Source organism: Phaethon aethereus (assembly GCF_964289735.1).
Source record: "Phaethon aethereus genome assembly, chromosome: 5".
Classification (NCBI taxonomy): domain Eukaryota; kingdom Metazoa; phylum Chordata; class Aves; order Phaethontiformes; family Phaethontidae; genus Phaethon; species Phaethon aethereus.
Genome location: NC_138579.1, coordinates 25,717,953 through 25,862,131, shown reverse-complemented (window position 1 = coordinate 25,862,131; position 144,179 = coordinate 25,717,953). Strand labels below are relative to the sequence as shown.

The window sequence follows — 144,179 nt, the reverse complement described above, 5'->3', positions numbered from 1 at the left end:
CCTGCAAGCTGCTGGCACAGTGCTTGGGACAGACTTCACTGGAGCTGCCCTTGGGCTGGAATTAATGAGAAAAATCAAACCTTCAGCAAGTGGTTCTGTTTTCCAGTTCAAAGCTATTTTTTCCTTTGCTTTCAGCTTTCCTAGGCCAATACTGTGCCTCCTGCCCTCCCCAGCTGAGCAGCCTCTCAGCAACTTCTCCCTGCACGTATTTGCTGTGAAGTCCCTGTGTCATGGCATGGCCAGCTCAGCAGCATCCAGATGTGGGAACCCTTGCCCAGGAACTGCCTTATTGCTTGAAGTGAGCTGCAGCAATGCTTTCAGAGGGTACAAGGCAACTGTCACAACAACAGAGTGACTATGACTAGCCCAAAAAGCTCTGAAAACCAGAGCAGTTGATTCACTCCTTTGCCAAGGAGATGGTATTTCCACCAGCAAAGGTGCTGGAGGTTTAGAGCTGGCTGGAGCAGCCCTCCCAGCTAGGCCTGCTTCAGCAGAGGACAGCTGGGTGCACCATTTAGCCTGACATGAGGCAAATGTACAGTGCTCTTGGCCAGAGCAGGACACTGCTAAGCTATCTGAATGACTTGTGTCCTCTGATGGAACCCGAAGCATGCTTCAGTGTACCACAAACCTGCACTGGAGATGGAGAGAGGTGAAAACTCACCCGTTCCCTAAGGGTCTCTGCAGCTCACCCAACTCAGGCACGGCTCCCACAGGAGAGGCACCAACTGGGCTCCAATGCCCTCAGCCAAAGCTCATTAGGGACAAAAATGACCACGTGCCCCATCGCAAGCAATTGGAGTCCTGTCTTGCACCATTCACCGCCAGCAGCCTGCTGGTGCCCATGGCACCATAGTCACGGTGAGGAACAAGGGTGGCCTGAATGAGGCCCCCAAGTTTCCTCCTGCTCAAATTTTGTCCTGGTTCATGTAGCAGGCACCAGCCCTACCTGCGTGGCCAGTAGGAGCCTGGGGGCACTACTGTTGCCACAGTGAGTGCTCAGTTGCCAGAGAATCACACACTTTCATCCAGGGAAGCTGGGAGTGTGGGCTTTTCTGGAGCACAGAAGAAAGCAGAAATCAATCGTGGGGGAAGTCCACCTTCACGGCAGCAGTTTCTGTTTTTTTCTGCTGGGTACAGCTGTGCCCCCCAAGAGCCAGCAGCTAGATTAGCATGAAAAAGAGGGTAGGGGTTGAACATGTCTCTATGCCAGCTCCTGCCCACACATGTTCATAGGGAAAAGGTGCTCTCAACCAGAAGGTTGGCCTCTCCAGCAGGGGCAGACGGGTTGAATTTCCAAAGGAAACCTGTACCAGCAGGTTAAGGAAGGCGGTCCTTCCTCTCTAAACCCAGAGCACCATGTCCAGTTCTGGGCTCCTTAGTACAAAAGGGACATGGACATACTGGAGAGAGTCCAGCAAAGGGCCACGAAGATAACTAAGGGACCGAAGAATCTCTCGTATGAGGAGAGGCCGAGAGCTAGGGCTGTTCAACCTGGAGAAGGCTCAGGGCGATCTTATCAACATGTGTAAGTATCTGATGACAGGAAATGAAGAAAAAGGACCCAGACTCTCTTCAGTGGTGCCCAGTGACAACAAGAGGCAGTGGGCACAAACCAAAATGTAAGAGTCCATGCAAAGACAAGAAAACACCTTTTTACTGTGAGGGTGGTCAAATTCAGGAACAGCTTGCCCAGAGAAGCTGAATTGTCTCCAGCTGTGGAGATACTGAAAACCCAAACAGACACAGTCCTGGTCTGCCTGTTCTAGGTGACCCTGCTTGAGCAGGATTGGACTAGATGATCAAGTGGTCCCTTCCAACCTAAACGATTCTGTAAATAAACAAACACCAACAGAAAAAAAAAGAGAGTGCAGCAGGGAGGCTGGAACCCAAACAGTCCCTCAGACTGGTACATCGCTACACATAACCACCTTTGTGTGACCACCCCTGCCACAGCAAACTCTCCTACAACATTAAAACTAATTCATCTATGCTGATGGCACTGAAGGTGTGAAATAAGGTACTGCTGCAAGCAAAGCCATTCTGTAGTGACACGCACTGTGCTTTTCAGGATGTGAGAAAAACCCCTGCATACTCACTTTGTGGGAGATGTGATAAATTACTCAGGATTAGCACACAGAGTGACAAAGTGCTCAGTGTGGGAAGGAAATAAACAGCCCAAGGAGAAAGAGACAGCTTTATTTAAGGAATTGAAGTGAGGTCTGGAGGGATGAAGCCAGCAGTTGCCTGAGGAGTCATGTTTCTGAGAAAGTGCAATTCAATCCTTCCTGGCATAACACTCAGAGAAAAGAGCTGCTGGGGCCAGCAGGTTTGTGCCAGCTGAGAGAGGTCCCTCCTTGCTCTCCATCCAACCCAGCAGGGCTCTGACCAGCTCCACACTAGGTGCCTGTTCTTCCCTGATAAAGGGATCTTCCAAGAGCTGCAGAGTGCCAGCATAAGGATACTGGCACAAGCTGCTGTCCTGGCTCTCTGCAGGAGTTCTCACAACAACTCCTTTCCTAGGGTAAGCCAGAGCAAACCAACAAAAAAAAGCTTTAAGGTGCAGCTGGTCCTTTCCCCCAACACACTCTGACACAGGGAGAACACAGTCGAGTAGGCTTTACTCCAGCCACAGCCATGACTGGTGATACCCAAACCAGCTTAAGTGTTACAGGGACTGGTCAGTACTCCCTGGTGGAGAGATCCACAAGTGTGACTGACCTGTTCCTCTTGTGAAAATAAGCCCAGGCATCACCCAGAGCCGACATAACCTTGCTGTGCCCAGCAACTTCCCTCCATAAACAAAAGTGATACCTGGCTTACAGCCAAGTCAAAGAGAATCAGATTCCAAAAAGAATCAGCCTTGGTGGATCAGTACCGTGGTTTCGCTGGCTACATTGGAGCAGCTGCCTTCGACTAGCCTGAATGCCCCTGTCCAACAAGCCACGGGCACCCACTGTCACGGACGAACGCTGATCATGCAATGAGTAGTAACAGAGCTGTTCTGTTGGCACTGGACTGGGTTTTGTGGTTTCCTTTTTCACTGGCAATGCAACGGCCCAGCAGGCTGCTTCACAGGTGCTCAGTTCTTCCATCGGATTTGCTAAAAGAGAATGAGACATGACTAACATCAGCGCTGAACATAGATCCCTCAGGGACCAAGTTAGAGAGACACAATCCCTCACAAGGATAACTATGGCCAGAGGGTGCTATTTCTATCAGTTTCACCCTTCATTCCTACACTGAATGCAACCCCAAACATAAAATTAGCTATCCAGCAGGGATAAAAAGTATGTAGGACAGCCATGACCTTATACTTAATCTGACCGTTTCTGATGAGAGTCTCTGGAAGAAAAAGTAGGCGTTTCTTACCATGTTGTTGAGAATGCTGTTTATCTTCTCTTCTTCTGCAGAGCCTCGCTCCACCTTGCATTTATATGCTGTCAGCTGGATGCGATCCTTCAGATCCTTGTACGTCTAGATAAACAGCAAAACCAGCACCCAGCTGAGTGAAAAGGACACTTCCACAGTTAGATGGTGCCCTGTAGATGAGCAGGGCAACTCTTCAATCCCCTCTCAAGTTCCAACCAGAGCACAATTTCACAGCACAAACACTAGGAGACACTCTCCTGGCTCACTTGGCTTCTACTGGGAACCATATCACTACTCCCAGGCCACAGGGATAAACAAACCACACCAGGCACATGGCAGCAGTGGCACATGGCAGAGCATGGGAAAGCTAGGGAGAAAAAGCAGACTCTTGTACCATCTCTTCCCACACACAGCAGAGACCTACCTCAATGACAACATCATGGCACTTGTATTTGGTGGCGAGGTTCAACCGTGTCTCCACATCCTCTACCAGGCGCACATACTCCTGCAGCACCTGCGAGGGAAGGAAGAATGTCTCAGCTCCCTTCTGCAGGTACTCCCTGCCTTGTTCTCTCACCCCAGTCACAAAACCTTTCAAGGTCGCTGGTCACACAGACTTGACCCCTTCCTTCCTAAGGCAGCAAGTGACCAGGACAAGATTGCTCAGGACCCCAGAGGCAATAAAGCTCTCCTCACAAAGCTCAGAGTCCTAGGCTACCTTGTTCCTATGGATTGGGTTAACCATTGCCAGGCAGATTAAGCATAAAAAAAGCTAATGTAGCAAACAGTGGCAGCAATGCACTGTGGGGAGAGAGCTCCCAGACAACTCTAGGCCCGCTGTCCCTCCTGCAGTCATACCTCAGAGCCAGCCCTCACTAACACCCACACTTGCTGTGGGTGCATGGGTCACTCAGCTGAGTGCTGCACCCACCCGGCAGAGCCAGCAGCTCAGCAAGCTGTTCTCCTACTCTCAGCTAGGAAGCAGCTCACTTGGGGTATCATTCACATCCAAAATCCCAGTGAAGAGCAGGAGGACATAAGCAGCGGTTCCTTGCTCACCTGCACAGGAGCATTGTTCCTCTGCAAGATCTCCACCACCCTGTGGAAGCCAATAGGTGCCTTCTTCTTGGTGTAGCCCAGCCAGTTCTGAAATGAGAGCCAAACCCTATGTTAATCCTAAAGGGCAATCCCTCCAGCCACAAGAAAATGTTTTTCCCCAGTGCCAGCAATGTACGCCACCAGCCACCACGTGCACCACTGGCAGAACCCTTCATGTGGTGGCTGCAAACCCTTTGGTAACAGAGGGAGACAGCAGCCCCCTTCTCTGATCTTGTTGCTGCAGCCAAGCCAGGCCCAGCAGGGGCAGGGAGAGGAGGAATTGCAGCACCCTGCAGCAGAGGTACTGGGCCCTGCTGAAATAAAACCAGTCTGTCCGGTAACTCCAGAACAAGCCAGCTATCAGTAGCAGATATCAGCACTTGAAACTGAGTCCCCAGCAAGGCTTTCTGCAGCTCACCTTGGTGGTGAAGAGGGCATCCACATCATCCCAGGCTCGCAGCTTGGCACGGGCAGCCAGGGCAGTCAGCACATACTGCTTATCAGGAATCTGCAAGGCAGAAAGCTGCAGTCTGAGCACTAGCACGGCTCAGAAGGCCTGCGAGGGTTGGACAGGAATGGCATCTGCCCCCAACCCTGTCAGGACCCACACCAACAGCCAGGAAATGAGGCGAGATGCTGTCTGAGGCCAGGGCCGGTGCTGCAGAGGGCAGGAGATGTGGATTTGTAAGTGCCGCTGCAGCCAGGGTGCACCCAGTGAAAGCCTCCACATGGCTCCCACTTGCCTTTCTAAGCCTCCAGAATGGCCCTGCTAAAGGAGGATGCTGTGCCCGCCGCCCTATGTCAGTGCTGAGCCCCTCAAACTCCTCCTACCCAGCCCCCTCGCTAAATACAGTTTGGCTGCCCACATATTCAGCTAGTGCTGCCCCAACAGCAGGAGACTCATGTACCTTAAATGTTTTCTTCAGGTTGGTTGGGCTGCTGAACGTTCCCTAGAGAGAGCAGACAAGTCAGTGCAAACTCAGCAGGGCAGGCCACAGGAGAGGTTCAGACACCTGTTGCAAGGCATTTGCCACCCACAGGGTGAATGCCCCCAAGTTTTTGCTGCTTTTTGCGCATATCAGCGCCACAGGAGGAAACAGCTGGCAGAAGAGAGTAACTATCCCACACCATTAGCTCTCTAGTTTGGTTTCCCCTACATCCTCAACTACTGTACCTCCAGCACTTCCAAGACTACTATCACACACCTCAGTCTCATGGAATTAAGGGCCAATTCTGGCTCCTTGGAGCCAGAAGTAAAAGACAGTGGTTTCTAGGAGGCAACTCCTTGACAGGCTGTCCCAGGTTGAATGCCCCATCTTAGAGCACAAAAGAAAACTCCAAACTGGTCCCAGATGCACAAGGGGAGCTGGGTTCCTCTAGGTCTCTCTGAGGGATGAAATATGATCTCCCTCCCCTTCTTTGCTTAACATGCCCCAGCTTAACCACCTGCATATCAAGGGCTAGAGGGATGAGATGTAACCCTTCTCTTCTCCCACATCATCCTCACCTCAGCCTCTGTGTAGTGGTAGAAACAGGAATAGAAGAGGGTGGTCACTAGTGGCATGTTGAGAATTGAAGCCTTGCGAGGATATTTCCGAAATATCTCGGACTGCCCAGCCGTCTCCAAGTGCCGATCATTGGCCTGCAGAAACAGGAAGACAGAGAGGGTGAACAGAGCCAGAGCAATTGCCTGACTTAGCTGCGAGGTAGAGACCCGGGGAGAGTGTTGTGAGAGCAATGCACAGGCACAGCCTCAACATGCCATGAAGTCTCAGGTCTGGTATTTCACACATGTGCCTGGTACAGCAGCTTGGGTAACAGTTAAACTACACCAGCCAGGGCAGGCTGGTTAGATCCAAAGTGGTAGAAGTTAGGGACAGATAGAGATCTTGCAGCTAGTCCCAGTCATTTCCTAACCAGCAGGGAAGATTTCATACCTCAATGATGATCTGTCGCTCCAACAGGGTATAATGGTCTTGGATGTGGGAGGTATCCTCAGCTGAAAATGGCAGCCTGGCCAGATATGGAGGAAGGAGACACTGTCAGCAGCTCTTAGCACAGTACACTTAGAAGGATGCTCCTCTCTTATCAAACTTCTCCCCAGAGACAGAGATGCAGGGAACACCTCCCATTCTCCCCAGCCTGAGTGGCTAGTAAATACTCAAACTCCTGCCCTGCTGCCCGTTTCAGTTGGATCTCTCCTAGCCAGGCTCCAGAGAAGGAAAAGTTACGTGGCAACTCTCACAGAACAATCTAAAGCTGACGCTGCCAATTTCCTCAAGTGCTCAGGCATCCGAGCTTTCATCCTTCACAGCCTGAAGGGTCAAGGATCAGAAGGTCCCTGAAGCATTTTTTCCTCCAAGTAAGCAGCAAAAGCTGCTGGACTAGTGATCACCACAAATTCTTCCTCTCTGTTCTACACTGTGTCCACAACATCCCACTCCCACTGAGGCAAAACCAACATCAGCTCTCAAACTACATAAGCTGTGGCACTGTGACAGAGGTCTAATTTTCTTTACTACCACTTCCAGTGAAACACCCAGAACCCTGCTATCCTCTTGCATTTTTTCTTACCCAATGCAGCCTTTCAGAAATTCCCTCCTTTTTTCTACATCCTGGATGTTCAAATGCTCCCGGTACTGGGACAGCTGGAGGGAGAGGGAAAAGCAGCACAGTCTGTTCTCATGGATTTGGGAGATACAGGACTCCAGAGGGCAAAACGGGGATGCAAAGCTCTCGCCTGACTACCAGACACCCTGCAGCCAGCCTCCCCCTGCTCACTACACTCCTTCTTCACTGAGGAAAGGAAGCTTCTGCTCCTGGGAATACTCACAGCAACTTCCTCTGTCCTGTCTAGGAACCTGCAAAAGGGAATGAGCAAGGATTAACTTGGAGGCAGGTTCCTAGAAGTGTGCTCAGCCCCACCACAAGGCTGGGGAAGAGCCTCACCTGAGCAGATCCAGAAGCAACTTCTGCTCACCCGTCTCTTTGAGGAAATGGATCAGATGACACAAGGCCACCTGCCGCACCTCCAGCTCCCGAAACAAGATCTCTACAGGAGAGAGAGAGAGAGAGATATGTACAGGTGGGTAAAGTAAGTTAGCACTACCAAGCCAGAGGGGGCTAAGCATGGTTCATGGAGTTGCAAGTCATTGGCAGGATTAAACAACCTTTTTCCATCTCAAAGCACAGTCTTGGAGGCTAGAGCACAGGAGAAGAGCCTGTTTGCAAGGTGGCCAGCTGAATTCACAGCAGTGTGCTATCCCTACAGATTCATTTTCATTCACCCATCACCACTACCACCACCTACCACTGCTTAAATCTCCTTTCTGGGGTCTTCATGGGCAACACCACCCCCATTCCCATGTTACACTCGCTGCAAAAATATTTCATGCTCAGTAAAGTAGCAATACCCCAGATGCTCTATTTGTGACTTGCACCCAGTGAAAGAACTAGCCACACAGAAACACTATAGAAACCCTGGCCCCAGTCACACTTACCTCTCCTTAGCGTCCGTTTCAGGAATATCAGGACCTGTGAGCACAGAGAGGCAGCTCTCAGCTGATCAGATCAGTCTTCACCAGGATTAAGACAGACAGCAGACTGGTTAAGGCTTGGGGAGGCTTTTGCAAAGGGCCTCTGAAGACACACCTCTTACAGCACTGAACTGAATTCTGCTACTCAGTAGACACAGGACAAGTAGTGAGCCAGGGTCACAGCTGCCTGGATGCCTGCCTAAGCTCCTACTCTGGAGCTTAGATACATGAGACCAAGACTTACAGAGAAAAAGCTTTCCATGAGAGATCCAAGGGCTTAAAACACATGGATGAGGGAAGCTCTGACACAGTCCCATTTGCTGCCTGATGCTTTGGAAGCCAGATAAACTGGAAAGGCCCCTCAAATCTTCTGTGCTGCAATGAGCAGATTAAACCTTGGCCGTCAAGAAGTTGCTGCAGAGATCTGTAAGGCTGAAGGATCAGGTTCCTTGTTATTAACCTGACATTAATTTTGCAGAGTGGCAGGAAAGCCAGCAGGAATATGGAACGTCCTAGTCTTAAGCGTTGATACTTTTCAGTAACGTCTTGGTTTTAAGTAAAGGACAGCCCCCTGTCTTGCAAGATTAGGTAGCCAACTGACTGCATTCACACAACCACACTCTGTGGCGTCACCCAGGAAGTCCCAGCCCTACATAACCCCAGCAGGACTCACAGCTGTAATGACATTGCCATCATGCCCTGCCACAGCTTCATCCAAGAGCACCAGCTTGTCCTGCAGGGAGCGAAATCTTTCTAGAGAGCAGACCTGGAGAAAGGAGAGGTGTAAGTAGGCATATGGGACATCAGACAATCCCCAGGCTGAACCAATGCCCAAGGCACTACCTATTCTTCCCCCATGAGCACTTCAGCAACATGAATAACTGCCCTTCCAACCAGCAGAGAACTTCTCAGCTGAAACCACATGCTGCATGATCCCTGGGAATCTGTCCACAAGGGTTGCAGAGTTAGCCCTCATTACTGCTCAGGCTAGGACAGCAGACATTGTACATTCAGCACAAACACCCTTGTATCAAGGCAAGGCTTCCCTGCACACCACAAGCCACCAGCCCTGACAGGAGAAGGGAACTCTGCAGGGCCCTTTCCACAGAGAAGACCAGAAAATTAGAGTTGTAAAACTCTTCCTCCCTTCTTCTTACCCCATAATTGTGGCCTCTCTCAAGCCTTTAGTTCACCTCAGCCTTTGAGGAGACACATGCAGAGTAAAACCACAAGCTCCCTGTGTGCTCACTGCAAACTGAGGCAGCTGAGACTAAGATTACGGCTCCAGTGTAACCCAGACTGCTTCTGTCTTCCCCTCTTCATCTGCCACCAACTAAGAAGGGAAGTAAAGCTCCACACTCTCAGATTTTTTCAATAAACCCAGCTCCAAGGAGCAGAAAGGGTAGAGAGGGAGAGAGCAGTACAGATACCTCCTGTCAGAGCCTAGCTGAGGGGACAACTCAAGTAAACAATACAACAAAACCCTGAAGATCTCCTGCTGCTCCTGAGCTAGTGTGATCCCAGAACTGCCACCCAGCAAAGCAGCAGAGAGGCAGCACACTGTCCCTGATAGACGCTGCAAGCAACACAGATCCCCTCACTGCTCCTGGAACAGCCAGGAGCATAGGGACATGTAAAGCAGTTTAGGATCACCCACACCCCATCTCCTGCAAGCAGGTGGGTGTGGCAAGTCCTTACCTTGCCCCTCTGCATTCGCCTGACTGTGTCTTTGGGGCTCCAGTCACTGTTGTAATCCTGCCACAAGAAAGATAAAGAGATCTTGAGACTCAAGAGGCCAGATCACACCAGCAGTCCCCAAGCTGCTTTCCACTTGTGCTGGATCAGCGTGATGGCCCATGTGTAGCTTCTCAGACTTATCATTCAGCTCTGGGGGAGGGGTTAGTAGGATATGTCCTTACAGTGTGCAGGTGCAGATGCCCTCAGACTCTGCATGCTGGTGGGGAGGGAAGCTAGAGGCTCAGATGTTAACACAGAGTTTCTATTGCCTCAGTAAGGTCTGTCATCATATCCTTTATAAGAAGTGCATTTCAACAGGTTGTCCTCCTTGCAAATTAAAGCTCCAATGTTGCTTTCAGAAGGACAAACAAAAAACATGCAAAACTGACAAACCCAAAACTGAGGGGGGAGGAGTCAGTTTGTTGTTACAATTCAGACAGACTTCTGCTGGTGAGCCCTCCACAGCAGTGTGGAGAACGCAGGGACAACAGCCTCAGGCAACTGCCTGGAGAGTCACATAGGACTAGTACAATGTGACAAGAGCACTGAAGCCTGTAGCAAGGCCTTCCTAAGGTAATAAGCTACCACTGCTGCAATGACCAAAGTTCTTCCCCTGCAGACACTACAGTCTGGAAGCACTGGATTAAAAGAGGCCACTCCTGAACTTGGACTCCAAGAAGGCATCTAAGTCTTTGTGAGGCATCCAAGCCAGTGGTTGTAATTCAGCCTTCTGCCTCAGAAGAGCTAGAGAGAGAGAGTAACCAGAACCAGCTCTCAGTACATTACATTTTAAATTCACTGAAGATTTCTTGAAATCCCAAATCTAAAGAAAAAAAAAGGGTTGACCCAGTCCTATCAGGGGACCACTGCACAGTCAGTATATAGCTGAGTGTCAAATGTCCTGAGCACCAGAGGTCTCTCCAGCACCTCTGGCCAGAGGCAGCTCCTCATCCTGTCACTGTCAGGACACTGGTTCAAAGCTGCCACTAACTTTCCCTTCTTTGTTCCACCCCACTTACGCACTCCTGCTTGCTCTTAAGGGGCTGTACAACCCTTCTCATTCCTGCTTCACTGCCTCTGCAGGCACAGAACACAACAGGACACACTTATTTCTCCTGCTGTGCTTTCAGGAAGTGCTGCCTGTTAGGTTATGTGATTAAAGGCTAATCAACATAAACACACCAACCTGGTGAAGATCAGATGGCCAAGGACGGGTGGAAAAAACCCAGTAACCTAATCAGTGCAATCTGAGCACACTGACTTGGCCACTCCTTGCCACCATCAAATGAGACAGATTAGGTCATTATCCCTTGTGTAAAACCCTCCAAGACAAGTAAACCAAAGAAACTTTCCCCAAACACTATGTAACCCTAAAGAGGCACGGGACTTAGTATGAGATGCAGGGGAAAGAGGATCCTGGCATGTTTTAAAGGGTTGTGTAAATGTGTGAGGCTTGTTATGGAAGTTTACGGGAAAGACAAAAAGCAGGGAAAGGGAGGGACCAAAATAAATTGTGCAGGAACAAGCACGGGAAAATAGAGGGAAAAGGGACTACAGGGTGCCAGCCAAGTTTAAACAAGTGGCTAGTTAGTGTGTCTGTCTGACTGAGCCTTGCAATCAATCACTGCAGTCTGTCTTATATTCTCATTAAATTCCATATTTAACCACCTTCTGTGTGGCTGGGCTCTCTATTCCAAGTGTATGTGTTCGTATGAATGCTAGTGAACTTCAAGCTCAACCAGCCAGTAAATAGAATAAGCAGTCTGAGTCCCAGGAACCAGAACAGGACCATGAACTCAGGGGTCTAGGTGCCAGCAACTGGAGGAGACTGGGGTCTGGGATTCAGCTACAAAACAAACTGTACATCTAAGACCAGCTACTGGAGAGACCCATAGAGTGTGTGTATGTTCCACTAGTGGAATTCAATCCTGATCAGACAGAAAGGAGGTTTGAGTGTTGTCTGTTTATGTGTCTGTTGGTAAAGGCATTGGTTTCTGTCTGTGTTAATCTGTGTGGGCAGCTCTGTTAGTACCGTGCATATCTCTATCTGTTGGGAGTACATGGTCAGTCCTGTTACTGGCTGGACCTGGAGACATGGAACCACAACCTCACACCTAGTAGGAGGAATCCACCCTGTCCCAAAATCCACTAGATTCTGCAACACCTAACACTGCCTGTCTGGGAAAAGAACATTCCTGACTACTGGAACTCCACCTCTGTGCAATTCTCTCTTATGCTGTCCCAGAGATTAACAAACAAGAAATTTAGAAGCCTTTAGATTTAAAAAAATTTAAAAATTGCCACACATAATGGCAATTCATCTGACTGAGCATGAAAGCAGCTTACAGGCAAAGCACTATATAGAAACCATTTCCACAGAGACTGCTGGGCCATTCATTAGGAGAAGGAGTAACTAAGACCCCTGACAAAGCTCCCCAAAAGCAGAGTGCCTAAATTACTGTCAGGCTGCATTTTGCAGGCTCCCTGTCCTATTGCCTGCATTGCCCTCTGCTGTTTGAAATAGCAATTAATCACTTCTCATGAAACCAATAGAGTAGGAACTTCACCTGGCAGTACTCTGATCTCAGCACACTACAAACACAGGCTGCTCACCTTGTACTCAGCTTTCGGTCTGCGCAGTTCTGGGGCGTAGTTTTTAACTCCTGTGTCAGAGAGGGCTGAGAGGGAAAGGCAAAGTGGAGTAGCACATCAAAATCCTGATTCACACCCGCTTCCAAAACCGCCCTTTCCTTGGTTCTCATGGTAGAAGACCAAAACTCAAGCACCAAATGGCAATACAAAGTTGCTCTAAATCAACGTTGTAAATTTTGCTCTAAATCTAATAAGCAATTTTTAAAATTGCTCTAAATCAATCAGTTGTACGTAAGCAGATTACCCCAAACCATCATGCCAACTCTTACGTTTCTTTGCTGAATGACTTTCAGACAACTGATGATTCAGTTTCCCCTTCTGCAACATCAGGAACATGACACTTCCCTTCTTTTGGAAATGCTTTGGTTTATGTAAATCTCCACCCCTCCCAAAATAAGGCAGGGATTCAAAACTTACCATCCGAAAGGGACTGGAAACTTGGAAGTTTGTTTCGTCCTGAAATCAAAACAAACACTCATGAGAGACTGTCTCTTCACCAGCAACATCTCTTGCAGAGGGAACACAAACCTAGACTGCAAGCGAGTGCACTGCAGCTATGCCACTGTAGAACAAGCCACTGCATAGTCACTCACACTACACCGGCATAGCTGGGGCTCAGCTGCTTGCAGTCTAAGGCTTTTGAAGTTGTCAGTGGCATCACAAACTATATCACACCTTGGCCCTGTCTGCCCTCTTGTTGCTGAGGCCAGGAGAGGTTAGAGAGCCTGAACACACTCATCTACCTGCAGAGCAGAAGCTCAAGCACCCAGCACTGCTTAGGCCATGGCAACATGAACAGCTTCATTCATCAGGGCTGCGATTTGGGTGCCTTTCATTATCACTGTATTATCAAAGTTGAGAGTAAAAAAACATCCCAAAGGAAGAGAGACAAAGTAAAAGCTGGTTTGTTGTCTGGCTGCGAGACACCTGAGCTGAACCCTTGCAAGCTGTATTAAGCCTCCCCATGGCCTGCTACACAGTTCCCTGCATAACCAGCTGTGCTACCACATGGTATGCGTTTGCTGAACCAACTATAACATCAACAGCAGCCAGCTGAGCTCCAAATAAAGGATAATCAATCTGTCTTCTCTATAGTACTGAAGAGCAAATGAGGGCTGCATGGGTCAAGCCAGTCCCTTTGTAGCCTGCTCTTTTCCACCATGCAAATGGATTGCTGTACAGTGCTGTGCTTGACCTTGCTGTTCTGTGGAACCTGGCTTTTAAGAAGCCATAATGTCGAAAGACCCCTCCCATACCACAAGAGCACACGATCTTCTGCACAAGACAGTCTCCAATTTCTGACCAGTGAGAGATACCCTCCCACACTGAGGAGAGATCAGAGCTTCCCTGTTTTGCAATACACTTAAGAAAAAAACATTTATATAAGGTAACACAGTAGCCCCTCAACACTCTTGAGGGAAAACCCATTTTTCCATATTGTATATGAGGAATCTCACCTTTGAATAGGCTGCTTAGGGAGTAGGAGGAAACTTGTTTGGGAAAAGCAGCATAGGAGGAAGAGCCCTTCTGTAGGCTGGAGTCTCGGCCCTCCAGTGAGCTACTGCTGCTGGAGGCTGTCTCTTTGATTGACCAGGAGATACCTATGTTCAGACAGAGGTCATTTGTAACAGAGAAAGAAAAAAACCATCCTGTAAAGAGCGATCCTGTGGCACGGCAGGAATGTTACCAAGTGTGTCCTAGTCAGCTCTGCACTAGCACATCCTGACAACTTTGACCCACAGCACTAATTAAATGCAGTGTACAAAATCCCAATCTCATGTAATACCGCTTGCTAAACAGTTGCACATTGTCCTCCAGAAAATGTTGATTTCAGCAATGTTGTACAGCTGGTTATGGCTTATATAAAAAAAATGCATAGACCATCCAACATTTATTTGTTGTTGGATGGTGTAAAGCATAATCCTTGCTCTAAACATACATAGCAAAACAGAGAATCCCTGTCTTACCTCAAATTACAGAAGCATAAAAGCATACCTTCCTCAACACTGGAAAAGATAGTTTTCCTCCCCACACGGACAAAACAGCTATCAGTGTGCATATGCTGCTGGCAACAATGCGCATGTCTCCCTCCTGCTTGTTTGATACACAGTTTTCCCTTCTTTTCACACAGCTGCACAACACACATTTTAGGACAGGGTGATAAAGCAAAAAAGTTGACAGGTAGAGACCTTGGGTGAGAAAAGAAATAGCCTGAACCAGAGGGAGGAGCTACAGCATAGGACAAGAAGAACAGACTCTTTGAAGGTCCTCTGGGTGATCCAAATGTGAATTTTCACTGTTTGACACTGGCTAGCAAGTGCCACATGTTCCATGGGTCATGAACTCCAAAGCGCAGCAGACACCATCGTGTGTGCGTCATGAGCTCGCTCCCATCATCACTAGAAACGCATTTGCTTAATGCTTATAATTCCCTTTCAAACTTCAAGTGTAAGAGTCAGTTTATAAACACACACTAAGCCTTGGAATATCTCCTTAAAGTGCTGTGGAAGCAAAGGACAGCGAACTTTAAATGGTGTCATTTCAGGCAGCAGTGTGAAGGAAATGATCACCTAGAATCCTGCAGGTCAGCTGAGCATGAAAAATATCAAGCCATAACCTCCAAAACATCTGCTCTAAGCTGTGCTACATGTTGGGAAAAACATGGTAAGTTCCCTCAACTCATCTGCATTCCTCTTCTTTATGTAATTTGGACTACTGCTCACTCTCTTTTCAATGGATCCACACAGGTCAATCAAGTGGCTCACAACATGACTTGAAGAGACTAGAATCAGATTAGATATGCAGGATTAGATAGCAAGTAGTAGTCTTGACCTTGACTAAACGACATAACTTACGCGGTAATTTTAAACTCCCTCTGTCTCAAGGATAACTTGCAGAACTTCTACACTTACTTCCCACAGGTTCGCCGCTCCAGCTGACCCTCTCGAGATCATCGTCATCATCATCATCGACAATATCCCGAAGGCTATTCACTGCCCGCTTGGATTCCTTTAGCTATGGACAAAAGAAAGAGCTTATATAAAGACCACCAGTGTTGCAGAGCATGCTTTACTTCCTATTACCATTAGTCTCCCTCAGGACTTTGAACACAGCTTCTTCAGCTTCCACTGCCTCTTCTGCAGGAGGCATTTTACACCTGTAAGGTGTTCAGCAGGCACAGCGGCCCTTCCTCACCCCTGGGAATCTAAAGGCCACCGCCACAGACACTGACAGCTCAGCCAGCAGGAGATGCAGTTTGGTGCATTGGCAAAGAACCACGGTCCTAATGAGATTTCAGATGGGCTACTGTGGGGTCGAAACGGGAGCCCTTGGTGGCCTCCACAGAGGGCAGGAGGCGAGCATCCATGCCACCCACGAAGCACGGATCCTCAGCAAAGCGTGAAGCCGAGGCCTGGGCCGTCCACGGCCTGCCCGGGGTGAGGGGGGGGCGTGTCTCACGCCAGGTCGCGACGCCCCGGCAGACTCGGGGTCGGGCCCTACCTGTGAGAGCTCGTCATCCTCATCGTCGAAGGTGAAGGCCCGGAACTTGGAGCTGTGCCAGTACTCCTCCTCGTCCGCCCTCGCCCTGCTCATCTGCAACGGCACCACACGGCGGCCTCAGGGGAATCACCGCTCCGGCCCCCTCGTCTCGGTCCCGCCTCCCAGCCCCGTCGCCTCCCAGCCCCGTCGCCACCCGGTCCCGCTCACCTCCCCGCGCCTCTTCTCCCGCGCCAGGCACCGCCACCGGTAGGGCACGGCAGGGCAGGGGAGGAAGGGCGGGCGCCGCGCAGGGCACGCCGGGACAGGTAGTCTTTCCGCCGCGGTCCGGCCCGGCGTTTCCCCGCTCGCGCACTACGAGTACCGGTGTGCCCCGCGCGCCGCGCTGCCACAGGGGCCGGACTACAAGTCCCAGCGGGCCGCGCATGGCGGTGTGGCGTCTGGGCTGGTTGCCGAGAGCTGGGTTGCTGGATTCGGACCGGCGTGGCCGGCTCCGGGAGCTGCCGGCCGGCTGGCGGGGACGGGGCGGGAGCGCCAGCTGCAGGCGGTGCGGCGGAACCAAGAAGCCAGGCCGCGGGCGAGGCGGGGGAAGGGCGCCGGAAGGGACCGTGCCGGTGACGGAAGCCGGGAGGTGGCGCGGCGGCCGGCGGTTCTAGCAGTTTCCACGGGCAGTCGGTGCGGAGGAGGCGGCGGCGGTCCCGATGGCCAAGTGGGGGGAGGGAGACCCGCGCTGGATCGTCGAGCAGCGGGCGGACGCCACCAACGTCAACAACTGGCACTGGTGAGTGCGACGACCCGGCCGGGCGGCGCCGAGACCCCCGTGCCGCTGGGTGAAGGGAGGCCGCCCGGGCCGTGTCCCGCGGGGGGGTTCGTCCCTCCCTCCCCTGCGTGCACGTTGGTGCTGGGGTGGGGGTGTCCGGGCTGGTGCCCCGAGAAGGCCGCTGCCGCCTCCGTGTGTTTGTGGGGTGGCCGAGCCAGTGTGTGGGGGTGCCCTGGGGAAGGGCTCTGTGTGTGTGTGTCCGTGTTGGAGCGGGGCAGGGAGGGAAGGACCGGGGGAAGGGTGTGTAGCCCCGGTGTGTGCTGGCGGTGTGGCCTGTCCCACGTTCTCACACCGGGCGGTTTTCTCGCAGGACTGAGCGGGATGCCTCCAACTGGTCCACAGAGCGGCTGAAAACCCTCCTCCTGCCTGTCCGGGTGGAGAGTGAAGAAGGGGCTTGTGAGGTGACAGAAGTGAGCAAACTGGATGGAGAGGCCTCCATTAACAACCGCAAAGGGAAACTTATATTCTTCTATGAGTGGGCTATCAAGCTGGCATGGACTGGTGAGTGTGTTCTCTTCTCCTGTTTTCAAGGCCCTATCCAAGGATAAGGATACTTATCTTATTTGGGACATAATAATAAGGGGAGTATTGTATTATCAGGCAATACAAGCTTACTTTTACAGCAGCCAGAGTAAGAAATGTTGATCTGAACAACATAATTGTAATTGCAGGCACCTCAAAGACAGGAGTGAAATACAAAGGTTATGTGGAGATTCCTAATCTCTCAGATGAAAATGACATTGATGAAGTTGAGGTAAGCACAGCTAAAGGCTAATACTGCTTGCTGTATGGCTGTTCTAACAGGAATCCTCACAGCATTAATACTTCCTTCTATCTTACCTTTTTTAGAACATTTTTGTGGAACTTTTTTAGTGTTAGAGACTACTTAAGTTAATAGAATCATAGAATGGTTTGGATTGGAAGGGACCATAAAGATCATCTGGTTCCAACCCCACTGCCATGTGCAAGGGACACCTTCCACTGGATCAGGTTGCTCAAAGCCCCATCCAGCTTGGCCTTGTATGTTTCCAGGGATGGGGCATGCACAACTTTGCTGGGCAGCCTGTTGCAGTGTCTCACCACCCTCACCTAAATCTACCCTCTTTCAGTTTAAAACAGTTACCCTCATCTTGTCACTACACTCGCTGATGAAGAGTCCCTCCCTATCATGTTTTATCTTTATCAAACTAATTCCTGTCTTCTAGATATCAGGGCTCTATAGCACCTGAAGGTGCTTAGGTACATGCATGTATTACTGTAGGTTGAGAGAGCTGAAATGAAAGATTAATAAAACTGTACTGTTGCTTGTGAAAGTTTAGCCAAAGTCTAACTGTGATGTTGAAGTGAGTAGTAAAAGGACTGTGCAAATATGGCTTTGTTAATCAGCACTTGTCCTTGTTGTTTAGATCCATGTCAGCCTTGCTAAAGATGAGCCTGACACTAACTTGAAGACCCTGATGAAGCAAGAAGGTGCAAAAAAAATTAGAGATGCAATGAAAACTTACATCAGCACTCTCAAAACGGGTATGTAACTCAGAGGGAGAAGTGTTATGGGCTAATACTAAAGAAGCGATGGAGGTACTGAGAGGAATGAATATTAGTTCCTCACCCCATCTCAACAGGAAGGTATCAGAGCAACACCAGTAATATTTCTGTCTCTTTTGAGAATGGTTAGCAGTTGGCAGGAAGCACTTCTGTGTCTAGATACTATAGCAGAGCCCAAAAAGATTGGTTTTGGTGATAAGCCAATAATAAACAGCATTTTTGGATTTATCTTTTAAAGCTGAGAATGTCCTTCACAGGCTGAAGCTCAGCTATAGAGAAAATAAAGCCAGTAAAATGTGTTCGCTATCCCAGTGACACAGTGTCAGTCACTGCATGTGGCACAGTCTGGCCTTTAGTTTGCTTACTCACTTGGAAGGTGATATCTCCTCTCTAGTTTGTTGTTTTTTCTCTTTTGCCACGTTAGTAAAGGCATCTAGTGTTTGGATTTAAGAACAACTGACAACTGGAAATCGCTCTGCAGGTTTTGTTGGTGTCGTTGAATGAACTGTCTCAGCACCTGGATCAAAATTACTTTTTTTTAGAAGAAGAATCTGATTCCAGCAGTTGGAGTTAAATCAGTGTGCTTTGGTTGAGTTTGGCTTTGCTCTCTAGTACAGGCTGGGAATGCTGCAGTTGCTTTTTATATCCGTTTACCTGTATTACACTACATGCGCTAGATAGATACACAAGTTTTGCTGAGTACAAACCACCACTGATTGCTGTTTTTCCAGGATCAAATTTCTGTACCCTTGGGTTTTTTCAGGTATTTTAGTGTTCGGGGTGGGAGATGCATTCAACCAGTGGAAGATTAGAGTGTTATTCAGGAAGAGCTGTATGATCCTGTGGGCTGGAATAAATAAGAATAGGTGGGAACTAATTATTGCGGGATACAAGATTGTACACATACAATAAAATTCTGGTCCATAATAAAATTTTGCCAGTTTGAACAGATGAAGACGAAGGAGAAAGAGCAAACTGTTTTATGATTGGTAAAGGCAGAAGTGATGGAGCTGGAGAAAAAGCAAACGTGATGCTGAAAGAGGCTGAAGCTTCTAGGGAGTTATAACAGTGCTAGTGCTGCTGAACAGGGCACTGGTGAGACCCACCCCCCGGGTTCGGGTGTGTAGTCCTGGCATCTGGTGTCAAAAAGGATAAATTGAAGATGGAGTTAGAAATAACTATTCTGTACTACAACGGTACAAGTAATGGAGAGGTGGTCTGGAAAGAAATGGAAAAGCTTGGTTTGGTTTTTCTAGACCAGCAAGATAAAAGTATTTGAGATGTGATTGCTGTTTATATTAGAGAGTGAGAGGAAAAAAAGCTACATGAGTGTAAGGCTAACATTAATGTGAGAGCAACATGCGGAAGATAGTGGTTGGTATGTCTAGGCTAGGAAGAGGAGGTAAGTTCCTAACTGTTAGTGTAGGCAGGTTCTGATACGGCCTTCAGTGGAGAGTAGTGAGGACAAGTAGAATTAATTGCTTGTAAAAAGAGGTCTGTTTGCTTTTTTTAAAAACTGTTTCAAGTTGTGGGTGCTAGCAAGAGCAGGGGAGAAACCAAGAAGCCCTTTTTGATTGTATATTTCAAAGAACAGTTAAAAGGTTTACTTGATCTTTTATTAGTTTCATGGGTGCATTCCTGTCTTTCCAGAATTCACCCAGGGCATGATTTTGCCCACAGTGAATGGTGAACATATGGAAACAACACCTCAGGTGGCTCCTAAAGCAGAAGACCGCAAGGTAAATAAAACTGTGCAAACATGCTTTTGGATCTGTGAAGAAAGGTACCCAGTATTAGATTCCGGGGCTTACAGGAGCAACCTATGCTGTTTATAGGATATATATTCAGGAACTGGTAATCTGTGGTGTAGGCCTGACTGTTTATATTTGCAGCACATGGTATTTCTTAATTCAAGCAGAGCAATAAATCTGCTTTGTACACTCAAATATGGTTGTACCTAATGCCTTCTTTTTTTCTCTTGGATATGTGAAACACTTGTTGATTATTTTTTTCTGAAAAAAGTATATGTGTGTTTGCTTTGCTTGTTGTTTTGTTAGACGGCCGCTAGCAGCAGTACTGCCACATCACAGTCCAAATCCATAGGAGTCAAGATACCTACCTGTAAGATCAGCTTGAAGGACACCTTCTTAACTTCTCCTGAGGAGCTCTACCGAGTATTTGTTACTCAGGAGGTAATGCCAGTCTTGTTCTGAGAATTTTTCTTCACACAGAGAAGGTTGTTCCTAAGAAGCTTTTCAAGGCATTCTGTAGGACACTCAACAATCCAGGAGAATGGAATGAGAAGGCTGGTCCGCAGAACAGTTGCTTAAAGCTCGCATGTGCATCTTTTAACACAGTTGACAAGAGATGATTAATGCCAGCCAGAAGCCAGTTCCAGACTGGTGTCAGCACCTATCTGTGGGTGTATCCCTTACTGCATGTGGTCAGATATTGTGGGATTTACAGCTGTGTGCTTTTTGGTTTGGTTTTGTTTTTTTAAGGTTAGGTGGTATCAAAGCGTACTTTGGGAATAGCTTCTGCTCTCCTGCACACCGTTACATAGTTTAAGAAGAGAGCACAGGATTGTATAATTATTTAAACATGGTCTTAGTCTTTTGCTACTCTTTTTTGCCTTTTCTTATCTTTTTTTTTTTTTCCTTAAAAATACTACCTTTTCTTAGCACTAGGTTTCATTAAGGAATCAGAGTAAATCAAAGTGTGGCTTACAGAACACTGCATAGAACATGAAAGCTAAGGGTTCTTTTCCTTTGGCAGGCAGAATGCTGCTGTGGTGGTTGTAACACTGCTTTTCTGGCCAGGGCAGTGTTTTTGTCTTCTCTTGATGAAGACCTTACACTATTGACTTACCTTCTCTTCTGGAGCTTTTGTAGCTGGGTGGGAGGTGTTAGGTGACAAGTTTGCAAGCAGATAATGTCAAGTAATACACGTGTCCTCCTGAATTCTTTTCAGATGGTCCAAGCTTTCACCCACGCACAAGCTGCCTTGGAGGCTGATAAGGGAGGCAAGTTTCAGTTGCTGGATGGCAGTGTCACAGGAGAGTTTGTTGACCTAGTAAGTACTAACTAGCACACGTATATCTTGCTCAGGGGCAGCCTTTTTATTTTTGAGGTATCAATCCTGTAATAGTGCTTCAGTTACCTAACTGTGCAGTTCTGCCTGGTGCGCAATAGGTATCTATAATCGCTGTAGCTATTGAAGTGTTCCTTATAGTATGGATTAATGTACGAGACTTCGGTCTGGGGAGAAAATCTGGCTTCCAGTCATGCATCTACTGTGTCTTTGTGTGGTTTTACTTATTAGGGCTTTCAGGGTTGATAACGATAGTAACTGACCCTTTTGCTCTTTAGCCCTCCTGTCACTAAAGTTTTCTGGACAGGGACACTGTCTCAGTGTTTGGGGCTGTACTGTGACCTATCTTCCTAGAATAGCAGTGGAAGGAAAAGAACACGTAAAATCTCTTTCCCTCTGTATGTGTGTGTGTTAATCAAGGGGTCTCTAAGGCTTCAGATCAAGACAATTCTAGTTGTTTTCTATTAGACTGCAGAATTTGGGAAAAATTACTACTCGGTCTTTCTCTTTTCAAGGTTCCTGAGAAGCAACTTGTCATGAAATGGAGATTTAAATCTTGGCCAGCTGGTAAGTAGTCCAAACATGGATGATGGTATTACAGCCCTTGCCTGTGTTTGAAGAATTCCAGGCCCATTTGCCACACTGCACTCTGGCTCGTGATCGGGGAGCACACAGTGTTCTGGGAGCTGCACCAGCATTATCCCAGCTTCATACCCTGCAGTCGTGTCAGAATCATCAGCCATGGCTTAGAGCAGTGGCCAGGGATTAGGAATGATGAAGTAGCAGCTTGCTCAGCTGTGGCTGCAACGGCTTCAAACTCCATGAAGAGGGAGCCCTCTCCTCCCTCTGTTTCTGAGGAAGGCCTGCAGCTGTCATAAATAGATCCTCTGGGAAGGATCCTGGGGAATCTTTTAAGTGTTGCCCTGTGAGAGGAGGAGCAGAGCAGCTTTATGGGGCAGCATATACTATACTACACACTGCTGACAGATTTCCTTTGATTCTTCTAGGGCACTTTGCAACAATCACCTTGAACTTCACTGACAAAGGTGGCGAGACAGAGGTGTGCTTAGAAGGCAAGGGCATTCCAGCCAGTGAGGAGGAGAGAACAAAGCAAGGCTGGCAGCGCTACTACTTTGAGGGCATTAAACAGACATTTGGCTATGGCGCCCGCTTGTTTTAATACTGGTTGCTGGGAAGGCTTTGCCTGAAGACTCTGCCACGTGGACTGATAATTTCTCACCTCTCCCTTTCTAATCTTGGCCCTGCCGCCGAGTAAATGGGATGACAGGTGATGAGGAAGGCCATTGAGCAGCACCACTTTCAGTCCCTCACTGCTTTGTGCATGTCTCGTGCTGCAGGGGATTCTCTTACATGTACATACTTCTATTGCTAAATAAACTTAACTTAAAAAAAAAAAAAACCATGGAACTTGTGTCCTCAGAATGGCTTGAGTTCAAAGGGTTGGTCGATAGGCTGAGGGAGGGAACTGTCTGGAAAAACACCGACCAATGGGGAGTGCTGATCCCAATGTGATTTATTCCTCACTTCTGGGGGAGTAGAGAGCATGAGCTTGATGCAGTTTTTAGTTTGAGCAGCTGCTCACTTTCTCTCTGCTTTTCATCTGCCGCTAGTAAATGTTTCAAACCTTTTCCATTTCTGAAGGGATCCAAGATCCTGTTCAAGCTACTCCTCTCTTCCCTTGCACATCTCCTTCTTCAACACAATCCTTTCCTGCACTTAACACTAGCCTGCTCTACAAGAAGGCTGATCATTTAGTCACCGAATGTCCAAGACAATCAGTAAACCACTGTTAGGGAGACTCCCACCTACAACATGGTTCTCGCAGGTTGTGGGGCCTCCGGTCAGCTACCTCCAAGAGCTTCAGGCCAAAGCAAATTGTAGACTCTCAATGGGGGTGGGATTTATTCCTGTAAAACAAACAAGGTGCAGTACTTTTGGCTGACCCCACTTCAGCTGTTGCTTCGACTGATGAAGGGAAAACCACTTCCTTGTACTCTCCTGCTAGTACAGTTAGTTCCCAGAGATGTCTTCTAAAGCAATAAACTTGTTCATAGGATAGAGGGGAAATCTAGTTCTAGTCAGAAGTGTTGATCTGCTTAACCTCAGAGGTAACTGAAGTGCTTGGTTTTCTCTGAGGCATGAGCTTCTCTTGCATAATTTGCCAGCATTTTCTGCAGAGCACTTCTAGTAAGCTAGAAGTAAATAATGTTGCTGCATGAGAATTACTGTTTTGGGGAATTTTAATTTATTTTTTTTTAAATCTGAATGGCATGTTGTAGCCCTCCCGTTCAGGAGAGGAGACAGGAAAAAACTGATTTTTGCCTGTTTAAAAAAAACCAAAAATGTAATTGTTTGAGTTGCCTTTTGAACTATGGAGAGCATTTCTAGCCTTTTCCACTCATTATTCCAAAGTGATTATTCATGGTAAGGTGTGTATGGACAGTAAGAGTGCAGTATGAAACTAAGTTCTATATTGTGCACTTCCTTATCCCTGTGCTGGTGTGTGACGTCAGAGGAAGCTGTACAAAGACCGGGCACCGGTAGGTATGGTAGGACTTCCCAGTGTCCTGCAGGTTTGTCTTCCTTAAAGCACTGTCTGACTGGGGAAGGGGCTGCAGGTATTTTGTCAGGATTCTTATGCACAGGTGAACTACTGTACACATCTGGTAGGCTGCAGGAGTGTAATGTGATGTAAGCACACTGATGTCACTGTGCAGCGTGCATGTTTGGTTTTCTGTTTGGGAAACCCTGGACAGGAAACACGGGAAACCTTAAACAGCAGGGCTAGCAAGTGTGTTCACAGCCGAGGCAAGAGCTTTGGTAAGAGAAGAGCAAAATGATTTCAAAACTGAGCAAATGAGCTCATTCTAAGTTAATTTGAGACAAACTTGACAGCTGAATCGCGGTGTCCTGGCTGCGGTTCGGCAGCTGTGTGGGCAGCTGGCCGCGCCGCGGCAGCAGTGCTTGCCTGCAGTGGGGCTGCGCTGGCACAGCAGAGTGAGGGCAGCAGAAGGCAAGCCCGGCTAATCACCTGCTGCTGGAAGGTTAGGAAGTGGGACAGGAAGGCAGCTGAAGTGGAATTTTAATTGCCTTCCTTTCATCACAAACAGGGTTTACTTCGGGCATCCTGCTGCTGCTCTAATAGGACACGCTTTGGCCTCAGCCGGCAACCCACATTCATGGGGCTCAGGGACTCAGCGCTTTGCTTGGGGCTGTTTGAGGGCTCCTCTTCCAGCAAAACTGACCGCCCGGAGTTATGCTGGTGCTGCCCCAGCTGGCTCCCTGCCCCTGGGGCTGGGAACTGCCATACCCACAGCAGCAGAACAGGCTGCGTAGCTATGCCTGGGCTGCTCTTCACAGCTGAATTACTGGACTAATTTACCAGTGATAAAAGGGCAGGCTGTGAGCTAGCGCTCAGCCTGCGGCACACAGCGTATCAGGATATGCTAACTCTAACGGGGCACAGCGGTGGTAATGCCTTACGCCTCTTCAGCCATTTCCTTGGCGAAGGCGATATGAGCCTTAAGTCGCTGCATGCTAGTGAAGGTCCCTGCACTACATCTGCCTCCTCTCAGCAGAGAGACCCATTCCTTCAGCTACAGCTGACATCTGGTGCAGCTATACAGATGCTAAGAAGAAACCCAGACCTCTGCTTTATGTGGAAGTGTGAGGAGAGCAGGACACAGTTTGCAAGTCCTTCAGCTATTTGGGGGAGCGAGAGCTATATAAGACGAGGAAGAAGAGCAAGGTCCAGTATAGTCCTGCCTAAAGGCTCTTCAAGAATCTGAACCGACACGGGATATGAATTAAAGAAAACAAAGGTTAAAAAATCAGAAAACAGAAGCAGAAGTAAGCAGCGAATTTTTCACAGTGATGAGTGGTCATAACTGGCTACACACTTATGAGGCACATGGAGAAGATGAGTAAGGAGCAACCATCAAACAACAGAATATGGGGTCCCAACCAAAGTGGTCTCTGAACACATTTAGTGAATTCTGGAATTTCTTGCAGCTGGTGATACGATACCGTTAAAAGTTTACATGCATTCAGAACAGGAGTGGAAAAATTAATGAAAGAATAAACCAACCAAGGGCTATTAAACAGAACAACCATCACATCTGGCTCAAGAAGCCTCCTGGCCACCAGCTGCTGGCAGCAAGGAAAGTACTTCAAGGAAATAGTGATGTGAGCTTGTACTTCTCTTTACTCTTCCTTCCTACTCACCTGCTGTTGACCACTGTCAGAGACTGGATGCTGGTTTAGGTGGGCCTATGTTATGACTCACTTGGCCCTTTCTTGTGTGTTTTGATCATTTATGTGTGTGAAACTTCTAGGTGGAAATCAGGCCACAAATCAGAGATTGAAAGTCCCTAACCTAACTATTAAAACTGCTTTGAAACATCATGCCAACCATACTTCCATGGCAAAACGGGAAGAACTTAAATAAAGTATTTTTTTTTAAAAACCATGAAAGTAGTTGGATGTTTCCAGCATGACAGTGCCTGACGCAGTTTACCGTAGAAGACTGACTTAGGGAAGTGGAGAAATCTTTCAGAATTCCATGAGGAATGAGGCTGGGGAGAGGGAGGGAGGAAGAGAAAGAGGTGAGGACCAAGGGAACTAGATCAGTCTGTAACATCAATTCATGAAAAAATACTGAAAAATGCAGTCAGTAATTTGTAAATACCCAGCTAATCACATAAAAAGTAACAACCAGCACACTTATATCATGGCTGCATCAAGCACAACTCCTATCTAGTGAACCTAATGCCTCTCTTTCTTTGGCAGAATAGCTGGGATTTATTAAGGCTTTAGGCAATGCTTTGTATGATATTTTTATTAGTAAATAAAGTAAGGCCTAATAGAGCTGTAATGAATCCAGTATGTTTCAGTATAGAAGATAATATAATTGATAACTTAAAAGTCCAAAACAATTTACATCACCATTGGTGGCGTAAAACCCTCAGAAAACAAGTTTAGGACTGAAAGTGATCTTGACCAACTGCTACCATGGACTTCCAGAGGGCAGACTTTGGCCTGTTCAGGTCACCGGTTGAGAGAGTCCCTTGGGAGACAGTCCTGAAGGACAAAGGGGTCCAGGAAGGCTGGACAGGCTTCAAGAAGGAAATCTTAAAGGCGCAAGAGCAGGTAGTCCCCATGTGCCGTAAGAAGAGCTGGTAGGGAAGGCGACCAGCCTGGCTGAACAAGGAGATTTTGCTGAGACTCAGGAGAAAAAGGAGAGTTTATCACCTCTGTAAGAAAGGGAAGGCAACTTATGAAGAGTACAAGGATCTCGTTAGGTCAAGCAGGGACAAAATTATAAAGGCAAAAGCCCAGCTAGAGCTCAGTCTGGCCACAGTTGTAAAGGATAATAAAAAATGTTTTTACAAATATATTAACAACAAAAAGAGAGGCAAGGAGAATCTCCATCCCCTACTGGATATGGCGGGAAACATCATCTCCAAGGTCGAGGACAAGGTTGAGGTACTTAATGCCTTCTTTGCCTCAGTCTTTAATAGCCAGTCCAGGTATCAGCAGGGTATTCAGCCCTCTGAGCTGGAAGATGGGGATGGAGAGCACAATAACCCGCCCATAATCCAGGAGGAAGCAGTTAAGGAGATGTTAAACCACCTGGACACCCACAAGTCTATGGGGCCTTATGGGATCCACCCGAGAGTACTGAGGGAGCTGGCGAAGGAGCTTGCCAAGCCACTCTCCATCATTTATCAGCAGTCCTGGTTAACAGGGGAGGTCCCAGACAACTGGAGGCTTGCCAATGTGACGCCCATCTGCAAGAAGGGCTGGAAGGAGGATCCTGGGAACTACAGGCCTGTCAGCCTGACCTCGGTGCCGGGGAAGATCATGGAGCGGTTCGTCTTGAGAGTGCTCACAGGGCATGTGCAGGACAACCAAGGGATCAGGCCCAGCCAGCATGGGTTCATGAAAGGCGGGTCCTGCTTGACCAACCTGATCTCCTTCTATAACCAGGTGACCTGCCTAGTGGATGAGGGAAAGGCTGTGGATGTTGTCTACCTGGACTTTAGTAAAGCCTTTGACAGCATCTCCAACAGCATTCTCCTGGAGAAACTGGCGGCTCGTGGCTTAGACAGGTTTACTCTTTGCTGGGTAAAGAACTGGCTGGATGGCCGAACTCAGAGAGTCATGGTGAATGGCGTTAAATCCATCTGGCGGCCAGTCACAAGCGGTGTTCCTCAGGGCTCGGTTCTGGGGCCGGTCTTGTTCAATATCTTTATCGATGATCTGGATGAGGGGATCGCGTGCTGCCTCAGTAAGTTTGCAGATGACACCAAGCTGGGTGGGAGTGTTGATCTGCTGGAGAGTAGGAGGGCTCTGCAGAGGGATCTGGACAGGCTGGATTGATGGGCAGAGGCCAACTGTATGAGGTTTAATAAGGCCAAGTGCAGGGTCCTGCACTTCGGCCACAACAACCCCATGCACCGCTACAGGCCTGGGGAGGAGGGGCTGGAGAGCTGGCCGGCGGAAAGGGACCTGGGGGTGCTGGTTGACAGCCGGCTGAATATGAGCCAGCAGTATGCCCAGGTGGCCAAGGCGACCAACAGCATCCTGGCCTGTATCAGGAATAGCGTGGCCAGCAGGAGTAGGGAGGTGATTGTACCCCTGTACTCGGCACTGGTGAGGCTGCACCTTGAATACTGTGTTCAGTTTTGGGCGCCTCACTACAAGAAGGATGTTGAGATGCTTGAGTGTGTCCAGAGAAGGGCAATGAAGCTGGTGAGGGGTCTAGAGCACAAGTCTGATGAGGAGCGGCTGAGGGAACTGGGGTTATTGAGTCTGGAGAAGAGGAGGCTGAGGGGAGACCTTATCGCTCTACAACTACCTGAAAGGGGGTTGTGGTGAGGTGGGTGTTGGTCTCTTCTCCCAAGTAACTAGTGATAGGATGAGAGGAAATGGCCTCAAGTTGCACCAGGGAAGCTTTAGATTGGGTATTAGGAAAAATTTCTTCACCGAGAGAGTGGTCAGGCATTGGAACAGGCTGCCCAGGGAGGTGGTGGAGTCACCATCTCTGGAAGTATTCAAAAAACGTGTGGATGTGGTGCTTCAGGACATGGTTTAGGGGACATCGTGGCGCTGGATTAATGGTTGGACTTGATGATCTTGAAGGTCCTTTCCAACCTTAGTGATTCTGATTCTGTGAAAAGTGCTCCAGGAGAAAAAAAAAAAAAAAAGTATATTTGCCCTCACTGAACTGCAAGGTTTTACACTGAGGCAGAAACCACCAGCAACATGTACAAGAGGGGAAACAACAGGCTTGGCAGCACACCTGTAAACGATGATTAAGCTGGGCATGTTATGGTGAATTTTCAAACGAACATAGATTTAAAACATTATGTAAGAGAACAAAAGCTGCCTGGGCAGGCTGGGGTTTGTAGGTCTTGTGCAGAAATCTTTCCCTATAGCATTAAGAAAGCTCCAGATAAGACCCTGTGGCTTCAGTTTTAGGCTCCACGTTTCAAGAAAGATGTGAATTACTTGGAGTGAGCCCAGTGGTGGGCAATGAGACTGACCTACATTGGTCCACAAGTACAGCTTCTAAGGAAATCCTGAAAGAATTGCATTTGTTTAGTCTACAGAAGAGAAGATGGTGGAGAAGGTGGGAAATAATAGGGAGCGCAGTGATAAAATTCTGAAATACAGGAGAGGTAGGAGGAAATAAGGCAATAAGACGCTCTCCATGACCACTGCAGATAAGATGCAGTCGGCTTAAAATAAAGCAGGAAGGATTTAGACTGGCTGCTAGGAAAGTATTTCTCCCTGCAAGAACAGTAAAGCTGAGGGTTACTGTGGCATCTCCTTCACTGGAAAGCTTGCAGCTCAGGAGAGAGCGGGACCCATCGGTGAGGAATGATTTGCCCACGACCCCTCATGGTGGGGCTATGTAGTTTCTCGAGACTCCATCTAAATCCATTTTCTGTGGTACATCCCAGGTGAGAAGGCTGTGATGCCTGGTGGGGAGGGGGAATTTCTCCTGACTCTTCAGAAACCTCATGGCCGCCCTGCCAGCTGCTGCTCAGCTCCCACAGCACAAAGCCTGGCCGGGGCTGGCATGGTGGGGGCTGCTGGCTGGTGGACGGGCTGTGCTGCGGTCCCTGGCCCATGCATGACGGTCAAGCTGTGTGGGGCTGTGACCCCCGCCGCCGGGCTCCCGTGCAGCCAGAGAAGAATAGCTGACATGCTTGCAAGGGCCTGGAACAAAGCTGGGGCCCGGCCCTGCCAGCTGGGATCCTCCCAGGCATTTCCGAGGGGCAGCTGGCCGCTGCGTGGCAGGGAAGGAGGGTGAGACATTCCTCTCCCGACTGCAAACGTGTGGGTCCATCCTATATGGACACAGAGGGAGTAAATCCTGTCCTGCGGACACGTCGGCAAGGGGTATCCCGGTGTGATTTTGGCATCCCTCCACATGGCATCAGTGAAAGCGGAGCAGAGGACAGGCTCTGCCCGCTGCTGGGGACCTGCCGGGGGCGATTCTCCACACTCAGGGTGAAGGCAAAGCCCAGGAGACCAGGTCTTGCCACAACCTCCTGTTTGCCCAGTGTTCACACTGTGGCCGAAAAACTGCAGCTACTGGTTGTCTTGTTGTTTTCCACTCTTCCACAGAGAAGTTGGGGGCTGGGTGCCACGCTGTGCCACCAGCACACCCAGCCCGGCGGGCTGACGTGCCACACAGTGGGGTGGCCCCTTTACAGACCAGGAACAGGAGAGCCTGAAAGGTTGGTGTGTTTTTTTTTTTCCTTTCCAGAGATTCAGTTTTAACTTGAGGTCCACAGACCCTCACAACCACACTCTGCTCTTTCCTAGGCTAAGGCCAGGACTTGCAGTTCAGGTCTGCCCCACAGGCTTTGGCCAAAATCTCCTGGCATTATCATCCTCTGTCTTCTCCTCCCAAAGCTGCTCCTTCTGGGCCCAGCTGGGCTTTTTGTGTGCTTTCCAAGAAGCAGATTCTTGGAGCAGGAGCCCTGAAAAAAAGCAGACAGCTAATGGGATCCCTGTTGCTGTAAACATGTTTCTACGAAATCTTGCGTTCAACCCCCGAGAGATGGGCTGCGCACACCCCGCCTGTCCCCCAGGCAGCTGACCACGCACCCGTGCCTTCAAGGTGTCATCCACAGTCAAAAGGCCTTTGCACAGCTTGTTCCTGACTTGTCTGGGGTCAAGAGGGGAGGTCAGCAGGGACAAGCTCGTGCTGACCATTGTGCCTAGCAGAATCTGGGCATGGCTCCTTCCATGTACAGACTAACTCAGCTGCAAGTCAGATGCCCAGGAACTGGTACAGCTGAGCCACACGAAGCTCCAGTCCAGGCTGGCAAACTAAGACAACTCAGCTGTTCAAGAAGTCTTGTGTTCAAAGCAGCGGGCAAAGATGCAGCTTGAGACTCTGCCACAGACTCACTCCGTGATTTTAGGTGACATCTCCAGGTCTTGAGCAGCTGCAGAATTAGGGCAGCAATTCTTCCTGCTTTCATCCCCTGGCTGTGGGATTTCTATAGCCCAGGAGCAGTGCTCAGTATCCAGCACAGGAAGGACCTTGTTGCAGAGGATAAAGACGTTAGGCATGTTATATACACAGTAGTAACTGCTGACTGCCCCTCCAGGGAGACAGTGATTTTCTCTGTGCTGCTTTTCCTGCAGAGTGGAGCTCAGCCTGCTCCCCCTGGCTTGGGCTCCATGCAACGTGTTTTTGATGTTGCAGAAGACCAGCGGGAAACTCAAGAGCATCCTTCGCCGAGAGGAGCCATCTGCTCCCCCGGGCAGGGGCCAGCAATGGCGCCAGGCAGCTGCGGAGCAGAGCCCTGTGCTGGAGCAGCAGATAACCCTTGACAGATGTGCAGCCAAGGAGAAAGAGAGAAGGATGGAAAACATCTGGAAACAGCAAGAGCTTGGAAGTGGTCATGATTTATGCAGCAAATTAACAGCAACAAGAAGTTGTGATCCCTGGAAAGCTTTGCAAATTCCCCTGCTATCATTAGCTGTTGGCTCTGGAGGTGGTTTGCCAAACCAGTTTTCCAGCTGGGATGATGCTAGGGTTTTTTTTCACCCACTCCCATGTTCAACACCTGCTTAAAGCACCATCCTTGTGTAAGGTTGGCTGGCACCCAGCTCTGGCCAGGCTGAGGATGGAATAAAACCTGGGGTCAGGGTTGAGGCACAGGCAATGCATTCGCTTCTCAGCACTGACCCTGATGGTCTTCTCGTAGGAGGCTTCCTTCCCTGTGAAGCAGAACTTCACATACCCCATGGCTGTGGCGACGGGCTCTGGATAGTCTCTGTTAGCTGTGGTTCTTGCAGCCAGACACCATCAAATGTGAAGGGAAGGGAGCAAAGCCACCAGGGTCTTTGTCGTCACAGCTGAGGCTGGGGACCCAAGACATGCAGCATTCAATGTAGTGTCATCCCTCTCAACCAAAACTAACAGCAACAGATGCTTCAGTCCCAACTGAATGACCTCAGCAACACATACATATATAAAGTGCTTTATTGCAGCATCAGAATAAAGAATTCTTCTCTGAAATTTTGTAGGAATAAAAGACATTTTATATATATTATATATAAAAAACCACAATAAACTTAAGGAGTGGAAGCTTAGAGATTCATCACTTAAATAGCAGTGGGCTGGACAGAATCTTTGATGGGATATAAAAATAAACGTTTGCTTAATGTCTACTTTTCTCATGGTGCCCCGCAAAGTCTTCCAGTGTGTAAGGTGCCTGTATGAGGAACAACACTGCTTCTTCCCTCTCATGCTCCAGTTCTTGCCTGTATCATCCCAACCACAGAGGCAGTGAAGCAGAACAGCCACTTGGCTTTCAAACAGCTTTGGGGGTGGCTCAATGCAAGAATTTTTTCTACTTGCCCCTAGATGGGAACTCCATTTATCACAGAAATTCTAGGTTCTTTTGGGTGGTCAGACTGGTTGACATACCCAGTATAAAGAGGAGGATGATGCAAATCCTGGGCAACAATCCTTATTATAAGAGCACTTCCTCAGAGAGCAGCCAGTCTAACAAACTGGCTGAGCTATTGAAAGTCTCCTTCAAGAAAGGCTGTTTTTGCAGAGGTCCTGTTTCCTTGCGTGGGTCCAATACTGGACACTAGGCACATTTAACCAGAGGTTGTTTTAAAGAAGTCTGTGCACTGATGGTAAATAAGCTCCTCTGAGAGTCTGCTGATGTTAAGGATGACATATGATACAGGAGAGAAAATAAGAAGATGCTCTGCCCCATGACAGAAGATAACAGGCTCGTCCTTCCATGACCTTGGCTCGTCAATTTGTCTTCTTCCCGTACAAACGCCTCCATGGCTGTTGCTGAGCCTCCCTGCACATGTCCCAGGCTCCCAGAACCAAGTCACCAGATCACTGCGACCCCCTCTTGACCACCTCTTTATGACCTATCTCTTTACCAGAAACTAGTCAGCAAATGACCATTTGGGCTAGGGAACATGCAATGGCCATGAAAATTTACCAGGGTCTGCCTCTCCATCCATGCTTATTTGGTTGCATCTTCCTTCTCATCCTTTACATAACACTGGTCATCTCAGACTGCACACCTGTTGGGGAATGGACAGTGCCTGCCTATGTTTTGATAGCACCCATAACCAGAGTCTGGGGATAGGAGTGTGGAATAATGGTTAAATAAGAAGTCTTAGGTACTGATGACCAAGGATGCAATATTCTGTCAGTAAACCAAGGCAAAAGGATCAACATTCACTCAACATTCATAAGACACTCCCAGAAAGAATCCCCAAAGAGTTACCGAACTGTGGATATTCACTGGCCCTGGAGAAAGCTCCTGCAAGAAGGACAGACCTAGCACAGGAGTCAACCAAGGACCTCTGCACCCAGGCAGGTGTTTTTTTGTCCAACAGTGTCCTGCAGAAAAACATGGAGTAGCCAACAGCCTTGGGTGAAACCTCTAGTCTAGAAATGACTCCATTCTTCTTTACGTGTGCTTGACTTGCTCTTTTATTTCCTCTGATGCATAAAATTTGCTAAATAAAGCTATGAGCAGTGTCTGCCAGGTTCAGCAACTGAATATCCAGGGATAAAGGTATTCAGCCTAGTTTCTCTGCAGGAAACTTGGCAGGTCCCAAAATATGCTGGGAGAAACTGCCATGAACCTGTGAAAAGCTGAACAAAACCCAGGCAAGACCAAAGTGTCCACAGAACATCATGATCCATGATCTGCAGACACCAGGTATTGACATTATTAGCACGTGTGTGTGTCTTCCTCCTTTGGAGGCACACTTGTGAGCCTGGCCAGGCAGTGAGTCTGAGGAGTGCAGGGTGTGCCCACAATTTGCTTTCTCTGGGCTGCCTCTTGCCTGGGACCTGGGCAGACACAGCATGGAGCAGGGCCCGAGGCCAGCAGCAGACCAGCAAGGGGCAATGCTGCGTGCATTCCCATCCCCATGGTCAACTTGGCTCAGTGCTTTTTGCTCCTCTCCAGCAATGGCACGAGCGGTGGCTGAGCTGCCTCCTGACACTGGGTGGGAAACACAGGACTTTCTACTGGGCCATGCCACAGGTGCTCCCGAGCACTGAGGTGTGGAGGTGGGACTTGCATGGGTGCTGCCACCTTGCTGGCCCAAGCGCTGAGGCAGAGGGGCTAAAATGCACACGGATGGTGTCCTGCCCATGCTGACCTCCTCTGAGGTCCACCCGTGTCTGGCTTCGGCACCCAGTGTTCCCTTTCACAGCCAAAACCGCAGTGGCAAGGCAATCTTGCCAAGAGAGCCCAGGTGGCCAGTCTCCTCCTGCCCCACACACCCCCTGGACTCATGAAACCCTGCTAAGCCTCTCCCTGCTCCTTCCCAACCATACACGTAAAAACCCAAGGAGAGGGGAGGCCCTGCGCTGTACGCATGGCTGGGACAGTCCTGCCCCTCCCTAGGAGGACCCATCCCCACTTTCAGGCAGCTCTGCCTGCAGCAGGCCAGCTCCTCAGATGCGGCGTGAAGCCAGCAGGAGCTGAGGCCATTTCACTGGGCTCAGCTTTCAGGTTGCATTGAAAGATCACAGAGAATAAAAGCAATCAGGAGCAGCTCCCTGTTCCCTTTACACCTTCCATCCCCTGCAGGTCCCCGTGTGCCAGCTCAGGCACCCCAGGGTGCGGGACCACCCTGGGTGGCACGGCAGGGATTGCACCACAATAACCTCTGGCACCCTCGGAAATCCGAGGGGGGCCAAGGCGCCCCTCTGAGGCGACGAGACGGATGGCACATCCTCCCCATTCTGCCCGGTGCCAGTGAGGAGCCCATGAGCAGGACCTGGGCTTCACCAGGCTGGGCTGGGCTGGGAGCTGGCAGTGGCCGTGGCTCCTCTGAGCGTGGCTGTGGCTAGTACTCCTTGGCCTCCTGCAGCTGGGAGAGGTACTCCTCCTCGGTGGGGTTGTCAGCACACCGTTGCCCGTTGTTGGGGGGCCGGACAGCATGGTAGCGGCTCCAGTCACCCTTGCAGAGGATCCAGGGCAGCATGTCCACCTTGTAGTGCAGCTCTGGGGAGAACTCGGTGCTGATGAGGTTGGGGACGCCGGCCCCCTTGCCGCGGGTGATGAGGCGGGTGTGCTCGTCGTAGCAACAGTGCTGGGCAGCCAGGGTGGTGCTGTCAAGGGAGAGCATGGAGCGCAGGCAGAAGCGCGCTGTCGGCTTGTAGATGTCCAGGCGTTCCTTGGGGCCACTGGCGTCCCGCCATCGGAAGCTCTTGCCCTGCCGCTCATCCCGCAGGTTGACGGCACTGTAGACGGCCTCCAGTGGGTAGGAGCAGGGGCAGCTGGGCAGGTCCGTCAGCACCTTGCTCAGGTACTTGGTGAGGAAGTCACTCTTGCAGTTCAGCCACTTCTCACAGCTGTCCACCTCTGGGGGGGGAAGGCACCGAAAGGGTGAGGGCACGCGCAACCTACACCCCACTTTACCCAGCTGCCATTTGCCCTCAGCCTTGCCAGCACCACCAGTGGAGCCTGCAAGTGCCAAACAGGAGCAGCCAGGCTCCTGGGATGAGCTGGAGCCAGGCTCCATCCCTGAGGCAGGGACAGCGGGAAGGGGTTTTATGCTGGGGCAGAGCTGCCCCTCACAGGGGCTCTGCCCAGGGTACCCACTGCTACAGGGACCAGGCTGGCAGCATGCCCCCCATGGGAGAGGGCACGTGGCAGGCTGGCCTCAGCCAAATCACGACCATGCATGTACCAGGGCTGTGGGAGAAACTGGGTTCCCCAGCATGATTGCCGAAGCCTGCATGTGGCAGTGGTTTGGGTGACTTAGGTCTGGACACAAGATGCGTGAGCCCTTGGCAGAGTCCTCCCCACAGCCAGTTACGCCCCGCGTGGGGTCTGGCACTGAGTCCCCAGTGCAAGGCAGAGGCAGAGGCTGACCTGAGTTGAACAGCTCTGTGGTGTTGTCGCTTTTGAAAGGCGTCTCCTCTGTGGGGAAGACCATTTCCCCCTCTGCTCCTTGAGAGGGAAAAAAAAAACAACAGAGCCAAGTAGAACACCAGGAGGAGTGGTGGGTTTTTTTCCTCCATAAGGGCACCAGACACCATCCATCTTCCACCCCCCTCTCCCGTCACTGCTTTGGCGACATGGCCCTGTGCCTGGAAGGAAGGGCAAGCAGCAAGACACACAGGACAGACCCACCCACGACTGTGGGTTATGCAAATCCCAGTGGATGGAGCTGGCTCCCAATATGCCTCAGGAGAGCATTTCAAGCTGCCAGTGTGAGAGGTGCAAGGAGTCGCACACCAAGCTGGACGCCAGCTCTGCCACCCTTGGGCACCACATAATTGCCTGGGGAGCCATGAAGCCCCATCAGAGCTTCTTCATGGAAACAAACCCCTATGGTCATTAGCCCAGATCACATTAAAAATAACGAGTTCTTGAAGCATGAGCAATGCTCACAGCCTGCAGCAGCGGGGGACCAGCCCACATCGGGGTTGACCAGTGCCCAAGCACTGGTATGGCCAAGGGCTCACCAGGGCAGCGCGGCAGGTCACAGGTCCTCGACTCTGTCGCTGTGCAGGCATAGCCACAGGACCGGGTCCTCTTCTGGTTGCCACTGCCACAGGTGATGCTGCAAGGGGACCACGGGCTCCACTCCTCCTCATCTTCATAGTCTATGCACGCCAGGGGAGAGGCAGAGAGCAAAGCCTCAGCAGAAGGGGAGCCAGCGGCCACCCAGGACCTTCCTCAGCTCTTCCCCGTCTCTGGGTTGTCCTTTACAGGGACAAGGGCCACTGCTGCCTAGGGCACACGGAGGTGCCCAACCACGTGATGCCAAGCGCCAACCTGTCCTCGCTGGCAACCCCAGGGAAGCAGCCCCTAAGCAAAGGTTCTCGTCCTCACAGATTTGCTCATGGCCATACCAACCCAGACAGGCATCGCTGCCCAGCCCCATCCTCACCAAACCTGCCCAATGCACTGGCCATGATGCTGAAGCATCACATGTTAGAAAAGATTGGCTGGTTTTGGGCTCATGGCCAGGAAGCTGCAGGAGGGAGCTGCTGTGGTGCCCTGGCTTGTCTGCCCAGCTGCATCTGCCATCTATCCCTCTGCAGCTCTTCTCCTGGGGGGGACCCAGGTCTGTGGCAAAGGCTTCTGGCACTGGTGTCACTGCAGGGACCCGAGTCAATGGCAGCAGCATTTGCCATTAAACATTTACACTGTATTTCTCATCTAAGCATGACTTTGCTAGAGTCCGTGCTCCAGTCTGATTGCATGCAAGGGCAATTCCTGCTGGGACGCTGGTGTGTCTGATGGCTGGCAGCCCCAGCTGGGTGCTGGCCTTGCTCCTTGGCATGCTTACTGCTTACTTATTTTTTAAGTAGGAGCTGAGCACCAGCATGCTGTGATCCCCAGTGCAGGGCTGCTCCCCCTGCAACGAGACAGGGCTGCAGGTCAGGCAGGCATGGGAGGGCAGTTCTGGTCTGCAGGGCAGCAGCGGTGTGTGTGTGCCCAAGAGGACTCACCGTAATTATATTTTTCCTTGAAGATCCAGTTCTTCTGCCCAGGCCACCGCTGGTCCCAGTCACCTCCCACTCCACTGAGCATGGATTCCTCCTCCTCATACTCTGCTGTGTAATCTTCCTCCTCGTCCTCCTCCTCATCCTCCTCCCTGTCCCCTGTATCCAAGTTGTCATCCTCTTCCTCCTCCTCTTCCTCTTCCTCCTCCTCTTCTTCAGCAGGGTCAGTGTATTCCCAGAAGAGGGGCCAGAAGAGGTCCTTGTGGGACAACCACTCAGAGGACGTCAGGGACCAGTCATTGCTTGTCTCTTTCAACAAGTCCATCTCCATTTCGGCCTGAGGATCATCCACCACTTCAATGGTCACCTGGAGGCCAGATATGAGGCAGGGCAGTGAGCTGGGGCACAGTGCTGGGACAGACCTACCAGCCCATGCACTGGTTCCCAGCCCATGCACTGGTTCCCAGTCGAGAGGCCAGAGATGCTTTGGGCTATAGGACCACGCAACAAGAGCAAGAGGTCTTGCCTCATCCAGAGGGACTGAGCAGGGGCAGAGTGGGAGGCACAGGGGGGCTGGTGGTCACCCACAGGGACCAACACAACCCTCAAAAATTGAGAGGTTGCCCCCGTAGGAGCGTTTGCTCCTGCTCTACAGAGAGGGACCGCAGGGGGCAGGGAAAAGGCCATGAGCAAATTCCTCTGGCAAGGAGCTTGTCTGTGCCAGCTATTTGCACTTGGTAGTTAGCAAGAAGACAGATGGCAGTGGCCACACAGACCCCATTCATGAGATCTTCCCTCTTAGGGAACCAAGGGAGGCTGGGGAGCACACACGGTGCCCACCTGCATCCTCCCCGCGACCCACCCAGACCTCCTCCCCACCTGGATATTGGGGTTCTGGGCGCTCAGGTCCACGTTGGCCAGCCCTGGTAAGCTCTGCAGGTCCAGCACGAAAGGCAGGCTCTCCTCCTGGCCAGCGCTGCTGGGCTGGGGCACTGCTGGGCTCCTGGCAGCCTGCGGAGCCACCCCACGGCGCCTGTGCCGCCGCAGGCCAGCCTGCCCGCTCCGCCTCAGCCCCCGCGCCTTGCCCGACGGTGGCAGCTCCTCGTCCCCTGCCGAACGGGGGTTGGATGAGGCAGAGACCTGGAGAGGGAAGAGGCAGTGAGGGTGGCTGTGCAGGGAGCAAACCTCTGCCCAGCACAGGGGGTCTGGCCTCCTGCACCAAATGGTTCCTCCACCGCATCTTACTGCAGCATCAAGGCAGCAATTAAGATGTTAATTAATCAAGTTAATACCTAGTGGCCTATGCTGTGCCAGGGCTCAGCCCCATTGCACCGGAACAACCTATGGGTCTATTCAGGCTGGTGCTTCCCATCCCCGCAGTAACCCTCTCTGCACCCCCCTGCTGTCCCACTGCCTGTCTCACCTGGCTTCCCGCTTCCCCCTCTCCCTTTTTGGCATCACTTGGTCCCTGGAGATGGGTAAAGGCAAGGGCTGCTTCTGGTCACAGAGTTACCAGAGCTCACGTTTAATAATTTTATATATTTATATAAAAAGTTTATAACAAGGGCTTTATGACAAGGGGAAAAACCTCACCCAAATAAATTGTTGTGCAGTATCGGTACTAGGGCAGACGACTTCAAGCAACAGAGGTTTAATTGAGATTTCAGATGCTGCTCAAAGGCTACCACAAGGAGGGAAAGAAACTGCTGGCAGATATAACCCAGCTACCTTTATCTCCTTGGGAAAGGGAAGATGCCCAGCCGAGCAGGACAGCAGAACTTACTTGCCAGTGCTGCCAATGGCTCTAATGGCTGCTGCCGCTGTGGTGGCACGTGGTGCTTCGTGGCCAGCCCTGCCTCGACAGGGCGGCAGCGCCGGCTGGCCAGGAGCACGGGGAGGTGGCCAGCAAACCCTGCCAGACGGCCAGGCTCGTGCCGAGTTCCCACGTTCCTCGTCCCCGCGCTCGGCGCGCGCCGGCACAGAAGAGCACAAGTCAAAGGGCCGGCAGGCTCCAGTGCGCCCGAGAAACCGGAGATGGGAACAACTGGCAAAAACCCCCGCCACACAGGCCGTCCCCGGGAAGGTCTGCGGGGCCCCGCAGCTCGAGGCCGGGAGCGGAGGTGCCCGAACCCCCAGCATCTCCGCCGGCGGCTGCCTATTTCTGGCTGCCCAGCTGAAACCCCCTTTTGTTCCCAAGCTCTCGCCCTTCACGCCAGCCCAGCCGAGAGCCGCAGGATTAACGAAGAGAGCGGTGTGCCCCCTCCCCACGGCGGGACGGCAGAGCGGCATTTCTACCTGCAATTAGAGCCAGATGGTTTGGGGAAGGACTCCCCTCCCTTTCATCCTGATCACTGGAGCACTTCAAAGGCAGCTGGAGCCTGGCCAGGCTCTCATGAGCGCACACAGCCCGTCCCCAGCCCTGTGCCCGCACATCAAAGCCCGCAACCCCCCCGTCCCCGGGGGAGGGAAAAGAGCAGCAGGGACACTGCTGGTCCCTTGGCTGCTGCCCAGCGCAGGCTGGACGCGGGGAAGGGCCGGTGACAGGCTTCAACAGATAGTCCTGGAGGAGAGAGGGCTGCAGGGAGGAGGAAGCCTGTGCTGCCCAGTGAGAGCATTCGGGGCTCACCCCTCTTCCAGGCTAAGAGGGTTCCTGTGGCACTGCTGGCAGCAAACGTGGGCACAGACCCCTCTGCCTGCACCTTCCCCTCCCAGCTTCTGCCCCGTCCAAAACCACAATCCATGGGAAGGATGCCTGACTCTGCCCCAGCCTGTCTCCTGGTGCCTCAGCCCCCCGCCAGGTCTCCTCTTGTGCCCAGAGATTCCCTGGCAGAGACCAGGGAGGAGCCCAGGTGGAGCAGAAACGAGGATGAGCGGCCAAGCAGGCAAACCTGGCCGTGGCCGGTGCTGGCCCCATGACACCATGTGCCGGTGCTGGGTTTGCTGCCAGCTGCGCGTGCCCAGCGCAATCCCTGCACAACGGGCTGCCAACAGCCCTGTGAGGTTGGTGCTCCTGCCCAATTTGTAATGAGCTTATTGGGGCTGGGTAAGCTTGTTTCACAGACAACCCGAATTTAATACACATGGAAAGCGAGGTCTCCTCTAGCAACGAGATCTGAGCTCACCCAAGGACATCAGAGCAAGCGAGCCAGGAACAGACTGCAAGTCTCCAAACTTAACTCAGTGCCTAATTCAGATTTTATGCCCAAACAAGCTCAAGAAATTCAGGGTGCTGTTCCCACAGGGAAAACATAAAACTGCCCCAGAGGAACTGGCTGCGAGAGTGTCACAGGGTGAACAGAGCTCCCTCGGCTCCCAAATCCTCCGGAGGCACAAAGACCCCCACAGGGTGTCTGCCCTGGATGCCCCAGAGTCCTTCAGGGACGGCCACTGCACTGCACAACCCAACCCTTCCCTCCTGCTAATGTCTGCATCGCTCCAAGGCTTGCTGGGTTAAAATTCGTCCCTGCATCAGAAGATGTGCTCCTGAGCAAGGTTCTCAGCTGATCAAGCCATGGATTTTGGCAAGGTCCTTGAAGCCCAGTGCTCCCTCTGTGTCAGAGCACGATCCTCATGGACAGATGTGTCTTCTCCGTGTCACCAAGAGGCTCTTGCCAGCCACGCAGGCAGCTTCCCTCGAGGGTCACACTCCTGCTGCGGGACACTCACCCTCTCCTCTGCCCTGCTTAGGGAACAGCTGGGTAAAGCCGTCAAGCCTGGAGCTAAGCCACTGCAGTGGCTTAGCATCCGCTAAGCATCAGCTAAGGGAAGGGAAGAGCTGGCCTGCACAGAGTGAAAGCTCTACTCCCCTGCTCTCCACGGAGCGCGGAAGAAAGGCTGCAAACCGTCACAGAGCTGGATGTCAGCAGCTCCCTTTTCCTTCTGCCACCGGGAAGGACACTTGCCACCACACCGCAGAAGCACAGCGTGTCGTGCTGGGAAGCCATCAACATCTTGCAGCCAAGAGAAACTCTGGGGCATGCACTTTCCGGTTGTGGAGACCATGTTTAGACCAAGGCTATAAGCAGGATCACACCCGCCTCCCTACCAGCCCAGGAGCCCTTCCCATACAGTCCAGGCTCTCCTGTGTGTAGGGCTGGCTACCTAAACGCCTTGGGGCACAAACTCAGCAAAGATATTAGGAAGGAGAAGGAACTCATCAGCAATTCACCCCAGGGTTATACCTACTTTGTACACAACACAGGCAACAGGGTGTATGGAAAAGTCACACATCATTTCTCTAGAGACTAAAGGCTGATATTTTCCCACTTCTAGCCCACACACCTCTATTAAAATTCCTCAGAAATCTGAAGGTGGCAAAGACAGCAGCCACAAAACCATTTCAAGGGATGGAAAGACTTTTCCAGTGAAAGACTTGTCATGTCAGCAAGAGAAAGCAATGACTTGATTTCCCAGTTCTTTAAGGCAATAATCCATTAGGTACTAGAGACTACCTAATCCAGAATAGAAACACACAATAGGAGCCAATGTGTCCAAGTCAAAGAAGCCAGACAAATTCAACCAAAGATTAAGGATCATGCTTTTAACGCCATAGGTGATTAACCACAGGAACAAGCTAACAAGGCAAGTGGCAGTATCTCTTGCAGAGACAGCCAAACTCATGTCACTGGACCCAACACATAAGTACTGCATCTGTGCTAGGGAAGAAATTCAAGGATCTAATGATTTCTTCTGGTCTTAAAATCTACAATTTTGCTATAAACTTCTCTAAGACTCTGAACTGGGTTAAGAAAGCAAATGACTGACATTCATGTGCTGCAGTTCTTACATAAAAATGGTTAGAGACATGACATTTCAGATCCCACAGCAGTTTAAAACCTGAAAACATCAACAGAGTAGTCCCCATGATGTACTGCCCTTTGGCAACTAGGGACACCACTATGTTGCCACCACAACCACAGGTACTTGTTCCTCCAGTGCGTTCCTCGGCACCTCTGCAAGTGAACCCACTGGCGGCAGCAGTCTTTGTAACTACATACATTGATGAGCAGAGCTGCTCTTCATCATGGGGTTAAACCCAAGCCAAGCACACTTGAGGTAGATAACTCCCTGGGGAGTGAAGCACTGCTGGAGCCTGTGCATCAGCAGCACAAGCAAGCGAATATCCAGCATAAGACAAGCTCAGAGGATGCAGCTTCCACCCACACCTACCCCAAGCCGATTAGCAAGCACATAAACTCGTTCAGCTTGAACCAAAGAAACGTGCGCGCATGGGAGTCAGATCAGAGGCAAACTTTAGGCTGTGCCTTGGGCTTGTTAACACTGCAGTAAAGAAAATGATGCATTTGCTAAAGGCCAGTATCTCACTGGGCTATAATTATAAGGAATAGGAGGTTTTGCTGCTTAATCATTACTGCTTGTGTTAGGTTTCCTTTGAACAGTTTTACCATGCTGTACTGAAACAAGAACGCACCAGAAGAACTATTGATCTTTTCCTGAATAGAGCTGAGTCTACACAAGCGTCTTCCTACTCTTTCCCCCAAGCTCTCTCCAACATTATTTTAAAATCTGTCCTGCAGTTTGTTGCAAACTTGCCCACTTACCAATTAGCCAAGTACAAAATGCAAACCAGAATTTTTTTCCTTTTAAAAAAAACCCAAAACCCAAAAAACATAAAAGTTCTTCTTCCATATTCACCTAAATGTGCTGCAAAGATCTGGAGAAAGTGTCAAAAAAAATTTATCTTTGGACTGAAACCAGGCAGGCAAAAGTCCAGAGCAGGGTTTTATTGTAAAGCTATGGCAGCAGATGGACACTGGTTGGCTGCTTCAGAAGGAAGGCCAGCCTGACTGGGGGCAACTCTGGGGCTGTAGTTTGCAGAAAGGCTCAGGACAGGTTTTGCTGGTTGGAGTGGGAGAAAGGGGAGGTTTTTCCAGTGCTAACAAGCAACACTGTTAAGTCTCTTTAAAATAAAGGAAGGTTGGGCAGCAGGGTAATCAACAGGAACAAATGCAACGGGCCACGCTGACTCCCTCCAATATTGCTGGGCATGCTTTCTCCTTGATGACCCCACCACTACTCAAAGAAAGGGCTTTTTTAGCCCAGATGGCCGATACTGCCACAGCCTCTCGAGGGTTGTGGTTTGATCCTCGCGGCTCATAACGCATCCACCAGTACATAATCCATCCACCAGCACAGTCTTTCAGCCAGATGGAAAATCCACTGGACACACATCAGGCAAGTGACCTCTGCTACCCATCAGCTCATCACCCACTCAGCAGATTTCCCAGAACTATGCCAAAGCACAGCATGCTTCTAGAGCTGTCAAGAGCTGGGTGGGTACCTACAAGAAAATGGGGAAGGTGAAAATGCCACCCAGTCCCTGTTAGGGGAGGTCAAGACCTCCTAAGCCATAATCCCAACGATCAGACACAACAACTTTAGACTTATAGGCTCGTGGTTTAGCACGAGCCATTACTCAGGGTCTTGACAAATGAGCTCTGGAAGATCTGCCAGAGGTAATTTAAGGCAGTGGACATCTCCAGCTGCCTCCCTCTTCTTCTGCCCTGGGTTACATTCCTGCCCACAAAGGGGCTGTGGCACAAGTACAGAGCGGGACCATGACCTCCCAACTGCTCTACTCACTGATCCACCTCAGGATCAACTCACACTTGAGTTCTGCTTTTTGTTTTCTTTTAAAATAAAGTCACAAGCATCTCCCTTTAGGTTTTGGGAGAGCTCTGCAAGTGCTTGTGGAACGGACAAGGGCACTCTGTTATCACGTTTGCGTGGGCAGACCCTGTTTATGACAGACCAGCAGGAGCCAGGAGCAAACTGTGGGCTGTGCTGATAATTATTATGCCCTCATGATTCTAATTGTCATGCAGTTATCAAAATATTTTAGATCATACGGAATCACTCTCTTTTCTAACTAGTTTCATCCCAACTTGAGCTGGGAACTGTAGAAGGTAGCATCAAAGGCTTCCTCATGTCTTCGTTATTTTCATGTCTCACAACTGTGACAACTGTAATCTCAAAACTCTTTCCAAGGTTGGTGACTTGGTTGTCCATGAGGCAGAGCCAGCCCTGGAGCAGAAGACACCTCAGCATGGAGAAGCAGCAGCATGCAGCACCATGCAGCAAGGACACAGCATAGCTGACTTTGTGCAGGACTGAAAATAGGGCGGTTGGCCAGGCTGCTGTCAGTGCTCCTCACTACGTGTCCCCATCGGCACAGCCTAGCCCCTCTCACCGCAGCCGGCTCTCCTGCAGGTTTGCCCATGAGTAACTTGCCTGTGGCATCCTCAGCCAACTCCCCAGGTCACTTGTGACACAAGAAGGACAAGTAGGAGCCCAGTGGCTTTTCACCTCTTGCCATGCCTGGCCGTTGCCCTCCTTGGTGTCACATGCAGGTGCTTCTCTACCATAAATATCTTCTCCCTCTTTAACACTGAGACAAATGCTGTAAAACCCCCATTTTGCAGACAAAGAAAATGACCTGCTACAGGTCTCTCAGGTAGCCTGAGGCAAGGCCAGGAATAGATGCAGGTCTTGTACTTTGTACATTGTACTTGGAGAAGGCTCTCAAGGAAGGTCCACCACAGCTCAGTTTCTCCACCCCACCTGCCCCCCAAGAGGGACTGCCCTGCCTCCCATACGGATGAACCACACCGGCCTTGCACTGGAGAAGCTGGAGCACCTGGTTACCGCCACTGACATGTCCCAGCACAACAGCCAGGGCTGTCCTTGCACCAGAGACTCTGCCCAAGTGCACAGGTCTGTGGGCTGACCCTTGACAGGTGGTACCTGCTGCCAGGAGCCCAGCCGGTGGCAAGGCACCCTCACCTGAGGAGGAAAGCACCCCTGAGACCTCTGCTGCAGCCAGGCCAGCTGGGAGGGGCTCAGGTACAGCACAGCAGCGGGTACGGGAGCAGAGCCCCTGCGGGGACTGCACCGAAAGGTCCCCCAGAGAGGTGAACAGACACACACACACATACCCTCTGGTGCTCTCTGGCAAATGCTCCTGCTAGGGCACATGTTTTCTGTTAACATAGTTGAGCTGTAATACACATAAGCTCTTAATGCATCGGACCGAGTTGCTGTTAACTTGTTCCAGCTCTAAACCCCATGTGCTTCAGTAACCATTAACTTGTTCCAGCTAATGATCCACATTTGTTAGGCTGCACACCGTAACCCTCCGACTGCTCCAGCTGCTGCTTCCTTCCCCGCCACAGCCCAGGCAAAACTGCAAAAGGGAAAAAACCCCAACAACGCAAATAGTGCAAAACAAGTGCAGAAACCGGAGGGATCAGGCCGACGCCAGCCTCCTCCTGCTCCCCCAGCCTGCTAGAAGAGGTTGCAGTGTGGGGGAACACAGGGGGGAGCGCAGGAGGCACCCGCTCCCCTTGTCCTACGCAGGGTGCACAGGCTGCCCCCCCCCGGCAGTCAGTGGGGCAGGGAAGGCAGATGACCAAACAGCTCCAAATCCATTGGAGACAGACAAAATGGGCACCTGAGCTGGGCTCAGGCCATCATCAGGACGCAGCATCCCCATGCCCTGCACGGGACGGGATCCAGGCAGGGATGCTGCATCTCAGCTTCCCGAAGGGGCAAAGCTGGAGTGACTCATGACCAGAAGCCCCTGCCCCAGGTGCTCGGCTCTGCTCCCCAGCCCAGTGGCAGGATTTATTGACTCAGCGTGGGCTGGTGAAAGGGTCTCGGAGTAGGGAAACCTTTCTCTCTGGCTCCAGCCTGTGTCGTTCATAACTCGCCTGTTCATAAGCTTTTCCAGGACAGTCTCTGCTACTTCTAACTGCCTCATCAAAAAATTTTTTTTTTTTTTCCCCCCACCAGATGGGAGCCGGAGGTTTGCAGGGCTGCAGAGGCAAGTGCAAAGTCAGAGAAAAGCTAGGGCACATCCAGACGGGGAGCCCCACTTCCCCAGCATCTTAGCTCCCAGTTGACCCCTCCTCTTCCCTTTGGCCAGTCACTTCCCACTGGGATCTCAGCTGTAACCTCAGGACCGGTCCCCAGGGCGGGCACAGACGTGCAATCACTGAACTGTAATCCCAGATGTGGAGGAAGCCAAGCTGACCCCGAGATGCCCATAGCACCTCTAGGCAGCACTGCATCTCCTGCACTGGAGGCATGAGGGGGGTCACCCTGCGGGTGCTTCCCAGGAGGGAAGAGCTAGATGATCCCCTAAAGGGGGTCTTCAATTTTTAAGGAGCAGCCAGCTTAACCATGTAATACAACCCAGTGTTCCCGGAGAGGACGGGGCAGGGGGGAACAGCAGTCATGAAGACGTCTGTACGACACTTTGTCTTGCTGGAGGTGCTGCATGGCATGGCACAGCTGGCCTCCCTGGGATTTTGGCTGCTGCGGGAGTGGATGCAGGTGAAGGAGAGGGCAAGGGAAGGCAGCAGGAGGGAGCACCAAAGCTGTAGGGAAGCGAGGAGATCCCAGGGAGGCGAAGAGGTGCTGACCCTCCACTAGTGGGGTACCTCCTGCAGCATCTCCCGGCCACCCCACAAATACCATCCCCTCACCCGGCAAGTGCCTCGGGGCTCAGCTGCCAGGAAAGAGCCAGGGCTGGCTTGCTCACATCCAGGCTCAGGCTGCTGGGGCTGGGATGGGGGACGGCTCACCTGAAGGTCACCGTACCCATCCATGCCAGGCACCAGCCTCCCGCCATACCCTGCGTGATGGAGGCTCCCTTGGCTGGGGACATGCTCCCTGCCCTGCCTCGCACCCCAAGTCCTGTGGTCTAGATAAGGCCCTGGCAGACTGGGTGGACCAACAGCTCCTCATCCAAGATAAACCCGCGCCTCACCACCACCTCTTCCCTGCATGCACAGGTGCTTCCAGGCTGTCTGCAGCCAGGTCCCCACCTTGCAACCACCCAGCGGCACTGGGGACCAACAGAAGGCAGCAATTTACTGCATTTTGTTCCCTTTGAAGCTGTATCCTTCCCCTGGAGACTAAACCAACCTGCAGCCCAGGAGGCTTTGGTGCCCTTCACGCCCAGAGCCACCTGGGACTCAGAGGCAAGTCGGTCACCATCTTTTTGATGTCTTCATCTCATAAGTACTGAGATGAAGTATATCTCATAACAGCCTCTCAGACAAGCCCCAGTAGTCCTTACACATAGGGAATGTGCAGAAGTTGAACGGCTTGGAAGCAGTACCATGCAGGCTGACTTTTACAGCTGGCCATGTAAAAGCATTCGACAGCCCAATGAAGGTTCTCTGCAAGTCTACAAAAAAAAAAAAAAAAAAAGAACGAGTCCTTGCACTTTTGCAAGCTTCCTTCTGAAACGGAAATGTTTTCATACCGCAACATGGCTTCAATCTCTTCGCTGCTTCTTGGCTATAAGCTCTGGTATTTTATACAAAACCCAAGCCTCTGGCTGACAACATGTGCTTTGGAGGAGCTGGATGGCATGGGCCACCTCGCTGTGTCTGAGACTGTAGCTCAGACTGTCCTCAGGCTTCCCTATGGGAAGTGTCCAGGCATCTTGTTTTGGGGATCACTCTGAGTGGAATATTATTTATTGATATGACAGAAAACAGAAGATCCCTTGTTTGCAATCCTTACCCATAAGAGACTGACAAGATGAAAGCAGGAATTAATCCCCAACACACTCCCTCCATCACCTCAATGGGCTTGGCGGGACCACTGCTGGAGGCAGGATGAGTCCCCTGGCCTGCCTGTCTTTAAGGGGAAGGTCTGCAAGAACCGGAACACTTTTGGGAACGGGCTTTTTGAGAGAAGGCCGGGCAATGCCCTGCGGAGTGATTTATGCCTAATCTCTTCCTCTTACATGTGCCTTTTACAGGAACCCCTTTGATTGCGACAATGGGAACGCAGCAGACCTATTTGTGCAGTGAAAAGCGAAGAAGCCCCCTTGTTGGGCAGCTTCCCTACACCCGGCTTCCCTTTGTTTCTGCTCCTGCCTCAGCCCCAGGGCTGGGAGGGTTTTCAACTGTGTTGACTAAGATAATTTGGCACTTCTCAAAAGGAAATTTGCTACAAAGGGCGAAGTACCTCCCTGCGCACAAAGAGCCCCTTTCAGAGCGGAAGGATGCTTCAGTGCACGTTTTGTACCCACAAATCCGACCTCTGCCAAGGACAAAGCCAGGGACAAGAACGCTTAATTGCTGAAGAAATGAAAAGGTAAAAAGCACATCCGCAGGCAAAATGACTCCGCTACTGACACAGCCCGCACTGGCCGTGGGCATCTGGCTGTGTGGGCAGCCGGCACCGGCCCGGCCGCCCACTCGTGCCCCAGCTGTGCGGGCAGTGCCCCCACGCAGGGCAGACATGGGTGACCACACAGGCTAGAGATCTGCAGCAGGGCATGGGGAAATGCCTCTGGGGAAAGCGAGATCCAGACAGCCCTGGGCGGGGGTCAAGAGGGACCAGGCGCCGGCGGGGGGACGCACACGGGAGGCTCCCGCAGACCCCCCTGCCTGCGCAGGCAGGAGCCACCCCCGGGCTCCTGACAGCCCATCACCCCAGTGGTCTCCCCAGGCAGTGTGTCCAGGCTACGTTAGGGCTCCCAAATGACAGAGCCACCCCAGCTTATAGTTTCCTGACAAACTCCACTCAAGTCCAGCTGATATTTCCCTGTAACACTTTTTATCTAGTACAGCTATGCCACGTTACCTTGGAGCTCCTTTAGTCTCCGCTCACTGGTATCTCCAGCCAGGCATCACATCACTCCTATATACGTAACTCTTAAGCACTTCTCTGCACTCAGACTCCCTATGCACAGGGCAGGTCTATTTAATTCAAGACTGCTACTGATGATTTTGAATCGGCAGGCAGAACATCTTGGTGTAGATCTTCAGTTTTAAAGGTAGTTTCTCGTCGCTACTCTCACTGCCTGACGTAACCAGTAAATAATACGTACTGTTGTTACTCGTTTCCTTATTTCCCAGGGGCCAGGAGCCAGTCATACCAGGTGCTGTACAAACCCACTGATTTGCAGCCAACTACAGCCCTTATGCTACGCTTGGCATTTCTTTTGTTGCCCTCCATTATCTCTTACCGCAGATGCCAGATTTACTTTGCTCACAGCCTTAGACCAGGGGAACTCCAACAACAAGCTCCAGCCTGGATTCTCACCCTGCCCCTGTCCCAGCCCCGCAGTAACACCCCTGGGTGCCTCGGGGAGTTCGCTGGCATTGCTCTCGGCCCCCTCTCTCAGAGCAGTTCCCTCCTGCGAAGGAGCACCCACCAAACCCACCAGACCTGAGCTGGGCAGCCTGAACCCTCCAAAAAACACTGCTGGCTTGCTCTGCTGCACCCCGTCACTGCGAGGTGCCACGCTCACTACCAACACCCTCATCACCCGTACTACTATATCTATGCAGTTATTGAAGCAGTTGTGTCGGTTCACACAGATCTAATCACTTCTAACGTTTACATTTCTAGCATTTTAGAGTATTAGCTATTCTCTATTCGCTAGAAGAGCACTGGAACCGATTGGTATCAGTCAGAAAGAATCCAAACATCTATTAAAAATGCTCAAAGTATTTTGAAATCCAGTGAGTTTATCAAAACATATCTCTCATTTAAACCCCCAACTCCATAAATAAACAAAGCATTAAGCAATGTGATGAGCTGTCCCTTGTCTCCACAAGGGACACAAGCTTTCCCAAGTATTCAGTTACCCAAACTTGAAGAGCCGCTGGCGTGGGTCAGTGCTTGGACCTGCCACATTTCTGCCCACGTCAAAGTGTGATGCATCCAACCCGCAAAAGCACTTCTAAAAACCCTGCTGTACACCTGCTGGCTGCTTCGGAGCCCCCCGCCTTCCCAAACACCGCCAAAAAGCCTCCGAATGAGCAGGTATCTTCTCTTGTTAGATTTAAGTCACAGTTTGGAAAGAAAGTATTGTTCCTTTTCAACTTCCAGTCAAATAGATTTGAAGAAATAGAAAATATTCTTGCTACATCTGTTGCTTATGCTGGGCTCAGTGTAACTCAGGCAATGCTTTTCTGCACAGTATCACAGCTGAGAAAACGTAGATGCAAGTGCTTTGGTAGTGGCTGGAAGTAATGGATCCTGACTACAGGTACAGGACTTTGGGACATAATGATAAGGCTATCACCCAAAAGGTAAAGCAGGTGTTCCCTCCATCCTAACTGCAATTAGAAGAATTTCTAACTAAAAAAATCACTGAAAACCTTATTGGTTTTAATTTTTCTAAATTATTTTACTACGGAAGTGCAACTCTTAGGCTCAGCACAGGTTATAAAAATTCCCATTTGATTCTAAACTGAGGAAAAATGTTTGCTTTAAAGATGTTAAATTAAAATAAGCCCAAGTTATGTAATTGTTTAATGGTTTTGATTGTCTATCTGCTGTGCTCCGTCATTTCTATTTTTCTCCTCCTGGCCCCCTTCGTTCTACCCACATCTGTGGGGCATTACCCATAGCGTAACCAATACTCCAGCTGTGGCTGCCCTGCTGCCATAGAGACAGGACCTATCAGAGCTGCAACAGGAACCATCTGTGTGTATGACCCAAAATCAGTCTGGATTTTTTTTTTTAAACCACCATACTGCTGTGCTTGTGCTCTCCGCTTTAGTTCAAACAGCCAGGCACGACTACTCCAAATTCTCCCCCGCATGCACCAGAAACAGAGGATTTCCTCCCAAAAGGCAGCTGGAAGACACATGCCAATACCTGCTGCTTTCTCCCTGCCGTGTGAGCTGTGAAGCCAGTACCCCGAGGGATGCAGCGTGTGCACAGGAGCACCAACAGGCCCCCAGAGGAATCCATTCTTCATCTTCCTCCTTGCTCCTAACCTCCACCGTCAAACCTTTGCCTATAAACTTCTTGTATGTTTGTATTTCCGCGAGAAGCAAAGGTCCTGGGGACAGAGGCTGCGCTGTGTAATTGCCGTGTGTGATCTTTGGCTGGCTGCACAACGCTCCCCATTCACAACCATTCACAAACTGGGACTGACAGCAGTTCCCCCTGCTTCGCGATACTATTTTAGACGTCAGATAAAAAGGAGCCTGAGATTGCACCGCAGGGTCCTGGGGTGGGGACCTGCACAGCTTCCTAACATGCAGTTTGTCCCCATCCTATGCCCCCTGCCCCACCGCTGCAATACTTTCCTGGATTTCAAGCATAAATCCCTACCCCCTCTGCAGCCGGTGCCCGAGCACACTCTGCCTGGCGTTTGTCTGGTGAGTGACCCGGCATCTCCCTCTATGCTTGAAGTTTCACAAGCAAAGTACAGGACCAACACGGTATTACCAGCACTACAGCACGTAACATCCCCAGCAGTCCTGTTTGTATCTGCTCCGTCCACGCTCCAGTCAAAACCAGTACCAGGGTCCACTGGTGGTACTTGGCTGGATGCAGCCTATGCACTCTCTTGCCTGTTGGCCAGGCTTTCCGTGAGGAAGATTCCTTCTTCAGACTTGTTCCCTGGATTTCATGCTGGAATGGAGTTTGGTGCATCCGACAGGAACTGCCAGCAGGGCTCCTCCACACATCAGCACCGTGCTGTGGCCATGCCCAGCAGTACAGTGTATTCCCATCACTCAGCACCTCCTCTGCCCGTCTGACAGACACCGCAGATCAAACCTGCCGCTTCCCAAACCGCTGTGTATCGCCAACAAGGGCTGGGCTGCTCTTACCCTGTCCTGCTCAACCTCCTGCTATCTCCACTTTTCCCAGTTAATCCCTTCACCCCCTTTTAGCAGTAGCATTCTTCAAAAGGGTACTGTCAACAGCTCTGCTGGCTGAACCACTTTTTCTCCAGAGAACAAGTTTCAAGATGGGAATGGCTTGTTTTAACCATTCGGTTGTCCGTCTTTCTTATTCAAACCCTTCTCCTTGACCTCCTGGTAGTTTCTTCCCTGTTCCCTTCCTGTCATCCCCATCAGGTCCCACCAGCCGGTTCCCAGTCTGACCAGTCCCTCACTGCCTGCTGGAGTTTCCCCGTCCATGACCCGTGCTCCGAAGCCAGCGCTGGCCAGGATCCGGCTCTCAGAAGAGCCAGAGGCGCAGCCCCGGGACCTGTCCCCACAGCCTGTGGGGGCTCCTGGGGGGATGCTGATGGGGGAAGAGGCGGCCTGCCCGGGGGACGCTGACGGGGAGCAGACCGCCGGGATGAGAAGGGAGCATGACCACTCTGGGATCTGCCCCAGGGTCGTCCCAGCGGGAAGGAGAGATGGTGGCTGAAATCCGTCACCTCTGATCTGTGCAGCAGCGGAGTCCTGGAGTGCCACCAACCTCGCCACTCCTGCCGCAGGCCGGGTCGCGGCCGGACTCCTCTCTCCTACGAGGGATATTGCCCCCTGGAGGCAACGGGCCTTCCCGGGCACCGGGTCACGGCACTCGGCCCCAATCTCAAAGCACCTAAACCAGCCCCTTTCCTGCAGCCTCTGTGCAATGCAAAGACCTGAGGCTACCCGAAAACCCCAGAGGCCGGGAAAGGGCTCTGCCCCTCAGCGAGTGAGGAAACAGCCCAGAAGAGGGGAGGTGCGAAGCCCTGCTTCTCCCCGCTGCTGCTTCTCCACCCGGGGCCTGGCCGCGAGGACACGTGTGGGATGCTGCTCCCCTCCGAGATGCGCAATCGCCTCCGAGGGAGCCCCAATGACCGCCCAGGGGCCCGGCTGCCCTCGCCTTCCCGGGCAGGGGAGAGGGCGGGGAGGCTGCGGAGGGCTCGCCCCAGCACCCTGCCGGCTCTCCGTCCTTCCCCAAAGGCTGCCTTACCTCCGCCAGCTTGGAGCTCCTCTCCTTCGGGCTGCTGCTGCGCTGCCTCCTCAGGGGCAGCCCTCTCACCGCAGCCAGGAACGTTGTCAGGAAGACGAAGCCGAGGATGAGCACGACTCTCCCTCTCATCAGAGGCATCTCTCCCTCCCTCTCGACCCACCTCGGCGCCCGGGGCCGGTGGCCCGGCAACACGCCCGCCCGCAATGCTACAAAACCCGTCGAGAAAGCGAGAGTAGGGGGGGAAGAAAAAAAAAAGTTCAAAAAAAAAATCGCAGACGGGAAGTGCAGTCCCCCGCGGGTGCGGGCAGGGGCAGGGGCCGGGTCGGCTGGCCCGGGCCGCTCCTCTCCCTCGGATCTCTCCCGCAGTTTGCCGAGCACGTTTCAGTGTCGCTGATCCCCGGGGCTCGCCTGCCGGTGCCGCTGATGCTGAAGGGTAACTCTGAAAAGCTTCACAAGTGTGTGCCGGGAGGGGGGGGGAGAGGGCTTCGCCTCCCCACCCCCTTTCCTAATCCTGCGGCAATCCGATTTCTTTTACTCCTCTTCTCCTCCCCCCCGCCGAGTCACTCCCCGGTGCTGCCGCGGCTCTTCAGGCAACGCCGGGCACCGGGGGGCGGGAGGCCGGCTGCTCCCCGCCGCTCGCCGGGGAGAGCCTCCCGCTCGCATGAGGCGCGGTCAAGCCCCTCCCGGGCGAGCGGCGCGGCAGCCGGCCCCGGGCATGGCTCCGCCGCGCCCCTGCCCCGCTCGGGGGCTGCCGCCGCTGCCAGACCCTCGCCCCTCCGCGCGCTGCCCCCTCCGGGGCGCCGCCAGCCGCGTCCACCACACCCCGGCAGCTGCATGGCCCGGGCGGCCGCCACCCCCTCTACCCTGCGGTGCCCCGCGGGGCGCTGCCCCTCCGGCGGCGCCGGGCCGGCCCGGGGCTCTTTGTTCCGCTCCCGGGCGGCGGCTCGCCTCGGCGGCGCCGGCCTTGCACAACTCCCGCGGCACCGGGCGCTTCCCTCCGGGGGACCCCGGCCGCAGCGCCGGGGCAGCGCTCTCCCGGCGGGGCGTGGCGGCCGCGGGCTCCGGCGGCTCCGGCCCGGCCGCGTGAGGCGGGGAGGACGGAGGCGCCCTGGATGGAGGGGCGGGAGCCTCCCGCCTCGCCCCCGAGGAGAAACGCTTTCGTCCGCGGAGCCGGGCTCCGCTTGCAAAGGCCGCCTCTTTCCCTCTCCCGAGCGGGGCCCGCGAGCCGCAGCGCAGGGTCTGGGGCCACCGCCCTGGCCGGCCTGTGGCGGGCAGAGCCGGGGCTCGGTGCTCCCCAGTGAACGCTCCGGCTGCTCCCGAGCGGCGAGAGGAAGTTTCCATCGCTCAAAGTAAGTCCTTATTCTTCGATCCGCTCTCTCCTGCGCCGCAGCATCTTTTCTAGCCCCCAAAGCCCGTTGGAAACACGGCGTGGCTGTTCACTTGGGGGCTAGAGAGCATCTTCTCCAGTGTCTCCACAGGCATTCCTCTGCCTGTGAAGGAAATTATTAAGGGAAGACACTAAAAGGAGGTTTTGCAGCCCCCTGAGGAAAAGTGCCAGTGCTGACGCAGGTCCCCAAGGGACACGTAGCAGGGGAAAACAAAGTCCAGCACTTCTACAGCAGCCTTGGCACAACCAACCCTGCACATCACCTGGGCCCATTTGTGCACCCAGAGCTGAAAACAGGACCTGCACCTCCTTTTCAAATGCTGACATCTGGTTTATGCAAACTTGGGGCCGAGATGAATGGAAAGAAAAGTTTAAAACAAGGCACAAACCGCAAGACAGATGTGAAGTCAAGAATCCCATGCGAGATGGCTCAAGAAGCCCTTTCAAACATCTCATTAGCAGCATGATAGCTGAGAGCATGCTGACACTCTAACAGCACCCAAGGGCAGCAGCCTGACTTCTGCACGGAGCCAGCTTTACATGGCTAGCATGGAGCTACAGTGGGCACACACTGGAGCACCGCACGTCAGGAACAGCAGGAACCTCTGCAGACCTGTCTCTCCACAACAGAAGCAGCTTCTCTGGACTGTGCCGTCAGCGCTGTTGCTGTATGATGGACCTGAGACTGGCAAGAAACAGCTAAGCATCCATCTCAGATGCAAGGTTTCCTGGCTCTGGAGTCCAAGGCTCGAGGGTGACACTGATCTATCTGAGCTCTCAAACAGGCTGTGGTTTAGAATCACAGAATCATTAAGGCTGGAAACGACCTCTAAGATCATCAAGTCCAACTGTCAACCCAGCCCCACCATGCCCACTAAACCATGTCCCCAAGTGCCACATCTACACATTTTTTTGAATGCCTCCAGTGATGGTGACTTCACCACTTCCCTGGGCAGCCTGTCCCAATGTTTGACCACTATTTCAGTAAAGACATTTTTCCTAATATCCAATCTAAACCTCCCCTGGCACAACTTGAGGCCATTTCCTCTCGTCCTACATGGTTTTACCCAGCCATTCCAGTATGAAACTCAAGTGTTGGTTGTTTTTTGGGGGGGGGAGGTGTGTGGTAGAGGGATTGGGGAGGAAGAAGAAGAGGAAGAAAGTTTGGTCTCCCTAACAGGGCAAAAGCCTCATCAGCATTAAGAAAAAAACCCCCACAATATAGCATTTTTTAAAAGTCTTTATTATGCAGAACATGGAATATATTTGTATGGATTTTTTTTCCCCAAGCAGTTTTTTCTCCAGTGTTGTTTTTTTTTTAAACATGCATTGTTACCTTTTTAAAGCCATCCATTTATCTTTTCCCTGCCCACAGAGCATCCAACTTCATGTTAATCCCGAGTGTAAAAAAAATTAGACATCTGGCATAAAATATTTGGGGGGGGGGGGAAGCCCATTTAAAAATTTTATCTAAAATGTCTTATCTACAAAAAAATCCAATATATATGTACATCATAGCAACACAGAGGTGTAAGAATACAGTGCAATTTAAGACAAAGTGCTGTGACTTGGTAATTCTGCCCAGGGCTTGTGGAAATGTGGGCCACCATTGGCTTCAGGGCTGCTAGCCTAAAGCCTCAGGCTCCAACATTTCTTTGATGTCTCTCAAACTGGTCTGAAGTTAATCATATTGGAAAGCTGGAGATGCATTTAGCTTAATATACCGTTAGGGGGTAGCAGAAATACTGTCTGAACAGGATGAGATTTGGCCAAAAAAAAAAAACCCGAAAGAATGCTTTACAGTGGTCAGACAGTTTGGTGCATGTTTCACTTCGCCATGGGTATTTTTGGAAAGGCACCAACCCTTGGCATATTCAAGTGAGACCTGTTCATCTACTGTTGAGGAAGCTAATTTGCTAGCTGCCACTGCCACTTAAGTCCCTGACCCTCTCACTAATTCTCTCAGCAGCCCAGGAACAACTTACCGATGGTTGCTACATAGGAACATCAATACAGAGAACTGCACTATTTTTGGCCTTCACATACAGGCACCTCTTTTGCTCCTTGAACAGCTGCTAGCCAGGGTCAAACACAAATTGAGCTGAACCTCTCCCTCCCTCCCAAGAAAACAGCAGTACATATTGCTTAACTAAGAGCACAGAGTATTCTTCCATGGGTTAAAATCCACTGCAGTCTTCAAGGTCAGTTTTAATTTCAATTCTTCATACCAAGAGTCACAGTTTAAGGCCTTCAACACACACCACAGTCCTCAGCTCTTTCACCCAGCCCCTCTGGGGGATGTAAACACAACTCCAATGTCTGCACCAAATGCTTCTCAAGTGAAATATAAAGCACAATAAACACTTCACACAAACACTTCATGGTTGTGCTCTAGCTTCACACCCAAATCCTTGAACAGGTGAACAACTGCAAAGTTGGGGATGTTTACAGGAATACAAGCCATCACAATGGCAACTAAGTTGTGGGGTTTTTTTTTTCCTTTCTTTTAAAACCATGTTCAAGTTACACAGGTCGAATGGCTGGTGCTTTTCCCAAACAGTGGTCCAATGCCACTTGGGTGCCAGGTTCAGCCCCGAAGCCAGCGATGCACCTGCTGAGGGGTCACACTAAGCACTCCCAGAGAGCTCAGTGCTTCACTAGCATTAAAACAGAACAGATCGTGGGTACCTCAAATCTCTGTGCAGAAGGTGCCACCCACACAGATCCCAGCATGCTTGACACTTTCACAGGCTTAGTATAAACTGTAAAAAACTGTCTATAAACTGTATAAATTTTGGGTGAGCATTGTACATTGGGATAAATCTCCACAAGTTTCCTTCTCTGTGATGCAGCAAGGGAGCTCACTGCATAGCGCTCCAGCTGCAATGCTGCAAGGTGTTCTTAGGTGAAACGGAGAGCTCATGTTCACGGCTTTCCTTCAACCTCTCCTCTGATCTGCCTGAATGGATAACATGCCTTCTGGATGAGCAAATAGCTGTAAGCCAAACACTTTTCAGATGTAAAGAAATGCAAATTTGCACAGAAGGAGAGGAAGTATTTACTTGGTGTGGAAAAGTTTTAGAGGAGTGTCCCTTTGGGCACTGAAAGTTGCATTCCTGTTTTAGGGATGCTTGTTCAAATACACATGAAAGATCCCTGTACAGCTGAGAGTAAATCCTTGACTGCCCCTTTTCTCCACCTCTGCTGCATTGGTCCTTCATCCACACAGCGCAGGGCTGGGTCACTTGATTTCATGGGCACACTTCCCTTGCCTGCTCTCTGGGAAGGTGCAGCTCTGACAGTGGGTACCACTTCTGCACTCTTAAGAGCTCTGAGACAGCAAGAGGAGGATGGATGATGCAATTCCTTCACTGAATGACTTCATCACGGTAAGATATTTGGTCAATTCACTCCTGAGTCTTTGCCTAAAGCAGAAGTGTGCTACACCAGTAACCCAAGAACCAGAACAGCTCTTTAAGGGTGCTACTTAGAAGAGGAAAAAAATACAGAAACTAAACAGAGAGTTAAATATACCATATACACAGATACTATACAAAAGTTTGTGTCTTGTGTAAAAAAAAAAAAGCAAGCCCTGAATATTTTGACACGAAAACCCTTGGTTTCTTCTCTGCCAAAGAACTACAGAAAAATTATGAATCAGGCTCCTTAAGACAAAGGTCTACTTGGGAAGGCCAGTTTCTAACAAGAAGCAGATCTCTCACTCTTCCCTGATGCTCAGTAATAGGAGCTTCTAAATTTTCTTAAAAGAAAATGGCCATCAGCCTTGAAAACTATAATGGTTCTAAACAATTCACTCCGCTCAGCAGAGGCAAAATCTTGCTTACTAAGTTCTTCAGCGAGGTACTAGGAAGGTAACTATTGTATATTTATGCATAAGTTTAGCCAATATACAGTACAGGGAAAAATCCTTTGTTCAAAAGCAGCCTTCATTTTCTTTTGAATTTTGCATCTCTTAAGAAATACCAGGAGTCATTTTCAATTAGAATGTCTCAGAGAAGTTGGCAGGGACTGAAGTCTATTTCTTAAGCAGCTTTTCTTCCTTTGTGATCTCTCAAGATTGGTTCTTTCATTCACTTCTACTGCCAGGACAAAAAGGAGACAGATTTCTGGTCAGTACATAAATATCAAAGCAGCAATCCATTCTACACATACCGTGACAGCATACATGCTGTAGATTTGCCTAGTACCAACCAGTACTGGTCTGCTCCATCGGTTGTGGGAGTGGAGGTTTTTAGTAGATGTGAAAAGATTTTCCTTGCTTTCATGCTCAGTGAATTACTGACTTAAAAGTGCAAAATCTTGGACTTGTAACTTCTTACTTTTTCCAGAAGCAGTTTCACCGGTACCAGACTTTGGCAAAACAAGTTCTCTTGAATAAAAGGCCTCGGGAGTGGTGGTAGGGGTTGCTTCCTAAAAGGATATGGCAGGGCTGAAATGTAATCCATCAGTTTGCAAATGCTACTAACTGCCTGAATGATTTCTGAAATGTTTTTGCAACCCAGAATTCAAAGTCCTATGCAGACAGCGTGACATACCAGAAAGATGCTAAATGGCAGAAGTTTAGCATGAACACAATTTCCTCAACAAGTACAACTGGAATCCCAATGGGGACCAGTAATTTTAAAACACTGACAACTGACAAAAGTGTTATACAGCGGTTATCTGAATTACTGAGATTTATCCAGATGTTCTTCTGCCTTCTAAAGACAAGCTGCCCTAAAACTGAATCCCAGAGACAAGATAAAGATTCAAGACTTGTAGAATCTATGATAACCCACTTCTACCTTAATACAGCACAGTTTTCAAGCTGACTTGACTACACAGCACACACAAGCACACTGTACATTGGGGAATGCTCAGAACAGCTCCCTACTGATCCATGCCTATGCCTTAAAGTTCGTCGGTTTTGTCCAATCTTAAACTGTTCCATCATCAAGTCAAAAGGACCAGGGCTGGAGTCAGGGCTTCCTGCACTAACCTCCTCTTGTTCCCTACTACAATCCAGAAAGAAAAAATACAATAATTGTTTGAGGTAAAGCTTCTTGAAGTCAGAAAGCACATCACCTGCTGCAATGTTAGAGCTAGTCCTGGGCAGAATGCAGGCAAGAAAGTAAGCTCATGTAATTGCAGTTTACTCTGTGGCTGAACAAATAAGACTACTCCATAGCTATCAGAGTTGCACATAGAGGTTACAGACTTCTTGGACTGTGCACACACTTCGCTCCAGAAAGTGAGCAAATCAACATTAATGGACTAAGACAGAAACAGTTATCTGGACCTGTTTTGAAACAACCAATTTTAGTTCTTCTCATTTAATTAAATTTCTGAAATGCAATGGTAAAAACTGATCAGTGTCTTGAAGTTCCATTACATTAAAATGGAACAAGATCTATAAATGTATAAACATAGATATTCTGTAAAATAGAAGCCAATTCTGCTTTAAATCACCAGATGTATCTGCAGAACTGCTTGGTTCTAGTGCTCAAAGTGCTCCTTTCCCTGTTAGTTGCAGAGTGAACATAAAAGAACTTAAAAATAATTATTAATTTTTTTTCAGCACCAGGCAAATAGCTTTGAAATGCACTCTGCTTTAGCATTACAATGAAGAATCTGTTTAAAAAACTCCAGCCACCTGCAAAAACCATCATGCTAACCCAAACTGAAGAGCTGGCCCAACCCAACTGGCACAATGTTACAGCTTTACTACCTTTGCAGAAACTCTACATTTCCAAGGTATAAAATACAGAAACAAACTATACTGCAACTGACTCCTGTGACAAAATTTTTGGTACTTCTTCAATGATCCATTCTGTTCACGGGAAGAATTAGAGATGCAATGACTAAGTAGCAGACCACCTCTAAGGTGTGCTAGAGCAAAGGTGTCTATGATCAGAGTAAGACGGTGTGGAACTCGCAAATAAAGATTCCAAACAGCAACTGGCTCAGTGAACATTAATTTGATCTCACAGTAACAGAAATGCAATAGAATAAAGATCTAAAACTAAATGTAATTGTGAGGACATTCTTTCTTCAAGGAAGGCCTACACAGACATGTAGCTGCCAACTGAGACTTTGTTGGCTATCCGAAATGTAATGTATGATACAAGATCCAAGCTGTCTATACTCTTCCCATAGAAGTCTTGCACAACAAGGCCAATGAAGAACACTTCACGTATGACAAGAAACAGTGAATTAGTGTGGCAAAAGGTAACAATCAGTCTTCACAGATCTGCAAGAAATAAGTGGTTCTCCTAATAGTCATCCTTTGTATAAGCCTGCTTATTGAGGGATTCTGGTCTTAACAAGAAGCGCAAGGCTTACTATGGTTTACTTAATCCCAAGAGCACCCTTCTAGAACTCAGCAGTGACTTGTTCATGGGTTTTTTTTTTAATGATAATTCTAAAGCTAGAGAAATTAACCTGAAGATGAGAATGCAACACACACTGAAACCACCCCCTCTTTTTTTTTTTTTTTTAAACAGAAGTATGTCAGAAGGAAGACAAAACACAGCCCAATTAAAAAAAACAAAACAAAACCCCTCTCCATCACTTACCCTCTATCAAGAGGACAATTAGTGTCAAAACCAGAAGACAATTTGGTATCCATACTGAGAAGGAAAGGAGGCTAGAGTCCCAGGAGTCCTTCTGCCTGTGGCCTACAAAACTAAATAATGTTTGGGAACAATGGTCCTGTCAGTGACATGTCAACAACACATTTATTTTAAAAAGGCTAAATTCAAGTTTTAAACACAAGTAACTGCAAAAGAAAAAAAAACAAAAACAAAAAACACAACTTTGGTTGATTATCCATCTTGTTAAATATGTCAGAGTTAGCAATCAACAGTTTCTCTAGGAAGTCTCCAAGAACAGACAGGTCAGCTCACTCCTTACTGGGAAGGTCACCTAGCAGTGACACTGGAAATGCTGCCATGCCAGCATCACACATGCTCACAACATCTCAGCCAGCATTTGGGAGCCTAATGGTGCATACAAAGTCTGAGCTGATCAGCCACAGCCAACTTGGGTTGCTGTGAACTCACTGAGACAAATAAATTAAAAAAGCAACAAGAAAAAATAAAGGCAAGCACCTCTAGGGCCAGACCCCAAAGACACAGGAATCAAAGCTTTTTTGTCTCCTCTCCCTATTTACAAAATGCCATTTAGAGCTGATGTGGCCACTTCAGTATTGTGAGGAAATGTCTTTTATGCTAAGCAGTCATAAGTATGTTGTTCATGGACACTGTGGCCTGTGTGCCACGGAGTGTGTCCCTCCCACCAAGGCACATGGAGGGAGTTCAGTCTTCTGTTTCTTCATATGTTGTCTCGTCAAACGGCCGGTCCAAGAGAGGTACCAAACGGTGACGGGAATATTTCAGTTGCAAAAGGTCTCCAACTTCATTGATTTCTTTTAAAGCCTGAGAAAGACACCACAGCAGATCAGCAGAGGAAACAGATGCAAGCAAGTTATCCGCATATCTTCCTTTTTGCATGTTTGCAGACTACTGACAGCCATTTTACTTCAGTGAGATTTTACTGTGCTAGAAGTGTGTAGCTTCAGAAGTGCATAGGATTTGGTTTTGATTTTAGCATCCAGAAGTCTCAAGATCAAGTAAGCAGCACTGGTCACTTAACCAAGAGTGACTCTGCACCCACCTGACCTGTCCACTTCCAAGGCAGGATCATAATATCCAGCAATACTAACTCAAATTTTACAGTCATCCCAAAAAAAGCCAAGACAGAAAAAACAGAGAACAATGTTCCTCCCTTCCTGGAGGTAATAAGCTGAAGCAGAAAAAAGAAAAAAAAAAAAAAAGATAAGTGTGAGGAGGTTTGACTCTTCTTTATGTATCATTCAGTATGAAAACAACATGTATGTTACTATACCATCTCTGACCTGCTGTATTTTTGCCTTTTGCTATCTTGCAATGTAAAGCTGCAATATTGTCCTAACAAGTTCTATTGATGCATTTGTTATATCTACATTTAGTTAATTTGCACTGTCCATATACAACTAGAGATGCAAGCTCTGTATCATAAACAACACTGTATGGGAGATTTCTGCTAGCCAAGCAAAGGAATGAAAAAAAAGTTATTCTGGGGTAGGATCCCAAGCATTTTCTCCCTAGAAAGCAAGTCCTGCTGACTGAGGTTGCCACAAAGGCCACACTCAGGCAATGGAGCTAACAAAACCTTTCACCATTTTGACCTGAATGCAAACATTATGAAGTTTACCAGAGATCAAACACCTGCTAGCATAAGAAATGAGGAAAGTCCCGGTTCAGTTAATCATACTTTCTTTATGTTGCAATCTCTTTGATAAGACACTAGTTCACTATAGGGTTTGTTAAAAGCCAAACCCTAAACTTAATTTCTCTACAGAACATTCCTGGAGCAAGGTACAAAATACATCAGTTGCTCTAGACAAACCTGCAACAGTACATGATGCTAATTATCTTACACAGGCAAGTGACAAAGAAATGAGTTCAGAATATGACTTCCAAGTCCAATGAGATTTTTGAACTCAAAGGTTGGCATTCTGCACTCCCTTGAATTGTAAATTTATTCAAATAGGTACATTCAGCATTCCTTCAGAATGCCACTAATTCAGCATTAATGCAACAATTTAGCATGTTCTGGGTCAAATGCCTGTCTCTTGAGAATAGTTGGCAGACGGGGGTTAATATCCCTACATGCTTTTCCTTCCTGGATGGATAGTTCAAGTTTTTGTTTCTTTAAACAATGGCCGCTCATGCTTGTTATATCTGGCAGCAAAAAACTCTCCACTCTAAAATCTGGGGGAATGACAAACCCAGAAGTTGGACCTTGGTAAAAATAAAACAAAACAAAAACGTGGGCACAGTTTGCTAGAGCTTTAAGTAAAGACCCCATATGGAAACAATTTAAGGTTGAATTTCTGTTGAAAGAGTCTGTTAACTGTTATTCTTGAATGCAGGTTTAGGATTTTATTAATTTAAAACAAAAAGGACCATCTGACCAGCAAAGACTACAAAGGAAATGGCATTGGTGAACTGTGACTTCAGGAGAGTGTAATATATTTTTCATCACTGAAAAGAAAGCACCAGCCCACAGGGATGCAGGTTATGAGGGACTTCACTCTGATCCTGAGCCAAATATTTTCAGGCAAGGAAGTTTTATTTACATAAAACGGTTAAAATTGTAACTGAGAACTGTTCCCCATCATGTGGGTTTATTTAATAAGAACAAGGAAGCATTACAAATATCAGCATTTACAAGACAAGCTTCTCTTCCTTGTGCTCCAAACCTGGATACCTTTTGTTTAAAAAATGCCATAACAGCCCTTGTTATCATCCATGCACACGCAGATGGGCTACCAAGTTCACCCCTCTGTCACTGACTTGAAGAAGCTCTCTGCCAGCTCTCTCCAAGGCTATTCATTTTACTTCTTTTTCCTCCTGGGTATTGTTACCACAGTTCAGCAGAGGGATCAGATCTGAGGGCTGCTTTAATTATTAGCTGCCTGAAATCAATCCCCTTTCACTGCATCACAAGAAAACACAACACAAAGTCACTGACACAAAGACTTGCTCCTTATTAACTCCTCTTGCCAACGTTCTGGCTGCAGAGCATGCAGCTGTTTTGAACCTTAAAGTGGATTACGCTAACTTGGAACAAAGCCTTTTACATACTGAGCTAAATCAAGATTTCTTCATTCACTTCAAAATTCACACCTCATTTTGTCCTGGATTAATTTTCTTAGGCAGACAAGCCCTAATATATTAAACAAGCATTTCCTCAATTTAGAGCATTTAGCGCCTACAGAGGTACTCTAGAAACATGTCTTTAGAGTTAAATGCACAAAACTTGAAACATTTTCTGGAAAGCAGAAGGACTTATAAGTGAATTGACAGGAAAAGAGCTTTTTTAGGCAGTATAATAAAAGTTACAGATTGGTTTTGGAAAAGAGCAAGTATAGTAGACCCTGCAAAAGCAGCTGGTTATGGTAAAGACTCCAGCTAGTCGCTAAGAGAGAAGACCAAGAACCTAACCAACAGCAAAATTGCATGATTGCTCAAGTAGTGCCAGCACATCAAGTTTGCACAGTTTCAGCTGTAGCTCAGTTTGCAGCAATATGATTTTAGAGACTTCATTTTTCTTTCTTTTCTTTCCTCCCACCTCCTTCCCATTCATCCCCCCATGTCCACCTGGCCAGAAGTTACTGCTCCCTCATTCATGTCAATGCACTCAGTTCTATTACCCTGCTCTGAGGCAAGTCTGTGATACTATTCATTTTACATGAGGGGAAAAGGAAGGGAAGGAGAGGGCCTTCTCCAAACATACTGTTTCAGAAGAGGGTAGGAGGGGTCTGCAGAGCCAGCTGGACAGGCTGGATCAATGGGCAGAGGCCAACTGTATGAGGTTTAATAAGGCCAAGTGCCAAGTCCTGTGCTTCGGCCACAACAACCCCATGCAACGCTACAGGCTTGGGGAGGAGTGGCTGGAGAGCTGCCCAGCGGAAAAGGACCTGGAGGTGCTGGTTGACAGCCGGCTGAACATGAGCCGTCAGTGTGCCCAGGTGGCCAACAGCATCCTGGCCTGTATCAGAAATAGTGTGGCCAGCAGGAGTAGGGAAGTGATTGTGCCCCTGTACTCGGCACTGGTCAGGCCACACATAGAATCTTGTGTTCAGTGTTGGGCCCCTCACTACAAGAAGGATGCTGAGGTGCTGGAGCATGTCCAGAGAAGGGCAACGAAGCTGGTGAGGGGTCTGGAGCACAAGTCTTATGAAGAGCGGTTGAGGGAACTGGGGTTGTTTAGTCTGGAGAAGAAGAGGCTGAGGGGAGACCTTATCGCTCTCTACAACTACCTGAAAGGGGGTTGTGGCAAGGTGGGTGTTGGTCTCTTCTCCCAACTAACTAGTGATACGATGAGAGGAAACAGCCTCAAGTTGGGCCAGGGGAGGTTTAAATTAGGTATTAGGAAAAATTTCTTCTCCAAGAGAGTGGTCAAGCATTGGAACAGGCTGCCCAGGGAAGTGGTGGAGTCACCATCACTGGAAGTGTTCAAAAAATGTGTGGATGTGGCACTTCGGGACATAGTTTAATGGGCATGGTGGTGTTGGGTTGGTGGTTGGACTTGATGATCTTAAAGGTCTTTTCCAACCTTAATGATTCTGTGAGATTTTATCTGGAACAGAAACAACTGATTTGGGATAACTGCAGGAAGAGTAGCAGGACAAGTAGCTGGGAAGGAACTCCTGAAGCAGTCTGCTCTTAGAGCGTCATGGCAGAATCTCTCAGGTCTTACAGGGCAGAAACAACTCAGAAGCAGCATGTACAACACCACAGATATATGGCAGATTGTTGAAATGACACAGAACAACACTAAATATATGTTACCAAATGACACACACCACTGCCTTACTATTTTTCCTAACAAAAGGGCAATAAAAAAAGAGCCATTTTCAGCTGCTGACTTGAAAGTTTTGTGGCAGTGAAGCATGAAAAGTTTGAATCTTTTTGCTTTTTCTTACAAGACATTAGTAAGTATCTGTTTATATGTCCCATTTGCTGTTTATGTATTGAAGTGTAACCACCTGATCATATCTGGGACACTGGGCATGATTTCCCCTTCATAACTCCATGATGACTACTCCCAGTCACCTTCTTGTCCACAAAATGTTTGAAAATAGTTTCAAGGACTTTTTTTGTCCATCATCTTCCCAAGAATCAAGGTGAGGCTTCTCTGAGTTCCTCAGATCACATGTCTTGCCCTTCTTGAAGTCAGTGGTGACATTTGCTTTCTTCCAGTCCTTAGGAACTTCCCCCAGTCACCATGACCTTAAGATGATAATCAAGAGTGGCCTTGCAGTGACAGCCAGCTCCCTCAACACTTGCAGGTGCATGCCATCAGGTCCCATGGACTTGCGTATGTTCACTTTGTTTAAATGTTCCCTTATTTGATCCTCCTTCACACCAAGGGTAAGTCTTCATTGCTCCGTATTTTGCCACTGACCTCATGGGCCCAGGATTCCTGAAGGCAAGTCTCATCAGCAAAGACTGATGCAAAGGCAGTGAGTACCCTGGCCTCTTGCATGTCATTTGTCACCTGATCCCTATGCTATTCAGCAGCAGCCCCACATTTTCTCTACTCTTCCTTTTGCTACTAATTCCCCCATAAAAGCCCTGCCTGCTGCATTTCATGTCCTTTGCAAGACTCAGCTCCAGGTGGGCTTTGGCTTTCCTGACCCCATCCCTGCATGCTCAGGACTGTGTCTCTATTTCTCCTCGGTCACCTGTCCCTTCTTGCACCTCTTACATGATTGTGTTTTATGTTTTTGTTGGTTTGTTCATCTGTGCAGACTTCCCACTACATTTGCTCTCCTGTAAGTCAGGATGGACCACTCTTCGGGGGTAGGGAGGGGGATAGAAAAATCAACCAGCTGTCCTGGACACCTCCTCTCTTTGGGACTGTATCCTACGTGATTCTTTCAAGCAGGTCTCTGAACCCGACAGAGTCTATCCTCCTGAAGTCCAAGGTCATGACTCAACCTAGCATAGGTTCTGAGTCACAGAACAGCAAAGTGGGGAAAAAAATACAATGGAGAACTTTGACAGAGCCGAAGACAGCCCATGTACATGTCCAGAGAAGATTATTCAGAAGACTCAAAAATGAATGTAGTTACCCCACCAAAACTCAATAAGGATAGTCAGACTTATTCATACAATCTGCTTTCAACTATAGTAGTCAGAGAGTAACTTTCACTCTTAATTTTTAAGGCAGTATCTCCTACCTAATGCAGGCCTCCTTAGAAGGGACCTCCATTCCCACTGAAACATGCTTAGTGCAGGCAGGAGTCAGTAAGGCATTGCATGTGGCACAGACTCATTTAGGACAGGATCATTTAAGATACAGTGCTCTGAATCTGTAAACAACAACTGGAATAGTAATCCTTGGAACAAAAATTCTCTCTAGTAATCATATGCTGAGGCTTGCACTTGCTTTTGAGAAGAATATAGATATTTTGAAGGTTCTTACGCTTTTTTTTTTCCCCCCCTTACCTTCTGCATCTAGGGTCAGAAGCAGCAGAATTTTTTCCTTCTAAAAGATTCAGTGGAAAGTAGAGCCTCTTAAAAGGGCAAAAAGCATGGTCTCAATGGAATGAGACTGTCTCTCTTGCATAATTTAGAATAGGAAATGAAAGTCCCTGAGATTTACTGTAGGCAGCATTGATGAAGCAAGGAAAGAGAGATGGGGGTCATTGCCAGCTCTACTACACAAGGCTTTGAACATCAGGTTCAAGTGGTTTGTGTACCAAACACTGAGCCCGTCTACAAAAAAACAGACAACTGTTCTATCTGTTTATAGAAGGCAGGAGCAAAAGGAAGACAAGATGAGACACTTACCGTATCAAGCATTTCTTTGGTATGAGCTGCAGACAAACAGAATCTGGCTCTGGATTCGATGATGGGGGTCGCAGGGAAGCCCACAACCACAACACCAATGTTCCGCTTCAGCATCTCACGTCCAAATGCACTGCCAGAGAGTACAAAAAAAAATCATCAGAATGATACCAGTGGAGGCAAAGCAGCAGCAGCAGCATGAAGGTCTCAGTATGTTAATCCATACAGGTCTTTGTTGAAGCAAGCCTGTAAGACCACAATTTGGAGCTTCCAGTGCTTTCTTTTAGATGCAGAACACCTGTTCACAAAAGCCTCTTTTTTAATTCAATCCCAAGGTGGTCCTCAAAAGGTTTCACTGTATTAAGTTCTAACAAAGCTGAAAGATTATATGTGGCAGAGGCTGGTCTTTTAGCAGGCAGTTTCTAAATGGATTTGTAACCTAAGCTTGGTAATCTTTCCAATAGGAAACTGGGATTTTGGCTCAGAAGTTTGATTATGCAAGGAATCCCTCATGCTGCAATCCCCCAAAGCAGATGCTTCTGCAGTTTCAAGATGGTTTGTTTTTATCAGTTTAGTTTAAGTGCATTATGGTGTCAGAGAATGTACCACTTCTTAAGTGCCTATCATGGGAGTCATTGAATTGCCACAGTAAATTGAGATCCATCTAATCTGATACCAAATATTTTTAGGTAGGTGCAAAAACCTCATACAACTATCACACAGTATCTTCAACAAAACAGATTCTTATGGGGATTAAAGAAATTAGTGGCTGTAACTTATGTGATGAGAGGCATGAAAATCTAGATCCTTTCCATAATGACAGTGCAACTGTGCGCATTTCTACAGGCCTCAGGAAATGGCTAATCCTTTTTGAACTGACCTTGTCTTGAGAAGTAGCAATGAACTTAAGAGGCTTACAAGGATGTATAAAAATAACATCCTTGTACTAGGTTTTAAAATTTTCTGCTTTTTACTTCTGCAACAACTATTATACTTGTGCATCTTGATACACTTCATTTTGTATCCATTTAGTACTCAAACTATTAATAAAACAGACTACAACAGAAAAAGAAAGAATGAAGTAGACCCAATGTAGATCCTAAGGGCCAACTCTCAAAGCTCTGTGCTCTTGCTCATTTTTAAGTAAGTTATGGCCCAACTGCTCAGCTAATAAACATTTCCAGGGAAAAGATTGTACTGACTGGTAGAGCAGCTGGGCCACAGACAGTATGCCTCTGTGTGCTGGATGGCACCTATAAAGGTTACAGGCCTTTTAAATTTGGTTATACTGAGAAGCGTGGAAGAAGACTGTATCTAGCTTCATGCAGAGTGCTAGCTGATGTTTGTTCCCTCACAGAACCACTGTGCTAGCCAGACTGAAGCCTAACTGAGCTTGAAGAGCACTAGAGATGTTCGGTACAGCTTAAAATTTAAGCCATGCTTTCCAAATTTCAAACTGTTGGTTGAGCACTGCATTATACATGGACACTGAAAAGCAGCTATCAAAGCCAAGCTGTCCTTGAAATCAAGCTTTTCTGTTGCAAAAATTGTTAATGTATACATTATATCCTATTTGCAGAATTTTAGCCTTAATTATCCACACAGCAGCCCACAAGTACATAAGCATTTGTAAAGCTATGGGTTACAGTTCTATTAGTATTGACAATACCTGAGCTATTAAATCCAGACCTCTTAAAAAACCTGGGATTCACCAAACACAGGTTTTTGTGTCCCATCATGTCCCACCCCCCTGCTTTTTGGGTTTTTTAATTTTCAGAGAGTTCATGTGTTGGCTGCTTCTGATCCAGGAGCTGCTTGAAAGATTCTTCCAGTGACTTTTAATGTTAATTTCCATTAAATTTCATCTTCCCTTTAGCACATAGATACATTTTACATATAAATAAAATTAGAAAAGAAACAACAAAACTTCAACTTTTAAAACATGGCATGTAGTGGTAAAATTGCTTCCCTGAAGTGCTTTCTGGCCGCCCCCAGCTAAAAGCACCAATTTTCTCAAGATCACTTATAGGAAGTTTCTATGTTTTCTAAGACTCAGTAATGATCATAAAAGCAAAAAATCAAAACAGTCTTTTCTTATATTTAGAAAAGTCTTAATATTCTTGTACCATCCTAGCTTTCAAGAAGATGGATGAGAAATTATCCTACCCAATTTTTGCTGGCATGTACAGCATCAGAGGCACAACAGGGGAATCTTCATTTCCATAGATGATAAAGCCCATCTCTTTCAGTCGTCTCCTGAAATATCTTGTGTTCTCTGCTAGCTGCTGCACACGAGCTTTCCCTAGAAAAGAAATTAAGGTAAGACTGTGAACACAATAGTCATAAGTCATATATGTAACTGCAACACAGGACCTCTAGCTAAAGTACAAACTATGAATGTACTGCTTGTGCTGATGGAAGTGTTAAAATTAAAAGCAAACTAGCATTTGCAGTTTCTTCCCCCTCACGAAATCAAGATTAATCACTTATTTTCTGACAAGGCTGTAGCTGAATGGACTACGACAGACACAACCATCAAGTCCAAGCACTCCCTAGTTTTTCTACATCAGGTTTTTAATCAAGAGGTACCTGGCAAAACAAGGCAGTTACGTGCTTTTAAACAAGATTTAAAATTTGCTCGTAATTCACTGGTAACTGCAACTTGAAGAAGAGTTGCTTGCCTTTTGAATAACTAATGGCAACCTATTGAATCAGCTGGGGCTGTTATCCTGCTTTAAATTACTTCAGTAGTAATTAATGGAAAATATGACTTTCCTCCTTAGATCTGCTTGCTGAACTGATCATGTGGCTGCTCCCTAACCTTTTTCAGTTAAAATGAGCTGGGTTTAAATTAAACCGATTACTTCTGATAATCCAGCTCACTTCACATAAGCAGCAGCAGCCAATTTATCATGTATTCAGTCAATTCTGTATGGATTTTTTTTGGACATTTGTCAAAATTAGTACACAGGACATTAGATAGCTAGTATAATTTAAATATTCCATCTCTGCAGATACACATAGGACAACCTATTTATCAGTTAATTAAATTCTAGCTTAGCACAGTATACTATGTTTCTGTATTGCCTAGAAAAAGATCCACATTATCTCACTTAAGTGGATGATAATGCATTTCTGACCAAGTAATACTCTAATGTGCTTAAGAGATTAAGCACTATGCCGTTGATGAGACTCTTAAGTAACAATTATAATTACTTGCCTCTGGTCCACAGAGTATATTCCTGGATAATTGATTATCCAAACACTGCCTTCACCAGATAGGTGATTCATATACTGAAGCATTAAATATACAGCAGTGTGCATCTATGCCACATAGTGAAGTCGGCTGATAGATATTAATCATCTTCCTTTAAAGTTGCAGATAACATAAGGTGATTAACCAAAAGGAATGTCAGGTCTCAAAGAAACATCCAACACCCACATAGATATGCTCCAGGCCAGAACAAATGTAATTTTAAGAACCTATATAGTTTTTGTTGCCAAGAGTACCAGACATTCCACCCACAACCATGCAAAGGCAAAATCCCATCAAAGGCAAAGCACGGGAAAAAAGGATGAAACCTGTTAAGTTGGCAAAACTTGGCCTATCATTAGTGGGTAGGAGCTGGTATTTTTAACAGCATTCACTGCTGAGACATCTCTCCTCCATTAACAGCATTATTTCTTATTCTTTTCTCGGCCAGAGTTTCTGCAGAAGCTTAATTTCTCTTCCCCCAAAAGCAGTAAGATTTCAGTAAAACACAAAGGCATCTTGTGCTTCTGAAACTTATTTTCTAATTGGCTCACATCAGATCAGATCCTCTAATGGAGACCCAGCTTTCTCTTACGTTTTCACGCCAATTATTTGGTTATTTGAAATACCCCAGACTGCAAAGTGAAGTTGAAAAAAATAAAAACCTCAACAAAATAAAAAGAAACAGGCCTACCACTAGATACTACAGATAGTGGGCCAAAAGCTACTACTTGCATTTCTAACACTGAGACAGTCAATAAAAACACAAGTGGCCAGAGCAATCTACATGCAGAAAAAAGCTGCTATGGTACCTTCTGAGAAAGCTGCATCTGCATGTCTCCCATACAGGAATGCACAACTTCTGGCAATATTTCAAGTCAGTGATGTACAATCCCATCAAAACACAAAAAAGATTTCACCACTATGAGAGTAGTAACGTGCACAGCTGGATACAACTACTGCTCCTCTCTCATGACCAGGAATGCAGCTTCTCCCATACATACAGTCTCTCCATGCTCCCATAAAGCATGGGGTTTACAGTGCTTCAAGCAGAAGGAACTTAAGCACCTTTATAGATTTCCCCTTTACACATTCACACCCTTTTCCAAGTTGTTGGGAGCCTTCCAGGCTAGAGATTAAAGAGCAACCTTAATTTGTAGTTGGCAACGGCTTCACAGTCTTCCTTAAACTCCTTCCCATAAAGAGTTTATAATTCAATCTATAAGGACAAATCTAGAAGAGTGCTTCGAGATGTAAACAAGGTTCATGCACAAGTTTTTCAGTTCTCTACAGAGATGTAATCATGTCCTACAGCAACTGACAGATTTGGAAGACATTTGCCTTCTTCAGATTTGTGGGTCTCGAAAGCCTGTCAGCTTTTCCTTCGCTCCAGAACCATCAATTTAATGAAATTACCTCTCTAAAAGCTTGTTGCCATGGCTACAATAATATTACCAAGAACGTGAAAATATATTCAGTGGTGTTCTCTCACTACCATAACATGTCATTACCATCTTCTGAACAGAACTGTAGCTGTGGTGAAGCAAAGCACCTGGAATTGAACAAAAACTGAGCGCAGGTTCCTTGTCCTCTGCTTTCTTTTCTCCTTGCATCCCGTGCAACTACTCTCCTCTGCACTTCAACATATTTAGTCTCCTATTCCGCTATAAAATCCTGCACTTGAAGAGTGATGCCACATAGTAGTTGAATAGGGTTTGCAGTATTATGCAACAAGCATACACCCAATGTTCAGCTCTGTTAACATTTGCTGGTTCAGCCCCACTGGTACACACCAGTGTAGCAGGCTGTCAACTGCTACGACAGTTGTACCATGTCTTCTGGTTCCACAAAGACAAACTGAGCAGTGCCTGGAGACAGCAGTGACTAGGTACCACTGCTAATCCCACTTGTACCCAAACAGTGCTTAAGCATTCAGACAGGACCTCAAAATCCCTTCCCAACCCAAACATCTTCTGAAGCTCAGAGCTCTGTCCACATCTGCTCAACTGTAGGCCTAGAAAGACTGCCAGGACTGCAGCAATCCTCAAGCAGCTGGTTTTCTTGGCAGTATGCAGCTTCATTTTTAAGACCGCGCAAAAAAGGCCGGCTCAGACACCACCCTGCCAATTGTTCTCGCATAAGAGTTGTGCAACGATTCTGGTAACATCCTTTCATCTAGGAAACTGGAATGTGATGACCTTGAGGGAGGGAAGGAAAGGGGGAAGAAAGGGAGGATTACTGGAACTGAGTTCTTCAAAAGGCTAGAAAACTAGAACCCCTTATCAGAGCAACTGATCTGAAGTCCCTTATGGTTTAAACTAGCTACTGACAGACCTACACTGGAATTAGAGGATTAACTAATAACTTCTCCTTTGCTTTTATACCCTTTTGCAAGTTTACTGCAGTCATAACAAGATTGCTCTTGCAATTTAGTAAAATATTTCCTTGCTTGTAGCAGCCTAGGCATCATTTAGTCTAAAGCCCACATGTATCCCCTAAAGAACATGCTGCCATCGTATTAGAAGTAAAGGTCACATGCCACCTAAAGGGGAGAAACACTCTCCCTTTACCACCCTCAACTCAGATCTGTAGCTGTGTGAACTCAGCAGAGAAAGAAAAAAAAAAAATTAGAGAAAAGAAATGCAACAACTGCCTCTGCTTGGATAGTTAAGACAGGCTGAACATTTATAGCTGACAGTTTCAGAAGAGGAACGTGCTTTTACTCGACATAACTTCACAGCAGTCCAAGATAACAGGCAGTCACTTTAAATTGGCATTGCTCATTTTCATAGCTACATTTGTTTTGCTGTACTCCTTAAGTGCAGAATATGTGGTGCAGAGTTGCAGCCCTCCTACCCCAGGTGCTAATAACCAAGTGTGACCTCCCAGGTGAGCAGCAGCTTTGCTGCAGAAGCCACTCAGAGCTCATCTCAAGCTGATCTCACCTTTGCTCCAACGCATGGCCCATAACATCATGGTTGTTATCTACTCTACATGGCCAAGAATGCCAGATACATGCTTTTGCATTTATAAACCCTAAGCAACTTAACAGAACGGACAAGTCAGGCTTTAGAATTTCTGGAGCAGAAGGGTTCAGTATCACCAGCTAAACCAATACAGTAAGTAACAGTATTTTTACCATTCTTCCAATCCTTAGCACATACCTTCCAATATGAACAGCAAACTTTTGCCCACTTCTAAACAAGCTTCTAAAGATGATATTTCTAGATTTGTGCTGAGGGAGAGTATTTATCTTCTCACGTTTTACCATATGGCATGTCAAGTGTTACAAGTATATAAGGAAAGCAATATTCTTTTAAAAAAAGCAGGTAGCATCTCCCTGAAAAAAAATAAAATTCCAACACCCTAAAGAAAGCACTCCATTATGAATCTAATGAGATGCATATTCCCCACAACCCTAGTGGAAAGTAAATTAGTATCTCTGCCAGAACAGATTCCCACAGGCTAAAAGAATGATACTTCATCACTTGTGAAGGCCTCTGGCTTTAGAGGTCATATTGCTCTGAAAGACAGAAGTTATAGTGAAAACATTATCTAGAAGATATTTAAGCAAGTATCTTCTTGAAGCAGAAATTAAGCTGATACCATAATTACCTGCAGGATAAAAAGAGGGCTGCACATTCCACCACACCAAATCTAAACTCCTCTTGCAATGGGTTTATCAATGAGGCACATGAACAGAGAAACTCACCTTTCGCTGCTCTTTACATCAAAGAAATTCATGCTTAAACTAACAGTCCAAATACTGCAAGGATTCTCAGACAACCCTTATTTGCAAACGGCAATGTAATAAATACACAGCAATTGCTCAGCAATTAAGAATTTTTGCAAGGCCAGGATGAGCTTAAGTCTTTGAAAAAATAAAAATAGAAAGACAATTCTTGAAGCTGAGATCTGTTTAACTTCTCTATTCCATGTTAAAAAAATAATCTCTACAAAGAACAAAGAAGCCCTAGAATTTGTGGAAGTTAATCTGCCACAAAGATCTAATATTTGTAATGTTCCTGTCATCCATTAAGGCTGATGAATAAGCTATCATAGATGGCAGTGGACTCAAAAGAAAATTTAGTTCAAGCAGGATGTATTTGTTTTTCCCTCCCTTCTTGTGATCTCTAGGCAGTAATTGGAGAGCAGTCACAACTCTGTCCTTATAAACAATGCAACACTTCATCAGCAAGGCTTCTTGAGAAATAAAAGGCACGTTGCATTGTACACAAACAGACTACCGACTGACACTGAACTCCAGAGGGGCAAACCAACTTCAGATGGGCAAAAAACCACAATCAGGATTTTATTTGCTTGTCACACTAGGGATCATTGTCACCTGGCTCTAAAACAAAGATACTTGACGCAATACAAAGAAAGCAATATGTTTACATTTTTAATTCATTCTTATAAAGACTTCAAAGCAACACAGTAGGACACATCTTTAAAAAGAGTTCCTGAGCAGTGAAACTTAACTGTATGCACAAGCTGCAACACAGCTCTTGTTGGTCAGCAAGTACCACTTCACATTAGATACCTATGATGAAGTTACTGTATGTTCTTTCATAAACTAATCTTGTATCTGTTTGACAGAGAGTTTTAATCTTGTAGTCTTAATTTAACCTATTTTTTTAGTTGCCAAGATGGACAACAAGGCTAAACTGAGCCATTTCATGCCTTTATCTTACATATGAGTTGAAGGCTAACATCTTTGGTTTTAATGATTAAATGAAAAATTTAGAATAAAAGAAAACTCTTTATAGGAATAGATTGGTATTCAGTACATGCAGAATCATTCCACTTGTGATACGTATTTATTGCCCCAATTAGTCTCTCAATAACAGCTCACACTAACATAATGCTATGCTTTCAGTTCCAGTTTTCATTTGCTATCAATGAAATTAAAACATTTACTAGCAGAGATTTGTAAGAATTCTGTGAGAACCTGTGAAGATGTACTCCAATAGTAGCACACTGCCTCTGATAAGACTCAGTATGTATGTAACAAGAAGTAGGTTTTGTTAAGAAGACTGGCTGGAGCATATTAAGACATCTTTTAAATCACTGCAAGAAGTAAAGAAGATTAGGGCAAGTTAATCTGAATATCAGATCTATAAGGCATCTTTGAGACGAAAACACTCCATTTATTCTTTGCACAAGAGTTACTTCCAGTCTTTAATGTAATTTGGTTTGCACTGTTTTTCAAGCTTGTCCCATCTTACAAGCTCTTGCCAGTGCAGAGGTGTTGGAGGTGAGAAGCATTATATCACCTACTGACAGATGTGCCATCCTTAATTTGTGGCAGAATCACCTCTCTTGGTATATAGCTTATTTCAGTCAAGGAGGCGATTTATCCAGCAGTAAGTTTACCCTGACAAATACCACAGCTTTACTGATGTTAGCATGACCTCAGCAGGAATACTTTGCTAGAAGGACTATCAACTTTGTAGGACTGCTTACCTGGGCAGGCTTCTTGTCCTCTGTCCTCCTTGTCCTCCTGATAGCCACAATCTAGGGAATCTAATAAACCTTATCTCCTCCCTTGTAGAAATGCTTTCCCAAGACTAAACATGTTAATTTTTTGGTCTGTCTTATAAGAAAAAATAAAAATAAAACTAACTAAAAGAAGATACTTTTGTCAACTAAGTGCTCACGTGGATTATGGTAGCTCTGTGTGCATGTATACATACACGCATATGTGTGAAAGGACATCAAAGCAGCAGATCTCAACTTACTTTTTCAGGAAACAATGCTGAAAGGCATTTTATAACCTGAGCAGTAATGTTTACTAATTGTTGCTAGTTACTGAAGTAACAGCTGAGCCTCCATATTCTTCTGTGGAATAAAAACAGCTTGTGGAAGGAGTATGTTTTGTACGATCCACAATCGTTCCCAAATGACACAACCAATCTACAACCCAATTTTATGTCGACCATGTAAACTTATTAAGATTTTTCCAGACATGTACGTAATTAAAAGCCAACCATCACTGAACACAGAAAAAAAAAAAAAAAGAAAAAGAAAAGAAATCACAGTCCATTATGAAGGCACAGAAAACAAAGCGATACCATTGTGTCCTGCTCCCCAAACAGAAGATGATGTGGCTAAATACATCCTACACAGAAAGGATATGGACCAAGCTGCAACATTTCATGGTTGCTTTTCTGAAAGCACCAGCATCAAGGACAGTGAAGATGAAGCACTATTTCATTAGCATGGATAGAGCTTTTTCTCCGTATACCTTGCTATCAATGGGCCGAACAGAAGAAAATAAGTGATATTTTCTGTTTCAAAAACCTTGTATTTTCAGACATTTGGAAGTGTTTAAATCAAAGTAAACTAGTGATGAAAACTTGGTTACATATATCATTCCCTAGGAGTTTGTTTCTTCAAGTCAGAGTGATGCTATAATATACTCAAGCTTGTAAATTTTTCCACATTAAAACCCCCTTGTTTTTGCAAAGGCTTATACTTCTATTGTGTTTATTATTCCTACATTTCTGTCTTTTGGTTGGCTGTTTCAGTGGAAGACATAATTCGGCATACTCTGTTTTGGAAACAAGCATTTTTCAAATCTCAACCAGGAATTCAATATTCTTCTGCTGATTTAACAGATTCTCCACTAAGCTTTCAGAAACTAAGTTGCCTCCTGAGGGCTTATGAAGATCTTTTGCAATGTTAACATAAGTAGTCAAGTTTTTTTCTTGACACTGTATCATTAAAAAAACACAACAGCCGATTCCCTTTTTTGAGAAGTGATAAAAGTACTACTACTCTTTTACTGCCATTAACATGTTTTTCATACAAGATACAGAAAATTCCCTCTTTAAGGCTCCTCCTGAAAAGCACAAGTCAAGAGTGACTTCTAACAACATTTGCATAATGAAAAAAAAAAAAGCAAAATGTTTTTAGATTTGCCGAGTAGCAAAAAGGACAAGCTTAAGAATATCTGACTGGAAGCAAGGGTCAGACTCAAAACAAAGTAGTACCTATTTAAGGGCTATTGTAATTAAACTAAAAACTAGAGAAAACAGAGTGATATTTCAAACTAAAAAATACTGGAACACTGAACAAAATTCCAGTTCAACACTGATTAAATGCCAACACTTTTACCTTTTAAGGAAAAGTTGCACTAAGAGAGACAGGGAGAGCACAATGTTAAAAATGCTCTAACAGGTGTTTAAGGACCTGGGATGGTAATATCTGATTTTAAGAGGCTTGTAACATCATCTGTCAGAAAAAAGACTCATAACATGAAGTCACATCCCAATGCAAGAAGAGGGATCATCATGTGCACAATCCTGCCAAAGGCAGCACTCACCTACACAATAATGGAATAATGGAAAGTTTACCTCCTACAGCAAGCTATTCTTTCAGCCGCCAAAAAAAAAAAAAGTGATTTAAAACTGCTCAAAAACAAGTAGGAGGTTTAAAGCAAAGTTTTCACTCGTTTCTTCTGAGAGATCATACTACAAAAGCTAATAAGGAAAATTTCATTATATATTACATATAGATTTCTTACTTTCAGAATACTTGTCTTATCTCACTGTTTAAGTTCCAGGGACAAGGTGGCTCCACATGTACCAACCGGCTTCCTCTTGAGTTTGCACGTGTGAGCACTGCATTGCTGCCAATATTTGCAATAAGAATTTTACATCCTTCCCTTCAGATGCCATCTGCAGACTTTCATTACAGGTCTTCAGAAAAGTATTATATACAATTATACAGTGTAACCTGAGATTGCACACAGACATATTGAAACATATGGGTTACAATACTATATTCCCCCAGTTTTACATTATAAAGCAGCAGCTCACACAGACAAATGCCAAAAGAACCTGCCAAAACAATGAGAAACCTAAAGTAATTAGAATGATTCCTTAACTCAGTGCTATTATATTACTGTTTAATAGCTCAAACTCTAGTATTTAGCAAACCAGTCAGAAGAGAGAAGTGACTCACTGAGGTTTTCCACAGCGCTGTTGGGGGGATCCCAGTTTAAAACAAGCTTGGAAATGGGAAGAGTCATTATGAGAAGAGTCTTTAGGCTTTACGTCTAGAGTCTGGCTGGGGTCACCAGAAGGACCGAGCACCTTCCACTAGGGGCCACTGCCGCACAGAGAGAGTCCCCGCAGCGCCGCTGCGGTACCCGAGGGCGGCTGCCGACTCCCGCCGTGCAGCAGCGACCTGCTGTCAGGATGCGTCCTCCCCCCCCCCCAAAAAGCCTATACCGCATCACGGTAGACCCATGCTTAATTCATCCAGAAGACGCTAAGGAACCGCTACCCGGACAGCTGAGTCGAGTTATTTATTCTTCTGACACGCTTGTGCGCTTCCCGAGTTCACTGCTCGGGAGATAAACTACGAATAACATGGGAGGAGAAGCCCGGTTTAAGAGCCAGCACACTTGAAAGCATGAACGAGGAAGTCAAAAGAGCACTGAGAGCTCATGTTCGTTGGCCATATGGCAGCAGCATTAGCAACGATTTATTTTAGGAGAAGTGGTGAAGGGCTTGGCTCATGACCATTCTGAGCTAACCCCATGCCTATGGCTTTTTAACAAGACTGTATGCAGGGGATTTGCCTGGATTATATGAGTATGGAGCCACTGCAGAGGTGATGGTAGAAATGCTCAGTGCTTTAAAGGAAAGAGGAAAACAGTTAAATTTGATTAAAAAAATTGGCAATGGTAAAGCCAAGGCAATTCAGAAATGGAAAAAGGAGAAAAGAAAAATTATGGCTGATGTTCTTGGCATTGAAAGGTCTCCGAGAAACAAAATTTATGCTAATACTAAGTATCTGTCATTGCATTTGCTATCAAGCTGAACAGTTCCAGTGGATTCTAAAGGCATGCCAAAAAACAGCTGGGTGCATGTATTGTGTACTCATTGAGTTTATATATACCGGTGAGATTGAAGCCTTTGGCATATTCCAAAGCCCAGAAGAATATTTTTATATTTGCACTTTCTGATTTTGTTTGCAACTACCAGCTGCATTTAGAGAACTCCAAGGCAGCCTGCTTGCACCATGAACTTCATCATAAAGAGATGCAGCTCTCACCATGAAGAGATCATGTCTCTTGATGTGGCTGGGAAGATATAATCTGTTGAAGAACTACCACTTAAAATATACTGACTTAAAGAGGTCTTAAAAGAACTTTGTTAAAGTGTGTAATCATAGAATTGTTTGGGTTGGAAGGGACCTTTTAAGGGTCATCTAGTCCAACCCCCATGCAAGGAGCAGGGACATCTTCAACTAGATCAGGTTGCTCAGAGCCCCGTCCAACCTGACCTTGAATATTTCCAGGGATGAGGCATCTACCACCTCTCAGGGCAACCTGTGCCAGTGTTTCACCACCCTCATCATAAAAAATTTCCTCCTTATATCTAGTCTGAATCTACCTTCTTTTAGTTTAAAACCACTACCTTTTGTCTTGTCACAACAGACCCTGCTGAAAAGTCTGTCCCCATCTTTCTTATAAGCCCCCTTTAGGAACTGAAATGCTGCAACGGAGGCATTTTCCCAGAAGATCTCACTAATTGTTCAAAATAATACATGTTCCACAGTTTATTATTCTATTAATAGAAACTCTACTTTGGTGATCGCAAAAGAACTTGACTAATCAGGCTGCACATACACTCCAAACATCACAGTGACAGTATTTGTATTAACAGGGTAAGTCTGATTTCTTCTTACTGCCCTGATCTGTGTATCATTTAAACTGTAAATTCTCTAGAGCAGTCACAATCTTTGCACAGCAGTGAGCACGACAGTCTTGGCTCATGTCAAAGGTTTTCTACGATACGGTGACACAAAGCTGTTACAAAATGACATGGTAATAAAATCAGCTAAAATGGCCGCTCACCCGTGCACTGCCATGACAGTATTACAATTATTTGATTAGTCATCTTTTGCCTCAAACAGCAGGTTTCATTATGTGAGCAGAAAGACTTTGAAATAAGATACATCTGTAAAGGAGACCAGCATGAATAAACATTTTAAGGAGTTAGTAAAAGCAGTATTAAAACCAATTCATAAACATTGGCTCAGTTTAAATCAAACTACAGGAGACAGCTTTTCTACAACAAAATCCCTTTTATAAGTTCCTGAAAACTCAAGCTTTAAAGAGATAGAGACTAAACCAGTACAATACTACTGACACCACAGCCACAGAAAAAAAAGAGGGGTTAACGGACCATCCTGCCTCAAACCTGGCCAATGTTGGCTCCTAAAACCAGTGTAAACCAAATATGTAGTAATAGTTGCAAATACATAAAATGAGTTACTTCCATTAGAGATATTTATAAATTATGAAACTTAGAAATTATTAATCCTTAATCATGAAAGCGAGATTACAAATGTTATAGTTTTGCCTAGACTCAGTGCCATTTCTGTACAAACGAACAGCTAACACAAAGCAGGAATGGCTAACAGCAGAGCTCTGGGAGTATAAAGGTTAACACACTTGCATACCTCCAGCTATGCATTTTTACTGAGCTACCACATGGCATATCAGGATTCACATACATACCAGCTAGGCAATTCAGAACTTAAGGGCTGTCTACCACCACCACTTACTCATTTCTGCATATAGTTGAACTAGAATACCGCAGTGGTAAAAGCGTATCCAAACTACCCTACAGCTTCTATCCATGGAGGCGGCAGGGGGAAATATCCAATTGGCCAGAGTTCAGTCCAGAGCAAAAGTGGCTGAAAAGGTTTTGCATGGTGAAAATTGTCAAGGCTACAAGAGGAAAATGACTTCTTAATAACTCAGTTCTTTGATTATTTTGTCTGCATGTACATCTAATCTTCTGGGTGCACATATATCATCAGTAATCAACTTTGATACTTTCTGCTTTTGTAGTCAGCACAATTCTGTAACAACTGGCATCATCCCCAGTGTGACTGAAACAAGGCTGATGTTCAGCCTTATATGTGCCCTTTCACAATATCTAAACTACAGAATTCAGTAATCTACTAAGGACTCAGAGGTTACTACACATGAGTAACACATGAAGTATTTAATTCCTTAAGAAGGGTACATCTACAAATCCACAGGATAGACTCCAAGCACTACCTTGTCATTACAGTTAGCCAACAGTGGGTCCAAGTCTTTAAAATATACCTGAAGGGCTGCTTTATCAAACGTAGCATCACTACCAGACACTGTACCAGTGACAAAGATTTTGATGAAGCCATGACTGAAACATGAGATGACTGACCTGCAAATGTCTGAAAGACAGTTTTAATAGCTAACATAGCTCAGGCTACGTTAAGAGTTTTTTAGCACAGAATACTTTCACTACTAAAGAAGAATCTTCTGTAACCCATCCTGATAGTCGATGGAGGGACTTTTGCCAAGGATAAACTTAAGTCTTGGACAAGACTTGATTGCTTTCCATAGTGGGAAGTAAAGTTTCAGCCCTGAAGTACAAAGCTTGAATGAAAAATGCAAGCAGATAATATCTTGACTTGGGTGAAAGTCAAACATTATCAGGAGGAAGTAACTACTACTAAAAGCTGTCAGTCACTCCTCTGTAAAAGGATGTGCTAATTGGTAACGCAAGATGTTTCTTTTGCCAAGTAGGCTGTTCGCATGTGACAAGCTGTTACAACGTTCCTAGCTCAGCAGTTCTGGAGTAGCTGTTTGGTTCAAATCTACTCATTGGCTAGATAGGATTCTTGCATCTGTGGTACTTCAGGGCTACAGGGTGACTGAATGTAGAGAATGGCATCTTGAAGACTTAAGTGGCCAAGCCAGATGCAAGAATCCTATCTAGCCAATGAGTAGATTTGAACCAAACAGCTACTCCAGAACTGCTGAGCTAGGAACGTGTAACAGCTTGTACATGGCACAGAACAGCCTACTTGGCAAGATAAGAACAACCCCTTGAATCTTGCCTGCTTACCAATTAGCACATCCTTTACAACTGTAAGAGAGGTGTTCCAGACATGAGCATCATTCAACTCCAGACAGAGGTTCCCAATGCTTTGATGAACAGCCCTTGAGTGCTGCACAATCAGATCTGGGAGTACCTAATACACCTATGGTCTGTCCAAGATATGAGGTGCCAGAATTATACTTTCCAGCCCAGGTCTAGTAGGATGGCCACTGTCCCATTGTTATTGGCTTGTCAAAGACCATCAGAAGAAACCTTGTCAGAAGACAAGTCAGCTTCCCCTGACCACAGACTGGAAATGCGCATGAGCAAACAGACATAAATCTGTTCTGAAGCAGCAGGAATCGATATCAGTGAGAAGTGTCAATGCACTGACGTCATTCTAGGATGCATCTTGCACGGACAAGGACTCTAGAAACATCCACTCTGCACCTTTCCCTATGGCCCAACAGCACTGGAAAAGGCATTTATGGAATGTAAAAGAAGTTCTACAGGTTTATTACTCTCTGTGTAAGAACATAAAATGTCCCAAGATGCTGAAAACAGGGTGGTACTGCTGTAGGAGGTACCACTTTCACTTTTCACCAAATCCTTTAGGTTGGAGGAGATGTCTTGAAATCAGCCAGTCCAATCCACCTCCTCAAGCAGGGTCAGCTAGCACAGGTTGCCCAGAACTGTGTCCAGCTGGGTTTTGACTGCCTCCACAGATGGAGACTCCACAACGTCTGTGGGCAGCCTGTTCCAATATCTGACCACCCTCACAGTTTCAGTTTTCAGAAACTCATTCCCTCTTTGATAAATCCTAAATTATCAAAAAAGTTATCACTTACTAGATGTAGAAAAAAACTAAAATTACCCACATTAATTCAGTTTACTTTGTACTTTTCGCTGCCTCCCACAATAGAGAATGAAATTTCAAGTCTATCAGTTTGAGAGACTAATACTAATGAGCACTTTGCAACTTTTGCTCATAACATGCTGCACATAATAGATATGAGGCATCTAGCCTAAATCGCTTGAAGCTGCTGAGCTATTTTGCCCACAAAAGGTGAAGGACCAAGCTGCCAAACCCCAGAATAATACACATCCGCTTCTTATGTACCCTGGCAGCCAACGAGTGAGTGAAACCTGCCAGGGCACTTTGCTCACTATACATAAAATACTTGACTGAATCTTAGCAACAACTCAATATGGCTTCAGAGTTATTTTAACCATGAATGTTCAAACTGCCTAGCCACAGAAATAACAAGCATAGCAAAGCCAGGTTCAAAGTGTTTTCTCTTTACATCTAAACCTAAGATAAATGTTATTCATGCCACACTGTGCAAATATAACTGCAAGGACTCCAGCTCTAAAAATAGAAGTGGTAGGAAAGTAAGAACTAGTAATGAGCGTATTACTGCTACCTCTGCCCAAGTAAGAAAGACTAAAAAGCTTTGCAGAGTTAGTTGATGACACTTCCCTCCACAGCAATTAGCCTCACAAAAGGTATCAAAAGAACTTGGCAAGAATAAGCTTCATCATGGTGTTGCTGTGATTATTTTTTTAAAGTGAATAAAACCAACAAATTGAGGAAATTTCTAAAGCAAAAGCAGTAATATGTGGCAAGAAAATTTAGAATCATGTTCCAAAATAAAAGAAAATCTGGAAGCAGAGACCAGCCAACATTCTCAACAAATCAGACACTACAATAAGTAATGTTCAGTATGTTCTAATCGCAAGCATTTAAACCTGGCTTAGAGTGGACTTACAATTTAGATATTGTAAGAACCAAAGATGCTTCTCTCCTCCAAGACTCTTGTAGACATTTCTGTTTAACAATCATCACTGGCTCAGACCTTTTTTTTTGTCAAGAGCACAGAACTAAGCCTGAATGTATCATATAACTAGGCAGGTTAGAAGAAGTAATAATTCTTTGGCTGGGACAGCAAGAAAAAGAAGTCGTTGCCAGGAGGACCAATTAGTTAGCAAACTACCTAACAGCACTCTGAACTTTTACTTATAGATGCAAACTGACTACTTGGCAAGTTTTCAGAAAAAGAACCTACGTCCCTGAAGCTACACCAACCAACATGTCTACTCCTTGAGTAAAACCCTTTAATAATCTGCACTGTTCTTATTTCTAGGTGAGAACTATTGTAACAGTCCTTGTAAGGGGTAAAGTACAACAAATCATGCGAATTAGGCCTGAAATACCCAAGATTTCTATTGTCACTTTTTCAAGCTCTCCCTCAACAGATTAATGGAACTGAACTTGCAGTAAGAATTAGCTCCTGAAAAATCCCATGCACTGTCTTGCTTTCTGAAGTTTTTCTTTAGAGGTGCATCTAACATATAAAAAGAAGTAAAAGCTTTGTGTCCAATGACAAGGAAGTATGTCATTTCCATAAACAATGTATATTTCTTATTTTCTACCAGTCTGGACATGAAGCCTCCAAGTCATCCATTGCTACCAAAAAGCTGCAGCCTTGCCAGGGCCATGTAATTTATCACAACCAGATGGTGTGCTGTCAATAAAGGAGGGGCTGCTATCATTCCAGGGCAGAATAATTACCTTCCCTTTGAACCAAGGACAATGTTTTCAATAAAAACCCAAAGCTGTTCAGTGCAACTTCCAGTCTGTCAGACTCCCACCGTGCAGCTCCAGGATTCATTAGACTCACAGAATTGAAGGAGACCATTTGTTAAAAACTTAGCACAAGTCTCACAGAGAGGACATTGATGATGCACAATTAAAAAAAAAATAAGAGGCATTTTGGATCTTCTTTAAAAGCTTTTCACATAGACTTTTTCCATCACAAGTTTTACATGGGAAGTAGCTGTACTGCATTAAAAAGCCACCTATGTTCTATGCCTTTTAAGTAACCTATGGTAGATCTTCACTGCTCTGGTATGCACCTCTTCTGGCTCTGCATTTTTGCATCTCAAAAGCAGGAGTAGCAATGTTTATTCTGGAAAGAAGACTAATAGGTAAGGGTTGTGAAGCACAGAGAATTAAAGGTTAGCTAGTAAATGAAGCTAAAGAACTGAAAGCCATCTCTTCCAGACGAAAACATCCCCTAGGCTGACATTCCTCTGCAAGGGAAACACATCCTAATTATACTGTAGTAATTCAGAGAACTGGACTTTGCAGTGCAATTAAACAAGTTACAGTACAACAAAATCACAGAATCTTTCCATTGGAAGTGACCTTTAAAGGTCATCTAGTCCAGCCCCCCTGTAATGAGCAGGGATATCTTCAACTAGATCAGGTTGCTCAGAGCCCCATCCAACCTGACCTTGAATGTTTCCAGGGATGGGGCATCTACCACCTCTTTGGGCAACTTGTTCCACTGTTTTAACACCTTCATTGTGAAAAATTTCTTCCTTATATCTAATCTAAATCTGCCCCCTTTTAGTTTAAAATGATTACCCCTTGTCCTATTGCAACAGGCCCTGCTGAAAAGTCTATCCCCATCTTTCTTATAGGCCCCCTTTAAGTACTGGGAGGCTGCAATAAGGTCTCCCTGGAGCCTTCTCTTCTCCAGGCTGAACAACCCCAACTCTCTCAGCCTTTTGTCATAGGAGAGGTGCCTATGTAAAACGGTACCTTCACTTTGAGCAATGCAAGAGACTGGATGAATTTCACTACATGCTAAATTTCCCCTTGAGCTTCAACCTCTGCCAAATAAAAAACAATAATTATTTGAATGCTCAAAGCATTTTCTGAGTCTGCTTTCAAGCCAAATTTTGACTTTTGGCTTCCCCTTCTTTCAACAGTACATATTTAATGAAGTGGTTAAGAAACACATCCTCTTTTCAGAACAGCAGAAAACTCTGTTCGCTTTGAAAAGCTAAAATAACTATCAAGCCTAGGAAATAAAAGGTGAGCTGCAAGTCCAAGTGTGACTATTACCAGGAATTACATAAAACAGAAGAGAATGGAAGTGTTCGTGTTGTTTTAGTTCCAGGATGGTAACAAACATTATTAAAAGATGTCTTAGCCCAGTTTACTCTTGATTGACCCTCTAAGTAAGATCAAATCAGCACATTCTTTTCTTCGTGCAGCAGTTGCCTGAAGAATGATACTCAGATTCTATATTTTACATTCGATTCACAGCCTTAGAAGGAAAAGATATTCACGCAAAGCATGACTGAAGAGAAAAAACCACCCATAACAACTGAAACGGCATTTAAGATTTTGCACAAATCTCAACGTACATTTCTGCTCATGAAGTTCAGGAGCTCCATCAGTAGCCGATGGCTTACCACCCAGAAGACCACAACTAATAAAAAAAGGGTAAAAGATAAAGAACAAGATGTCTTGGTCCTTGTAAGAAGCACAGTTACGTGCATGAACAAAAAGCTTCACAGGGAAAGAATAAGTTGTCTCCTCTGTATGAGCAAGCAAGGGTGGGTCTTACCTTAAGCTATTGCTGTCCATCCCCACCAGAACTTCATAAACATCAATGGAAATGTTTTTGTTCTTTCTTAACGAGCACATGCAGTGAGGACATAACACAATGGAGACAGCAAATAACAAACTTCCACGGAGACAGAGATACAGATCTATTTTTACCAACTCTTAAAACTCTTCTCAGAATTTGAGCATATCTTGCACCTATGCAGTAGCTTTCAAGGGAGATTTTGCAGGCTTTTCCAAAGCCCACAGACACAGGTGTGTGTCAACTCACACTGAGTGTGCAAAAGTGCAAACAAGAGAAAGTTCAATGTCTTTTACAAGGTAGAGGCCTTTGTTAGTTTTCCAACACATGCCAATTAGTCTTATCTTGATAATGAACTATTTCTACTGTTCTTGTTTTGTAAATCTGTACAATATACTTTTCTCCAACTCTGCTGTATTACACACAGAATATACTACAAAATCATCTTTTTTGAGATCCCCACAGGCTATAAAACATTAGCATTGCCACTGTTATTAAAGCTATTTTAATGAGAAAGTAGTGAAAAAAAGAGTACATACTGCATTGTCAGAAACCAGTCAATCCAATCGCTCAAGCTAAAGGCAATTGTCCTTACACGAAGAAAATACATTCATAACTACCAATGTTAACTGGTGAACAGTATTTGGAAAAATGAAGCCAAAGAATGTAGGCTACAGCACAGATGATCATCATGTTGCTAATCATGTCAGCACTTATATCAAGGCAGAACCAGACTGCAAGCAAGCTCAGAATCTTCCTCTTGATCAACCTTGTTCTCCAGTAAAAGACTGAAGAAGTGGTATCAGTTTCTAATTAATACCATATGAAATTATGTAATACCACTCTAACGACAAACATGTCTGAACAGTTTTGCTGTAGGTTTTACTATGACTCTTCCTTGTAGTTGCATTTTAGATTTCCTAATTAATCTAAATTTTCTAAACCCAGCAACTGAATTAATCTGTATTATCAATTGAAACACTTTAGTCTCTCTTGCCATACAGATGGATTGGTATCTGCACTGAGGTATAATTAAATGAAACAAGGGAGGGGAAAAAAAAAACCCTGCAAAAACCACACAAGGCACCAAGAGTCAATTTTGCTGAGCTTTGTAAAGTAAACTTCAGTACAGGTCTGAGGAATACAAATTTTTTTAAAGGCTCCACTGGTGAGGAGCACCATCATGAGTACACTAAGTAGCATTTTTAAAAATACCAAGTATTTTCAGCATTGTGATAAAAATACAGCCAATAGCTCATCCTTGGAAATAGTCACGGTATTCTTTCAAATCTCCCTCATTTAAAATATTGCTCCACAATAGGAGTAACACATAACTCTTTGGTACACCCAAAAGACAGGACTATTTGTAATTTAATATGGAAACATTTAAACTATCTTAATACCATGGTAATTCCTATCCATCCATAATGCAAGTCTGGCATTTGAGACATGCCACATATTTGTCACTTAAGTGTGTGCATTTTTGTGCCCTTATGTGCGGTCCATCAGCTGATGCACTGCCCATAGCAGTACCTCCCTCCCACATATTTGCTCTCAGGTTGCTGAAGAGATTACTGTCCCTCTGAACCTAGAGCTTTTTCATCGGAGCATTTCTTTGTTCTATAAGGCACCATACAGTCCCAACAGCCTAATCTGTCTGTGAGCAATTCAGCAAAATGCATGTGTTTACATTTGTCAGCCTTTAAAAGAGATCTTAAGAACCACTGGGTTTGTAGCGGTAACCTTCACAAGGTTTAGCACTTGAGCCACAGTGCTTTTTCCCCCCTCTGATTTTAAAAGCTGCCCTTTCCCTCTGTATACATAAGAAAGCGACACACAACAGGGATACGGAGCCATTAACATCTCAGACTCCCTGTGTGATAATTAGAGGAAATGATTTGCTGACCTCAAGCAGTCTTTGAAGTCTGCACAAGCAGTACTAGAGAAGAGGGAAGGATTATTCAGCAGGACATATGTCCTCTTAGGCCTGCGTCTGCAAAAAGTTCTGCTGGACTCATTCTTCTCTTAAAACCTAGAAACACCTGGTCTGCCAAAACACTTGTGGTTATAGACAATGTTCAAGGACTGCTGTGAAACAGACTTTGTGTATCAGTGTTTTATTTAAGCCTAACATACAAAAACTGCCACAAGGCAAGCATTGCCTTGCAGAAGTCTGAATTACTAATCAATTAGAATTGAGGAAGAACCCAAAAACCCAACCCCAAAACCTATATAGCTGCTCTACTTAAAAAAAAAACCACAATTCCCATTCACATTTACACAGACTTTTATCTTATGTAAGATAGCATACAAACTAAAATGAATTCCTCAGATTGTTTATTGTCCACAGCCTCCTGATTTTAAAGATACAGAAATTATCAAATAGTAGATTCATATTGCATAATAATCTATTTCAGTTAGCCACGCAGAAGAGAACCACATCCTCAAACATAATGCCAGCAACTTGTGATTTATTCCAAGAACCCAGTTTCAAGAGATGGGAAAGCGTAATACTGTCTCTTGCCATTTCTCTGCATACTCAAAATGCACTGTATATTACAGAAACCTGCTTTTTTAAGACTCAGGAAAGTCTTAAAAAAACCTGCTGGTTGCTGGTACCATCATATTCCTTAATGACTACTGGAATTAAGGAATTCTCAGTCTGGAGAAGAAGAAACTGAGGGGAGACCTTATCGCTCTCTCCAACTACCTGAAAGGGGGTTGTGGCGACATGGGTGTTGGTCTCTTCTCCCAAGGAACTAGCAATAGGACGAGAGGAAATGGCCTCAAGTTGCACCAGGGGAGGTTTAGATTGGATATTAGGAAAAATTTCTTCACTGAGAGGGTGGTCAGGCATTGGAACAGGCTGCCCAGGGAGGTGGTGGAGTCACCATCACTGGAAGTGTTCAAAAATGTGTTGACATGGCACCTCGGGACATAGTTTAGTGGGCATGGTGGTGTTGGGTTGATGGTTGGACTTGATCTTAAAGGTTTTTTCCAACCTTAATGATTCTGTGAATTACATTTAGCTGGTAATAATGCCTTTACATTTTTTTCCCCAGTATTAACTACAATGGTATACCAGATCCAAGTCAGACACTGCAGAAGTAGCAACTGTCTCTACTTTAAAGTTTGCACAGCGGAGAACAGAAGATCCTATGTTCTCCATTTGTGTCTCCATTTCAGTATGATTCTTCACAGGAAATCCACCTAGAGAGGAGTAGGAGGATTTGATGTCTTTGGTGAAGAATGGATCTTGTCCAAGGCAAAAAACCCCAACCAACAACAAACAAAACCAAAAGGAAACGTTGCCTCCTGTGAATGGTTGTCAGAAACACAGAAGCCTTTTCCTCTTAGGGCTTGTGTGTAGAATGTGTGTGTAAGCAGAATTCAAGATAATGTGTGGTCTGGTAGGGCTGAGGAAAAATTATTAATGAACTCTTATTTTATCATAAAAAAAAGAGCAAGAAAGCGAGAGCACGTGTCTGTATCTAAAAATCAGTAAGACTGAACACAAAATTATTTCCTATGCAAAGGATTGCATAGGAACAACTGTTCCATTTCACAGTCACATTACACTTACCTCCTCTGATATGTTCCAAGCCCTGTATAACAATGCTGCAGTGAGAGACGAGGCTCATGAAGAGATCTAGAAGAGTACCCTAACTCCAACCCCACAAGCCACCACAGTATTTTTCACACAGAACTTTTCCAGAGACTGAATTTCTACTGAAAGAACTGAAGTTCTCTTTAGTGTATGATAGCTAAACAGAATAGCTATACAGACAGAACCAAGTAACTATCCTGCGTGAGAAAGTGAGAACATAACGCACTCTACCAGCTCAGCCCACTCTGACACTAACTGAAGGATCTGCTGAGGAACAGGAGTAGTGCCTGCAACAAGTAATTCCCCCTCCCCTTCCAGGAATCCAGAAAGCAATTTCTGAAATATAATTCACAAGAGAAATACTTTTTAATGATTGTTTAGCTTTTATGTTTAGCTGTTCATGTTTGTTTATACCTTGTTCACTGTATCTGGTTACACTGTGTCCTGGTTTCAGCCAGGATAGAGTTAGTTTTCTTCACAGAAGCTAGTGTGAGGCTATGTTTTGGATTTGGGATGAGAAAATGTTGATAAGGTGCTGATGTTTTGAGTAGTTGCTACGTAGTCAAGGACAGACCAGCTTCTCGCGCTGGCCTGCTAGTGAGAAGGCTGGAGGTGCACAGGAAGCTGGGAGGGGACACAGCTGACCAAAGAGATATTCCATACCATAGGACATCATGCTCAGTATATAAAGCTGGGACAAAGAAGGAAGGGGTGGAGGGACGTTCAGAGTTATGGCGTCTGTCTCCCCAAGAAACCATTACACGTGATGGAGCCCTGCTTCCCTGGAGATGGCTGAACACCTGCCTGGCCATGGGGAGCAGTGAATGAATTCCCGGTTTTGCTTTGCTTGTGTGCACAGCTTTTGCTTTACTTATTAAACTGTCTTTATCTCAAACCATGAGTTTCCTCACTTTTACTCTTCTGATTCTCTCCCCTGTCCCACCGTGGGGGAGTAAGAGAGAGGCTGCGTGGGGCTTAGTTGCCGGCTGGGGCTAAACCATGACACACTGCTGTCACATGTCTGAAATTCACTGCATCCTAACAATTAGAATTTAGTCATCTTTATTTTGAAGTTGAATGTAAAAAGAACTGGTTCAGATTAACAAATTATTTTAAAGAATGAGATTAGGGCTATCCCTCCAGAACAAAGAAATTAAGCTTGCATTGCCTGGGTACATGTATTGTCTAACTCCGCATATTAATTACTGGGAGGATTTGTGGGATTGGTATTAACACTACTTACACATTAGCTCACACAAATTGCGTATTATCACAAATGCACAGTCATGATAATAACATTCATAATCATTGCAAAGACAGCTGTACATATCTGGTTTGACAGCTATTCTTGTGCCTTGCTGAGAAGAAAGAGAAAAGAAATGTGTGCTTGTCAGACTATTCTTCTGAATTAGTTACGGTGTCTCTACCACGAAGAAGTCAAAAACATGAAAAAACTTTATACAGCTTCAATAAAACTTAGCCTGCCAAAATCATGGAATTTTAGAGAAAAGCAAGCATTTTAAAATTTCAATTTTCTTTTTATTACGATACCTTGGACACTGGCAGTTAAAAAGCACATCTTTGCTCTTAAAATCTCAAGAATAAGACAAAGCATCAGTGAAGAAGAGACAGACTGAAACAGACTCAAACCTTCGTACAACACAAATAGGTTGTCAGGCCTTTATGGCAGATTGAAGCCACAGAGGAGAAAAACATCAGGAACACATACAAACACCACATTTCTTTACAAGCTAAAGAATGTGCAAGCTTTGACAAAGCACATTATATAAAGGATGTTTATAATCTACTTCCATGGAGACAGTTCAGTAGCTTTACAACACAGCAACAAAGAGTGTGAACTATATTTTCCATCTGTTTTGTGCAGACTGTTTTTCTACAATGGAAGCCAGTATCAAAGCTAACTGTTCTTTAGGATTTTAAACAGCAACACAAGAGGGTAGAGGAATGCTCTTTGCCTTTGTAGTACAAGAGAAGATGATCAAGGATATGGCATCTTCATCCGTTTCAACCAGGAAGTGTTACCAATAACTTAGTAGTCACCTAGTTTCTGCTAGCATTGCTAACTGCCTTCACTAATTGTAAAATATCACACAGATATAAAATACCTCACAGAACCAGACAGATTATCACCTCCAGCTGAACATTGGCCATAAGAACAGCAAACTTCCACATTTTAAGACAGCTATAGCCAAAAAGGAAGGATATGGTCAGTATAAAACATGAATTCAGCTTTAGCTTAAGCATGAGAAGAACAAAAATGCTAGCATTGTAAGACCTCCTTCCACCTCCAAAGTTCATTTACAGTGGTAGCATAAAATCTTTTCTGAAGCTGTCCACCTCAAGAGAGATAAAACATCTATTGTACTGTTATATAGCATTAGCACAAATGCGGCCATGCTGCTGCTATTAGGCTGGAGTTTACCCCGCATTATATGGCATAGATGTTCTCTACATATATAGACCACTAAAAATAGCATAGTAAGTCACATTTCTTTTCCAGGAATACAAAAAAGCTGCAGTGCACACCAGCTTTTCCAAGAAAAAGCACAATGCTCAAGTTTAATATGTCTGATCTACACAGACAACACTTTAAAGACAAAGGCACTTGAAACACTCCACAAGACACTACTACTATAGAAAAACATGTACGGATTGTGCAGCCCTCACGACCACATGTTAGACTACCCTCCAATCTGAAGGGAAGTCATTGAACGTTTACAACCTGTATTAGGAAAAATCGTGCTATGAAAAAATCTTCCCAAAGTCCCCCATATGAGCCTTCAGACAACCCTTCAATCTCACTGAATACATCAAACCCAAAACTTAATGCAACCTTATGTACACCACCACATGGATCTAAGCCTATGCCTAAGCAGCAGTAGTTTCTCCCACCACTCCAATAAATGCCATTACAACAGAACCATCAAAACTCCTGGATCCTACACACATGCCTCCCAGAACACAGTGTAATTCCCAGAGTTTACCAGCTATCTACAGAGCTTCCATGAAGACACTGTAAAGCAAATCCTTCACTTCATGATGAATTGTCAAAATAATTCATCCTAAAGACAAGACAAACACTTGTAGGGGAATATTTTTTTTTATCTACATAGCACCTTCCAAAGGTTTCCCTTGGTAATAAAATTTCTAACTCTATATCGAAATCCATGGACTCAATCGAGATATTAGGGCACAATCTCTGCAATCAACAGGCTACAAGCTACCACCTTCTTCTTCCTGATGGAGAAAATCCTGTAACAAAAAAATGGCCATGTAGCCTTCTGCTACTCCAAACTGGGCTACCTTCTCTCAAAACATGGTAAAGGAAGCAGGTACAAGTATGTGGTATTATAAAAATAAAAAGGATTAAAATCCAATAAAAATGAGTGCATACAAAACAGGATACAGCAAAAGCTCAGGGTTAGGAAGGATGAAGAGTCTGACAGCCATACCTGTGTCACTAAATGCCACGTGTTAACAGATCAGCAGTAAAATAACCAGTTTCCAAGTTTGTTTGGTTTTTGTCTTATTGTTTTTTTTTAAACTGACAGCTGCAATTTTCACCTATATTTAAATGAATGTAATTTTCATACTAGATGCAGTACTTTGGAAAAAACCCACTGCTATGGTTTGAATTAAAAAAAAAAATCACTAAATGTTAACTCCAGATGTTCCAATAACCTCAAGACTGTGGAAATGAATACTACTTCAGTCCAAGTTTGCAAAGGTATGAAAAAGTAAAATTTTCCATAGGGAATGTATATACCTAAACATACAATAGTACCACTACAGGTGTATTATTTATCATCTTTAACTAGTTTTCCATGCCTGAATTAACTAACAACCAATGCTTAAGGATTATTTTTAATTACACTGAAGTATATTAATTGCAAAGGCATTCAAAATCAAATTCTAAACTTTAAAAATGCTAGTCTTCTTTTGCAGCTTGGTTTTTTGTTTGTGTGTTTCTGCCTGGGTTTTTTTTATGTGTGGGTTTCGGGTTCTTTAAAATTAAAAATTCAATTACCCACTGTAATAGTCTGAAATTTGTCTAAAAGTGCACTGGAGAATTCATATTTAAGCAGAAGTAAGACTGATTATGATTTGTAAGGTCTGCAGTTTCCTATGTATGTTGATTTACATATGAAAAAACATTTTTTTTTAATCTATGTATTTCTCTCCTCTAATCTCCTACCTCTCAGCAGCTGCTGATCTATCTGCTTCCCCTCTTAGACCCATTCCTCACAGTGCCTCTGTTGATGCTGGGACAGAAATCAGTTGTTGATCAACTTCTGACCTTTTCAAGATCTGTATGACAGAAACTGCAAATGCTGCTTCATCTGAAAGAGCTGGCCACCATTCACCACATTAACTTTGCTATTCCAGGCACACCTGTGTGAAGCTTCTAGAAGATAATTACTTTACACCAGGAAGGACTTACACAGGTAGATGGAGTGGCTCATCTATCCATCCATCCATCCAGTTACAAATTCAACACAAACCGTTCCTTTTACAAATCATTTCAGTACCTCCCATCTTTCAAACATACATTTTTCCTCTGTAAGCAGTATGACCACTGCTGATACTAGGGGCATCTTGAGTGGTTCTGTTGACCTAAGACTTTATCATACTTGAGAAAATGAAAAACCAAAAATGTTTTGATTTAAAACCCCCTCTTCATAACAATCCCATCTGTGGAAACATCTCCAGCTACACGTGCATCAGAGTGGAAATCTTTATAAATCAGAGAGGATCCAAGACATTTTTAGCTGTGCAAGAGCTACCTTTGACAACTCTAGGAAACACCTCACAAAACCAAACTCGGAAAAGAAGAACTAAACTCTGCTGTACCCAGAAAAAAAGCAAAGCAATTTGTCCCATCTTAAATCCTCAAATACAAGAATAGTCTTCAGGGATATACTTCTAGTGGAGTATAGTTTGTGCAGTTTTACAGAAAGGTTATTATTTATCAACAGTATTAACATTTGGTCTGTCAGTATATTTATCCTGCCATTAGGCACACCTCTTAGGAGCATGTGCTGCTATTTATAGACTGGAAAAGATATCCAAGTACTCAACTTTGGAGTAGTAATTCAGTAACTCTGATAACTGGTCTTTGAGATACTAGCTTTCCCTGTGGATCCCTCATTAGCTGGTCATAAAAATTTGATTTTTTTTTTTTTCACTGCATTGTTTTTCAAATTTCACATCAAACCACTATAGAAGCACAAGGTTATACAGCATCCACAGACCTTAATCTATTCCTCTGAAACTCAAAACCAGTTCAACCAAATAGAGGGATTTGTATGTCATGGAAATCACAGGCAATGAGGTAGCCATAAGAAGCAGTGCGGATTAACTGCAGATGACTAGCAACTACAGCTGCATCAGACACTGAAGTGCTGCTCAACTATAAAATCAGATGGGAAGTATATAAGTGCAAGAAACAGTAAAGTATATAAGTGCAAGAAACAGTATTCAGCAAAAGTCAGTTGATCGGTCACACTCCATGTCAACACCTTAAAAGTTTCTAATAGCATTGTTCTTGAAGCAGTTAGACTAATGCTCAAGTTCTAGCACAGCAAGGCTTGATATTCAGTAGAAGCGATACACCATCCATCTACAAAGTGTCCACCTTTGGTTAGAAATAGGCAGTAATCAGCTTAGCCTAAAAAGAGACAAGTAGAGCTAGGGCATCTATTCTCTTACCTGGATAGTGAGCAAGGCTGAGGTGTAGGATGTGTTTGACTATCCTACTCTTTGGCAAACTTCTTTGGGAGATGGCAGCCATAAACACTGGATTACCATCTTCTGGCCAAGCTGAGCAGAAATCAGCTCCATAAAGAAATGATGCCAGGAGCACTATGATACAGGCTCCACAAGCTTGAGGCTTGCCAATGTGACGCCCGTCTACAAGAAAGGCCGGAAGGAGGATCCTGGGAACTACAGGCCTGTCAGCCTGACCTCTGTTCCAGGGAAGATTATGGAGCGGTTGGTTTTGAGAGTGCTCACAGGGCATCTGCAGAACAGCCAAAGGATCAGGCCCAGCCAGCATGGGTTCATGAAAGGCAGGTCCTGCTTGACCAACCTGATCTCCTTCTATGACCAGGTGACCCGCCTAGTGGATGAGGGAAAGGCAGTGGACGTTGTCTACCTGGACTTTAGTAAAGCCTTTGACAGCGTCTCCCACAGCATTCTCCTGGAGAAACTGGCGGCTCGTGGCTTAGACGGGTTTACTCTTCGCTGGGTGAGGAACTGGCTGGATGGCCGAGCCCAGAGAGTTGTGGTGAATGGCGTTAAATCCGGCTGGCGGCCGGTCACGAGTGGTGTTCCCCAGGGCTCGGTTCTGGGACCAGTCTTGTTCAATATCTTTATAGATGATCTGGATGAGGGAATTGAGTGCTCCCTCAGTAAGTTTGCAGATGACACCAAGCTGAGTGGGAGTGTTGATCTGCTGGAGGGTAGGAGGGCTCTGCAGAGGGATCTGGACAGGCTGGATCGATGGGCAGAGGCCAACTGTATGAGGTTTAATAAGGCCAAGTACAGGGTCCTGCACTTTGGCCACAACAACCCCATGCAATGCTACAGGCTTGGGGAGGAGTGGCTGGAGAGCAGCCCGGCGGAAAGGGACCTGGGGGTGCTGGTTGACAGCCGGCTGAATATGAGCCGGCAGTGTGCCCAGGTGGCCAAGAAGGCCAACAGCGTCCTGGCCTGTATCAGGAATAGTGTGGCCAGCAGGAGTAGGGAAGTGATTGTGCCCCCGTACTCGGCACTGGTGAGGCCGCACCTTGAATACTGTGTTCAGTTTTGGGCCCCTCACTACAAGAAGGATGTTTTGGTGCTGGAGCGTGTCCAGAGAAGGGCAACGAAGCTGGTGAGGGGTCTGGAGCACATGTCTTATGAGGAGCGGCTGAGGGAACTGGGGTTGTTTAGTCTGGAGAAGAGGAGGCTGAGGGGAGACCTTATCGCTCTCTACAACTACCTGAAAGGGGGTTGTGGCGATGAGGGTGTTGGTCTCTTCTCCCAAGTAACTAGTGATAGGACGAGAGGAAATGGCCTCAAGTTGCGCCAGGGGAGGTTTAGATTGGATATTAGGAAAAATTTCTTCACTGAGAGGGTGGTCAGGCATTGGAACAGGCTGCCCAGGGAGGTGGTGGAGTCGCCATCCCTGGAAGTGTTCAAAAAACGTGTGGATGTGGCGCTTCAGGACATGGTTTAGGGGACATGGTGGTTCTGGATTAATGGTTGGACTTGATGATCTTAAAGGTCCTTTCCAACCTAGTGATTCTGTGATTCTGTGATTCTGTAATAATGACGTCCTACACAGAAGTAAGCTTTGACCAGTAACTGATACCATAAGGTACTATGAGAAGTATTTCATCCTTATGTTAGCACTTACTCTGAAAATCCAGAAAAAAACTGGCAGACAGACTACCTTCTACTAAAAATTTCGTGATAGGAGGACCCCTTAAGGGATACGGAGAGTGAACAGAATAGTGCTAAAAACCTACTTTTCCTCAGTGGTACTAAATGGGACCTCATGGAATGGAGCACAGTAGTTTCCAAAGATCTCTTTGTCTCTCGACATGACTTTGATATACCTCCCAATATTTGCTAGAGATTTCACCTACCTAACACAAGGAGCAATGGAAGAGACAGGATGCTGCAAGTATGTATATGCTTTTTACTAATGTGTCCTAAAATTAAAAATTTCCACTCTGAAGGAGTTGGTTTGGGTTTGTTTGCTTTTTTAAATAGAAAAATTTATAAAGTCACTGAGAAGGTAGTACCTTAATCTTTCACAGAATGCAGTCTTCATACATCTTTTTGTGAAGACCTTGATCCATTCTCATAAGAGGTCTTGTACAACATCTCAAGTTTCTCCTTTGACATCAAAGATGCTTATAGCTAAGAGGTTCATCTCATTATAAGATACACCCTGCGAATTTGCCACCATGGCAAACCTGCCCACATCTGCCTGTATATCTGCTGTAACAGCCATACTTGTCCTTCTCCACTGTGCGCTCAGATTTACCCTAAAACTGCAATAATTTCAACAGGAAGGGTGTTGAGCTTTCCCATGTTACTAAGTTGTATTTGGCAAGCAGCTCCTGGTAGCCTGCCACCTGGAACTGCAGCGAGGTAGAAGAGTAGGCTTCGTGCCTGAAAAGGCCCAAACCCTGGAGGCCTTGTCTCTGCTGCAACTTTTATAGACTTGTTTTTGCTGCACACCTCTATTTTCCAAGGATCCTGGAAAGATCAAAGCTGTGCATATAAAACCCACAATTGTCTCTACAATGCCAGGTCCTGAACAAAAAGTTACTTGTCAGGAATATAGCAATAACCCTAGAAAAGACAAGCTATTTTCAGTAAATTTTGGAGGTACTAAACAGTCTGCTTCCAGCTCTTGGTACAGACAGATATTCTGCAAGAGTATCACATCTGTATGCACAAAGTACTTCATTCTGGAGATGCTAGTTGTAGGGCAAATGAATTCTCCACTGTCCATTTGGGGCCTGAGTTTGGTGACACACTTACACAATAAAATAAGCTGACCAGTAGGAAAGCAAGCTTGAAAGTCTTAAGAAGCTTCAGAAGTATTTTCTTGGCTTGCCTTTTTTTTTTTTTTTTAAATCTCATTGTCCATAGACAAACCGTTAAGAAATCTTAGGAGCTGCTAGCCAACATGAACTTGAGAAGCATGCTCTGTAATACATCTTCCCCCACGCAGACAGCCTTGTAACCACAACTTTTCCACTACGCAACAATTAGGCAATAACATGAGCATTAACAGAAGCTTACCCATGGCAGCAAGAAGCTCTACAGGTTGATTTATCCCGTTCTTGACAAGCCACTTGGTCTTGAGCTAAACCCTGCTGTTGAAGCTAGACTGCAACAGAACCTGCACAATCTCATTTGAAATAGTCTAAAATCTCTCCACTGGCCATATGCTCTCAAAATACATTAACTGGCATGCAGTTTTCAAGCAGCTTCTTCCTTCAAAGATTAAATCTGTACTATCTAAGGAAGTTTATTAATTCTGGGACATTAGCAAACATCTGCACACTAGTAGGAATAAAGTACACATTGTAGATTGTCAAGATTGTCCATGTTTGGGAATTTGTGGTAGATCAATTGCATTGATGTGAAATAGCATAAGTTGACCTGGTGCCTATGACATTTTACATCAGAACCTGCTAAAGTAGGCAAGGACAGTAGTTCAACTGGTCTGTGAGTCCCATATAGCCTAATACACCTGCACACAGCCCTCAGAAAGGGCTTCAGTTACAGGCTGTTGCTTGTTTCCAAAGAAGCTAGAAACATTTACACTATATGCACTTCATAGAATGAAATTTTGCCATGTGTCTGTACACTGCAGACACTATTGTACTACTAGTATTAATTTTTCCATGTAGAAAACTGCTGCAGTTGCCAGGGCTGACGATAGGAAGTGATGCTTCTGTAGGCCATTCAGGTACTTTCAGAAAACCTCTGCTCTAGTAAATCATGTTCACACCAGGAACCATGAACTGGATTTCACACTAACCCAAAGACAGAGTGCACATCACCTCATTTGTGACTACTCCCGTTCAAATGCTTTACCTTAACATTCATACTGATGACTTACAAGCATTTTAGTCACGCTATTGCTAACACTATATGCTAGCAAGCTGCTACCCAGGATTTTCTCCTTTGGAGAAAGTGATGCTGAAGCTGCACACAAACATTCTGTAAAAATGTGGCACCTCGAGTGCTATTTTGAGAGTAAAAAGCAAGCCACAGGTTTTAAGCCAAAGGTAGTGTAAGAAATTAAGAAAAATGAAATTACTTCAAAGGCATACTTCCAGTTGCATTTCTGCTACGACAGATCAGTGTTTAGGCTATGAAGATATAGGATGACAGCTCACACCTGAACAGAAATAGCAAGAACCAGAATGTTATGAGAACAAAACAAGTGTACAGTTGTAAAGGTTTACAAGTTCTTGCACAAACACCACAATGTTGATTAAAGTCCAAAAGAAGAGGCACTGAAGAATTCTCACATTCCAACGCACAACACAAAGGGTACAGCTCTGCTAACGTCTGTAAGCACTCTTCAAAGCACCAAAGGCTGAAAGATTTCCCCTGCCCAGCCCAGGTTAAAGTAATTTTTCTGGAGGCTTGCCATGCTCCGTGGGAGGGAGGTAGGGGTGTAGCAACAAGCTGGATTTAAAAGATCCCCAGCTGGAAGCACAAATACAGAGTGTGATGTTTAAAACTGTTAGTCCCCTGGAGAGAAGCAGGAAACTCTCTTTATGACCCCCAGAGTATTTGTTTTTCCAACAGTTTCCCAGCTCAGCTTGAGATTCTAAAGGGCAGCAACAAAAAAAGTTTTCACTTTGCTCAAATTAGTTTTGACTGGTCCCCGGGTTCCCAAGGTGATAATTTAACACCTCATTAACAAGTGCATTATTGGAAGAAATTCAAATGAACCGATTTTAATGCTAATTGAATGTTTGCAACTTCATCCTGCACAAGGAGTATTTATTTCCCCTTTCAAGTACAACAGCAGCCACTGCTTCCATTTGTGGATCTACTGCTAACAATGGCAAGGTACAAACTCAATTTATAAATATACTGTAAGCTACTTAAAATTCAGTTCCAAGTGATGTAACATGGGCTATTCCTTCATTACTGCTTATACTTTATACTTGCATATACTTCTGGCTTGTCTTTGGAAAGAAAAAGGGAATTTTACAAAATGTCCAACTTTAAGAAACCTACTGATTGCACTGCTGAGGTCATATCTTCATTTGAGGGCCTGATTAACCACATGGAGGTTAAAATACTAATTGCAGTCTTTTCTCCTCTAGAATTTAAGCAGACCAAGCTTAGTTTTGTTTCCAGCATGCTTCTCCCTGTGCATATTAACAGTATAGCAACAGTCCTGTCTTCTCAACAGCTCAGGTTCAGTTCTCTGCCAACACAGCTGTACATTCTTATTCCCTTTGGCTATAATTGGTTTAACTACCATTTCTGATTTAACTCACTCAAGTTTGTTGCACACAGCAGCGGCAAGACTAGAATTTTTTTTTTTTTTAAGGTTTCTTCTGACTAGATGTAATCAACTACTAGCTCTTCACAACTAAGGTGCTCAGATGAAACAAATACCAAACAAACTATATGGAGCTAACTGACTAGCCTTCAAAGGTTAGTTACTCATTTCTAATAGTTTAGCAGCTGGGATGGCCTATGCAACTACCACCTCCATTGTTTGGCACAGAGTTAGGTAGAATAATAATCCTTTGTTTCTATACAGTGTCAAGACAATGTTCATTCAAAATTTAAGTGCCATCTTAGGTTAGGTCTATCCACAACTTATTCTATACACACTATGTATGGCGCTGTGATTGGGTGTGGGATATTTGCCTCCTGAAACTGAGATGGAAGGCAGTAAACTAGTTATAAACATCAATATGTATAATTACTATTACTGAGTTAAAGTCCTTGGAAGGAAGTAGTTCACCTCTTGTACAAGCCATTAACACTGCCAGCTTTAATTCAAGCTTAAAACACTCCTGGATCTAAGGCTCACCTTCAGTTTTTAATGCACAGGAGAGCAAACTAAGTTTCATCTCTGAAAGAGGTTAACCAGTTCTAGACTGGTTTCACCTTGCATGTTTTGATTTGCCCACACCTCAGTTGGGTTACTTTATGATTTTTCTTCCACTTGCCCCTAGTGATGTTATCAGGGCAACAAACAGGCTGGGTCCTGAACACCAAGAGTGCTAACAGAACTCCAGTTGCACAGATATATCACTAGCTCTTATGCAAATGGCAGAAAGGAGCTGACTGGATTCCCAGTCCACTATAGTGAGATTGTAATGGCAAAAAATCCAGCTTTCAACTCAAACCAAATCATTGATGCTGAAAAACTCACCGAGACAGGTTAAGTACTTAATATCATAAGGCTCAACAATGTCTTATTTACCAGGACAAGCACCAAGCTGCCTCATTTTTCCTACAGTCAATTTAAATAACCCAGACACCACATAACAGCAAGAATCAAGTGGCTCTACACTACAAGTTTCCAGAACTGCGTTCCAGGAATCAATTTGCCATCTTCATGTATACTATGACCCCAGAAAGTCTGCTTATTGTGTATTATTGTTTAAAAAAGCCCCTTTATCCACAAAACTATCTGAAGTTCATTCATCTTTGTGGCTGAACAGAGATAAAGAGCAGCATCCACTGAACTGCTCACAAGCATCTGCAACACTTGCTCATCAACGATTCCAACCATAGTGACTTTGAATTGGGAAAAAAGTTCCAAAAATTTGCATATGCAGAAGGAAGCCTTCTCCATCTCTCCTACTCACCTTGCTCAACTATATATCAAAGCCAAATGTGATGATATGTGAGATACCCATGTACATTGTCACTGGAGTTCTCTGAGGACATCTACGTGCTCAAGTTCACCACTTTTGAGAACAACTGTTCCTTTGAAGAAATTCTCAAAGTGATCACAAATCAAATGTTTTGTTTAAGACCACATGATGGTCTTCTAGCCAATTATATGCAAGACAAGTAATGCAAAATAAAATAGGACAGACATACAGCATTGAGCTAATAATGTAGAGGAGTTTCAGAAGCAGTACTGGAAGCATCACTACCAAGAACCCATAAACATGGCTCTGCCATCGCTTTGGTTGTTGAAGTGTTTTTTTTTGCTGTTGGGATGAAGGAGCAAGTAATATACTTGTATTCATATATAATTATATTCCCATAATTGTCTTCAGAGAGATGGAGACTTGCTAGTCACTTACATGCATAAACAGTACAGAGAATTAACAGATTAGTTTGAACAGAAGTCAAGACACAAGAAACTACTGTACTAATTCAGGCAGCACATTTGCATGCCATCCATCTTATGTTCTCCATAAGCAGCCATTCAGCTTTTCGTAGCATCTGTATTTTGTCTGTGCTGCCTCCTACTAATACCCTATTTAGTCATGAGCAGCTTGCTGGAAAGATCTGAAAGGAGATATTTACTTCTTTTAGTTATGTAAAGTTTTAGTAACTACAACACCTTATATTGTAAGTTTAGAGCCTCCAAGTGTTTCATTAGATTTAGAAATAACCTGAAGCACAAGAGGAGAGAATTAACTTATTCTTGCAAAACAATACACAAAAAACCACTTTCGTCCTCAAATACTAATTGCTTCCTACTACTTATTCCTCAGCTACAGACCATCTCAATCTGACATCACAATTTCCACAAAGGTTTGATGCCATGGAGGGCAGCAGCTTTTACAAATAGTGCGTGGTGAACAGAAGCAGGCAGGCAAAGAAGCCACAAAGGCTCTTTTCAAGAAAGCATTCTTGAAGCCATTAAATATTTAGCTGTGGCCCAAAAAAACAGGGTTGGGAGCCAGCCATCTACTGTTCTGATTCCATCTCCAACTCCTGTGCCCTTGTAAAACCATTCCCTAACTCAGTTTTCCTTCATTCATTAGTTCAGCTTGACTAGTTTAAAAGCAGTGAAATTTTTGTAATATACAGTTGATTCAGAGGTGCTTATGAGTGACACAGTTTAACACTATTTCTCCGCTTGTCTTCCACAGTTAACAACTCTTACCAGCACCACTCTACCCCGCATTTTTTCGTAGTCAAACCAACCGCAGGCAGTGGTCCTCCAGAGCCCCACCCTTAATTGCACAGAATCCAAACCAAAGCCCTTAAACAAGGAAAAAACTTTGTCATCCTATCACTAAGCAGCCACTCAATTCACCCAGTTGAACTTTTGCCAACTTCATCCACAGAAAATGCCTGCAAAGTAACAGTATCTCTAAAGCCTTAAGGCAATTAAAAAAATGCATCACTGGGAAACAGCACTGTGCAGAAAAACACTTTCATGCAGGGATCATCCTATGAGGTGCTTATCCTAGCTGAAGGCTGACTTAGATGCTTAGAAAGCCTGTAACACTTTCACAAGACCTGTAGCTGAGAAATCCTTGCCGAGTATGAGCGGACAGGACTTTGGCTATCCAGCTGTTATATCCAGCACTTCCGAAAAGCGCTACAGTTTGTATAGAAATCAGATGTACAGAGGCTTCTTTGAAATGATACAGCTTTCCAACACCAAAACTGCTTTTTTTCCCTCAATAGGAGTGGCTAGGAATTCTGGTACTCCTTAGCACCAAATTAGCAGAATGTAGCCTGACATGCATTTTAAGCAACACTACAACAAAAAACTTTTGAGTTTCTATTTTTGCCAAATTGGTTCCTGATCTCATTCACCTTTCAGCTCTGATGGATTTTGCTGCCATGACGGCAGGAGAACAGTCTGGAGTAGAAGTTGCTTCCATTCTCCTGGCTTGAACAAATACCATGCTGTAACCTCAGAAAGGGGCAAAAATGCCTTAGTTTGAATACTGCAAACAGAAATCGGTTACACATTCCTTGCTTCCCACTCATTAAGCAAAACAGATACTGGAAGAAACCCAACACAAGCAACGCCTGAGCAGACCACAGACTGTTGGCAACTCATCAGCTAGAAAGAGCTCAAACAGTCACTTTTAAGACAACAGCAAGACCCAGACCCTTTGCACAACTTTTCAAGTAGTTTGAATGGTTAATATCTATTCTCAAGAGCAGCACTGGGGACAACTCTTGGCTGGTACAGGTATCTCACATGGACCACTCGGAAGCACCCAATACTAGCACAGATACACGCTGCTACCTGGCTGTATCTGCCTCAGTGATGACTTGTCTATTGAGCTACGACCGACACCAATTGCTGGCACTTAACTCTGTTCTCAGATAATGTAAGCAAACCACATGGAACCTGTTACAACAGAAAAATTCTTAAGTAATTTCTCCAGCGAGTTTTTTCACTGCAGGAACTATCTGTTAGGTTAGTTGGTCAGATGACCCATGTTCAAAAGCAAACAGTTCTTCAGTATACACTACCACCTCGTGGCCAGATGCCTGAAACTCCCATAACTAAATATATTCTGCAGTTTGAATTCTAAAAGCCTCTGAACTGAACATCACTGACAGATCCTCAGCAAAATACACTGTCATCCTGTGTGAGCTCCTCACAACTTCTTAATTACTCGTGAAGAGAGAAAGCACCCTACATGCAAAGTGCAGTACCATTTCAGTTTCAAGGCAGCTTACACATCACAAGTGCAAACTACTTACTTCATGCTATAACTGAAGGAAGCTGCTACTTACTAGGCAAATGAGACATGAGAATTTGTGGTTTTGACTTTAAATGTCGAGACTAGTACAGATTTCCCCTTTCTTACTTTTATAATGAAAAAGGAAAACTAAGACAATAAAAACGAATATGCTGAATTACTTTTCCTGATGGATTAAGTCTACTGATCTTGAAAACCGCCTTTAGCTTCCCAAGTAAAAAGGGATTTCAGAAACATTCCCATGTTTACTTTAATTGAGGTGCAAACATCGAATTATACTAAAGATGAAAATCAAAGGCATTGCCCCTGCAGTAACTAGCACACAAGACTGTAAAAGATACACAGCGAAATATTCTGAAAGCAATCTAAAGAGTGAGGCAAACAACAAAGGACAGACAACGGGGAAGAGAAAGGAGGCTAGAAAAGCTAGACACATAACAAAAATCAATACAAGACAATACTGCGTCTTAGATAAGACTAAGATGACTTACCTCTAGCTGGAAATTCCTTATGCTGTTATTAGGCTGCTCTGCCAAGTAGGATAGTAAATTGGTTTATTACTCCAGAAATTCCAAGTCTACGTGTACCAACAGATAAAGATGAATGTGCCCACTGAATGAGTTATCTGTCAAAGTGATAAAGCAGCTCTGTTTGGCTTCCCCCTTCCACATGCTTACTGTTAGAAAGACTCACCAACAGTTGTACCATCTTCACCCATAATGCACTTCATGGAGGTGATGATTTGCTCCACAACAGGAGGTGACAGTGATGTTGCATACACAGCACTGTGAGAGTATGTCCTGAGATAATCAATCAGTTCCTAGCAAAACACAAGAGGCATCAGACATTGCCTTCCCAGCACTCAGAGAAACACTTCATTGTCATGTCTTAATCACACAATAAAATGGGCCACTACAAGAAACCTCTTTCAGAATGTCCTGGAAGAGAACAGGTATCTCAAGGACTGATTTTACGGTACAAGTAATAAACAGTTGAAAAGCAAACAGTGGGATCATAACAACCCATAATTATGTCATAGGGCAAGCAGGTGTGTTGATCAAAGACAAATGCCTACAACAGGCTTGTTTAGCTAACACCACCAGCATTGGATTGCAGCAAGGTGTTTGCATTACTCAAGCTGTGCACAGGCTGTGTTTCAAAAGGGTTTCACTGTTTATTCTGTGTTTCACTGTTTATTCTAACAGTGGGAGTATAAAACAAATGAAATAGCGGGGAGCAGGATTCATAGGTGCTTGTGTATCATGCTCAGTTTAATTGTTTCCCCACAAAACAGGGGAATAGGTCACAAAATATTTTCTCCCATTTATCAGCACAATAACTAGCAGGTGTAATTTAAGAGTGCCAGAACCTCAGCCTACCCCTCCTGCATTTCCCAGTCAAACACACCTGCTACATTTGTTAGAGGGCAAAAGCAGGTCATATAGGAACAGAGGACCAACACACCATAGATCTAGGCTGCTGCTTGTTAACGGTAACAAAACCACTCTAAAATAGCCAGACCACTCCAGCAAAATATTATAAAGACCAGTATGAACGCCAGGACAGATTGTGTCTTCTGCTACCATAAAACTAACCATGATGGCCCTGTAGATAGTACAAGCTGGGAACATATTCTAGAAATATGTGGAAGTGTTCAATTTTACGTTGCATCTGCCTGGAGTCACAGTTAAGTGAAAGGAAGTTGTAATGGGACTTTGAAATAAACTAGGTAAGAAGATTTAAGGCCTTTTACCTCTGAAGCAATCCCTCAAACAGTAGCCAAAAAAAAGTTGCAAAGGACTCTTAGCTGCTTCACCTTACGTCAAGGGAGTTAATCCCACTAGCTCACTACCTTTGGAAAAAGACTAATATGGTGCTTTCTTTTGGGGAAGATGTCAGAGTAATTTTAATCCAACTCTAGTAAACTCCTCAAGAGGAACATCTGCAAGTGCCATCTTCATTTGGATAGGCTGAAGTAGTTGTCACTATTAGTATCTAAAAAATTACTGTCCTGGTAGGAAAATGGTAGAATTTTACTCTCAAATAAAGCTTGGAAGCCTGATCTGTGAGATATATTTGAGAATATGAGAAAGGGGACACATGCAGTTATTTACACTATCCCTCTCAAAAGGAGAAGTTTGACAAGGGCAACACTTTCTAGCAGTACTTTCCAATAAAATAGAGTCAGCAGCCAAACAAACACACACCCCCACCAACACCCACCCAATCAAAAAACCCAAAAAACCCAAACAAAAAGGGAAGAAGTGTCTTTTTAGAAAGCAAACATATCAATTCTACCAGACTAACCTAAGAAGGGGATTTTCCTCCAAACAGGCTGAAAAGCTTCAGCTTTTGTAATTTTTCTTGCAAGTCTCATTAAAAGTAACAATAAGAAATCCCTGCCTTCCTGGCTCCTAGCAGTTCCCAAAAGGGCATTACACCAGTACTGTACATTCTGCAAACTGATATCATCGCTGACATGCGAGAACTATACAATTATGGGGTATTTTACTAGACTAGACTCTTCTGCGTTGCACACACTTTCACTATACTAGACAGTATGTAAGATTATGAAACAAATGGATAAAGCAGGCTACTTGAAATAGATCAACTTTGAAATGCTTAGTGAAGGACTCCACCACCAGCCTGAAACTGTTTCATTCCCAGCTTTTTACCTTCTTGCCCCCAATGTATCCTCCAGCAGCTCCAAAGCTTTTGGTGAATGTTCCCATCATAACATCCACATCTTCTGGACTGAGTCCAAAATACTCCACTACACCCCGGCCACTGGGACCCAGGGCACCTATACTATGAGCCTCATCAAGGTACAGATAGGATTTGTACTTCTTCTTAAGGGCAATCACTTCAGGCAAACGGACTATAGATCCCTCCATACTGTTGAGAAACAGAAATTCAGTGTAAGTTGATTTAATGGTTGGGGCCTCCTTATCGAGCCTAAAGTCACTAAGCTTTCTTTTCTTCACTCTTTCAGTAATTATGAACACATGGAATTTGCTAGACACATTGTGTTCTACAGAAAGATGAAAGGTAACTCCTCCTTGCACCTGGGGCCCAGAGCTCTACTTTCTACCCATTTAACATCTCTGGGATGCTGACATACAGACTAAATAGTAGCAGCAACAGTAAGTTAAGGCAAAGGAATATGTTCAGTGACAATTTTATAAATTAATTATCTCATTTTTACTTCCACCCTAATGTCAGTATTCTGATCTGACATCTACTTACCTGTTGTTTTTAAGTTTAAGAACTGACTAGGCTTTCATTAGTAGCACTCCAAAATGCTCCATTTTGTGCTGAAAGTCACCATGATTTAAATGCCTAACACAGCTAAGCTTACTACATGCTCCTACTCACTCTCAGCAAAAGCATTGAGTTTGCACAATTCCATTCACACTAGCATCATCTAGTGAGCACAGAAAGAATGGAATGGACAAGCAATTTAAGACCTCAGTTCTGAAGTAAATAATCAGTTTAGATTAACTAATTTCTACAATCTAATCAGGATGTGGGAAGCATTGTGATAACACCAGGTTCACCTACAGTACTAGCAACAGAAAGTCCAGGATGTGAGACATACATAGCTCAATTTAATTCGCCGATGAAATTAATGAAATAACTATGAAGTGATAATATCCATAGTTTGATTTGGCAAAGGAACCCAAATACTAAGCAGCTAGATCTCCTGTGGAGGGTCTTAGGAATATAAAGAATAGTTTGTACCTGTATATTCCTTCCACCAAGATAAGAATTTTTTTCCAGGGCCTCCGTGTACGAGGTTGCCCATGCACAATAGCATCTTTGAGCAGCTTCTCCAGGCTTTGCATATCTGCACCAGAAATTACTGTTAAATGGTACCAAAACAGCTACTAGCTTGAGCTTTGACATGACTAAAGACACCAATACTCCAGAAACGCAAAAATTGTTCCAATGTGGAGGACAGACCATACATAAGTCAATAAGCATGGGCTTCCTCTAGCTGAGGGCCCACAGATGAGATTAAAAGGAATGGGTCACTGTATGAACTCTGAGGAAGAATTCCATCACCTAAGCTAAAAGCACAAGCTAGAGCATTAGGCACAAACAGCAAACAAGGAAGGGGGAAAAAAAAATAAGAAAAGAAGAAGGTATCTCATTGTGAGGAAAAGAGAAAGCAATTTAGGTAGTAAGCATGTCCTTGTGGATAGAAATAACTCAAAAAAAGAACAAGCAAGTTAGCTCAAGTACAATCAACTAAAGATAGACCAAAGTGCAGGACAAGAAGGGGAGCAAGTGTACTTTGTTTAAAATTGAAGGGACTGGAGGCATGGAATAGGAAGATACTAAACCAAAAACAGAAAAGGAAGAAAAAAGAACCACCAGTGTACAAAAGAGGACAGTGCTCAGCATATCAGAAACTAGCCAAATGAAGCTGTTAGTAGTGATGTATTCTGAAACCTTACTAGCTTTGGCTGCCAACACTTGACATGATCCTAGGAGACCTGACTAATGGGAGCAAACAAATACACATGAAATCAGTCCTGAAAAAAAAAAACCTGAAGAAAGTAGTGGAGATGGGAGTAAGCAAACCATAACAGCTAAAGCGCTGAGCAAGAGACAGATATAAACACTAGGGCATGAAAAAGAGCACAACCAACCATGGAAAAGAAGGTTGGTAGACTAGGGCATTGCCTCAGCAAGAGAAGCTCCCGAACTAGACTAGAAATTATACAGCAAGATAGGTCAGTTAATAGACTGTTAAGAGACAGCTAATGTTCAGAAAAAGACAAAGATGAGTAAGTCAGCAGTGGCGTTCCTGCCTCCAACAAATCTCTCAAGGAAGAAAGGAGAAGTTTAGTGCAGTTAGGCAGAACAATGTAATACAAGCTTCTGCTCTGATCTCTCAAGAAAGAGGGAAAGACGGGGAACTAGGTCTGACCTTAATAAAAAGGACAAACTGCAGAATGATGTAGGAAAAAAATGAAAACATTGAACAAAAATTTTAAGGGGGAATTTTCACTTTTTCCCCATAATTTCTAAAAAGCAGAATATGAATGAAGCCATTAACATCTCAGGAAAATGAAGTTAACTAAGGCAGCATAGAGTATAACAAGAGTAGGACTGAGAACACATACATAACTATGAACTGAACATCATCCTGACAGCCCAAGATCATTGCTTGCATTTTGCCTTTCGATTCTAATCTGCCACTCCATTCTCTTTCACAGATTATCATCATCTATAAGGCTTCTAAAATATCCCACAATCTCACCATTGCTAGTTTGTCGCATCACACCAGAGCTTCTAAGTCCTTCTCCTCATACCCAGAACTATGTTTGTCACTAGTTTTCTCTGAAATTTTGGAACTGGATGCAATGTTCAGAAGTATGTCAATACAAATGCAGAAATTGAATGTAAAGCTTTTGTGATCTTGCCCAGCAATCAAGATTTATGAAGAATTAAAGGGAAAAAAAAAAACCTGAATGCTACAGTAAGCTCTACACTTTTGTAAAGAAAGTTATTAAAATGATAGAGAACAAGAAAGAGAGAACACAAAAGAAAGTGTAGGCACACCAGAGAATCCACTATCAAGCAGGACAAAGACAGGAAAATAAATGCAGCCACCCAAGATTTGCTGTCACCACCACACACTTCAAAGAGAGCAAGAGTATCATGATCTCAGAGATTGATACTATAAAGAGTATTAGGAGTGGCTGAAGATGAAGGTAGTAGCTTTACTAATCAAGGACAACCAGGTACCTCTTTCACTGAGAATAAGAGAAGGATTTTTAATCTGAAAATTCTTATTCTAAATACCTCCTCTGGAAGAAGCTGAAACTAGCAAAGTGAAAATTCGGAAACAAATACTTAAAGCAAGTAACTCAGTGAAATTAATCTATGCTTCACATCCCCAAAATTCCTTTTGTACTACATTGTACCAATGCATGGCTGTCTAGTTTAGCTAGAACATCTGCATTTGTAAGCTTTTGTTACTGTAGGATCATGTCAGCAACTGGTCCTAAAATTAAACTTTCTGATCCCCCAAACTGTAATCCAGACCACTTCAAGATCGCATTACTATGTGACACTGACTGTTAGAATAGTCTAACCATGCTGACCTATCCAAGTAACAAGAAGTCATGTTAAAACACTAGTGCCCCTATACTTGGCAAAGGGCAGCATGTTCCTCTTCATATGCAGAAGATGTAAGCTGGAACAGCTTCAGGATAAAAATGTTATAGGTTGAGACTGAACACAGAAAAAAAATAACCAATTCAGGATGATTAAATTCTCAGTAGCAGCAGTCTTCTGACCTTTCAGGTAACCAGCAATTGATCTCCTTGCATGAAATGGTATTTCCAACTATTAGAAGATAGAAAAGATTGCATCTGATCTATACCATCTGCAGAAAGTCAGAGTGCACCTTCTGATACTTACTGTTGTGCTTAAAGATTCGAATAGTTGCTCCTGACAGTCTTGCTCCGAGCACTAGTGATGCATGATTCAGTTCATCACTCAAAATCAGACAGCCCTGAATCAGAAGGGGAAAGAGGAAGATATTGAAAAGGTTATGTTTCACAGCTCAGCATATAACAACTTTCATCTCTGAACTGCTTAGAGGTCATTTAAACAAAAAAAAAAAAATTCCAACATAAATGCAGCTAGTCCAGGCAAGACTTGCTAAGAAACAATTTGCAGTCTTAGTGTGCACATAAAAATACACAACTGCTTTTAACTGAGAGAACCACTTAAATTTAACTTTTCCCAGAAGTCTGGCAGCTGAATCTGCCTGAATGTCTCATGTTTATGATTAGTACTCCTCCTCCTATTCAGTCAGGTAAAACAGAGAGCAGAGCAGCTTGCTGCAGTTCACTCAGCAAGTCTACAGTAGTGCTAGGAAACAGGCCACTGAAGTCCTAGATTAAAGACCTTATCAAAGTTGCCCTATTTCTTACATTAGTAGGTAACCACTGACTAAGCCCATGTGTGCTCAGTGGTACCAAAGGGACTAATTTTCTTTAATGAACAGAACTATTAAGTATTTTGTAGATAGAGGTAACATACAAAAGACAAGAAGTAGAAAACAAAACTGCAGAGTGAAATTGAGAAGTTTTCTGAAGCCACTGAACATTACATTGAATTTGTCTGCTTTTTCAAAAAAGGGAAGATACATCCTTGGACAAATATCAGAACAGGATACGTCTGTTTTGAGGGCAGTGATGATTACAGGCCAATAGCTGATACGCTGAACATTCAGTTACAGTCTTATTGCTGTGGACTACAGGAATGCATATTGCGGGATTAGCTTGTAAGAGAGCAATAATATTTCTAAATAACCCTGGCCCACTCCAATTACTACGCAAATCTGCTGCAAATCACTCTAGAAGTGACTTTGTTAAGTTAAAAATCCACAAAGTGTGTCAAGATGCTGCAGATTTGACACTAAAAACAAATGCTCATTCTATGTTTCTGTATTAACAGTTGGTGGAAGGAAGAATCAAGAACATTTCTTCTCTGCATTGAAAGTTACTAGAAAGGACTGTGAAAAGCATTGCCTACAGTTATACAAGGAGGTGTCACAGACAATAGGAGTATTTTCTCCACAATAAAGAAAATTTTGCACTAGAATTGCAATGTACCTAGAAATATTCTACATCCTGGGAAGGCTCAAGACTGGTTTTCCCCAGAAACTGCACAAAATCTCAAGTGTTCAAGCTGCTGTTACAAGGATTCACGCTGCGTATTTCAGAGACTTTGGCATAAGAAGCATGGAAACCTCCAGCTACCCTTTGCTCTTTGGAACTACTATAGCAGACAAGGAGTACGTATACTATGTCAGAGGGCATTGCTGTTAAACACCACCGTATCAAAACCCAAATATAATAATCCAGCACTAGTATCCTTCTTAAATGGTAGGAAATAGGAAAAGTGATAAAATAAAAGAAGAGATTAATAGTCTAGAAGGAGCTTCTCTGTAAAAACAAGTATGTGCTTTAGGAAGAGAAATAAGATTTAACAAATTGATGAGCAGCCTCTTTTCACCTCCCTGTAACAAAGAGGGCATTTAATTAGACAGAAGAAATTAATTTAAAACTGAAGAGGAAGTAGAGTCTAGTATTGCCTACCACCAGAGACAGCAAAGGATAAAAGAAGCCACTGGTACAGTACAGCAATCACTGATGATCATATGTAAAACCGAGTGCTGCTACTACAATGATAACACTTCAGTTGCATTTATTAGCAAATATACATTTGAGAGAGTATCCAGAAGACTAACACTAACTGGAGATCACACTACTGGTATCAAGAAAACCCTATGCCAGTGAAGATCAGACTTACCAATGCATCCTACAAGGCAGACATGGAAACTGAAGTGAATGCCACATTTTACCATAAAGTTCTTCACACATGAATTGCAGAATTCAGTCCTGAGCACTTAATTTCACAAAGTAACTATACATGGAACTTAACTGGTTTTCTTATAACAAGCAAGCAAACAACAACAACAAAAAAATCCGTCAGGCATCGTTGCTCTAATTCCATTATCTAGCCTCTGTCAGTCCAGGGCTATGATGAAAAGCTCTGTGCTAAAGGCAGTACGGAATGCTGTTATTAGCTAGTTACAGTAACTACATTAATGACACTTAATCCAAAACAGGCAAGTTTCAGAGTCTAGCTAAGCCTCAAATGGTCTAACAACTTCTGAGTATGTAATCCTCAAATCTCACATTATCTGTGGTCTAGACTTAGCATCCTTGGCAGTGACTGTACTAGGCAGACAAGTTGGCTGTCAACAGCGGGTCTCTCCTGCTGAAAACTGCCAGGTGCAGCCAGACCTGGTTTTGGTGATGCTTTAACAGTGCTGAAATACAATTTTCAGCGTACACCAACTATACCTGTTTGCAGCATTTGCCTAGTAGAAGCTGCTGTTAACGAGGCATAGTGAATACAGATCAACTAGGTAATGCTGGTGAAGCTTTTGAGTTCCTTTTGCTGATCAGATTATGGGTTAGAGTTGGACCCTAGGACAGTCAAGTCATATTTGTTGCTAAAAGAAGATTCAGTAGGAACATAAACCAAGTGCTTAAGGATTCCACAGAGCAAAACCAGAATAGGTGGTCCAGTATTACATATATGTGAGTAACTTTATTGCGGTGGTTTGTGTTTTAAGCTAATTAAGTTGCAATACAGGTGCCCAGATACGATGTAAATAATGATTATCTTCAAATCATATCAGTGACTGTCAAAGAAACTCCTTTTGGCCAAATTCAGATGATTATATTTGCCAAACCTCCCAAAATTTGCATTCTGAGCAGCTTTTCACCTGAAAATGTATGTAGGACATGCAGAGACACACAAATAGTAAAAAAAACCCCCAAAAACCCCCAAGAGAAACCAGAGCCCGAGAGTTTATTCAAGCATGGGAGTCTCTGGGCTTTACTGAGGACTCTATTATAAAGCATTGCCAAACAGGCTGTGCACACATAGCCAGTTGTGTACTGGGTGGTGCCAGAATTCAGGATTTATGTGAGTCTTGATTTGCAGACAATGAAGAAACCAAAAGTGCAGTAAGAAGCAACTTCAGACAGCCAAAAAAAGCATTTAGTGAACGTTCTGAACTGCAAAATAGTTAATTTGACAAGAATTGTTCTTCAGAAGTGAGCATTTTCTGTTTGCAGTATTCACCTGAGTATAAGGGTACTTCTAGTGTTATGAGGCAGAAGCTTCTTACTACTTTATTTAAAGTGCACAAAACCTAAGTATGCTCATTTCTAACAGAGTACAGGCTGCTGTATCCATTTATTAAAATTGTTGGTTTAGTAAATGTGCAAGTTACGTGCATGAAAACATGTATGTTACATGCCTTGGAATTTACTGTTGAAATTCTCCCAATAGTTGTAAAAACTGTTAAAATTCATATAGGAAAACTAAGGAGCTAAGGAGTCTCAAGGGCATTCCCATAAGGTATTAAAGATAGACAGTGGGATCCACATACACAGGAGAAAAAGATGGAGTAACTTTGCAGTAATAGGCCATTTGTACTGACTTACAACAGACAGAAGTCTACTTAAATGTGTCTGACCATGTGTGTTCTGAATCCAAAATGTCTCTCAAATCATGAATCATTCTTCTGTTGAGAAAAATTGGGGAGATGTGGGAAGACAAAGAGCAGAAAAATGCAAGTAAAAGATATGTCAGGAGTAACATACGTTGTTCACTATCATAGCACTGCAGAGGTATTTGACTCCAGAAAGACTAGATTTGAAGCACTGACTTTCTCTCTGGCATTGGACTCAAAAATGGCTTTCATTATGGAAAGCATCTGGTATTTAAAACTTAACAGACCAAAAGAAAAGAGGCATTATGTAGACAGTGCTGCTTCATTGTTACAAGTAAAACAGCATGCATGAAGACACTACAGTTAGTCAAGAAGAGATTCACCGGGAGGAAAAGTTGCCAGGAAGAACAAGGCAGCGATTTTACAATCTGTAGATAGCACAAGTGGAAGAATATAGAAAGTGATCTCAGGAACTGGAAAAATAAACAAACGGAATAATGGGAAAATAACTCACTACATAGGGACAAAGAATTCCAATAGGCTAGTAGTATTAGGCTAACAGTGAACCATTTTCAAAGAGAAGAAACAGTTCCAATACGTGCAGTATTTTAAGTAGGAGCAAAGAGAACACATACGTTGCAGCAGAAGATGCAAAGAAAGAGCTCTCTTCCACTTAATTTTCCAGGAACTTAAAAAACCCCATAGTTTGAGATGCAGGACACAGGCTGCATTGCATACTGTTTTATGGGGCACACAGGCATCATCAAGTCTTTACATTTGACCTTGTTTCTCTCAAAACAGCTTTTCTACTAAGATTTTGCTCTTTCAAAGGAAGGATTTTTCATCTGTCGTTCAAAAATAATAAATTCTGTATGCACGAACATGCAATTCAGCTTATCTGTGTGTCTCACTGACACAGTCACTTTTTAGTGTCTCAAGAGCATCAAAATACCTTCAGCCAATCAGCCTGTTAATCAGCCACCACTTCATACACTAATGAGTAGCCTGAGGAAGCAAGCCTTAACATGCTAGGCTCTCTCCCAGAAAGCGGGCAAGATCTGGACTGCTACTGGTCCCATGGATGCTGTTTCCCAAAAAGATTTTTGCAAACGTTAGAGATGCATACTGTGACCTATAGTTTCCATATAGAACATCTGCAGGGGTTGCCATTGAAGAAAAAACAAAACCAAACAAGTAGTTTTTAGCAAATCCAACCAGCAGAATCTTTGTTAGATGAGCTTTTGCCAGTGACTTAAGCCATACCTTGCCAACTAAAGCAGGAATGTTCATAGAGTTGGTTGCAAACCCCATTCCATATGCCATTGCAGATTCCACACCTAGGAACCTGGCAACTAGCTTTTCCAGCTCCTCATGTTTGTCCAAGTTTCCTGTATATAAAACAAATGAGAAATTCAGAGTGAGAAGAAGCTTTCACTACTGCTATATTCTATAAGAAGAATTTCCACCAACCAGCTGCTCTTTATTCCAAGGCCCATAACAGAACACTGGAAAAAAAAATAAATATGAAAACATAAGTGAGCCAACTGCTGTGCCATGTAAACTAAACCCAGCAAGTCAATTTGTCTTCATTAAAGTAAAAGCTTCTTTACTGATTAGTCTAAAGTTCAAAAGCTGGAACAAGTAATGTTTCAAAGACCTGCGATCAGATTACAGACTTTGAAACACACATTCAGGGAACATCCTATCTTGCTCCAACTTACCCATCTCCTGCCTAGTGCTGCACACACCAGCTCCATATTGCGACAGAACTTTAGCTGCTGCTTCTTGGCAAGTCCCAGCCTTCTGTGCAAATCCAAGGTAGTTGTAGGAACCCATATTGATAATGTCCTTTATCACTCTCCCTGTGTACCTGTTAGTTAGGTATAGGCAAAAGTTAACAAAGCACAAGTTAGGACACATGCAATTAAAAAAATTAACTACACCAGAAGGTTCTTATTTCAGTTTCCTAGAATATACACTGAAATGTTAAAAATCAATAGAACCAACCATTAAATTATTTCAGTACTGCCCCTCAAACCGAAATGATCAGTGACAGAGATACTTTCCCTACCTTACGGTCTCAAACTAGTTCCCAAAAGAGTTTACATTAAAAGATGAATTTGCTATCATATTTAAAATCACTGGAGACCTCTCAAACCATTTGTTGTTTCTCTGACATGTCCCCCCCTCCATCCCAGAAACATACAACTTTCTTTTCAATTACAAAATAAGATCTCCAGATCAATTATCTTGGCAGTCCCTCAAGCAGGATATCCTCTAACCACAAAAAGGAAACGCATCTGGCACTCCTGTGCTAACAATACGTGACAAGGAGATTAAGGAAGAAGTTTAGCGGGAAAAAGTTTTCATTATTTTGCCCTTGAAAGCCAAGAAGAGACATGACTAGTTTCACAGAGTACTGTGCAGCAAACCTCTTCACATCAAACTTGTGATATGTTGTTTCCAATTCGTAAAAATCCTTGTCCATGCATTTCTGATTTTGTTTCTACAGACTGTTGCAGTTCTTAATGTTAAATTCAGTTTCAGGCAGCAACATTTACTTCAAGTGTCAGGACAGATTCTAAATCAACACAAAGTCACAAGTAGCAGTGCAATCCAAAGTATCTACTCCAGGTTCTGGTCATCACACACAAAAGTATTAAATTTGTTATGGGCATATGCCCATGACACCTTAACACACTCGGGAGCCTTAGTAAGTGGTCAAGAGATTACACACAAGTAGTCACCTTGGTGGCCAGATCTGTTTCAAAAGAGCAAAATTCATCTATTCAAGCCACTGGAAAGCTCAAAACACAATTCATTGCTTCTTTAACCTTATAGCCTGCAACTTGCACTTACAGACCCTCTACCTAAAGATAGTTGTTGGAAGCCTTTTCTTCAATTTTGACTCACATGAATGTCCAGTTATAATCATGGGAAACTCTCTCCATCATGTCCACTTTGGCCCCTGGCACACTGCAGATTGGACGGTTCCAGCTGTCCCGAATGCGCATGTAGAGGTTTCTGTTGTAGAAATTTTCGAAGTCCTGGTACAATGGGACAAAGTCCTGAAATGCATCAAAAGCGTTCAAAGTGAAAGGAAAATACATATTACAGCAAACTAGGAATAAGTTGTTTCTGTCATTCAGCTGTAATTTATAAATTAAAAAAAAAAAAACAACCCCCCAAAAAAAGCCCCGAAGAAAACTCAAGAAAGTTAGAGTTATTCATCACAAGACTTCAAACCAATTCCACCCAAAGTGTTTTTAATCCTGGCAATCTGTGCCAGTGCAAAATTATTTGAAGGTGAGACAGCAGCAAAACTGAAGAGATTCATCTGCTAGATGGGATTTCCAAAAACTTTTAAACCTGTAAATCTACCATGCCCCCAAGATTTCCTCAATAGTAGGTGTTTATTTGTATATAACTTAAGTAGCTCATAGAGTCTAAAAGCCATCAACCACAACTAGGAAAAAGAATCATGGCATTAGGTCATGCATCAAGTTAGAAAACCTCAAAGAATTCTAACATATAGGAGAGGGAGTGCTGAAAGCAACACAGAAACTGAATTGGGAGCTCCTAATGACACAATGAGGTCTTGTTCTCTGAACTCAAATAGGACTTGAAATACCTTGGCTCTCTTTCCAGCTCTTGCTGGGTAGCTGAGGAGAGCATCTCTTTCAAAACATACAATAACCCCCTATGTGAAATGCGTGATCAAATAATCTTTGCAAGAGATTTGTATTCAACCTTCAGAGTTCAGCATAGCAAGCAACATGCAATTGCTTTTTGGCACCAAACAATATGTACCGCTCTACTGAATATACAAAGAAATTGAAAACGCAGATACTCTTCTGTATTTTATTCTGTAAATAAGAAATGCATTTAATATAGCAGCACTAGCATTATTATAGAGGTTACCATTAGAACTTTCCGCGATTTTTTGTTCTGAATCCAAGCTAGTAAGCTACATTGTGGCACCTCTCTTCTGCACAGCTTATCGGCACTTAAGTCCCACAGGACTTCTTTGCATGTGCATTTCCTGAATTCTAGCTTCCCTTCCAACGTTTTCAGGAAAAGTAAGTGACTGTCTTGAATGGATAATGAACGAGAATGTCAAACTAACGGTGACAGCAAGGACATCTGAGTACTGAAGAACATTTTTTTCTGGCCTACGTAAAATGCTTCGAAGTCATGAGATTTCCTTATTACTGTTCAATTAAAAGGAAGTTTGACATTCAGTAGTGATAAGAATGCATAATTCATTTGCTACTGTTGGGAGAAAAAAAAAGCACGCCTTTTTAAGAATCTACAAAAGGAAAAAGTAGAATTTATGACAAAGGTAAGAGCCAGTGCATCATTTCTTCCTGTTTTTCACAAAAGAAATGCAAACATGGTGAGGGGCATTTTATTTTTGGTGACAGGATAAGCAACACAGAATATCTCTCTGACCAAATATTAATGGTGCCTGACATTTGTACCACTGAAGCAAAATCAGGAGCATTTATGCCATCTTTTTAATAACAACCCAAACAAATGGGCACTGACAAGTTTTTACTTACAGTGCTTGACTGCAGGAAGAGTACTTTTTTCTTTACCTTCCTATTTTAATGATTTAACAACTTTGTCCTTTCAGTTTGGAGTAAAGGAACCATCTAGGTCCACCCTCTGGCATCCTCCTACCAGCAGCTGCACAGGAAAGATGGAGCCCAAAAGTGCCAACTTCTAAGCAGACATAGGTGCACCTAAGCCCCCTTCTGATTTGCCTGTGCATAATGACATGCAAAAAAGGCATAAAGATATTAATTTTCATCATTTCAGCCATGGAAAAACAAACCAAATTTAGCCAATGATCACTCCTCCAGGGAATCACAAGTATGTCCTTTCTCAGCAAAGACAGACAGCAGCAACAAGATTTCTATGAGCTAAGAGGCGTGGAACAACAATTATTTCTTCCACGTTCCTCTACTTAAGTATAGTTTTGCATTATTTACATGTGCCAGGTCTTCTCGGAGGGCTCTTTGTCAAGAGAGGTTAACAGGGGTGGTAGGCCAGCTAATACAAAGCTGTAATCCCTTAGAAAATCTTAAGTTTTCTAAAGTAGCTACACAGCTCTATCCTTCCTCATCTTCAGTGTCTCATGTTGTCCCACGCAGAAAGTGGGTTTCAAGGCTGAATCACTAACAAACTGGTCACTTTTACAATGGAGAAAAACATCTTGGTATTGACAAATGCATTCGAGAACTTGCTTCATATTTGAAAAGTTACATAGCTACTGCACCCTATTACAAAGTGGTGATACACATGAGAGTACTTGTAGCAATAGACTAAGAAGATCCCGATTCATGACACAAAATTGAAATAATTATCTACAAGTGTCTGAAACCCTCTGCTACATCATTGTAGAAGGGGTGGGGGAAGTGAGAACATCAAAAAGAAACTCTGGCACATTAGAAGATCAATACTTGAGGGACTTGTACTTGTTATGTCTAATTATAATCTCCTGAGATCCTTTAAAGCATTTTCAACTGCTCTTAACCATTTTTGCATGAGAATTCAGGTTTACAGTAGTTATTCAAGCACACTAACTATGTGACCCAGGAAACAATTGAGATCTTAGCCAAGGTTCTTGGCTAGGAGCGGAGGCTGGAAATGAGTCATTATACCAACTCAAGCAGGTATGCCTGGGCTGATACAGTCCAATCTCACCTCAGATTACTGATCAGATAGAGCATGTTTTATTTTGAAACCCAAGCTGACAAAGCAGGAAGAGTAACAAGCTCAACGGGTGAGATAAAGACAATCACCCACAACAGGTTGACACCACCAAGATACAACATGCAGGTATGATCTCATAAGCCCACTGTATAACTAAGTTTCAAGTGATTTAACCGTGAAGTAGAGTTCTCTGAACCTAATGAATTCCGATAAGGAAAAAAGGTGTCTTAAAAGTCAAGAAGAATTCAAGGAACAAATTATGGGTAAAGGAATTAAGGTCTAATATGGGACACTACCCTTAGTTTTTGGGGGTATCAAGTTGTAAGATTATAGCAAAGGGCTCTAAGTGAGGCATCAGCTTAATGCCAGCCCCTTTGTTGCCTGTCCCGCACCCCCCCCAATAAACCTCCCCCAGCTAACTCTTATGAGAAAGTTCCTTGGAATAAGACAGGCAGGAAGTGTTATTTTGGCATAAATCAAAGCTGGATTGTCTATTTCCTCAGTAATCCTAACCCCCACAAGAGGTTCTCATGACCCATGCATCTGAGAACACAAAAAAGAGAAATGGTACAGATATCGTGACTTTATAAACTGGTACTGATTTTTGGAATTGGAGAGCTCTCTTTTGGAACTGGCAGAGAGGCTGGTTTACAGGTTATGTTTTTTCTTTCTTTGCCCTGCCCCCACAGTGTGGCATTTCAGCTGGAGGGTAGAGAGGACAGTACACCAAAAAGACCACTTGAACTCCTTACAGAAATTAAACGTTTTCAATCTTTGAACCACAGAAAAGCATTTGGGGAGGGGTGACAAAATCTATCAATCCATACGATTTCAAATTTTTGGCACGTGCAGCCACAGTGCTGTGCTGCAACAGTGTCCTACTGCTGGAAGCAATCACTGTCACCTTTAAATGGCTTTCAGAGATTGTTGTTATTTTTCCATCTAGTTCTCATCCTATTTCAGATCCAACACTCTTTCCAGCCATAACAGATCCTAAGAATACCAGCCTGAGATGGAACAGCTTCATTTGAAAGAAAAATATTCTAGGAGTTGATTCTCTGAGCAATCTTCAGATTAAGCACAGTCAAACAACTGCAAACATTATATTGTTTCCAAAGGGGGAAGCAAAAGCAGCATGTTCTTTCATTTGAATTCATATGAACATGGAGCTAAGAAATCCTAAAAAGCTCCAATCCTGTCAACTTAAGCCTAGAACACATCCCCTATTAGTAAGGTGATGCCTGATGAAGAAACTTAAGTACTAGTGGTCTCACAGAAGCCTGAAAGGCATAGCAATTTCAAGAAAGAGTGAAACAAGGGAAGAATAAAATTCCCCCCTGGGGTGCAGCACCTTAGCATAGGTGATTTGGGAATCCAAGATTTCATCATATTGTAAATTAATACTACAAGTGAAGGTCATAATGAGAGCTTTGTAACCATTAGCTTGGGGCACAGTGACATGCAAATGCAGTGATTATGCTGCTTTTAGAGCCAAGTTTTCACAGCATTGCACCTAAGCTAACAAATGGTGCCATAAGCACCAGCCAGGCTTATCTGCAATTCACATAATGCATTCCCTGATAATACAAAACTGACTGTGGATGGAAATCAAGTAGACAATTGCAACAAATTTCAGGCTTCTAAAAGGAAGCAGAAAGACTAGTTCCATCTCAGTGCTACATGAGTCAAGAAAAAGTGGAGCAATAACTGTGGGTAGCCTTTATACCATCAGGAGGCCTCTGACGAGCAGATGCTAAGACAACTTAAGCAAAAGACTCCAGTTTATTGCCCCTGAGATAATCCTACAGCTGGATTCCTGTGAACAAGTGTTTGAAAACCCCAGATGCTAGAAATATGTTCTAACTGGGCAAGCTACTGAGTGTGAAGAGGTATGTTAGAGAGTTACTGCCCCGCTTTGCACAGTTGCTCCTGTACACAAAATGTACAAGGTATCAATCAACAGGCAAAACAGACCAGAAGAAGGGTAAAAATAATTTTCATCCTGCCTATAAAATACTACAAGCATTTTGCAAATTTAACTACATTATATGACCAGACACTACATTAAATTGGGTATGCACAAATTGATTCCAGGGTAATTGAGAATTGTTAATCTTGCCATTTACCCATGCTTATAACAGACTGATAATGCTTCAGAGAGGATGTGCTGCACAACACTGGTTTCCAGGAAAAGCCCAGCTGGATACATTTTAAACAAAGCCAAACCCCATCAGACTATTTCCTGGAAATCAGTACTAGCAAAGCCTGTCCCTTTTCACCCTTTTGTGTTCCAATGGTGATTGAATATTAGGTTTTCCTGAATCCTTAATTCCAATTCAAGGGTCTAAAAAATTCCAGGGAATTTACCCACCATCAGAGACAGTCCCAATACAGACCTGTTGGAAAGCCTGCTCGTTAAATTAGTCACTTTCAATTTCTAAGATCACAATATTAAGTCACAATTTAAGGATTTGCTCTACTGAAATAAACTGCCCTCCAAAACACATAAAAACTGAAGGTGGCTTTATTTGGTCTTTGTTTTTAATACCATATTTTAAACCTAAGCTTACCTTATGCTTTTAACTGTGATCACCTTCAGAAACACACCTCAGAAAATCCACATACTTCAATTCCACAACTTTCAGGACAAGTTCATTGAGCCCTTTATGAAGGGGCTCACACTACATAACTTTGTTTTGCTCACAAAGCAGGTTGTCACACACTGTTCAGCTACACAGCTACTCCCACTGCCTTTGCTTTGAACTTTTCACCTAAGCAATTACAAACTATTTCAAAAAGCTAAAACTAATCCTTTTGCTTGATACTTAAGAAAATCATAATAATCTAGTTGGCTTTTTAGAATTTACATAATAAAAATGTTACTTTCCACACAAAGGTCACAAAAGACTACCTCAGGGTAACCGCAGGGCTCCTCCAATTTGCACGTATTAATAAAAAAGGTGTGAGTTTTGAGCTTTTTCGGAGCACTAGTATCTCCATTCCCTTACCAAAAGATGATTGGGCTGTCAGCCAGCAGCTTGAGAGATTCAAGTATCTGAAAATCATGAGAAACTGTTTCAAAAGAAATCATTAAGCACACCCCTGCCCTGCACCAAAATAAAACCTGGCTCCCACACTAGATGCACTGCAACGTGCTCTCATCAACTCATTTGCAGGCAAAAAAAGCCTAAAGCAGCAAAGTGTGAGGATAAGTACTGTAGGTTCTAGACCTCACATGATCACTTTTCTATTTGCCTGATATTGGAAACAGGCAAATTTCCAACCTAAGCACTAGAAACGTGATTTGGGGAAGTATACTAGGCTGAGATTTCTTCAACACCAGAACTTTTTTAAACAGGATTTCCTATTTTTCATTCTTACGCAACATTCACTGGCACTTCTTACTAGCTACGTCCACAGACATCCTATGTACAAAACAAAAACAGAATACATGCACCTCTTTCCTGGCAACCAATGGTCAACACACAAATTCAAAGGGTTTCAGTTCATCTGTCCAGGAGGTATAGTTGTTAAGCAAACATCTTTCAGGGTAAAATGCAATGCTAAGTTAGTTTATAAGAAATTTCAAGGCTAAATTTCTTTTAGAACTAGGTTGATCAGTTGCTAACAAAGTCTGTGCTTCCATGTCCTCTGTGACAATCTTTACAGAGAGCCCAATATCAATAACGTATTCCCAAATTAGACCTACTGCCCAAGGTCCTCCTCATATAAGAGTCATGACTGCTCCCACAGAAAAGGACTACTGCAAGCAGTCTTGCATCTTATGTACTGGTAACAGAACAAATGTTTCACAAAAACGGTGCAACAGAAATATAACTACTACAGTACAGAGTAGCTGCACCAATACTTCATTTACCCCTTTATAATCCTCAAGTACCATGAGTACAGACCAATATTTAAACATTTATTCTAATGTCTTGGTAGATTTCTGCAACTATTTGACTTTCTCTACTGTATCGACTTCTAGTTTATACAAGGGTGCCGTGTTCTCAGGTGACAAACCAGAGTAGCTCAAATCACATTAATGAGTAACATCAAGTTTCAAGTTGATATTTAGGCAGCAATCCTTATTCAGATATTGTAACTTTTAAAAGGGATCCAAGACTTTTACTTCCAGATTCCAGTAGTCAGTTTTGGAAGTACTGTAAATTTAAACTCCTGTAATTTGAAAAAATATGAAATACCTATTACTCATTAAACTCCTACGAGAATGTTTCTGTTTTGGAATTAAGTGCCTTACTGTGAATCAACTTAATTCTACCTCACGATGCTCAAAGAAGCTACTGTGAAGTGCTTTTAGGCACTGGTTAGTTTACTGCATCTTAGCTAATCTACCATAAGATGACATGCACTTTATTGTGCTGCTGCCTCCAAAGAAGCCTTCCTCTTTTTTCTTCTCCTCTCCACCCTTGATTATTTGTTTGCATTAGTGAGATATCCTTACTGCCCCCCCTATTTTCTGCTAGCCAACTGCTTGTGTGTCTGCAGAGAGGACCAGAAACCAGCAACTGGAAAACAAACTCCTTCTTATAAACCAGACTGGCTCCCCAAAGCAGCTGAGACAAACAGAACCCTGATCAGCAAAAGTAAGCCAATTCACTATAGGAGCAAAGCTCACTGTTATCCACACTATGCTAAGAGGGCTCACACTAAGAGTTAGCAGGAAATAGTTTGCTAACTGCAAGTTTAAACAGTAGCTTTCTTAACAGTAATTAATTCCTGTGGGGAATAAAGGCTTCTCAAAGTATTTTACAACTACTCAAAATTAGGATTATCTATTCCAGACTGCTGAAACAGGCAAGATTTTTCACCCGGTAACAGATGCTTTTGTGACTAGGTCTTATTACAAATTAATTCTTTTTAACTGCTATCAGTGAGTCAGGAGTCAGCACCTCAGACTACTCACCAGCTAACCTGCCAGTGTTCTGGACTCCAAATGAATTTAAAGTGATACAGCTTCTGCTCTGGTTCTCATCCAGAAGCTTTTCTTTGCAACTGCTTCGGCTAAAGAGAATTAATAGCATGCCTCCAAATCAAAACACAGCCACCAGAGCAGCATCAGAAAGCCTCCCATTGCTGTCAAACTCAAACCAGATTCTCTGATAAGCATTTCTTTAGCTGCTGCTACTGGCATATACAGTCTCTCCCCCCCATGCTCTTGTTTCTGCAGCTGGGGCATCTCTCAGCCTGTTGATATAACTGTTGATGCAGCTTTGCAATGAACCAGATGAGGGAACTACTCTGCCAAAAAATAACCCAACTAGAAGAAACAGTATTTTGTTTGACGACACAGCAGTACTAGTGTAATATTTGGGGCACTCAGAAGACAAGTAAAACAGCAGAATACTTTGAACAACACTGCTCCCTAAAGAAATGCTCAAGCTATAGCCTCAGCCACATAATTTCCCATGGACCATTATTTCCCAGTGCTTACCTTTTGCTCTTCTCTTTCTGTTGCATTTTGACATTTCTCTATCTTCCACTGCCGCATGAAATCTCGCAGATATCCAAAGAGAGTGAGAACACCATAGCCTACGTAGGTCAGCACAGCAACCAGCATCGGTGTTTCTTCAAAAGCTTCATTGAAAGGCCTTTTGTATAATCCTCCATTGTGCACAATATGATTTACCTATAGTAGAAATTTAAAGAGAGGCAGTTTTGAGATATTAATTCAAGAAATTACAGGCATTTCAGAGTAGTCCCTGACCCTCCGATCAGCTATAAGCTCTGCATCCCCCCTGCCCAGCTCAAAATACTTCCAGCTAGGTTCAGCCATTACCGATAAATACTCAGTCTCCATATATGAGGTTGCAAAGTTGTTGATATAACCAAAGTCACAGTTACTAATTTAGTGCAGTTTGGTCTAACATCTCATTAAAGTTTTTTATCTTGCAAAGCTGCATAGAGAGAATTGCTTACATCCAGGGCAAGCAAAATGAAAAAACTGCCTTCTCCCTTCACCAAGAACTAGGTAGACGCAAATAACAGAACAGTGAGGCTTCCCAGCCTCACCACAGGGAAAAACAAAATAGAAATGAATAGTTTTATTAATCTAAACAATGTATTCTCAGGATTATGAGAATTGAAAAAGTAACTGGAAAATATCAAAATAGACTCAACTTTGGAAGCCTATATTATGGTAACAAAACAAGCATAATCTATGTGTCTCCGTAGTCATCAGCCTAAAGATGTTGACATAAACACTGTACTCATCCATGAGGTGGACATGACACCACAGACAAAAAAGTCATTGTATACACAGTCTCAACATTGCATATATGTCAGCACACAGAACAAAGCAAGGCTTTCTGCATAAAATCCACACTAAAAGTAATCTTGCTACGTAGATACCATCTCCAGAGCTTGACTAGTTATATAATAAATGTGCATGCCCATCTCAAGCACAATTACTGTAACACATAATATTTGTGGCTATTACAGAAAAAACTTCACAGCTACAAGGCAAGGGCTCACTCATAACGCTAGGGGGAAAAACATGGTTTTAATTCTTTGAACAAGTAGTCTAGTTAAGTTAAAGATCAGATCTCAAAAGTCAATGTATCAAAACATAGAAACCCAGCCATTAGATGCAAATTGCTATCTGTATTCCTTAAAGTTACCGAATAGCTACCCTATAAAAGAATAGCTATGTGTGGAAGAACAATCTCCAAGGCATAAATCCCCATCTGTAGCATCAAAGGTGACAAGTCTTACTCCTTGCAGAATAGATTTATTTTTGCCAGTACTCCTAGGCTTATGAAAAATCACAACCTATTAGGTAATCTAAACAGATTAAGATTGGCATACAATTCTGTAACTCTCTGCTATCCAAATATATTATGAAGGATGTTGCCAGATGTGCATGAGAGCTGCTAGAAGACAAGAAGGAAACCAAGATAATACATTTCAATAAATGCCTATATTAATACCAAACTGAAGAGGGCTAGGACAAGGATGTATCTAGGGTGTTGCTCAAATCTCTCTGGACTGTACTCAAATTGCAGCTTATCACCAGATAGAACAAGAAAAGCATTAAAAAAATATATTCTCAAACATCAATACCTAGGAAAGGGGTTGATCCTAACTACTTAAAAAAAGGACAACAGCAAATAATTAATGAGGGGTGGGGGCCAGCAGACAGAATAAAACCAGTTATTCACCTATGGCATTCATTCTATCATATAGGAAAGGAAACCAAGTTGTACTAACCTCTGTAATGTAAGAGCTGATGAATCAATGAAGGCACACATACTTGCTGGTCTTGCCAGACACTACATTATTTGGGAAAGTGACACCTGCTCATCTCAGGTGCTGGAGCCAGTCTGTATTTCAAGCCTGGCATTGATATCTTGACAGTAATTTTTCAGAAGCAAGGGTCTGCTTTTAGGATACAATTATGCTATAGCTATGGAGTCACCGAATATAAACTGCACCAGCACCTTTCTCCTGATACCCATTTCTACCCCTTCCCTTTTGCCGACATGGACATCCACAACAAAGTTTTAACCACAGCAAATCCTCAATTTGGTTACTGTAGTTGCAGGGACTTTAGAAGTGGTGCATGTGTGGAAACAAAACAGCAAAGACACAATAGGAACCTCTCTTTTAGCAACAGCACTTACCCGAGATGCAGATAGCTAACTTGCAGCACTTTGAGGCCAGGTTTAATACTGAAGTAGTTTTAAAAACATACTGCTTATAGAGGTGTCTTAAGTTAGAAAATTACCATGCTTTGGAACAGCTGTAGGAACACTTGCTTACCACACTGCAGCTCAGATTATGGCAATTTAGAGTTTTAACGCAGGCCACAGGTTCATACCCTGTTTTCTTCAGCAAGAGTGCCAGCCAAAGGAACTGCCCCTGCTCCACTCTCTCCCACTTTGAGCCATCTGCATCACCCTCTGGCTTCCACAGCTAAGGCTAATCTGATTTTCAGCATAGCATCCCTCCAACACTGAACTGATCCAGGTTGGAAATAAAACGGTTTGCAGAAGGTAATTTATTAGACCTAATAGTCTTTACAGCACTGCTCCACAAAATCATTCAATAGATCTCAGCAAACAAGAACCAGCAGCTGTTGGGGAGAGAGGAGGGGCAGCAGCACCATGACAATCAACAGACTCGGTGAGCCAATGCTGCAGAGCAAAAAGCCATGAAAGCTTTCTCGTCTCTTCTCTTACACTCAAGATAGATTAACTGTGTCTCTGTGCCTCCAATTCATGAAACCATAGAATTTTATTGCATCCAGATCTGAGAAAGATCAGGCACCAAAGCTTCAAGTACTACAGTTTCACAGCTTGATGAATTAAAGTTGAATTTTGTATCGACCAGGCTGTGAACAGCAGCTATTCAGGAGTAGGCACACGATATACCAGCTACCCGTGGCTGTCTACTAGAAGCTGATTTCTGAACAAGCAGACAGAAAACAGAGTGACTACTTTGCAAATTACCTAGCATCTAATAAATACAGATCACTTCAAAGCTTTTAATGTATTTCCCAGGTAACTGGAAGTTCATCTGGAAGAGATGAAAGGCTACATCCTAAGTGTATGGATCTGAGGTTACCTAATACAAAAAAAAATCTACTGAAAAAAAAAAACCCACAAACCAACAAACCCAAACCTATACACAATTTTAATCAGAATAAAAGTATACCATTTTTTTCCAGGTATTCAGAGGTGCCTCCGCTTGTGACAAATGCTAAAACTAAACAAGTTATTCCACATGGTCAAAACCAACATTTCACTGAGAAAGGCCCTTTTGGGAATAACTGTATTGATTCAACACATACTCCAATCAATTTCACCTCCCAGTGTTCTTCTACCAATGTGCTTATACATCCTTATACTCTCATGTCAGCTACCACGTATGCTGAGAAGCTTCTACGCTATCCTATCTGATTAAAGAAATACTCTGAACACAATTCCATGGACTTTTCATGAAGCATATGATGACGATAAATACACTCTAGAATTGCCTATAGAAGAGACTTTCGTAGCCACATTTTAGATACAAGCCTATTTGTTTTTCCAAAAATGCCTTATGAATCCACACATTAGCCTTCAAATGAAAGCTTATGTGCTGTGTAAGCAGCAAGTTCAGTTCCAGAGCAGGTGTCTACAGCTTAGTGATTCATGTCCTTTCCTGGGGGGGTAGGAAGGGAAGCATGCAAGATTAAGACTTTTAAGGTTTCAACAAGTCTTATGATAACAAAGTGAGACATGACCTTTGAATTAGAACATACTGCATATCTAAGTGGAGACTATAAAGAAAAGTCAGTGTTCACCTAAGCGTGTTGTTCAAAAAAGCGGGTGTATGTTCACCTACATCTCTCATTCCTGTACTGCCCAGACCACATGTACACAGAAGAGCACCATAACATTAAGAAACTCAATGGCAGGAGAAAAATCAGAGAGCACCAGCCAGTTACAGAACGCAGTGAAGAGGTGGCATTCTGAATCAGCCACAGGTAATGCCTGTGTTGGGCCAAGTTCTTGGGGAAACAAATCACATAAAACAGAATTGTAATGGTTACTGAGCAGCAGCATCATACAGCTACAGCCAGAAAGGACTGCATCGGTCTAAGCAGAACACATCAGGGAGTCTGATTATAATCATCTCCCCAACCTGGTAACAAACAGTTCCAGTTCACAAGACGTTACATTACAAAATTGACTTCAGATTTAATTCATGCTGCAAATTAGAAGCATTATAAGTAGCGTGATAGCATGTCTAGTACAGGCAGAGGGTGGGATTGTGGATGTACGCACGTGCGGCACAAGCACACCCAACCTGATGTTCTTACCCAACCACTGCACAAAGTTATGCTTTAAAGTCCATGTTGACCTCCAGATAGCATCAGGTCTTGCAGTGCCTTAAGGTCAGGTACCATCAGAATGAGACTGCAGCTCCACTGACAGAAAAGTATTTCTGCCTATCCCGAGTTACTCAAATTCTTTAATGGCATATATGGAAAACATGTCACACAATACCCCTTTTGCAGTAACCTTAGAATGATTACAGGTCATTTGGCATTAGGGACAGAATAGTGTAATATACACAAAAATAGTTCTCCTTTAAGCTACCCTGCTGAGCATAAATTCACACTAGAATGTATCAATTGCATGCTTTATTGATTACAACCTCCACTATCCTACTAGATGTGAAGATAACTCCTTTATCAGAGCATTAAAAAACCTGCAATTCATAAACAGCAGTTAGCAGTAAACTTGCTTTTACTAGTACCCTTCACCATTTTCTATTTTCTAAATTTGGACAGTAGGATCTTCAGAGAAGGACCACCATACCTCACCCTGTCAGGGATTTACAAAGAAGGTAAAGTGAAACCAGCAGAGAGACACAGATTTTAATGTTAATTATGCCTTCATTGCCAGCATGCAAAACAGGTCACGTATGAGATTGGCATTATTCTGAACCTGACTTTCTTTTCATTAAAAACTTATTTCTCAAAACCAATAGGAAAAAGGGTTTTCAGTGTATCTGTTACACCTGTGTCAGCAGACAACCTGGATAAGAACTCATCCTAAACAAAGTCAGGATGGTAGAAATTGGCAGATGCAAAGGAGCACACAAGAAGCCAAACACTCTCAGACTGAAGAGTACCATGCTTAACTTTCAGAAGCGTTAGAGAAGAAGCTTTGTGAGAAGACAAAAGCCATGCTTAAACACAGGAACATTAGCAGACACTACTGTAGACAAAATACAGGATTTATTACAGGATAAATTGCGTGGCAGGTATGCACTTTAGAGAGAGAAGATGATACAAGATGATACAAGCACAGCACACAGTAACAGAGAAGTACGTGGTAACTGGTTATGCTGCTACCCCAGGAAAACCCTAACACTCTGTATTAAAGAGGCTGTTTCATTTCATGCTGCCAGAAAGAACAAAATCAGATGAACCTGGCAGACCTTATGTAAACACCTTGAAAGGTTTATTTATGCTGGAACACAACTTCACTAAATTCTTACTAAAATTTATTAGCTTCTCAGTGCCACATACCACACATACTGCAGAAATTTTACTATCAGCTTTGCAGCTTTTTTTTTTTTAATCTTTTTTTTTTTAAGACCGCTTCCATGACTTGCTTGCTTTTTTGTCAAAGATTCTTGACAACTACAGGGAATAAACTGGAAAGATATGGGATGCACCTCCACTCTCAAGAGCGGTCACGTTTATTATAAAGGATCAAGGGAATCGGCACTACAAAAACTAGAGCAGTAAGCAAAAACTCCACACAGGCAGCTGCTGTAAGCTGTTACAGTATTCTGTGGTAAATTTACTGTCACCTCCAGCCCTTTTTCTTGCACTGCTTTGTTCTTAGACTTCAGATCTCAGACTGTCACACGGGTAAAAAACCCAAGTATTCCTAATTTAAATATTTGTTCTTGCTGGTAGGTATTATCAGATATTTTTATTTGCAACTCGCTACTCCCAATAAATTTGGCATTCCTTTAAGACGCACTTGGCACATCTACACAAACAGTATAAATTTTCATGATGTTTAAGGGTTAACTCTATCCCAGCTGAAACCAGGACATTTGTTCGGTTTTCCCCCCCCCTCCTTTTGGCAAGTGAATGATGCAATTAAGTTTCAGGGTTTGTTGCTTGCTATATATGGCTGACAATTTGAATCCTACTGAGAATATACTTTTTTTTGACAGCCTACCTTAAATTGCCTTAAACTTAATATGTTACTTTATCTAGTATGTTCAGAGGATTTTAGGTGTACAGCATTTGACAGAAAATTCCTTAACTGCACGCTTAATTACTACATGTGTTTTTCAATAAAGATTTCCAAAGACAGCACAAGCCTGTGGTGGTTCACTAACAAGTCAACCTCTAGGCTCTCTGATACCTCTGAAAGTGTTCCTAACGTGCTTTAGAATTAGCTCTCACTTATTTTTACAGATATTAAACCCTTTTACTTCCTACACTTTTCAACTCCTGCTTTTTCAGCTGTAAGTATTCTTCAAGACTATACTTTCCAATCATTCTTTTTCTTGGAGAGGCGAAAAAACCCTGGAAACCTTGATGAAGCTGGGCCAGTGTTTTATGTTCCTTCTAGAGAAACTGAAGTTAATAGTTAATTAAGATAATGCTTTTTTCCCCAACAAATTGAAAGCATGACATTTAGGAAAACAATGTTTCTGCTGTATGGTTAAGACAGGAAAATACAACATGACCCATCACTCAACTAGTTACAGTAACAAAAAAAGAACTTGCATACATTTATAACTATTTATTTTAGGCTTATCACCAGCTAGATTTGAAATGGCAGCCCCAATATAAGTGAAAGATTTTAAGACTTTAAGACTTTATCCAAACTAACTCCTCAGTAGCACATATTCAAATCTAAGAGAAGCCAGTCACATCAACAGCTACCATGGGAGTTTGTTTTGATACCATACACAAATTCTCAACAAGTACAACATTGGCACTGCTACTAATTTACTATGATGGCTTCAAATATTTCATTTAGCCAGATGAAATATAGCGTAGCTATTCCTTCCAGAAAGGCTTATAGCCTTGTATAAATTAATTTAGTATTTGAAAAGTATCCTTAGGCACAGGTACACTTTTTCAGAAATAGTTTTGTCAATTAAAACATCTGAGGGAGATCACAGTCTTTTCTAGGTCAGCCAATTTTCTATTCCCTTCAGTTTCACGTTACTGACACAATAAATGCAGTCAATCAAAACACCAAGAAAGAGGTGGAAATTAATAATTTCTTTCCTCAGGTCTGATGCAAGCCTCAGAGTACATGCTACAAGCCCTAAGGCATGCATTTTTTACAGGAGTTCAAGGATCAAATGCTAATGTCTAAAACTGGGCAAACTCTCCTGCAATCCATGAGTTTATCTTTGTAACCATGGAACAACCAAGGTTGGAAGAGACCTCCAGTGGTCATCGTGTCCAACCCCCAGCTCAAATTACAGCAGGTTGCTGAGGGCCACGTCCAATCTAGTCTTGAACACCTCCAAGGATGGATGCTCCACAACCTCTCTGGGCAACTTCTTCCAGTATTTTACCACTCTCATGGAAAAATTATTTTCATTGTATGTAATCACAGTTTCCCTTCTTCCAAATTACATCCATTGCTTCTCATCCTATTGCCACACACTTCCAAGAGTCTGGCTCCATCTTCTCTATACCCTCCAGCTAGCTAGTTGAGCCTTCTCATCCTAAGGCTGAAGAAACCCAGCTCTCAGCCTCTCCTCACACCTCATGTGCTCCAGCCTCGTCAGCTTCTTGGGAGCTCTCCAGGGGATTCATAGGTTTACGTGGCTATGTCAGCATCTTTCTGGAGACCTCAAAACTGGACACAGTACTCAAGATGCAGTCTCACAAATGTTGAGTAAGTGAGAATGATAATTTCTTTGTGGATAAGTTCCTGAGATTTACTTCTTTAGGATTTTTTTTTTCTTTTTATCAGGAATATTTGCATTTTAAACTTGCATGCAGATGTGAAACCCCCTACTTCCCCCATTCTGTACATAAATTCCTTTTTATACCAGTGGATAGGGCAGTTATTTAACATCTTTATCTTATCCTAACCTTCATCTGAAACAAGGGCTTATTCACATCACTGCTACCACTAACTCACTGTGACAAGACAAACTTGCAGTATTTGTTGCACTCTTCTTCCTCAGTGTGCTCTCCCAAAGAAGTTACACTAACCTGAATTCAAGCAAAAGCATCTATAAAATCCAGATGAAGCCATCATTCCCCTGCACACTGAAGCACCTCATGAGATGAGCCTACAAGCAGTATGATTGGTCTCTCTAAAAAAACCTAAACAGAAATCACAGGACAACGCAAGCTGTTTTTAGCATGTACATACCACTTTCAGAAAAAAACAAACAACTATGTTGCCCATTTTAACAGCTGTAAGAATTCAGAATTTGTGACAGTTTTAAAGGAATGCAAATCCCACAGTCCTCCCACTCCCTTCAACCAAACTATTCCTTGTCTTCCTGAGGAAGTAGTATGAGACCTTGTTTACAAAAGCATGTATGCAATAAGCTATCTGGAGATTGCTATAGTATGGCATTTGAAGACGTTCTAGAAATATAATGGAAATTAAAATTTGTTTGTATCATTCCAGCTCCTATCTGACTTGGAGATACTGTGCACAACAAAAATTCGGAACGTGGTATCTAAAAACCTATGTTCCAATTATTTTTTTTTTTTTAGCTTGAGATTATTTCTTCTTCAACTTCTAGAAGCAAAACAGAACCATTCTAAGGTGAGAAGCTCAATTAAGGAGTTGAAAAAAAACGCATTACGAAAAATCTGTTCAGAATAATAGGTAGATTCCAGTAAGTTATGATGGAAAACAAGGGCACCTTGTCCCATTAAATATGTCCCAATCTCCCTATTTTAAGCAAGAAAATTTTTTTTAGATGCAGTATTAGAAAACCATTAGCTGTTTGCTTCAGAGCAAAACACGCCATTAGAGAAATACATTCCAGTTTAAAATTGCACTGCAGAAAGAAAAAGCAATTTTCCCTGCACCCTCTATTATTCCCATAAGTGTCCTGACAGATCCTAAATAACATTTTCTACTGAACTCACTTAACACTCACTCCAACAGACCAGAAGGACATAAAAAGCAGAATCATGTACAACTTGAAGAGGTAACTTCACTGTTCTTTTATTTAGATTTGCTTTCTTTCTCCTCACTGTGTTCATTTCCTCACAACATGACAATATCCTTTGAGATGTAAGCTTTCATCTTACATAGTGCATTATTACACTGAAGCATTAAATCAGTTTTGAACCCATCCACAGATAACTATTCTTCCTAACCATGCACATCCTTAACTATATACATGGTCAGAAATAAGTTAGTTATTTTTCTCCAGCATCCCACAATTTTTAATTTCTAGATGGTTCTTCAACATCTTTTAATTAAGGTGCTTATAGCGAGCTTGTTGCATTCACTGAATTTGAATCTCTGAACAGATTAACTGTTAGCATAATCAAAGTAATTTGAACACAGGACTTCCCAGGAAAGCAAAAGAAAGAGCTGTTATTTATCTCAGTGCTTCAACAGAATGTTTTTTTAGTATGCTGAAACCCTAACTTCAAGTGATTAACGAAATACCATCAGTGTCTAGGAAAGTAATCTCCAAAGTAGCCAAAGTCAGTTACTGCACAGTCTTAGTAGGCAGCAAGATCCCCCCTCCTCTTACCAAGGGGAAGGATTAGCAGTTCAGAGCCCAGCAGGAGGCAAAGTAATACAACCTATTTAAAAACTAAGGTGAACAATTTCACCCTCTTCTGCTCATGCTAGAATAACAGTAAAGAGCCCACGCTATGTTAAATACCAGTCTGTCTCTGTGGAGGGAGCTGTAAGGAAAGCCTGTAATCTGTGTCATAAGGATAATACCCTTGAATCTAAACTTCTTTTTTAAGGGTAAAACAAAAACAAAACCAACCAAACAACCCCCAAAACTTACTCAGGCAACCACAGAAGAGATGTCCCAGGTAGGGGCAGAATCCTTTTTTCACATCATTAAAAATGGGTAAAGCTTTCCCGCACCATCAAGCCCTACAGGAAGGCATAGTGATGTACTACCCTGTCTCTAAGCTCTCCTCTCACAAGCTCCAGGCTTTTCCAGATAAATGGCCAGTGACTGCAACACTTCTTTATACCAATGGCTTTCCTTCCCGCTCAATATATTCATTTTATCTAGATCTCTTCTTGCCTCTTACTTCTCTCAAGCACCCTGTCATAGGCTTTCTTGCAAAAGCACCCTTTTTTCCCCTTATCCTTACTCTTCTGTTTTTTTCCTACTAAGTAGCAATTGCACTCTCATGTGTAAGCTGCCTTCTTTTTGATACTTGATTACTTTGCATTCCACAGATCTCTTCATTTGCAGATTCTCAAGTGTTCTGTGTGGTATGTACGTAGTATAGATATATACATACACAGACAAATACATTCAACACACAGTGAACATTAACATGTTTCCCTTCTCCTGTGTTAAGGCCTAACAACCATAATTCAAAAGTCAAAAGGTCAACCAAGTGGACAATCTGTGCTGCATCAGCAACCTTATCTTTGGCAGCTCTAAGCTCCCATCACTGATGCTACTTGAGAAAGCTGTACATGGCTAGTACCCCTAAACAGTCACTTCGTTCATTCAGGTTCTAACATTTAGACCCTCATTTTGAAAGTTAGCAATCTGGTCCACATAAAATTATGGAGAAAAGAATGCAAGACTCCTAATTATAAATCTTTGCTTGACCACCAGACAGACACCAGAAAGATACAAAACTTTCTTATACTCCTCTTACATCTTCTGACAATGCCACTACACTTTGGCATTTTGCTAAGATTTCTCATGACCACTTCTCCAGTGAGCCTTCCTCCACCTTTAGAAACACTTATCTCAAACGCTTCAAGCTTCCAAGACATATCTTAAGATTTCTCATGACCACTTCTCCAGTGAGCCTTCCTCCACCTTTAGAAACACTTATCTCAAACGCTTCAAGCTTCCAAGACATATCTGAGCATAGTATCACATGCAAGCTACTAACTGAATAGAATGTCTCGTAGAACAGCAGGGTTTTTAAGCTTCCTCAGTTCGACATTGATGGTTTTTCCATTCATGTGTTGCATCTCCCATGTTTTCCAGATACACACCTGAACAAAATCCTTGAGGAAAAAAAGCTTCCTTACCCCACTTTTCTGTGCTTCTGAAGCAGAAGAACATAACTGTATTAGACCTTCTTCTTTAAAAAGCACAGAGAGGGGAAGAAAGCACTTGCAGAACACCACTCACCACCACCATACTTGGTCTTAGCGCAAAGATTTAGACCTACGGTTTTATAATGGGTAGTGCTTGGTGTTTGCAAGGCAAGACTACCAGTGCCATAGTTCCCCAAACCAGTACAAGCTGACACTGCTGCCAAATGCAGGTATTGTACCCTCCTCCTCCATTTGTTCACTCGCAATACTATACTATCACCTTACAAATGCCAGGGCAAGACTATGAGGGTCCATCCAAAGAAAGAAATACAGTAAGTGTCCTGGGTTAAAGTTAACTCAGGGAAAAAAAGTTTAGTTTTATCCTGCATCAGTTCTCAATCTGGTGCATGTGGTGACTGCACAAGCTGTCACTTGAAAACTTGTTACTTGTCACTTGTTTACACTGGAAAAACAGAAGGGGAAGCCCAGGAGTGAAAACAAGGAGCAGCAGGAGGGATGACAATGAAGGTAGGCTTTTCTCAAGCAGCTTTAGGTGTCCAAGGAAACACGAGCTATTCCATACTGCTGGGATTGCCTTCATGAGAAACATGAAGTACCTTACAATATAACACAAAAGTTTAGTGTTTTGCAGGGAAACAACTGGAAGTTTGAAAGCAAAATACACACTCGCATCACAGGGTGTTAATACAGCTAGATGGGAAGTGCTGCATCAACCTTTAACTATTCTGTGGCAGGAAACCCCTACTCAAGGCTACTTGTACCCGTAGCCCTGTGCATCCCACCTGTAACAATAAAAGAGCGGTGAAGAACTGCTCAAATCTTTTCTTCTAAAGCACAGACCTATTATATTATAGCGAGATTTAAATTTAAAGCTCTGCTGCTAACAAAAGCCTTGCAGTAAAGGTACAGCAAGGACTTGAGGACCAGCCGTTTCACATGAAGCTGCCAGCCTGGCAACAGACGCCCTCCGAGGCCGGCCCGCGACAGAGGCGCTGCCCTGCCTCCCCAGGCAAGGGCCAGTGGAGCACAAACCCGACCCCCGCCGGCCAGCGAAGTTTTGCTGAGCTCCTTAACAGCCAGACGTCGGCGGCTTCCCGGAGCCCGCCGTGCCGCCGCGGCGTGGCGGGGGGGGCTGCAGGCTCCCCCGCCCCCTCTGGAGCCGCCGGCGGCTCGCACAGAGGGGCGAGGCAGCAGGGTGGCAGCGCTCCGAAGCACCGAGCCGGCGCTCGCCTGCAAGAGAGCGGCGGGGACAGCCCCCGGCCGCGCCGCGGGCGGCCCCACGAGCCCTGCCCGCCACCACAGCCCCCGAGAAGGGCGACCACCCGCCAGCAACCCCCCGGCCCCGGGGCCGATCCCGCCCGGGCGGCGGAGGGCGTCCGCCGCACACACCTGGGTGTCGGGCGCGGGCAGGCCGCGCACGTAGCCGTTCCGGAGCGCGCCGTGGGCCGCGCCGCTGCAGCCGTTGGCACGCAGCTGGGCACCCAGCGCCGCCGTAGCCCCCTCGGGCCGCTCCATCCCGCCGGCTCAGCTGGGCTGGGCTGCGCCCGCTCCGCCGCCCTCGCCCGGCCGCGCCGCACCGGAAGCGCGACCCGCCGCTTCCCCCAATCGCCGGCGGAAACGTCACGCTCGGGGACGGGCTCCGTAAAGACGCATCAGCGCGCGTGCGAGGCTAGCGGCAGAGGCCAGGGAGAAGGGGGCGGGGCCCAGATGACGAAGTCCAATGAGAGCCCCGCATGCCAAACAGATGGGAGGGGAGCGAGGTGAAGGAAGGGGCTTGCCCAATCGAAAAGCAGAACGTTCATAGGGAGGTAGAGCCAGAAGGTGAAAGTTGCCCAATCACTTGGCAGAGATGGAACCGGGAACGAGGAGTAGGAGATGAGCTAGCCATTCACAGCGCGAGGTGGAGGGAGGAGCACGAGCGAACGGCCGGGTCCGTCAAATGACAGGAAGGAGGAGCAGGGCGGTAGCTGAGGCGGCAGCCAATGGGTGGGCGCCAGGGAGGGCTTGCGGGGCAGGTTGTGAGGCGGTGGCGCGGGAGGCGTCCGAACGGCCGCGCCGCGGGGCGGGTTTGGTCCCGCTGGCTGGCTGCGCAGTGCGGCCACGGGCAGGCGCGCCCGGGCCTCGGCTGAGGCTGGGCAGGGTGGGTGCGGGGGCGCCGGCTATGTGAGCCTGCTCTGCCCTCCCCTCTGGGAGGGTCTCAGTGTGTCCGTAAACGCTTTCCCTGCCGCGAAGGTGGCAGTGCCGCGGGCTGCTGCTGCTGCTGCTTCTTCTTCCGTTACTGGCGGTGGCCCTTCCCCGGCGGCGGCCCTTCCTTCAGGGCATCCCTGTCGCTGGAGTGGGGGAAGGGCCAGGGGGAGCCCCGCGCCTGCCCTCGCTGCTGCGAATCGAGGGAGCTGATGAGTGAAGCGGTTCCTTCGAGCGCCGGGGGTGTCCCAGGACACGCAGGCCTCGGGCTGTGTCGGGATGGGCTTTGTGAAAGATAAAGTAACCCATCGCGAGTCTGATGGGAGAATCCCCGGGTGAAACTCTGAAAGGCTTTTTAGGAGGTCAGACTTAATTACTGCAATGCCCCCTCCTGCCTACGGTCGACTTGGGAGAGGTGTATCTTGGGTCAAGTCCACCTGGGTAACGACCTAAGAGGAAACCCCGGAGACAAGCTCCAGGCAAAGAAGTCAATAGAATTTAAATTTGGGCTTAAAGATAGGCGTATGCTTGGCTGCCTTGCTGAGCTACTATCCCTGACAGCTGAAGGTGCCAGTCTATTAACTCTGCCTGTGGCCATGTTTAAAAATCATGATATATTTGGCTATGAATTTGAATATTTTTTGACAGGGTTTGGAAAAAATTAATTCAAAGACCAGGTAAACAAAACACTGTGTTTAGTTCAGGGGTAGGTATTGCCAACATTAGTGAACTTTGGGTTACCAGACATCACACAAAAATCACCAGAGGAAAGGTGCTCTGCAAACCACAAAGCATCTGGTATTTGTGCGCTGCCTGTTAAACAACTTGTATACAGCTTGGTGAGGGATTGGGAAGGAGAAGGTTTCCAAGTTGCCGGAGTGTTAATTGGTAGAAAGGAAACAGCCTAATATGTTTAATCACATACTGACAAGATGGAAGAGTATGACCTTTGATTTCTCCAGCATAATTGAGAGGGAAGGGCTGTGATGTTTCTTAGAATGTAACTTGAAATAATCGGAACAGATTTCAACACAATGGAAAGTTAACAGGTTTAAGCAGATGAATTTGAGAGAATGGTCTCATCCTTTTCTTTCTGATTTGCTACTATTCATAGTTATTTTTCTGTATTATAGTCACCTCTTGGAGCCTCTGTCATGGATCTCACTGCAATTTCAATATGAACATGGAGTTCCTAACAAAAGTGAATTAGCTTCTGTGAAACACAGTCATTTTTCTTCCCTCAAGAAGACTTGGGAGAGCTTCACAGCCTGTTTTCAGCCTATTTGTAGGCAGCATTGTGTGTCCAGTACACTTCACATCTCTGGGTCACCTTTGGACAAGATGGCTTTTTGTAATGAGGGGTACAAACACAGGCTCAGGGGTAACAAGCGTAGGCTGGGTGTGAGACCTTGTTCCTTTTCTTGTTGTCTGCGGCCGCTCCCATATCTTGACTGCCACTAAAGCAGGTATGGACTTGCCTGAGAAGCATTCTTTCTTCACCTGGTTTCGGTATGCAGTGAGATGGAGCCGTCAGCTAAGATGGGATGGGCCATGTCCCCTCTCTCATGTTGCAGGACAGGAGCATGGGGAAGACTGCTGTTGCTAGGACAGACCTAGTGATCAAAGCAGCAAACACTCCAGCGTTTCGGTGCTTGTGCAAGTGGACTTGCTTCAGTGCAGGTGCAGTTAGGAGTGCTGGTGGGAAAGAGGCACAGAGACCCCTCTTCATGCTGAGATTTTTCTGGATAAGGAGGGGAGGGCTTTTGCAGAGTTGAAGTGATCTATAAGGAAATGAACTAATATTATAATGAAAAAAGAAAATGAGTGAGCAAGTGAGAGAGAAGTGTACTAGGGGACCACATATGTAGAACATTTTTTGTAGGATGTTTCCTCCCCCATTGCCATAGTTGGCTGTTGGCATTTCCCTCCTATCTCTTCTCCCTTTGAACAGAATGGATTGAATTATACTGACCAGTTTGTGCCATGGGGTGCAGATGGTTCAGCAGCCTACAGTCACAGGGTGCGTGTGGGTCAGCACTCTCCACTCCCTGCCCACCTGCATACGGAGGAGTTTCATCTGCAAATGCCTTACTTCTAGGGAGAATAAGCTGCTTCATCTGCCAGGCACTGGGTCATGCTGCCATGTCTATTCAGTTGGAACCTAAATCCCTTCCATAAGTAGGTGCCTGCAGACTGGTTACTTCATCTGTCCTTCAACCCAGCTAGCACAAACCCTTGCAATGCAATGGTTTCAGTTATGGTTTAGGAAACATGGGAAGAAAAATCATTAAGGGACCCACCGGTTAACTTGTGCAAGACTGGGCAGTCTCGTGCTGTGGCCTCAGTGCTCCCCTGCACATGGTACCTCATCGTGTTGCTGGGACCCACCCTGCCCCTAGCATGGGACCAGCAAAACCTGGTGTCTGAGGGGCATCTGGCCCCTTCTGGCACGACACAGGGGGCAGGGAAGGCCATGCTCACCCTGGAGCTGCAGTGAGAGAAGAGTCCAGGATATCCATGGATATCCATGGTTCCAGCATGCAGGTGCCATCAGGCAGCACCAAGTGCATCCCACGGAGCTGCTGGAGTCACACCTGTGGGCAGCTCTGATACAGCTCCGTGCAACACACGAGACCCCCATGTACACACAGGTGGCTGCTCTTGTGTCTCTTGACTACGTAGCTGTAAAACAGAAGGGCTGAATAAACTCAGAACAGCAAATTCTAGTTCTACGTTTCCTCTTAGGTCTCAAGGATACTATTCCTGTGAACTGGCAGAGCAGACAGACTTACTCAGCTAACTAAATGAAGCAAAGGACTGTATCAGAAAATTTAATGAGTCAAAAGGAAGAGTGGACCATAAGTAACAAGTCAGATGGGCAGGAATTGCTGTGCAGCAGGCTCATATCAACAAAAAGCTTACGTCACTGACATGAGTCAATGGGTACTACTTCTAACCATCTCTGTAGGTTTGGGGATCACAGAGTAGAGTTGTGAAGTTTGGAGATAGCAGGACAAATTCAGGAAGGAACAGTTGGGTAACCACTGAGACAGAGAAGCATAGCAGAAAAATTTTCCGCTCCAACATCCCAAACAGAACAAGGGGCCTTCTGCACTCATAAGAGAGAATCAGAACTCGTCACTAAGATGTGATTGCGTTGATAACTGAGACAACTTTTATATTTGCAATACAAGAGACAGAATAATCAGTGG

General features: G+C 44.8%; 4 protein-coding genes across 5 annotated transcripts; 1 reads left to right on the top strand and 3 right to left on the bottom strand.

The window, feature by feature from the left end:
- Window positions 1-3,082: 3,082 nt before the first annotated feature.
- Window positions 3,083-15,989, bottom strand: VIPAS39 (VPS33B interacting protein, apical-basolateral polarity regulator, spe-39 homolog; the record flags this gene model as incomplete). Its single annotated transcript, XM_082001005.1, has 19 exons — window positions 3,083-3,103; window positions 3,373-3,477; window positions 3,797-3,886; window positions 4,432-4,518; window positions 4,889-4,978; window positions 5,379-5,420; window positions 5,978-6,112; window positions 6,408-6,483; window positions 7,045-7,118; window positions 7,304-7,331; window positions 7,420-7,522; window positions 7,971-8,004; window positions 8,680-8,772; window positions 9,705-9,761; window positions 12,357-12,421; window positions 12,813-12,851; window positions 13,853-13,996; window positions 15,308-15,410; window positions 15,897-15,989. The coding sequence occupies 19 exons, from the start codon at window positions 15,987-15,989 to the stop codon at window positions 3,083-3,085; spliced, it is 1,479 nt and encodes a 492-aa protein (XP_081857131.1).
- A 605-nt stretch (window positions 15,990-16,594) lies between these two features.
- On the top strand, window positions 16,595-23,200 carry AHSA1 (activator of HSP90 ATPase activity 1; the record flags this gene model as incomplete). 2 transcript variants are annotated; one of them, XM_082000546.1, is made up of 9 exons in its annotated part: window positions 16,595-16,674; window positions 17,024-17,214; window positions 17,385-17,467; window positions 18,120-18,237; window positions 19,909-19,997; window positions 20,322-20,450; window positions 21,229-21,330; window positions 21,864-21,915; window positions 22,356-23,200. In XM_082000546.1, 9 exons carry the CDS (start codon window positions 16,595-16,597, stop codon window positions 22,526-22,528), a joined length of 1,017 nt encoding a protein of 338 aa, XP_081856672.1. In that variant the 3' UTR covers window positions 22,529-23,200. The 2 variants fall into 2 exon arrangements, with proteins under 2 accessions (XP_081856672.1, XP_081856671.1); XM_082000545.1 differs by having other exon boundaries at window positions 20,316-20,450.
- Window positions 23,201-34,666: 11,466 nt separating this feature from the next.
- On the bottom strand, window positions 34,667-53,676 carry ISM2 (isthmin 2). The gene is made up of 6 exons (XM_082000032.1): window positions 53,057-53,676; window positions 38,237-38,497; window positions 37,364-37,724; window positions 36,371-36,511; window positions 35,775-35,852; window positions 34,667-35,261 (listed from the first exon to the last, which is right to left on the bottom strand). The coding sequence occupies exons 1-6, from the start codon at window positions 53,192-53,194 to the stop codon at window positions 34,744-34,746; spliced, it is 1,497 nt and encodes a 498-aa protein (XP_081856158.1). The 5' UTR covers window positions 53,195-53,676; the 3' UTR covers window positions 34,667-34,743.
- Window positions 53,677-61,759: 8,083 nt separating this feature from the next.
- On the bottom strand, window positions 61,760-140,298 carry SPTLC2 (serine palmitoyltransferase long chain base subunit 2; the record flags this gene model as incomplete). The annotated part of the gene is made up of 12 exons (XM_081999897.1): window positions 61,760-61,879; window positions 67,850-67,979; window positions 70,013-70,148; window positions 106,939-107,065; window positions 108,921-109,140; window positions 109,987-110,092; window positions 112,681-112,774; window positions 117,566-117,690; window positions 118,024-118,172; window positions 119,216-119,370; window positions 127,476-127,670; window positions 140,173-140,298. The coding sequence occupies 12 exons, from the start codon at window positions 140,296-140,298 to the stop codon at window positions 61,760-61,762; spliced, it is 1,683 nt and encodes a 560-aa protein (XP_081856023.1).
- Window positions 140,299-144,179: the final 3,881 nt, after the last annotated feature.

What these genes read in the sequence shown, in the direction of transcription:
- ISM2 (XM_082000032.1), bottom strand. Translation starts at nt 53,194, where the DNA reads ATGCCTCTGATGAGAGGGAGAGTCGTGCTCATCCTCGGCTTCGTCTTC. An exon ending in CAAGGAAAAATATAATTACG is followed by an intron (nt 36,512 to 37,363) that starts GTGAGTCCTCTT and finishes TGGCGTGCATAG; the next exon opens with ACTATGAAGATGAGGAGGAG. An exon ending in CACAGAGCTGTTCAACTCAG is followed by an intron (nt 35,262 to 35,774) that starts GTCAGCCTCTGC and finishes TTCCCCCCCCAG; the next exon opens with AGGTGGACAGCTGTGAGAAG.